General features: G+C 39.5%; 1 protein-coding gene and 1 long non-coding RNA gene across 2 annotated transcripts; one reads left to right on the top strand and one right to left on the bottom strand.

The window, feature by feature from the left end:
* The first annotated feature begins 29,658 nt into the window (after nt 1-29,658).
* Nucleotides 29,659-89,425, top strand: LOC118722953 (leukocyte surface antigen CD47-like). The gene is made up of 7 exons (XM_036445113.2): nt 29,659-29,737; nt 29,979-30,323; nt 66,668-66,754; nt 85,624-85,731; nt 86,723-86,815; nt 88,487-88,585; nt 89,283-89,425. Exons 1-7 carry the CDS (start codon nt 29,659-29,661, stop codon nt 89,423-89,425), a joined length of 954 nt encoding a protein of 317 aa, XP_036301006.2.
* LOC123652645 lies at nt 37,190-38,311 on the bottom strand. Its single transcript, XR_006742092.1, has 2 exons — nt 38,121-38,311; nt 37,190-37,643 (listed from the first exon to the last, which is right to left on the bottom strand). It is a non-coding gene; the product is annotated as an uncharacterized LOC123652645 (long non-coding RNA).
* Nucleotides 89,426-144,179: the final 54,754 nt, after the last annotated feature.

Consider the following 144,179-nt stretch of genomic DNA (forward strand, 5'->3'; position numbering starts at 1 on the left):
TCTGCTGACGGGCACCTAGGCTGTTTCCAAATTCTGGCTATTGTAGATTGTGCTGCTATGAACATAGGGGTGCATATATCCTTTCTGATTGGTGTTTCTAGTTTCTTGGGATATATTCCTAGGAGTGGGATTACTGGGTCAAATGGGAGTTCCATTTTCAGTTTTTTGAGGAAACTCCACACTGTTCTCCACAGTGGTTGCACCAGTCTGCATTCCCACCAGCAGTGCACGAGGGTTCCTTTTTCTCCACAACCTCACCAACACTTGTCGTTTGTTGACTTGTTGATGTTGGCCATTCTGACAGGTGTGAGATGGTACCGCATTGTTGTTTTGATTTGCATCTCTCAGACAATTAGTGACTTTGAGCATGTTTTCATGTGCCTTTTGACCTTCCTTCTGTCTTCTTTTGAAAATGTTCTATTTAGGTCCATTGCCCATTTTTTAATTGGATTATTCATCTTCCTTTTATTTAGTTGTATAAGCTGTTTGTAGATGTTGGAGATTAAACCTTTATCAGTGGTATCATTTGCAAATATGTTCTCCCACACAGTGGGCTTTCTTGGTGTTTTGTTGATGATTTCTTTTGCTGTAAAAAAGCTTTTTATTTTGATGTAGTCCCATTTGTTTATTTTCTCTTTAGCTTCCATTGCCCTAGGGGTAGTATCAGTGAAGAAGTTCTTTTGGCATACGTCTGAGATTTTGCTGCCTGTGGATGCTTCTAGTATTTTTATGGTTTCCCGTCTGATGTTTAAGTCCTGTATCCATTTTGAGTTTATTTTTGTGAATGGTGTAAGTTGGTGATCTAGTTTCATTCTTTTGCATGTGTCTGTCCAATTTTCCCAACACCATTTATGGAAGAAACTGTCTTGACTCCATTGTATATCCGTGCCTCCTTTGTCAAATATTAATTGAGCATAGTGATTTGGGTTGATATCTGGGTTCTCAATTCGATTCCATTGATCTATATGTCTGTTCTTGTGCCAGTACCAGGCTGTTTTGAGAACAGTGGCTTTGTACAATAATATAGTTTGAAGTCTGGTATTGAGATCCCTCCTACTTTACTCTTCTTTCTCAGGATTGCTGTGGCTATTCAGGGACTTTTATTGTTCCAAATGAACTTTAGCAAAGTTCTTTCTAGGTCGGTGAAATACGTCATTGGTATTTTAATGGGGAGTGCATTGAACCTATAGATTGCTTTAGGAAGTATGGACATTTTGATGATGTTGATTCTACCAATCCATGAACATGGTATGTTCTTCCATCTCCTTCCATCTTCCTCTATCTCTTTTTTCAGTGTCGTGTAGTTTTCTGCATATAGGTCCTTTACTTCCTTAGTTAAATTTATTCCTAGGTATCTTAATTTTTTTGGTGCAATGGTAAATGGAATTTCTTTTTTAGTCTCTGTTTCTGCAGTTTCACTGTTGGTGTATAGAAATGCCATGGATTTCTTGGCATTAATTTTGTATCCTGCTACATTGCCAAATTCATTTATTAAGTCAATTAGTTTTTTAATGGAGTCTTTTGGGTTTTTTATGTACAATATCATGTCATCTGCAAATAAGGATAACTTTACTTCTTCTTATCCAATTTGGATGCCTTTTATTTCCTCCTCTTGTCTAATTGCAATGGCTAGAACTTCCAGTACTATGTCAAACAGGAGTGACAAGAGTGGGCATCCCTGTCTTGTTCCTGTTCTTAGAGGGAATGGTTTTAGTTTTTGCCCATTGAGTATAATGTTGGCTGTGGGTTTATCATATATAGCTTTTATTATGTTGAGGAATGATCCTTGTACTCCCACCTTTTGTTGAGGATTTTGGCATCTATGTTCATGAGGGATATTGGCCTGTAATTCTCTTTCATTGAGTTGTCTTTATCTGGTTTTGGTATTAGGGTAATGCTGGCTTCATAGAAGGAGTTTGGAAGTGTTCCTTCCTCTTGGATTTTTTGGAATAGTCTGAGGAGGATAGGTTTTAGTTCTTCCTTGAATGTTTGGTAAAACTCTCCTGTGAATCCATCTGGCCCTAGGCTTTTGTTTGCTGGAAGCTTTTTGATATCTGTTTCAATTTCTTCCCAAGTCACTGGTTTATTGAGATTTTTAGATTCTTCCTGATTGAGTTTTGGAAGTTTGTATTTTTCTAGGAATATGTCCATTTCCTCCAGGTTGTTCAGTTTGTTGGAGTAGAGTTGTTCATAGTATTTTGTAACAATTCGTTGTATTTCGGTGGGGTCTGTTGTTATTTCACCTCTTTCATTTCTGATTTTGTTTATTTGGGTCCTCTCTCTTTGTTTCTTGGTTAGCCTGGCTAGAGGTCCATCTATCTTGTTTATCCTTTCAATAAAGGTAACCACTAGGGAAAGGCAAATTAGGGAATAGAGGAGAAAGAGGAAGAGTAAAAAGAGAGGAGGGAGGGAGCAAAAGAAAAAGAAGGAAAAAGAGTGTCAAAATGAATTTGAGAAACAGGGAGGAGAGGGGGAGAGAGAGAGAGAGAGAGAGAGAGAGAGAGAGAGAGAGAGAGAGAGAGAGAGAGAGAGAGAAGGGGAACAAACTATATATATGGGGAGAGAATTTCAATTGAACAACCACTAACCCCAACAAATGGTGTCAGCAGTACCTGGAGAATAATACAATCTATAACATCTCCTAATTTCCAACACAGTAAGGGAAAACAGAAGTAATAAAATAACAACTAACAAAAACCAATCAAATAAGAAAATACTGAGCACCAGCAACAACAAAAGATTAAGCAAAACATTCTCACTTAAAAAGTATAAAAATATAATATAATCATCATTCCCCCAAGCAGCATCGAAAGAACCGTGAGGAAAACAATTTTTTTTTTTTTTGCTAGTTAATATAGCTCAGAGAAGAGTGTGTATGCACTTGGCACTAGGGATGGGAGATAAGATATATAAGTAGGGTAGAAATTTTAGCAGGGGGGATACAGAGAGAGTAAAGAAATCTAAAGCAGAAAAGGGTTAAGATAAACAGGATAGCAAAAGAGGGGGAGGAGGAGAAAGAGAATGATGGTGTAAAGGTTATGTTGAGTTAGGGTTAAACAATGTTAAAGGAGAAATGAAAATAAAATGAAGAACGCTAATTCCAATTGTAAAATAAAGAGAAAATAAAATGGCACTTAAAAAAATTAAAATAGCAGTGTTAAAAATACTTATTGAGCCTAAAAATATAATAATTAAGAAGTTAAAATCTAGTGAGGAAAAAAGGAAAAAAATTGTTTCTTAAGCAAAAGATGCAAAAAATGAAGAAAAAAAATTTAGCAAAAAAAAAATGTGCAGTTGTGAAGGCCATTCACTTCTGTTATTCTATTTGACACGCCCGTTTCTTAGTCCAGCCTGTATTGCAGTTCCCTGCATTCTGCTGCACCTCAGTGGCGATTCCTTAGAGAATCCCACTAGTAGCAACCTTGGGGACCCTGTCCACTCTCTCGAATCACGCCAGCCCCAACAGTGGGGGGCTTCTGTGGACGCAGATTTCCGGGGTCCCAGCGCGCGTTTTTTTTTTTTTTTTTTTTTTTTCTCTGCCGCCCCAGTGGCTGCCGCTGTTGTGGCTGCTGCAGCTGCTGCTGCTGTCACTTTCATTTTCGCGACACAGACACCCCGCGTTATCCCTGCAAAATCCAACTTTTCTGTGGAATCAGCCTGTCCGCTCAGGTTGGACTGCCCAGATTCTTAACAATCTGTTCCGTGTCCCTTGGCATTTTAAAAGAATCCCCTCTTCTGGGGAAGATTACACCAGACCCAGACCCGGCACTGGGTGTCCCCAGGCAGGATATTCGCTGCAGCCAAGCCTTCTTTCGGTGCCGCTTGGCGCGGGGTGTGGTGGCTGCAGTTGCTGCTGGCGCAGCGGGGCCCGGATCCCTCACGCTATCCCCGCAAACTCTGACCTTTCCGTGGATGATTGAAGATCTCCCTTGAATCCACGCGTTTGCGCCAATTGGGGTGTCTCAGCTGCTCGATGGTTGTTTTACCAGGCCTCCTGTTCCAGTCTTACCAGCGTAAGGAGATCAGGCTCACAAGCTGGGAACTGTGGCGAAACAGGGACAAGCCACCATCTTTTCTCGCCTCTTTTTTTTTTTTGTTAGTCCTCAACCAGATCATATTTTTTTCATTGCTTTTTTTGTTTGTTTGTTATGTTTTTTTATTGTTTTTATTGTTGTTGTTAGAGAATGGAAGGTGGAAATATGGAATGGACAGAGGAATAAAGGAAAGGAAAGGAAGAGAAAGAGGGAAAGAGAGAGAAAGAGAGGGAATCATCCAAATAACAGACACTTTCTGGCACATGCGCTGATGGGCCCTGTTATCAAACCTGAAATCCAGATACATGACTTTGTCTAAGAATTTAACCAGAGATCTTTCCCTGCTCAAACAGATGCCCTAACCACTTAGTGACTCCTCCTGTCAGGGCAAGATTACTCCATTTTCTGCACAAAACTACCTTAGGTACTTAGCCTCAGCAGCTTCCAGCATAAAACAGAGCATCATTCCAACTCTATGTGTGGAGGTTGTGGACAGTCCCTCCTGGTCACTCCTCAGCTTTAGGGTGTCTTTTGACCTCAGGGACAGCTGGCAGCGTTATTTAGCCAACCAACTGCCCTGTGGTACACAGTGTCTCCAATGCTCTAAGTCTGGTGGGTGATTCATATCCATATACACAGCAGCTGGAAGAGAATCCCTTTGGTACGTACACTCAGGGTGTCTAAGTGGCCATTCACATCATGGCCACCATAGTTATGAACCACTGTATTAGTGAGATGTTGCTTTTCCTTTCTTTTTTTAATCATTAAAAAATAAAACAGTCAAATTTCACTGGAGCAATATTTGCCTTCAGTCACATTCATACATTTATTAAACCCCTTCTGTTTGCTCAGTTGAATGGAAAGTATTAGAGGAGGGAATATTTTAAAAACCCTCTAATTTTAAAGAAATGATAATGATGAGGGAAAGAGGTTTACACAAGGAAACCGTAAAAAGTTACATAGTATATAATGCACCCAGAGTGGAAATGTTATTTCCTGGGTTTCATTACTATGAGGATGGAGTGTGATGGAGGAGCTGCCATGGGTAGAGGATTTGGAGAAGTGGGGTGTTGTGGTGGGAAATTGCTTTCTTCTTCAGCAGGTAAGAGAAACACAGCCAAAGGAGCAGACAGGCTCTGCACCCATTTGAATAGCCACCAGAGACTGACTTTGTGACAAGAGAGTTAATCACTTAGGATAAATGTTACTGGCAGTTTTACAAGCTTTTTGCTTCAGTTTGAATATTGTGCCTGTGTAATTCAGTGAGATATTGAAAGAAAATGAAGGGATTAGTCGCAAGTTGGGTGGGGTAAGTGTAGGTGGAGGTTGTCAGAGGGAAGAGGGAATGGGGACAGAAGGATACAGAGTGTAGATGATATTTAATTGAGTTGTACACTTGAAATCTGTATAGTTTTAGGAACCAATGTCACTCCAATAAATTCAATATTTCAAAGAAAAAGAAAGGCCTTGTTTATACTGTGGCTTGGAGCCACACTTTGAATTCGTATTTTCAAACAGGAGAGGACATTGGAGGGAGAATCCTGCGGTCCAGGGTGGGGCACGAAGGAGGACAGAAACCTTGAAGAGGGGCGGGGACAGTGAAGACCCAGTGAGAGAAGGAACAGAATCCAAGATTTTCATGGAGAGGGGACCTGACCTTAGGTCTAGGATGGTGATGGTAAAGGCCAGGCTTGCCCTTGAACCTTGGCCTTTTTCACCTCCCTGATTGGGGTCTTGGCTGAGTCTCAGGGAATATGGATGAGTTCAGGAATCTGAGGGTCTCCCTTCAGTGGCCACATTGGCTGGGCTGGGAGCAGGCGTCAGTGGCCAGAGTTCCAGAGCACAGCCTGCAGCCTGCATGGAAGGTCCAGCCTGTGGTGAGCGGCAAGGCAGAGTTCAGACTGTGAGGCTGATGGCTCCTCCAGACACTGCCTCGGCTGAGAAGGCAAAGGCAGCCCCTTCGTGGGCACAATGTTGCTCGTATTGGTGCTACTGTTGCTGGGCTGGGCGAGCCTAGGTGAGGGGCAGGAACCTGGCTCTGAGGGCCCGAAGTTTGTGCACTATGCCTGGCTGGACCCTCACTTTCCTGGAGAGGAGGGTGGCCAGTGCTGGAGCATGGGCCCTGCATGCCTGGGAGCAAAAGTGGGAGGTCCTGGGGGTACTCACAGCCTTCCTCCCTCCTTTCCCTCCCTCCTTTCCTTCCTCCCTCTTTACCTCCCTCCCTCCCTGCTTTTCTTCCTCTCCCTCCTTTTCACTTTCCCTGGAACAGCCAGCTCATCTCCTTCTCCTGCTTTGGGCCTCCAGAACAGGCACAAGGAAGACTCCACAGGATACACCTCCCTGGATAGGATGGCTGTTTCAGGATGAATGAGCCCTGCACACCTGGGCGAGAAAGTTGGAGGCCCACTGGTGCTCAGGTCCTTTCCTTCCCTTCTTCCTTCTCTTCCCTTCCCCCTTCCCTTCCCTCTTCCCTTCCCTCCTCTCCCTCCTATTAGTAGTCCGCTGATGACAGCAGGCTCATCTCCTTTCCCCACTCTCCACCTCTAGACCCAGACACCAGGAAAACTCCACACCGCGCACCTCACATGGAAATTAACTAGAGAGAAAGTGCATGATCAGAGGCACGTGGCTGTCAGCTGTCAGGGTTCCTTCTCTTTAGCACCCCTCTTCCCTCCTAGGCACTTAAATGCACTGGGGATAAAAGGCGCAGGGCAGTGAGAGAGCCTTGTGTCTTTAGATGGAAGTGTGCATTTTGGCAAAGTCTGCAAATGGTTATTTTTTCCCCCCTGTTTGCCCTCCCACATGAACATAGGAGGTAAGGGATACATACCTGATACAATTAAGTTTTATTTCCAACACACCATTTAATGAGAAGAATTTTTGCATATCTTCCTCCATTTTTTTAATTTATTAAATCCTAGAAATAGACTTCCTGGAAACTCTCCCAACCTCCCTGCCCCACCAACCACTTTAATAGAGTCCAAAGAGCACATTCAAGTTTCCCTCTGTTTGGGGGGAACCATTTAACAGCGATGGATTTAGCTTAAAATAAGAAGACAATTTGCAGTCAAGTGGAACTTTGTGTTTTTCTATGCTAAAGGCTTTTGGTCCCAAGCTTTTGGAAACCTTTTTTAAAAAAACAAAAACAAAAACAAACAAAAAAACAAAACAAAACAAAAAACGTGTGCTTCATCCTACCTGGTTTACTCAGTGGATAGAGCATCAGCCTGCAGACTGAAAGGTCCAAGATTCTGGTCAAGGGCATGTACCTTGCTTGTGTATTGTACAGTTGTATATTAAACCTTTAAGTCAATGTGGTAGATTGTGAGCCACATAACCAAACATCACGAGAGGTGTGGGAATAGGGAGACAAAGAAACAGCCCCCATAGGACAGAAATGGAGGAGTCACTGGAAAAGGAAGTAAATAAAATAGAGGCAAGCAGTTTGCCACAGAAATAATTCTGAGCAATGGCCATAAGGATGTGGAAAAGGATGGAAGACAAATTCAACGACATGTGTAAGAACCAAGAGGAAATGAAGAAGAATCAAAAAGAAGAATGATATAACTGCAATAAAGAACACAACAGAAAGTATCAACAGTACACTAAAAGAAGCTGAGTACTGCATCAGTTATCTAGGAGACAAGGCAGGAAAAAATACCTAAGCAGAGCAATTTTTTTTAAATAAGTTTTTATTGTTCATATTATTACAAATGTTCCTTTCCCCCCCCCCCCCACCATTGCTCTCCTCCACCAGGTTCCCACCCCACCCTCTGCCCTTTCCCCTCTCCCCATTGTCCTCATCCATAGGTGCACAGTTTATGTTCAGTCTCTTCCCACTACCCCCTCTCCCCTTTTCCCCAAGAATCATCAGTTCACTCCCCTTCCATACCTCTGATTCTATTATATTCAACAGTTAATATTGTTCATCAGATTTTTTTAATTTCCTTGGTTTTTAGATTCACTTGTTGATAGTTACGTATTTGTTGTTCATAATTTTTATCTTTGTTTACTTTCTCTTCTGAAAGAACTCCCTTCAGCAATTCATATAATTCTGGTTTGGCGGTGATGAACTCCTTTAGCTTTTTTTTATTAGTGAAGCTCTTTATCTGGCCTTCGATTCTGAGTGATAGCTTTGCTGGGTAGATTATTTTTGGCTGTAGGTTCTTGCTATTCATCACTTTGAATATTTCTTGCCATTCCCTTCTGGCCTGCATGGTTTCTGTTGAGAAGTCAGCTGACAATCGTATAGGTGCTCCTTTATAGGTTACTACCTTCTTTTAAGCAGAGCAATTTAAAAAAAAAAATTAAGAAATGGGAAGAGAGCCTAAGAGAGCTTTGGGACAACACAAAACAAAACAACATCCACATAATTTGGGTGCCTGAAGGAAAGGAAACTGAGCAAGGAATAGAAAACCTCTTTGAAGAAATAATGACAGAAATCATCCCTGATATTGGGAATAAAAAACTCACGCAATTCCAAGAAGTTCACAGAGGCCCAAACAAGATGGATCCAAAAAATATGGACACCAAGACATATTATAATTAAATTGGCCAACAACAAAGTAAGAATCTTAAAGGCTGCCAGAGAGAGACAGGAAGTTACCTATAAGAGATTTCCGACCAGACTATGAACTGATTTCTCAACAGAAACACATCAGGCCAGAAAGGAATGGAATAAAATATCCAGTAAGGCTATCAATCAAAATTGAAGGTGAAATCAGGAACTTAACAGACAAAAAACAACTAAGGGACTTTATGATCACCAAACCAGCAATGAAAGAAATGATAAAGGGACTTCTGTATAAAGAAGAAATAGGAAGGAAACAAGGAACACAGGAATAAAGAATAAAAATGGATATAAACAACTACCTATCAACAATAACTTTAATTGTAAATGGATTAAATCCCCCAGTCAAAAAACATAGGGTAGTTGAATGGACAAGAAAACATGATCCATATATCTGCTATCTATAGGAGACACATCTCAGAAAAAAGAATTCATAAAAACTATAAAAGTGATGGGATGGGAAAAAAAATTCAAGTGAATGGAATTGAAAAAAAAAAAAAATGTGGGGTAGCCATACTTATATCTGACAAATTAGACCTCAAAATGAATGCCATAACAGAGATAAGGAAGGCCACTTCATAATACTGAAGGAACAATTCAAGAAAAAGATATAACTTTAGTAAACATTTATGCACCCAATACAGAGGAACCCAAATACATTAAAAAAAATTTTTTTTTGGATGATATCAACGGAAAGATTGACAGAAATACAATGATAGCAGGGGACTTTGATACCCCACTAATACTTTGGATAAGTCCTATAAACAAAAAAAAATCAGTAAAGAAACATCAATTCTAAATGACTCACTAGAACAGATAGAATTAATTGACACCTTCAGAACATTTCACCCTAAAGCCACAGAATATACATTATTCTTAAGTGCACATGGGTCAGTTTCAAAGATAGACTATATATTAGCACACAAAATCTCTTCAAATTCAAGAAGATAGAAATCATATAAAGCATCTTCTCAGATCACAATGGCATAAAATTAGAAATCAACTACAATAAACACAATGAAAAAAACTGAAACACTTGGAGGCTAAATAGCATGCTATTAAACAATGATTGGGTTACCAAAGAGATCAAAGAACTAAAAAGCATCCTGGTAACAAATTACAATGAAACACAACAATCCCAAATCTAAGGGATACATTGAAATCAGTCTTGAGAGGGAGATTCATAGCTGTACAGACCTTCCTAAAAATAAATAAATAAATAAATAAATAAATAAATAAATAATAAATTAATTAACTCTACAATTTAGAATTAGAAAGAGAGCAACAAGAAAAGATCAGTGTAAGCAGAAATAAATAAATAATAAAGATAGCGGAAATAAATGCTGTAGAGACCAGAGACACAAAATGGTGGAAGACTAGATGAACAGGTTCTGAGCCTTGTCCCCAAGCAGAAAGAGAGAGCAGCTGAGAGTCGTGCTGGGAATGTTTGTTAGCAAGCTAAGAGACAAGTGAACTCCAGGAGAATGTGGGGGGCTGCTGATCAGGGTGTCCCTGACAAGCACCCATGGCAGTGATGGGTCCCCTCCCAGAGCTACCTACGTGCTTGGATGGGAAAATCTCGCCATCTTTAGAGGAAGGATGGATCTTGCCAGAAACCTGAATATCCACAGCCACAGGGACCACCAAGCAGCTGTGAGCCCCAGAAAGCTGGTCCCAGGCAGCTCAAACACTTGGACTCAAAGGAGCGCATCACCTCACAGAGAAAATGTCAGATTTCACTGGGATAGGGAGTCTCTGTGAAGACAGAAGCCTGAGTGCACCATGTGCTCAGAAACTGTAGGACTGGGGCTGTGTTTACAAGGGGAAGCCCTGGGCTGTTGGGCTGGTGTATCCCCTTGTGGTTGAACAGGCTCCTAATGGGGGAGATATCTAAAGAAAAACACATTTTGATCTGACATGGAGGAATATCCGGAGAATTACAGGGGAGTTTAGTCGGCTCGGACTTGTCCCCCAGCCTCCACAGATCAGTGTCACAGAGAGAAAAAAAAAAAAGCTAGAGAGACTTTACAGCCCTGGAAGTCAACCCAGAAACACTGCCACCCAGAAGCTAAGTCACAAATTAACCCTAGTGTAATAAAAAATCAAAGCAAAGCACACTTAAAAATCAGGACCAGATTACAACACTGAGGAGCAGTGAAAAGCAGGGAACTGCAATACTGTCTGGACTGGGAAACAGGCATGCCAAAAAGAATGATAGAGGAAGTGAATGACCTTTCCTACAGCACATTTTATTTAATTTATTTATTTTCTTTGCTTTTATTTTCACTATTTGCAACATCTACTCAAGAAACTACTTTTTCTTTTGTCCTCACTTGATTTTACCCTTTTAATTAATACATTTTTATTTTTAAATAGCATTATTATTACTATTTTACCTTTTTTATATTATTTACTTTTGTTTATTTTTATTATTTTTTTTAGTGTCATATTACTTGCTCTTTATTTTACTTCAGGATTAGTGTTCTACAGCCTATTTTTACCTATCTTTCACCAATGTTTATTTTATCTCAACCCTACCTTTATGCCATCACTCTCTTCCTCACCTTTCCTGTTTTGGTGTCCTGTTCATCTTAACCTTTCATGCTCTAGATTTTCCCTATTATTTCTGTTTACCCCCTGCTAAAATTTCACCCTACTTGTGTATATCTAATCTCCAACCCCTTGCTCCAAGCCCATACACACCTCCCTTTATGCTGTCCTAAAAAAACAAAACAAAACAAAAAAACAAACAAACAAACAAAAAAACAGTCTTTCTCTCTATCCTTTTGTAGTTGTATGTTGAATTTTAACTATATTGAAGTTTTATGCTGTTTTTAAAGATTGTTTTGCTTATTCTTTTTGTTTGATTGTATGTTTTTGTTAACTGTGTTTTAGTTAGTTTTTACTTCTGCTTTCCCTTTCCTCGCTTGATATTAGTTGGTGTCGTAAATTGTATTACTCTCCAGATACTTGCTGCTGGCATTTGCTGTGATTAAGGGTTGTTCTATTGGAATTTCCTTCATATATATATATATATATATGTATATATATATATATATACACACACCCAGTATTTTTCGGACCATAAGAAGCACCGGACTATAAGACGCACCAGTTTTTAGAGAAGGGAAATGAAGAAAAAAAGATTCTGAAACAAATAGTGTCCTAAAATATTTTATGTGCATTAAAACCCAACATCACAGTCATAAACACATGTAATCAACCCTGTAAAGTAAACAGCAGCATTTAGAACCATTTTAGAGCCGGGCAAGCACACAGAGACCACACAGAGCCGGGCAAGTAAAAAAACTTTTTTTAAAAGTATATGTGTAGGCTATATTTGGACCATAAGACGCAGGGACTTTTTCCCCCCACTTCTGGGGGGAAAAAAGTGCGTCTTATGGTCCGAAAAATACGGTAGTTAGTTCCTCATTTCTCTCTTAGTATCGTTCTAGTTTCTCTCCCTTTTTTTCCCCTTCTCCTCCCAATTTCATTTTGCCACTCTTTTGCTTTCTTCTTTTTCTCTTCTATCTCTCCTACAACCCCCCCTCCCCCCAATTTACCTTTCTCTAATGGTCACCTTTATTGGAGGTTATCAATATCGCAAACACATTTCTGTTCAGGGCCTTGTGTGTTGTACTTGGTTGTGTTGTATTTTGTGCCTTTAAATCAACACAGGAGAGAACTACATAACCAGACATCTTGAAAAGAGAGACCATTGAGAGACAAAGAAAAAGCCCACATATGAAAGAAAAGCAGGCATCACCCGAAAAGGAAGTAAACAAGTTAGGAGCAAGAAACCTACCAGAGCAAGAATTCAGAGTAATGATCATAAGATGGCAAAAAAAAAAAAAAAAGGCAGACAAATTTGACAATATGAGTAAGAACCAAGAGGAAATGTAGAAGAACCAAGAAGAAATGAAAAATGACATCACTACTGTAAAGAACTCAATAGAAAGCATCAAGAGTAGACTAGAAGAAGCAGAGGATCGCATCAGTGAGCTAGAAGACAAGATGGGAAAAAAAATACCCAATTAGAGCAGCTTCTAGAAAAAAAAAATTTTTTTAAAGCAGGAGGAGAGCCTAAGGAAACTTTGGGACAATACAAAGCAAAACAATATTAGAATAATAGGGTACCAGAAGGAAAGGAAACCAAAGAAGGCATAGAAAACCTGTTTTAAGAAATAATGACAGAAAACTTGCCTGAGATAGAGAAGAAAAAACACACAAATCCAAGAAGCTCACAGAGTCCCAAACTAAATGAATCCCAAAAGACCAGCACCAAGGCACATTATAATCAAATTGCCAAACACCAATGACAAAGTAAGAATCTTAAAAGCAGCCAGAGAGACAGAAAGTTACATATAAAGGAACCCCCATTAGACTAGCAACTGATTTCTCAACAGAAACTCATCAGGCCAGAAGGGAATGGAATGAAATATACAAAGTCATGTAAAGGAAGGGTATGAATCCAAGAATACTGTACCCAGCAGGGCTATCAATCAAAATTGACGGTGAAATCAAGAGTTCACAGACCAAAAAAAAAACTAAAGGAACTTATCACCACCAAACCAGCATGCAAGAAATGCTAAAGGGTCTGCTGTAAAAATAAAAAAGAAATAGGAAGCAAAGAAGGAACACAGGGGTATAGAATAAAAATGGCGCCAAATAAATACCTATCAATAATAACTTTAAATGTAAATAGATTAAGTGTTCCAATCAAAAGACATAGGGTAATGGATTGCATAAGAAAACATGACCCATATATCTTCTGTCTACAAGAAACCCATTTCAGAAAAAAGACACACACAGACCAGGGTGAAGGGATGGAAAAAGGTTTTCCAGGTGAATGGAAATGAAAAAAAGCTGAAGTAGCAATACTATATCTGACAAATTAGGTCTCAAAGAGATAATGAAGGCCACTTCATTGTACTAAAGGGAGCCATCCAACAAGAAGAAATAACTCTGGTAAACATATATGCACCCATTACAGGAACACCCAAATACATAAATAATATAAAAAATTTTTTAAAAAACTGCTGGGGGACATTAAGGGAGAGATTAATAGTAATTCAATCATAGTAGGAGATTTTAATACCCCACTATTACCTTTGGACAAATCATCTAAAAATATCAGCAAAGAAACATCAATACTAAATGATGTACTACACCAGATGGAATTAATGGACATCTTCAGAACATTTCATCCCAAAGTCACAGAATATAAATTCTTCTCAAGTGCACATGTATCATTTTCAAAGATAGACCACCTGTTTGGATATAGGCAAAGTCTCTTCAAATTCAAGAAGATAGAAATCATATCAAGCATCTTCTCAGATCATAGTGGCATAAAACTGGAGATCAACTATAATAAAAATAATCAAAATAAATTAAACACATGGAGACTAAATAGCATGCTATTAAACAAGGACTAGGTTACCAGAGTAATCAAGGAAGAAATTAAAAACCATCATGGCAACAAATGACAATGAAAACACAACAATCCAAAATCTATGGGACACAGCAAAAGCAGTTTTGAGAGGGAAGTTCATATCTCTACAAGTCTGTTACAAAAAAAAAAAAAAAAAAAAAAAAAAAAAAAAAAAAAAAAAAAAAAAAAAAAAAAATGGTAACAAATTATCTAACTCTACAACTCAAAGAGTTGGAAAAAGAGCAACAAGAAAAGCCCAGTGTAAGCAGAAGGAAGGAAATAATAAAAATCAGAGTGGAGACAAATGACATAGAGACCAAAGAAACAATGCAAAACATCAACAAAACCAAGAGCTGGTTCTTTGAAAGGATAAACAAGATTGATGAACCTCTAGACAGGCTAACCAAGAAACAAAGTAAGAGGATCCAAATAAACAAAATCATAAATGAAAGTGGTGAAATAACAATAGACCCCAACGAAACACAAAGGATTGTTACAAAACACTATGAACAACTCTATTTTAACAAACTGGACAACCTGGAGGAAATGGACATATTCCTAGGAAAATATGTCCTTCCAAAACTCAATCAGGAAGAATCTAAAAATCTTAACAGACCAGTGACTTTGGAAGAAATTGAAACAGATATCAAAAAGCTTCCAGCAAACAAAGCCCGGAGCCAGATGGCTTCAAGGAGAGTTTTATCAAACATTCAAGGAAGAACTAAAACCTATCCTCCTCAGACTATTCCAAAAAATCCAAGAGGAAGGAACACTTCTAAACTCCTTCTATGAAGCCAGCATCACCCTAATACCAAAACCAGGTAAAGACAACACAATGAAAGAGAATCACAGGCCAATATCCCTCATGAACTTAGATGACAAAATTCTAGCAAATCGGACCCAACAGTACATTAGAAAGATCATACACCATGATCAAGTAGGATTTATTCCTGGAATGCAAGGATGGTACATTATCCACAAATCAGTAAATGTGATAACATCACATAAACAAATTGAGAGATAAAAATCATATAGTCATATCAATTGACAAATAAAAAGCATTTGTAAAAATCTAACACCCTTTCCTGATAAAAACTCTCAACAAGGTGGGAATAGAAAGATCATAACTCAACATAATAAAAGCTATATATAATAAACCCACAGCCAACATCATACTCAATGCGCAAAAACCAAAACCATTCCCTCTAAGAACAGGAATAAGACAGGGATGCCCACTCTCACCCCTCCTGTTTGACATAGTACTGGAAGTACTATCTATCTATTTAATTAGACAGGAAGAAGAAATAAAAGGTATCCAAGTTGGAAAAGAAGAAGTAAAATTGTCCTTATTTGAGATGACATGATATTGTACATAAAAAAAACCAAAAGACTCCATAAAAAAAACTAATAGATTTAATAAATGAATTTGGCAATGTAGCAGGATACAAAATTAATGCCAAGAAATCTATGGTATTTTCATACACCAATAGTGAACATATAGAAACAGAAACCAGAAAAGCAATCTCTTTTACCATCGCACAAAAAAATTAAAATACCTAGGAATAAACTTAAGTAAGGAGATAAAAGACCTACACATGGAAAACTACATGACACTGAAAAGAGAGATAGAGGAAGATGTAAACAGATGGAAGAACATACCATGTTCATGGATTGGTAGAATCAACATCATCAAAATGTCCATACTTCTCAAAGCAATCTATAGGTTCAATGCACTCCCCATTAAAATACCAACAGCATATTTCACTGGCCTAGAAAGAACTCTCCAAAAGTTCATTTGGAACAATAAAAGTCCCTGAATAGCCACAGCAATCCTGAGAAAGAAGAATAAAGTAGGAGATATCTCAATACCATATTTCAAACTGTATTACAAAGCCACCGTACTCAAAACAGCCTGATACTGGCACAGGAACAGACGTACAGATCAGTGGAATAGAATAGAGAATCCAGATATCAACCCAAATCACTATGCTCAATTAATATTTGACTAAGGAGGCACGAATATACAATGGAGTCAAGACAGTCTCTTCAATAAATGGTGTTGGGAAAATTGGACAGATACATGCAAAAGAGTGAAACAAGATCACCAACTTACACCATTCACAAAAATAAACTCAAAATGGATACAGGACTTAAACATAAGACGGGAAACCATAAAAAGACTAGGGGCATCCACAGGCAGCAAAATCTCAGACATATGCCAAAAGAACTTTTTCACTGATACTACCCCTAGGGCAATGGAAGCTAAAGAGAAAATAAACAAATGGGACTACATCAAAATAAAAAGCTTTTTTACAGAAAAAGAAACCATCAACAAAACAACAAGAAAGCCCACTGTATGGGAGAACATACCCTATTTCCCCGAAAAAAGACATCCTCTGAAAATAAGACCTAGCACATGGAAAGATAAGACATCCCCTGAAAATAAGACCTAGCACAACTTTGGGAGAAAAAATTAATATAAGACACTGTCTTATCTTCAGGGAAACAGGGTATTTGCAAATGTTATTACTGATAAAGGCTTAATCTCCAACATCTACAGACAGCTTATACAACTTAATTAAAGGAAGATAAATGATCCAATTAAAAAATGGGCAATGGACCTAAATAGAATCTTCTCAAAAGAAGACAGAAGGAAGGCCAAGAGGCACATGAAAACATGTTCAAAGTCACTAATTATCCTAGAGATGCAAATGAAAACGACAATGTGGTTCCATCTCACACCAGTAAGAATGGCTATCATCAACAAATCAGCGAAAGACAAGTGTTGGCGAGGTTGTGGAGAAAAAGGAACCCGGTGCACTGCTGGTGGGAACTCAGACTGGTGCAACCCCTTTGGAGTACAGTATGGAGTTTCCTCAAAAAACTGAAAAAGGAACTCCCATTTGACCCAGTAATCCCACTCCTAAGAATATATCCTAAGAAACAAGAAATACCAATCAAAAAGGATATATGCACCCTTATGTTCATAGCAGCACATTTTACAATTGCTAGGATTTGGAAACAGCCTAGGTGCCCGTCAGCAGATGATTGGATCAAAAATCTAGGGTACATCTACTCAATGGAATACTATGCTGCCATAAAAAGAAGGTATTCTTATCATTTGCAGAGACCTAGATGGAATTGGAGAACATTACGTTGAGTGAAATAAGCCAGTCAATGAAAGAAAAACACCACATGATCTCACTCATCTATGGATAATATGGATAATAAAGAACATTATAAACTGATGAACAAAAGGATAGATACAGAGACAGTAAAAGAAACAGACTGTCAAAATACAAGCTAAAAAAACTCAACCAAGAAGAATAAAAAAAACTTGAATAGGCCGATAACTACTGAAGAAATTGAAACTGTGATCAATAATCTTCCAGCAAACAAAATCCCTAGTCCAGAATGCATTCAAAAAAGAATTAAACCCTAATCTCCTCAGACTATTCTAAAAAATCAAAAGGAAGACACACTTCTAAGCTCTTTCTATGAAGCCAGTATTACCCCAATTCCAAAACCAGATAAAGACACCACACAAGAAAATAGAACTACAGGCCAATATCCTTGATGAATATAGATGCTAAAATCCTCAAAAAAAAAAAAATTAGGAAATCAGATTCAATATTACATTAGAAAGATCATACACCAAAACCAAGTGGGAATTATTCTGGGGATGCAAGGATGGCACAATATCCGCAAATCAATAAATGTGATACACCACCTAAACAAATTGAGAGACAAAAATCACATAATCATATCAATTGATGCAGAAAAAGCATTTGACAAAACCCAACACACTTTTTTGATAAAAATTCGCAGCCAAAGGTGGAATAGAGGGATCGTATGCAACATAATAAAAGCCTTATATGACAAACCTACAGCCAAAATCATAGTCAATGAGCAAAAACTAAATCTATTTCCTCTACAAACAGGAAAGAGACAGGGATGCCTATATTCACCACTCCTGGTCAATAAAGAACTGGAAGTGCTGGAAGAAATGAAAGGCATCCAAATTGGAAAAGAAGTAAAACTGTCCTTATTCACAGATAACATGATACTGTACATACAAAGTCTCAAAGAATAAAAAATTATAAGAACAACAAACTTCTAGACTTAATAAATGAATTTGGCAATATAGCAGGATACAAAATTAACACCCAGAAATCTATGGCCTTTTTATACTCCAATAATGAACTCACAAAGAAGAAACTAAAAAAAAAAAAAAAAAAAAAAAAAAAAATATTTACTACTGCACACACACAAAAAATGAGATACCTAGGAATAAACTTAACCAAGGAGGTAAAAGACTGTACTTGAAAAACTACAGGGCATTGAAAAAAAGAGATAGAGGAAGATATTAATAAATGTGTTCATGGATTGGTAGAATTAACATCATTAAACTGTCCATACTACCCAGAGCAATCCCTTGAAAATACCAATGGTATTTTTCAAAGACCTAGAATAAACTCTTCAAAAATTTATTTGGAAAAAAAAAAAAAAAAGACCGAATACCCACAGCAATCCTGAGAAAGAAGAACAAAGTTGGAGGGATCACAATATCAGATATCAATCTATGTTACCAAGCCACATTTCTCAAAACTACCTGGTACTCGTAGAACAGACATACAGACCATTGGAACAGAACAGAGAACCCAGAAATTGACCCAATACATTATGCTCAATTAATATTTAACAATGGAGGCAAGAGGATACACTGGAGTTAAGAAAGTCTCTTCAATAAATGGTTCTGGATAATTTGGTCAGATACATGCAGAAAAATTAAACTTGATCACCAACTTACACTATAAACAAAAACAAACTCAAAATGGCTAAAGGACTTAAATGTAATATGGGGAACCATAAAAATCCTACAAGACTCTATAGTCAGCAAAATACCAGACTTATGATGTATCAATATCTTTATCAATACAGTTCCTAGGGCAATGGAGACTAAGAAGAAAATAAACAAATGGGACTACATCAAAATAAAAGCTTCTGCACAATAAAAGAAACCATTAACAAAACAAGAAAGCCCACTGTATTGCAGAACATATTTGTCAATGCTATTTCAGATAAGGTTTTACTCTACAAAATTTACAGAGAACTCATACAACTTAACAAAAGGAAGATAAACAATCCAATAAAATAAATGGTCAAAGGACTTAAATAGACTTTTTTTTTTTTTTAAAAAAAAAAAGGACATACAGAAGGCCCAGATACATATAAAAATTCCTGCAGTCTTTTTTTTTTTTTTTAATATATTTTATTGATTTTCCACAGAGAGGAAGCAAGAGGGATAGAGAGCTAGAAATGTTGATGAGAAAGAAACATCGACCAGCTGCGTCCTGCACACCCACTGCCGGGGATGTGCCCGCAACCAATGTATTATACATGCCCTTGACCAGAATCAAACCGGGGACCTTTCAATCTACAGGCCAACGCTCTATCCACTGAGCCATACCGGTTTCGGCTCCCACAGTCTTTTCAAGCAAGGTTTCAGGAATCAAGAAGGGCTGTTCATAAATAGAGAGAGACTAGATAAGAAGTATAAATTTGGAAGGCACTGGGGGGATTTGGAAGGCCCTTTTCTAGCAGAATGGGCTCTCAGAATTTCAGACCCATGGCTTTTTGTTCAGACATTTTTCCCTTTAACAAAGCAGATATACATATCAAAGGTAAGGTTTGGTAAACAATAAAGGATTACCAGGTTAGGGGAATTGTCCTCAGCTGTCTGTTTGGCAGTGGGAATAATACGCAGCTCTTCAGGCCTGTGAAGATGTCCATCAACCTCTAAAAACAAGGTTCCTGTTTTTAAGTAGATTAGAAAGAACTGCTAGAATGGTACTTTTGGGGATAGGATTTCTGTTAGTCATAGTTAAGATCGTGTATAATAAACACTCAATGTGCCAAAGTCACTGTGTAGTCATAGAATTCAGAATTTATGTTGTTTCAGTGTATTAAGTTAATAACCTATAAAAGAAAAACAGAATAGATGCCTTATGCAGTTGAACTATGTTAATCCTATCTAATAAAGAGGGAATTTGCAAATTGGCCCTCATACTGTTGCAAAGATGGGGGCACCCACAGTCAATGAGGGAATATGCTAATTGACTGCCTGGACCTCAAAGATGGCAGTGCCCACAGCCCATAAGGAGGTACTATGATAACTGACTGCCATGCCCTGAAATATGGCAATGCCCATAGCCACAAAGTGGCGACACCCAGTTCCCTGAGCCCCACTAAGGCAGCAGGAAAGTGGCAAACCCAGGCTGCGCCTCATGCCTGTCTCCAGCAAGCCTTGGGTGGCATCTTCCCAGCTTCCAGGGCCGCCAGAAGCTCAAGTAACCAGGGCCAGCTGAGGCTTGTGCTACTGGCAGTGACAGTAGCAGAGGCATCACCTCCTGCCCCTGAGGGGTCTTGTACTGTGATAGGGGGAAGGCTGAGCTGAGGGACACCCTCTAGTGCATAAACTTTGACGCACCAGGCCTCTAGTTGTTGCATAAAAACCAGTGAATTTCTGTGTGTTTAATATCCAATATAATAAAAGCCCAGCTACTGAAATGGTGGACCAACCAGAATGACCAGAGACCAGAATGACCACGGTCCCTGGTCAGCCACCAGCGAGTAGTTAGGGGTGATCAGGCAAGCAGGCAAGCATTTAGGGATGATCATGCAGGCAGGCGAGTGGTTAGAGGTGATCAGGTTGCAGAATGGTTAGGGTCAATCAAGCAGGCAGGCAAAGTTGATTAGGGGTGATCAGGCAGGCAGGCAGGCAGGCAGAGGCAATTAGGGGTGACGAGGCAGGCAGGTGAGTGGTTGGTGCAATCAGGAAGGCAGGTGAATAGTTAGGATCCAATGGTCCCAATTGCAAGAGAGATCCACATTGCAAGTAGGTGCAGGCTGGCCTGAGGGACTGCCACACTTCCATGGACAAATTTCATTGACCAGGCCTCTAATTTAGTTATAAAATGTCACGTGTGAAGAGATCCTAACAGCCTTATAACACAAGAAGTTATAAAATAAAGTATTTGAGAGACTGAGTTTAGACTGTAAAATGAGGAAGACAGTCCATGGTTTTTTATGGTCATTTATACTCAGATTTTACTTTTGCTTTTGTTACCAGTTGGGGTTACTGCCTGAGACCTTGGTTCTTTTTGTGAATGCACAAAAGAGTTTAAGATCAACAGAAAATAAAAGTACAGCAAAATGGGGTTTACTGAAAATACATCCCAAATGAGATATCAGTCTGTCAACAGAGTGTGGGGGACAACATAGTGAGAACAGCCAATGGCAGAGCTGCTGTAGCTCACTGGGAAGTCAGAGAAAATGGGCCCTTGGAGACAGGTTGTGGGGGTGAGCCCAGGATGAGCTGCAGCTTCCCATTTCTCCCCTTGATGCATGTATCACTAGGTCTTTTAAAAGTTAGGGGTATGTACCTGTGGGGAAAAGCAAGGGAAGGGTATGGTATGGGATTGCTCCCTGGAGGTAGAATACATGCTAGAGAGAGCATGGTCCACAACTCCTGTGTTCTAAAGAGAGATTGTATGTATGGAGCCTTTCACTTGCATCCAGGGATGATTGATTGTCACTAACTTTCTTCTGAGCATGCCCTTACCATAATGTATACAGAAAACCCACAGGGATGGGGTCAAAACTAAAATGCAATTATTATTATAACTAAAGGCCCCATGCATGAAATTTGTGCACGGGGAAGGGAGTGCTCCCTTAGCCCAGCCTGCACTCCCTCCAGTCTGGGACCCCTCAAGGGATGTCTGATTGCCAGTTTAGCCTCGATCCCACCTTAGAGATCGGGCCTAAAAGGCAGTCTGACATCCATCTCAATATCTAGGACTGCTGGCTCCCAACCACTTACCTGTCTGCCTGATTGCCCCTATCCACTTCTGCCTGCCAGCTTGATCACCCCCTAAACACACCCCTGCCAGCCTGATTGACATCTGACTGCTCCCCTGCTGGCCCAATTGCCCCTTAACTGCCCTCCCCTGCTGACCTGGTCACGCCTAACTATCCTCCCCTGCTGGCCCGGTCGCCCCCAACTATTCTCCCCTGCTGAACCTGTGGCCCCTAACTGCCCTCCCTTGCCAGCCTGCTTGCCTCTAACTGCCTTCTGCAATAGGCCTGGTCACTCCTAACTGCCCTCCCCTGATGACCTGGTCACCCCTAACTGCTCTCCACTGCTGGCCTGGTTCCTCCAACTGCCCTTGCCTGCTGGCCTGATTGCCCAAAACTGCCCTCCCTTGCCGGCTATCTTGTGGCGACCATCTTGTGTCCACCTGGGCGCAGTCATCTTTGACCACATGGGGGCAGCCATATTGTATATTGGACTGACGATCAATTTGCATATTGTCTTTTTATTGGATAGGATTAGTACATCCATCATTCTAGTAAGGTCACATTGGCATGAGGTTATGTTCTTTTCCTCTGAGCTGGGGCCCAATACAGGCTGGCTCCAAACCTGCTGTCAGTCTGCTGGGCTGCCCATAGAGAGGAGGTCTGAAGGCAAAGTTGGTCCAAGCCTTGCTCAGGACCCCAGGGCAGGCCCCACCCCAGCCGTTCACTTAACTTCCTACAAAACAATTTCAGAATCATTTACAAATGATTGGTAATCAAATGCCATTTACTAATAGCTACTACAGTTTCAGTTGACCTTAGTAGGAAAATAAGTTATCTAAAATGCCCATTCCATCTAATTACAGGCCAACTCTACCCCCCTGTATTGGTTTACAAGATGCAGAATGAAATATGTTCCTTCCATCTGCTATGCCCCATATATCTGATTATACTTTGATTAAAAGCACATCAACATTTTTAGTGGTGTTCAAATACTGGTAAATAAAACCTTCCTCAAATAATGATAGTATATGAACTGTTAGTGGTTGTATAATTTTTCAAAGTGAGTTTTTAAAATGAAGGGTACACATGATTAAAAAACAAGTTTATTTTCTAAGTGTAATAATAATTGTGCTTGTTTTAAAGAAGATGTTTTCTTTTCTCCTAAAAATATATTACTTTTAAATACATGTGTCTATTTTTAGGAAGTTAAAGCATTATCCTAAACTAGGGACCCAATGCACAAATTTGTGCACATTGAAAGGAACTGTGGGCCATGATGGTGCAGTGGGCACAGGGGATACTTTCATACCATCCTCTGCCCCCCATCTGGCCCCTCCCATTGTGGGACCAGATACCCACTCTACTGGAAGTCTAGTTCCTTCTGCAGCTGCTCCCATGTGCACAGGACCTACTTGCACCTGCTGATGGCACAGCGCTATTCGGGCCAGCGCCAGCAGCAGGTGAGAGTAGGGCAGGGATCTGTGTTGTCAGTGGATGTGAGCAGAGGCCGCTGCACTCTTTGTACCTCATGAGCAGGAGATGGAGAAGTCCTCAGGGGTGATTGGGGCCAGCAGACACTGAAAAGTATCTGCTGAAAGTGCTGAGCTATCGGGACCAGTGCTGGGTGATGGCAACAGGTGGGAGTGGTGGCTTCTTTGACAGCAGGTCTGATTGCCTAGCAGGACCACAGCGCACGGGAAAAAATAATTTTCAATAACCACCAGAGGATTGCCTCAATGACAGCGACCAGTGCCTTGCATTGGTCTGGCATTCTAACTCACCTGCTCCAGCATCTTGCCACTGCAACTGCCCTCCCCTGCAGACTTTGTCACCCCTAGCAGCTCTCCCCTGCTAGCCCAATTATCTCTAACTGCCCTTTCCTGCAGGCCTGGTGACCCCCAAGTGCTCTCCCCTGCAGGCCTGGTCACTCCTAATTGCCCCCCCTTGCCAGCCTTGTCACCCCTAACTGCCTTCCCCTGAAGTCTTGGTTCCCTCTTCCAACTGTCCTCCCCTGCAGGCCTTATCCCTCCTAAGTTCCCTCCAGGGAACTGGCGAGGTCACCCTAACTTCCCTCCCTGAAGTCCTGGCCACCCCCAAGTTCCCTGCCCTGCAGATCTTGTCCCTCCCAACTGCCTCCCCCTGCTGCCCTCACCTGCCAGCCATCTTTTGCCAGCCTTCTTGTGTCCACACGGTGTGGCCATCTTGTGTGTTGGAGTGATGGTCAATTTGCATATGACCTCTTTATTATATAGGATATTTCAATGTGTGTCACACTTATGGGTTAAAAGACAAGGCAGGAAATATGGGTAGTGCGAGGTCAATAAAAAAACCTTTTTTTAATCTCTATTTAACTATGTTCCCCCCTCGCTATGCTCCAAGTACTTTGCAAGACCTTCCTGGACATAGAGACACATTTCAGACTCTGTGCCTCTTAATAACATAAAGTGCAATTACTAGGTAGCAGGGATTTTTCTTTTTTATTCTTCAGGGGTACTAAATATGTTTTAGATATTTGATAAGGCCTTAGTTCTAGATGCTGCTGCCCTTCCCCCTATAATTCTAGCTCAACCACTTCAGTTCTTATAAGGCCACTTTACAATCTAGAGGCAATTACTCTGAGTCAGAACTAAAGGAATTGTGGACAACCCTACTTTAACTCAATTCTTGTTTGATCTCTGCTGAGGAGGGATACGATGAAATCCTCTTTTATGAGCCTAATTCTAACCCCATTCTTTTTGAAGCTCCACTTTTTCTTTCCAGGCTCAAGGTCTATGGAAAAATGAATTAATTCCTAGCAGGTATCTTTACTCATGAGCATTGCTTCATTTACCTTAGTGACTGCTGGGATTTCTTACCTCATTCTGAACATCCATTCCAAGTGGATAATTGCCATCCAACTGTGCTATAAAAATAGTATTGAAGTGTGGTGTAGACTCTCCCAACTTCCCTATTTCATCTTAGGTAACCTTCATCACTTTCTCCCTTCTCAACCTATTTCAGAATTATACCTATTCAACTATTTAAGAAAAAGATCACCTGTCTATATGCCTATTTCAATTCCACCACCTTGGAGACCTACTTAATTTAATTTTTCAGTTTTGTATCTTAGATATCCCCTTCTCCATTGTTTTTTTCCCCCCACCATAGCTTGCAGGCATTCTTAAGTTTCACCCCATATTAAAAACAACTAAATAAATAAATAAATAAATAATAAATAAATGAATCAAAAAATCTTACCCTGTTCCTATCTCCACAATCTTTCCAATATCATCTTCTCTCTCTGTTCTCTTAGACTGCAAATTTAATGAAAGAATAATTGCCTCTCCAATTTTCTTACCAATGCAGTAAACCTTCTCATCCCACTAGTCTATTGACATTCTCCAGATACAGTACCCAGTGATGTAATTTTTAATAGAGGCTATTTGTACCTATCGCACTTTGACATCTGTGGTTGTTCATATCAAGAAACTTTTTTTTTTAGATTTTTTATTTATTTATTTTTAAATATATTTTATTGATTTTTCACAGAGAGGAAGAGAGAGGGATAGAGAGTCAGAAACATTGATAAGAGCCAAAACCGGTTTGGCTCAGTTGTAGAGCGTCGGTCTGTGAACTGAAAGGTCCCAAGTTCGATTCCGGTAAAGGGCATGTACATTGGTTGAGGGCATAATCCCAGTAGGGGGTGTGCAAGAGGCAGCTGGTCGATGTTTCTCTCTCATCGACATTTCTAGCTCTCTATCTCTCTCCTTTCCTCTCTGTAAAAAATCAATAAAATATAAATAAAAAAAGAAGAAAAAAAAGAAACATCGATGAGAGAGAAACATCTATCAGCTGCCTCTTGCACACCCCCCACTGGGGATGTGCAGTGGGGGATGTGCCCTCAACCAAGGTACATGCCCTTGACCAGAATTGAACCTGGGACCTTTCAGTCCACAGGTCAATGCTCTATCCATTGAGCCAAACTGGTTTAGTGCTCTCCATGCAAATCATTGCGGGCTCCACCCGACCTCCTGTGAAGTCTGATGCCCCAGGCTAGTTTGGCCAGGCCCACTTAGAGTTTTTAAATGTTTTATTGATTTTTTTTTAATAGAGAGGAATGGAGAGTTAGAAACATCAATGAGAGAGAAACATAAATCTGCTGTCTTCTGCACATACTGGAGATGTGCCTGCAACAAGGGTACATGCCCTTGACCGGAATCGAACCTGGGACCCTTCAGTCTGCAGGCTGATGCTCTAACCACTGAGCCAAACCTGTTAGAGCTCAAGAAACTTTCTTGATGTCTATAGTGAAGGTCTTTTCTGAGTCACCTATTTTTCACTTTCTTAGTTTGTTCATTTTTAACTATTTGCTCTATAATCATTAGTATTCTCCAGCATTCAATTCGTTGATAACTGCTCTGTTGCTTTGAAAGGAAAATCTGAGCAGTCATGTTTTTACTCATGATTTCAATTATTAGCTATATTCTTGGTCTCTGAAGCTTTCACATGTATAGAAAATGTTCAATAAATGGCAGCTAGAGTTGACTAACTTTGGTTCTTCCTGCCAAATTAAGGAACTCTTCCATCTCACGTGCAACTAACTTAGTTGAAATTTTGCATAGAAATATTTAGCTTGATGATTAAATAAACAGGTCTTTGGAAGTAAGAAGTAAAGAATTCTCTTGAAGTATGAAAAAAGAATGAATCCTCTCTGATACCAATTTTTTGGGTGTTCCTTTCTTGGGATTCATATTTTAACTTTTTTATATTCATAAGGAATGTAAAGAGGCATATTTGGGTTAATCCGTAGGCTACCTAATGAAGATATTGTCCTTGCTTTTCTACCTTTTCTCCTAATGAGGAGACCAATTAAATCAGGGAATAATGACAACATTTAGTAATAAGGGTAGTGACAGCACTTGAGAAGAATTCAAGAGAGCAATAAAGAGAGGATGAATATAGTTGCATAGTGGTACAGAAAGGGAACAGGATTGAAAATCTTAACTGTGCTTTAGCAGCAAGAGCCAAAGCTAGTCACCTTTAGCTACCATTTATTGAACATTTGCTAAGTATGTGAAAGACATTGAGATAAGAACATTGTGTTCCTCAACTCATTAAACTTTAACAAAATCTCTAGGAGGTATATGCTATCAATTCCCATCTTACAGATGAAGAAGCTGAGGTGCAGAAGTTAAATAATTTGCCTAAGGTTATATCTCTACAAGGGACTAAGGCTTGAGCCAATGTCTGACTCCAAAATACTTCTTCTGACCTATACACCCGGAGAAGGGTCAGGCCACTAGGCTAGGGGAGAAAAGACAACATATAGGCAATCAGTAATGCTAAAATGAATTAGTGAATATATGCAATTGGTCAATATCCTTAGGGAAATCTAATCTAATAAAAGGGTAATATGCAAATTAACCATCACTCCATCACAAAGATGGTGGCACCTATAGCCACAAGATGGCTGCTCCCAGTCCCCTCAACCTCAATGGAGTCCCCCACTCCTGTGGGGGCTGCCAATGAGAGCAGGCAACATGATCATACTGGTGGGATGCTTGCTTCATCGCCATGGCAACAGAGAGCCGCTGGGCAGTGGCATGGAGTAGCCTTGGCTGGATGGACACTTGCTTGATCGCTGCAGCAAAGCCCTAGTCACAAAGGAGCACAGGCGGGGAGAGGAGGGGGGAGGAAGGGGCAGGTGCCTCCATGGAAGCAGCATGGCTCCCTCCCATGGAATCTGCACGAGTCCTTCCGGGCTCCTGCTAAAGTCACAGGGTTTCTGTAGAAGGAGTGTGGCTCCTTGTGGAAACTGCAAGTGGCCTACTTCATGCTATGTAACACAGTGGGCTACTAGTAAAATATAATTTTTCAGCCCACTCTTCCACCATGCAGAAATTCATTGCAGAACAAAATTTATTTCTCTTTCCATGAACAGGAGTAATTTGCATTATTATCCAAGTTCTACAACCTAAAAATACAGTGAAAGGCACAGGCCCCTACAAAATCAGATATTCCCAAAGGATTTGTCAGACAATGGCCAGATCCTCCCTGAAAAGACAGTAACTAATCCATTTGTCCATTTCAAAATTGTGCACCATATTTTCTGATACTTTCCTTCTTTTATAATTCCAACATCAGAACCACTTACTTCTCTTCTTATTGCGCACTATAGCCACCCCCTCAATCCTTCTATCTCAGGGGAAATAATTCAGACCCCCAAGATGTTGAAAAACGCAATATGAAGTCCAGGTTTTGCCTGGGGCTACTTAATATAGGGATGGCTAGAAGTATAGAGAACTGGAAAGAAGGGAACTTGTGAACCACAAGCTTGGTTAAGGCTGCAAATTCCCATAAACTTTACAATTTGCACCTTCCCGTTGGAGAAGGTTTAGATCATTGCATAAAAATGCTGTTTTGCCCAGTTTTTAGAGTATTACCTGCATATGTATAGCACAGCATTGTTGAGAGGGCATTTGTCCATGTATTTGCTCCTTTGATACTTACCACAACTCTGTGAAGCTGTCCGGTATTCATTGCTGATCCTCTTATTTGCAAAGAGTAAACCAAGACATAGAAAAGTTATGTGATTCGCTTAAGGTTACATACTGACAAGGGACAAGTAGCATTTATATAATACTTGGGCTTTCTCAACATTGTTCAGTTCATATTGATATTTCATTATGCATCCTAGCATTCATTTCAATGGGCATTTATTGAATACTATGGTCTTAGAATAATAAGGTGTTATGCCCCTGAGTTTTATTCCCAATTTATATATAAAAAAGAAATTATAAGGATGACCTATTAAAATTGTATTTATCTTTCTTAACGCTTTGGTGTGTTTTCAGGGAAAATCCAACTAACTACTTAGATAGAAGTGTTAATAAATGGCTGAAAAATATGGAAGAGAACTACAATTTCTCCACAATATTGCACATTTTAGGTGAAAGTTGAATGATTGCAATTACTTTTCCATCCACTATTTTGTAAGACAACTGGTAGTTTATCCTATTGAGAAGTGTTTAATAGAATATATCTACTTAATAGCAATATCTGTTCTTGATTTCAACTGTTTCCCAGCTTTATTTTGATTGGCTTATGTTGTTTAGGAGGAAAAAAATACCTGTAATATATATTTGAAAAATATATATATACTTTCCATGAAATATGGGAGTGACAAAATGCTTTGGAATTGTGTATAATTCTTTATAGTATTTGTATACCAAATGTCAGTTGCTGTCTGTATTTTGCAATGGGAAATAATCAGACAATATTTTCTCTCATTAGCATACTAAGGTTTTCCATCTAAGTGGAAAGATATGACGTGATTCACCCTATTTACTTTTTTAAAAAATATTTTATTGATTTTACACAGAGAAGAATTAAGAGAGATAGAGAGTTAGAAACGTCAATGAGAGAGAGTCATCGACCAGCTGCCTCTTGCACACATCCCAACTGGGGATGTGCCCGCAACCAAGGTACATGCCCTTGACTGGAATCAAACCCTGGACCTTTTAGTCCGCAGGCCGACGCTCTATCCACTGAGCCAAACCTATTACGCCCCGATTTACGTTTTATATTAAAGTCCAGATAGCTCAACACATTGCTTGGAAATGCAACCTAGAGATAGAGAGAAACTTCATATGGGGTTAGTAAGTTCTGTTTGGAGGCAGTATATAGAAGTTGAGGCTGAATATAATATTTGGTTTGATTTTCTGTTCAACATTTTTCCATGGTAAGAACAAGATTTTTCTACATACAGTAATCAGTAAGCAACAATGATGACTTCAAAGCTTCTGATGCCAAATACTATACATCTTACAACACAGATTGCTGAATTTATTCCCAATACTCTTGGTAATGTATCCTTTGTATTACTGAGAATGAATAAGGAATAGTTACAATGGTGTCTACCATCTGTGCATGTTAATAATTTGTTTCACTTTTTCATCTGATCTGCTTCTCTCTGTAACTGCACTGCTTAGTTAAGGGGACAATTAAAGTGTTGCTCCTTTACCTTAAGGATTTATAACATCTCTAAGACCTTACCCTATAGAATTCTATAGTGAAATGAAACTATTTTCTTTTTCTTTTCCAGTTAAAGATCCGCTAATATTTACTTCAATCAAATCTGTGATATATACCGATAACAATAAAACTGTTCTCATCCCATGCTTATTCACTAAATTGGCGGCAAAGAGCCTTAAAGAAATGTTTGTAAAGTGGAAATTCAGAGACAAATACATTTTGAACTATGATGGAAATAAAAATAAATCCACGGCCACCAGGGAATTTTCAAGTGCTTACATCATACCAGGTGCACTACTAAAAGGCAGTGCCTCTTTGATGATGAACAAGAACCAAGCTGTCCCAGGAAAATACACTTGTGAAGTTTCAGAATTAACTAAAGAAGGCAAAACCACCATAGACCTGAAATATGTTGGTAAGAATTTTAAAATCTCCCCTTTTATTTGTGCTGCCGTAGCCTAATCCTATTAGAAACTGGGCACAATGGGAATAGGAACTGCTTTGAATCAAAAAGTAGTTTATGACTAGCAAATGATTATGTAATGTTTAGCATCTTTAAGATCATGAGTTTTACTTGCTCTTCTATCTTTCATAGTAAAACTACTTCGCTGTGCTATTTGGGTATTGTCAGGTTCCCAAACTTTTGTTCTGAGAACTGTTCTGCTTGTATAGAGTTCCAGGTTTCATTTAATCTGCATTTCTGTTTGCTGCTATCAAAAGTACTATCTTTCATGTGATTAATTTTCCATAATCTTTTCAATGATGTATTGTAGCTTTTTTATTACCTGCACTTTGATTAGGTGCTGACAAATCCCTACCATGCTTCAGCTGGAAAAGATAGTTTAGAAGGAGAATCATGAATTCAAGAATCAGGTCATAATGATGTTTCATGGTATGGTGTTTGTTCTTTTTCTTGGTCAACATAAGGGAGAGCTAGGGATCCAATAGAATTAATTTTAAGGCAGCCTTGGTTATAGCACCATGATTGTGCCTTTTCTTCACAGACTTGGGTGGTGAGTTCATAAAGCAGTAAAGCTAGCCTAAGTAAACAATCTGCTTTCTTTTCTTGTCCTTGCCATGCCAGCTGATTACTCTAACCACAACCAGGTGCATACTGACTTTCTATTTTGAAAGCTCTATGTATTATAGAACCACTAGACACATTACTGCTCTCAGGACTAGCCAAGCCTTTGAGAATCTCTGCTTTAGATGGAATCAGATATTCAGTTGAATCAATTATTTGCCTTTTATTCTTCTATGGTTTCGTGTTATGAAATGTCTAGTACCAGATTGGGAATGGGGTATTGATTCTGATGGAATATTTTGACATTGTTTAGGATTAGGAACCAGGACATCTGATTCTGCAACTTAACTGTTTGCCTTTATTGAATTTGATAAGTTACTTCACTGGGTCCAAGTTACCTCATCTCTACATGGGGATGAAAGAGATTCCTACTTTTATGTATTCTCCAGTCTAATAAGCATCATGAGATCCCTCGTGTACCAGTCCTTTATAAACCAAAGTACTTTGCAAATGTCATTTGTCTTCCCGGAACATTTATTTTATGAAATTGAATGAGTTGTTGAAGCTGGGTTGTCATGAGAAGGGAGTCCATGTGGTGCAGAATGGGCAGGAAATGGCTTAGAGCAGAATTTAGAAGATTTTTGTGCTCAAAAATCTCTCCTTTATTAAAAATTTCATTAACTCACAATAGGGAAGGGGAAGTTTGGAGTTGAGTGTAGGTCACTGAGAGGAGAATTTTGAACTCAAGCAGTAAAGGCCAGAAGATAGGATGAAAAAGGATGGGAAAGGGATACCAATCTCTAGGATAAAAACAAAGTTTATAATTTTCTATTTGTTTTTTGTTTTGTTTTTATTTTTAATAAGGAAAATTTAAAGCATCTTCCTAAATATCCAACAAATAGAAAGTTCTTCAAGTTAGATTAGATATAAATGGGAATCTCTCGGAATAGTACAGGACCTAATTAAAAAACTTTGAGGTCTGATGCTGTTATGGACTGAATGCTGGTGTCCTTCAAAGTTCATTCGTTGAAGCTCATGTGGAGCTGGGGCCTTTGGGAGGTGATTGCTTTCTACGAAGGGGAGAGGGTGGGGGTCACTATGATGGGATTAATACCCTTCTAAGAAGAGGAAGTGATAATCCAGATCCCACTTTCCATCACTTGAAGACACAATGAGAAGTCTGCCACCTGCAAGCCAGGAAAAGGGCCTCCACCAAGAATCAAATCTGCTGGCACCTGATCTGGGTCTACCAACCTCCAGAACTGTGAGGAAATGTCACTTAAGCCAGTTCAGTTCAGCTCCCATCAGCATTTCTCACTTCTGTGTGGAACATGCATGCAGGCAAGGCTTCCTTTAAGAGGCAGGGGCCTCCAAGCTCCCACTGGCTCCTGGAGCATGTGAGCTGGTGGGTTTATGCTGCAGGCCTGGCCTTTTAGGTTTGGGGAAATGATGTGGAGGAAAGACTAGAAAGCTTTTTATTTAATGACCACCACAATCAGAATATTGAACTAACACATTAATACAAATATTTTCCTAGTGCAAACGCTTTATAGTCATCTGCTTCCTTGCCATCACTAACTAACCTGTCAAGCACAATTTGTTCTCCATACCAATACATTGGTCATTTCCAAAATGTTATATAAGAGTATGTAATCTTTTGAGAATGCATTTTTTTTTCTTCAGTCAGCACAATGCTCTTGAGATAAATGTATGCAATAGCTTCATGTAGCAATCTCTCTCTCTCTCTTTCTCTCATTCTGTGCTATGGGTATATCACACCTTGTTGAACCATCCACCTATTATAGCAGGTCTTGGTTGTTTTAAGTTGTTTTGGGCTATTTCTCAGGACATTTCTATAAACAATCATATACAAGTTTTATGTGGCCATAGTCTACTTCTCTGGATAAATGCATAAAAGTACAACAACTGGGTCTATGTATTTAGAGGCATAGTTTTTGAAGAAACTGTCAAACTATATTACAGAGTGGTTTTTCCATTGAACATTCCCATCAGCAACATATGAGTGATGTAGTTCCCTCACATCCTTGCCTGTATCTGGTGTTGTTACAGTTTTGCACCATTTTTTAAGGGAAAAGAAAGAACCTCCTCTGCCCAAAACAGTTAATTGAAGCAGGTTCTTGCAAAGTTACTTTGAAAAGTGTACCTATCATGTGAATCCTGAGGATTTAGGCAGTGGAATCCATTTTTACTGTTGTGCTTTTTTAACTAATAGAGGCATAAACGAGAACTAGAAATTGTTTAATAGAGAATTCTACCTAGTGGAATGTGGATTAATGGTGGCCAATCTTTGTTCACTTTTGGGGAGCCCAAGGACTAAATATGTGAAAATATTCTCATTGAGATACAGTTTCATATTTCTCTGGTGCCTTGTAGTCTATAGCACAATGGAAGCAGCACAGAACTTAAACTTAGAAAGCTTTTTTCTGTACTTCATCATTTTGTAATTTAAGAAAACTTAGGTAAGAAATCCAACCTTTCTGACCCTTAGTTTTTATGTGTAAAATTGGGATACTATCTTTATCACAAGATGGTGTGAGATGTAAATATATTTATCTCCTCTAACTTTAAAAAGATTATTGGGTGCTTACTATGTGATAGGCTTTGTACTAGGCCCTTTGGATTTAATGATGATTTAGACAGGATCCCTGATTTCAGTGTAGTGCTAACAGTATAAATAAGAAGAGTAAAATGACAGAACACTTATTTGAGCACAGGATAAATATTTTATACTGGGTCCCATGTCCCCAGGAACTCTGGAAGATTTATGAAGGTCTTCCCATTTAACAGCAGAGAGATTTAGGGTACTTATTCAAAGTCAGGATCATAGCTAGGATATTAACCTAGATCTGCCTTCACAACCCAGTATGCTTTTTATCCTATGATGCATAGTTTCTGTTAAAACACTTTGTACAATCAAATATGAAATGTAAACAATAGTTATAAAATCTGACATTAATGTCTATATTTTTATTATCAGTAATACAATAACAGAGAAGCTCTAAAATCTGTATATATTAAGATTTTGTATTTTTCTAAGTGAGCTACTAGTGTTTTTATTTAAGGCCAGTTCAAGTTCAGCAGAATTTCTGCTTCTATCATTGTCAACATGATATACATTATATTCACAACTAGAGGCCCAGTGCATGACATTTTTGCATGGTGGGTAGGAGAATGATCCATCAGCCTGGCTTGCACTCTCTCCAATCTGGGATCTCTCTTCAATCTGGAATCACTGGTTCCTAACTGCTCACCTGCCTGCCTGATGCCACTAACTGCTCCCCTGCTACCCTGATGGCCCAAGCTGCTCTCCCCTGCCAATATGATCCCCCTGACTGCTCTCCCCTTCTGGCCTGATCTCCATAACTGTCTATCTGCTCTCCCTCCTGGCCTGTGCCTTCCATCTGCCTATCTGCTTTCCCAACCTGGTCTGATTCCCCTACTGCATATTTGCCCGCCCTTCCTCACCCTGCCCTTGGGATACCCAGCGCAGGTGTGTTGAGAGGTCTCTGCTGTGGCCCTGCCCCCGTCCAAAGATGTAAATATATTTACCTCCTCTTAGTTTGAAAAGATTATTGAGTGCTTACTATGTGGCAGGCACTGTACTAGGCCCTATGGGTATATATGATGATGTACTGACCAATTGGGTGTTATATGATGATGTACTGGCCAATTTAAATATTCCTCTATTATTAGTATAAATGTTGACATGAAGACATTGCAAGATCCTTATATTGGTTTTCCAGTGCTGTATAACAAATACCCCAAAATGTAGCAGCTTAAAACCGCTCTCATTCATTAGTTCACAGATTTGTAGGTCACAATGCTGGTCACAGTGGGGTGGCGCTGGGTTCTATAAGAAAGGTACTGTCCAGGCTGTATTCTCATATGGGTCCTGTTCCAAGCTCACATGATTGTGGCAGAATTTAGTTCCTGGTGACTGCAGGACTGAGGTCCCTGTTTCTATGCTGGATGTCTGCTGTGGGCTTTGCTCAGACCCTACAGGTTGTCCCATTCCTTGTCATTACAGCCTCTTCTACCTTCAAGCCAGCAAAGGAACACCACCCTCTAATTAACCCCTGTGACATGTTGGATTTCTTATGCCAAGAAGAGCACAGGTCCTTTTCAGGGCTCACTTGACTAAGTCAGTCCTCTCTAAAGACAATCTCATTTCTAAAAGTCAACTGATTGAGGACCTTAATCACACCAAGAAAAATCCCTTTGCTCGTGTGACACAACAGTCCTGGGAAAGAAATCCATCTTATTCACAGTCCCACCTGTACTGCAAGGGAAAGAAATTATAAAAGGCTGATTGCAGTGATTCTGGGTTTGATTAAATAACTGAGGCTATAGCCAATTCAGTGCATCAAAAACCCATCAGAATCTTAAAACATCAAGTTAAAATTTGGCTTGAATCTGTGTAAATTGATGTTCTCTGGGTCTGTGAAGGTTTACCATGTACAGACGTACATGCCTCAGATAAGTTCCAGATAAGTTCTAGATCACCACAACAAAATGTGTAATGCAATAAAGCAAGCTATAATCTTTTTTTTTTTTTTTTTTTTTCTGGTGAAGGGTTTGTCTTTCAATTAATAAAGAAAGCAACATCAATGAAGCATAATAAGCAAAGCACAATAAAATGAGGTGTGCCTGTATATATTGAAGGAAAGGCCCACTAAATTGATTGGAAATATTTTTTCATTTTTTTTGTTATCCCATTTTATACACAGTGGTAAGAGAAGTGAAGTGGTGGGTATTTATAATACTTGAGCTTGGCAACAAAATTTAAACAATCTCTGAATAACCTTTCCTTGCCTTTTCACTGAAGGAGAGTATCTTGGCGGCACTGCAAGAGGGACCATGAGTGTTCAATAAGATTCTGTAGACAACGGGAAGCAAAGGAGGGCTCACCCTGCTTGGGGTCTTGATGATCCTTTCTGTCCTCTATGATTCAGGTCCTAGCCTGCAGTGCTACTCCTGTATCAATCCAGTTGGTTCGTGCTCTATCATCAAAAACTGTACAGTTAACTTTGATGCATGTCTCTATGTCAAAGCCAAGACACGAACATACTACCAGTGCTTGAAGTTTGAAAACTGCAACTATGACCACATCTCAAAGGACTTAAGAGAGAAGACTCTACAGTATGAAAGCTGCAAGAAGGACCTGTGTAACAAAGTTAAAAGAAGCTGCAGTGGGAAGAGCATCACAGGGACCATTGCTCTGCTGGTGACTCCGCTGCTCATAGCATTCTGGAGACTTCTTATCTAAATCAATACCAGGAGAGATTCTCCTAACTCACTGCTTCTGTATATTCCTTATTTCCTTTGCTGCCACTTTTGATTCTATTACTGGATCCTGTTGAGAAAGTCCAGAACTAGCTTGAATGAGAGAGAGAGAGAGAAAGAGAGAGAGAGAGAGAGAGAGAGAGAGAGAGAGAGAGAGAGAGAGAGAGAACCAGTCCTATTTGCAGAGAAGGCCCTTCTGAGGGAAGAAGTTTAGGAGTGAAGCACATGCCATATTAGCTAGGTTCGTTTCATGCTGCTTCCTCTGCTAGTTCAGTAATAGCTTCACTAGATTATCTGCAATTTTCAGTTATTTCCCCATTTGTTCCTTAGATGTAGTTACCTGTATGATCAGTGGTTTTTGGGCAGGAGTTGGAGCTGAGGGTTTCTTTTCCCCAATCTCTCTCACAGGGGATGCTTTCATCCCCTCCTCTTATGGCCCCTATGTTGCTGTGTAGGCATGATGAATGTTCCAGATGTGGGCTGTCAGGGGCAATGGGATTCTAAATTCAGAGTGATTGGAATGAGTGTTATATTCTCAACTAGAAGGTTTCTGCCAGGAGCCATAAGGAAAAAGTCCGGTCTCACTTCCTGGTCAGTTCCACTTCCTGGTTGAGCTAGAGGCCAAAAAGCCCGCCAAAACTGTTATCCCTCCCACATTGGAATAGTCAACCAGCTAAGAACAGGTACCCACCCCCCAGCCAATCACCTTGTGACAACCCCCCCCTTTCCTACCCCTCCCCTCCCAGCCTGAGAGCTTATAAACCATTGTTCTTGAATAAAATTTCGAGGCTTGATCAGAACCTTATCTTGCCTCCATTCTTTCGCGTTCTTTGTTTGTTTCATTCTCTTAGGTGGTTCCTGCATACCCCCGTTGTTGCTCCGTGGGCCGGGGCAGGTTTCTGTCCCTAAAAACAACTTAAGCACATCAATTAACAGTGTGTTAAAACTCTTCCCCTCTCCTTTTAATTGGAGTGATGACATATTTTCACTTTGTCAGACAGTTCAAGACTAAATATTTGCACATTCTTTGCTACAAGTGATTTACAGTATTGTGTGCTTATTTTGAATATTATCAGTGGGAATACCCTTATGTGCACGTGGATTGCAAGAATGCAATGGGAAGATTCTTCATGAACTACAACAGGTGCTCAGGGATGTTCTACCTTCTGACATCAAACCTGTTGACTCCTATATGACTTGGCACAGATCATGTAATGTTCATTTGTAAAGGCTGTTAGCATCCTCACAAATGTCAAAACTTTGAGAATCTCTACCAGTTTTATAAAGAGAGAGACCCCTTTTCAGGAGAGCAAAATTTTGCCTTTTGTGTGTGTGTGTGTGTGTGTGCATGTGCGTGCTGGTGAATAATCCTCAAATCTGGTAGACTTAATAACATTTACTTTCTTACTAGAGGCTCGGTGCATGAAAATCCATAGTTTGGCAGGGGTGGGGTGGCTCCCCCCAGCCCAGCCTGCGCCCTCTCCCAGTACAGGACCCCTTGAGGAATGTCTACTTGACACTTTAGGCCTGCTTCCCGGGAGGTTGGGCCTAAGCTGGCAGACATCCCTCTGGCAGCCCAGGAGCCCTTGGGGAATTGTCCGACTGACAGTTTAGACCTGCTCCCCAGAGTTAGCGGGCCTTAGCTGCAGATGGAGATTCGTAGTGCTGCTGAGGAGGCAGGAGAGGCTCCTACCACCACCACTGCTATGCTCCCAACCTTCGGCACAGCTTGTGGTGAGCGGAGCTCCTCTGTGGAAACACACTGACCACCAGGGGACAGCTCCTGTGTTGAGCATTTGCTCCCTGGTGGTCAGTGTGCATCATAGGGACCAGTTGTCCTACTGTTAGGGCCCATTTGCATATTACCTTTATATGATAAAGGACAACCTTTTCTGCTTTTAACAGCATGACCTGACTTGCCAATGAAAGTGAGATTTCTTGATTAACATTTTTATAAAAATGTCTTGATTCTGTAATTTGTGTGAAAAAGTGGAATGAATTATGCCTCTTTGAAAATAGAATATAATTTAAAAATTAACGGAGTTTATCTTCCTGGGAGCCACTTTACCGGACCAGGAATTGGGAGAGAATAATGGGCACAGTTGTCAGTGATAGAGTTAATGGAATGACAGCATGGAGTCCCTTGGTTTAGTTTTCTTAATCCTGAGGTGGAATACTATCTCATATTATTCTTAGTCCTTTTAATCTTTATTTATATATTTTAGTGCTATTTAAATTGAGCTCAAAGGGACCTTAGAGAACTGTCTTGCCTTTTTCTCCATTGAGGTACAAGAGTACAGTAAAAGTCATCTTACAGTACTACCATACCAAATCAATTGTTTAATGGGAATATAAGTGCTTTCTTTTAAAAAGCTTGGGTTTCTCCCCATAATCTCCTTTGGTTTTTGAACATCCCAACCAACAATCCTCCAACTCTTCTCACTTTAACAAGTTAGAGAAAGGTGAAATGTTCATGTAAATTACAGCAGAGATTGGTAGCAGTGATTTTAAACTGAGAGAATCATGGGCAACACTGTCCCCCTGTCCTCCTCCCCAACTCACATACACATACGTTTACCATGGAGGATATATTTAAAAATTTTAAAATTGGGATGGAATCTATGACTAAGGTATATGTGAAGTTTGAATAAACCGGTGATTCTGATAGGCTTCATTAAGAATCATTTAGACCAGTGTTTCCCAAACTTTTGACATATGTGTACCCCTTCTATAATTTTCATAACACTGAATACCCCTCATACTCATGAGAACATAGAATTAGGCACAGCTAAGTACGGTGCAGTGCATTCCCCACCAAACTTCAGTGCAACTCGTATCCCCACCAAACTCTTCCTGTGACCCTAGGGGTAGGAATACCACACTTTGGGAAACACTGATTTATACCATATTTTATGTTCTGTAATCCAACCCTTTTCTGTCACTGAGGATCTCTCACACTTATTTCTGCACAGAGGCTTGGAGTCATCTGGGCTATTTTGCCATGTAATTCAGGAATTGCTTCTATCACACCCCAGGTTATTGGTCATTTAAACTTTTACCTACATGATGAGACAGTTACCTCCTAAATGTCTCTTATCAGGCTGTTCCAGTTCTGTACCTAAAGACTGCAACCCTGTAAATTCTCACTTTCTAGAAGAGTTATAGTGTTTCTCTCTCAAGCTTATACTCCTTTAAGGTAAAAGCCCCTTTGCCCCACCATCAGAAACATTCCAGCTGGTTTTCCAAGAGCTGAGGTGGTCACCCAGATGGCCTCTTATTCATATGAATTAAGAGTACTTCATTTTCTATTTTTGTTAAACCTCACCAGAGGATATTTTTCCCATTGTTTTTTTTTTGTTGTTTTTTTTTTGAGAATGGAAGCTGGAAAAGTGGGAGAGAGAGATAAAGGGAGGGAAAGAGAAAGATAGAGGGAGGAAGAGAGAGAGATAATAGATCACATGTCCTGACAGGGGCCAAGGGTCAAACCTGCAATCCAGGTGCATGTCTTTGTCTGGGAACCAAACCAAGGACCCTTCCCTGCTCAAACAGATGCTCTAACCACTTAGTGGCACCTGCCAGGGCAAGATTACTCCGTTTTCTGCACAAAACTACATGAGGTACATATCCTTAACAGTTCCCAGCATAATACAGAGCATCATTCCAACTCTACTTCTGTCACTCCTAGTCACTCCTCAAATTTAGGGGGTCCTTTGATCTCAGGGACAGCTGGCAGCCTTATTTAACCAACCAGCTGCCCTGTGGTACACAGTGTCCCCAATGCTCTAAGTCTGGTGGGTGACTCATATCCATATACACAGCAGTTGGAGGAGAATCCAACAGTCACTTTGGTACCCTCAGGGTGTCTATTAAACCCTTTCTGTTTGCCTGGTTGAATGGGAACTCTAAGACAAGGTAATATTAAAACAAACAAACAAAAAAACAACTCTCTGATTTTAAAGAAATGATAATTATAAGACTCTCTTTCACGGCCCACGTAGAAAGAGTTCCATTTCAGTGTTCAGGTTCTGGAGAAGAGCCGCACACAAATGAAAAGAGACTTGAAGAAATTCAATTTGGTGATATGGGGGGCCAGGCGGTAGTCCAACTCTAGTGGGAGAACACCTCACTCCTCTGGCCCTGCCATCCCCTTTTATTGAGGCTTTGGGGAAAACATCTTAGGCAATATGAACAGAAATTTACATGTAGCCCTTAGGAAGAAAATAACAGAAACTTTCATGGGACAAGGTAGATTCTGCTTCAGCTAACAATATCTCAACTAAAGGTTAGAGCAATTAAGGTTGTTGACCTGGCTTCCTGTCAACATCTCTTTTTTAGTGAAACTGGTTTGGTTTCCAGCAGATAATGTTGAGGGAAAGGTTTACATAAGGAAACCATGAAAAGTTGCGTAGTATATAATACACTCAGAGTGGAAATGTTATTTCCTGGGTTTCATTACTATGAGGATGGAGTGCGATGCAGGAGAAGCCATGAGTAGAGGATTTGGAGAAGTGGGGTATTGTGGTGGGAAATTGCTTTCTTCTCCAGCAGGTAAGAGAAACACAACCAAAGGAGCAGATGGGCTATGCACCCATTACAGTAGCCACCAGAGGCTGACTTTGTGACAAGAGAGTTCATCATTTAGGATAAATGTTACTGGCAGTTTTATAAGCTCTTTTGCTTCAGTTTGAAAGTTGTGCCTGTGTAATTCAGTGTGACATTGAAAGAAAGTGAAAGGATTAGTCAAAAATCATATATGCATAACACAGACCACTGTGTGGTGATAGCCAGAGGTAAAAGGGGGAGGAGAGTTTAGGTGGAGGCTGTCAGAGGGAAGAGGGAAATGGGGACAGAAGGATGCAGAGTGTAGATGATATTTCATTGAGTTGCACACATAGTTTTGGGAACAATGTCACTCAGATAAATTCAAATTCTTTCTTTCTTTCTTTCTTTCTTTCTTTCTTTCTTTCTTTCTTTCTTTCTTTCTTCTTTTAAATAAGGCCTTGTTTGGAGCCATATTTTGAATCCTTTTTTTTTAAAAAAAAAAAAAAAAACCAAGAAGGACATTGGAGGGAGGATCCTGAAGACGGAGCAAGAAGGAGGTCAGGAACCTTGGAGAGGGGCGGGGACAATGAAGACCATTGAGAGAAGGAATACACTCCAAGCCTCTAATGGAGAGGGATGCTGGACCCTAAGTCTCTCACGGAGAGGGGGGCTGGATCTTAGTGCTGGGATAATGGTGAACAAGGCCAGGATTCCCCTCAAAGCTTAGCCTTCATCATCTCCTGGCTGGGAGTCTTGGCTGAGCCTCAGCGAATATGGATGAGTCCAGGAATCTGAGGGTCTCCCTTCAGTGGCCACATAGGCTGTGGTGGGAGCAGGTGTGCAGAGACCAGAGTTGCAGAGCTCGGCAATCAGCCTGGGCCCTGGGTCCTGCTTGTGACGGGCAGCAACGCAAAGTTTTGATTGTGATGGGCAGCAACGCAAAGTTTTGACTGTGACGCTGGTAGCTGCTCCAGATGCTACCCCGGAGGTGAGGAGGTCAGTGCCTGCCCTTTAGTGAGTGATGTGGCCCTTGTTGGTGCTGCTGTTGGGCTGGGGAAGCCTAGGTGAGTGGCCCTCATCCTGGCTCCTTGGAGGGAGTGTCTTCCTCCGCGCTGCTATGCAGAAGTGGGAGGAGGGGGTTGTAAGGGGGGAGGGATGCCTTGTGCCATGCTAGCCTCGCAGCTCCCTGGATAGGGTGGCTGTTGGGAACACTTGGGCCCTGTATGCCTGGTTGTGAAAGTTGAATAACCACTGGCATTTAGGCCCTTCCCTTCCCCCTTCCTGTCCCTTTTTCCCTTCCCCCTTTCCTTCCCCCTTTCCCTTACCTCTTCCCTTCCCTCCTCTCTTTTTTCTTAGTCTTCCCCTGATAACAGCAGGGGCTCATCTCCTTCCCCCACTCTCCACCTCTAGACCCAGACACCAGGAAGACTCCACACCACGCACCTCACATGGAAATTAACTAGAGAGAAAGAGCATGATCAGAGGCCAGTGGGTGGCAGTGTGAGGATTCCTTCTCTTTTGCACCCCTCTTCCCTCCTAGGCACTTAAATGCACTGGGGATGAGGGGGGTCAGTGGGAGAGCCTGGATTCTTGAGATGGAAGTGCACATTTTGATAAGTCTGCAAGATGTTTTTCTTTTTTTTGTGGGCTTTTTTTTTTTTTCTGTTTGTCCTCCCATATCAACATAGGAAGTAAAGGAGACATAACTGATACAATTAAAGTTCATTTCCAACACACCATTTAATCAGAAGAATCTTTTGCCCCCCCCCCTTTTTATAGTTTATTAAACCTTAAAATAGACCTCCTAGCAACTCTCTCAACCTCCCTGCCCCACCAACCACTTTGAGTCCAAAGAGCACATTCAAGTTTTCAAGTCCCCCCCTGTGTTTGGGGAACAGTTTAATGGCAATGGATTTCACTTGAAATATGAAGACAATTTGCAGCTAAGTGGAATTTGATGTTTTTCTATGCCAAAGGCATTTAGGCCCCAAGTTTTGGAAACTATTATTTTGAAAAAACATGTGTGCTTCATAAAAACTGAGGAAAGCATGTGATTTTTTGGTGTGGCTCTATAGGCTGTGCCTGTCACATTTCAAGACCCTTTTGTTAACTTTTTCTAAGACTCAAATTAGTTTGAGTAACAGCAATTGTTATATTTAATTCTATAATTTGAACTTAATTACATTTAAACTGATTATTAGCCTCACTGTGACATTCATAAAACCTTGTGATTTTGGCTGTTTTCAAGATGCTCTTAAGACCCTGCTTACCACTTTCCCCATTCTCCGAAAATCCTGGGATGTTAGAGCTGTTTATAATCACTATATCCATTATCTGAAGGGTCTGTCATTATCATTAATGGCTCATTGCTGTTACTATCAAAATAACTAAATAATACTGCTTTCAGAAACCTGTTTTCTGATCAAAATGCATGCTGAACCAGATTATAAAATTGTGATGTAATATCACTAAATCAGATTGTAGGCATCAAAAGCTATTCTGAAGAATAAAAATGATAAATCATGTATTATTTTCATGTAGATTAGAAAAAACTGCTAGAATGGTACTTTTGGGGATAGGAATTCTGTTAGTAATAGTTAAGATCATGTATAATTAGCACTCATTTACATATAATATTAATGTGACCCTATAGAGACATAGAATTCAGAATTTATGGTGTTTTAGTGTATTTAGCAATAATAAAAACAAACAAACAAAAATGCACACAACAGAATAGGGGCCTTATGCACCTGGGCTGTGTTAATTGTTGTATAAAAACCAATGGATTTCTGTGTGTGTGTAATATTTAGTTTTAAAATGGTACATGTAAAGAGATGCTAACAGCTTTAGAGCACAAGAAGTTAGAAGTCAAGGTATTTGAGAGACTGAGTGTAGACTCTAAAATGAGGAAGACAGACCATGATCTTTTATGTTGATTTGTACTCAGACTTTGATTTTGCTTTTGCTACCAGTTGGGATTACTGCCTGAGACCTTGGTTCTTTTTGTGAATGCACAAAAGAGTTTAAGATCAACAGAAAATAAAAATAAAGCAAAATGGGGTCTATTGAAAATGCATTTCAAATGAGACACCAGTCAGTCAACAGAGTGTGGGAGACAACATAGTGAGAGCAGCCAATGGCAGAGCTGCTATAGCTCACTGGGAAGTCAAAGAAAAGGTGGCTTTGGAGACAGGTTGTGGGGGTGAGCCCAGGATGAGCTGCAGCTTCCCATTTCTCCCCTGGATGCAAGTATCACTAGGTCCTTTAGAGGATATGTGCCTGTGGGGAAACAAGGGAAGAGAATGGCATGGGATTGCTCCTTGGAGGTAGAATACATGCTATAGAGAGCATGGCCCACAACTCCTGGGTTCTAAAGAGGGATTGTATGTGTGGAGCCTTTCACTTGGATCCAGGGATGATTGACTGATACTATCTTTCTTCTGGGCATGCCCTTACCTATAATCCTATATCATAAAAGGGGAACATGCAAATTGACCCTAACAGTGGAACTACCAGAATGACTATAATGAGGCATACTGACCACCTCTTGGTCCCTTTTCCTGGTCGTCAGGCCCCCATCTCTGATGGCGAATGGGGAACTGGGATGGGTGGCAGGGAAAGCAGGCAGTGCCAGACCAAGGTCCCGGCCATGCTGGTCACCCCACACACAGGAGGCGGCCTGCTGCAGAGTCAGGGCCAGCTAGCAGGCATGAATGCCAACTGTAGGTTCTTTTCCCTGGCCAGCAGGCTCTGATCGCCCATTGGTGAACAGCAACCAGGGGTGGGTAGCAGCAGGGGGTGGGGCTGGCTGTGAGTAGTCAGGAAGATGGCCCTGATTCCAGGCCAGGCCTAGGGACTGTACCTACACATGAATTTCATGCTCCGGGCCTCTGGTGTATTCAGAAAAACCTACAGGGGGTGGGGTCAAAACTAAAATGCAAGTCTAAATATATAAACAACCAGGGGCCGTAGCATCCAAAATGATCGGGCAGACAACCGCACATCAGGCTAGGAAGCTGAGGGAGCGAGTGGGAGCTGTGGGGCCAGAGGACCAAAGAACCAGTCCTACTCTCCCGGCATGGCAGGGTGGGGGCCTCTGAGGACCCTCAAGACATGGAGGCTGTTAGCCTGGAGCATCGTCGGGCTGCTGAGGTGGAGGAGCCTCAGAGAGTGAGGACTGTGAGCGTGGAAGTTCCTGGGGTAGGGACCATGGAGGTGAAGGAGTGATGCTGGTCAGTGGACATGCAAGATTTAATCATACACTGGGCGTCTAGTATTATTATAATTAGTCCAGAGTTCTAGTAAAGTCGCATTGACATTGAGGTCATGTTGTTTTCCTCTGAGTTGGGGCCCAGTACAGGCTGACTCCAAACCTGCCTACCATCAGTCTGCTGGGCCACCCACAGAGAGGAGGTTTGAAGGCAAAGTTGGTCCAACTCTTGCTCAGGACCCCATGGCAGGCCCTGCCCCAGCCACTCATTTAATTTCCTTCAAAACACTTTCAGATTCATTTACAAATGACTGGTAATCAAATGCCATTTACTGGTAGCTACTACAGTTTCAATTGACCTTTGTAGAAAAATAAGTTATCTAAAATGCCCATTCTATCTAATTACAGGCCAACTCTAACCCCCTGTATTGGTTTACAAGATGCAGAATGAATTATTATGTTCCATCCTTTTCCCATGCTTTATATGCCAAGTTATACTTTGTTTAAAAGCACATCAACATTTTCAGTGGTATTCAAAAACTGGTAAATAAAATCTAACTCAAATAATGAGTAAGTATATAAACTGTCAGTAGTTGAATGATTATCCAAAGTGAATTTTTAAAATCAAGGGTACACATGATTAAAAAACACGTTTATTGTCTACGTATAGTAGTAATTTGACTTGCTTTAAATAAGATGTTTTCTTTTCTCTAAAAATATATTACGTTTAAACACATGTGTCTATTTTGAGGAAGTTAGTGCCTATTTAAAAGTCTTTATTTATGGGACTGCCCTAGCAGGTTAGAGGCAATGTGTTAAAGCATTATACTAAATGCTTACAATTACGACATTTGCTCATGCTGTCATCTGTATTTTGGCAGGTGTTTTATCTTTGCCACTGAGTTGTTAATAGAGATTTGAAGAGCTAGGTTTTAAAGATGAAAAATTGGTGTATTTCCCAAAATTGATAAACATTCTGAATCCAAATTGATCACTCATATTATTAAAACTGTGGGTTTTCCTTAATGTTGATTCATCTATGGCTAGTATAGGCATTGCTTTAATACATTAAAATTATTTTTGTGACACAATTTTTATAAAGCCATTTACCCAGCTTTTACGTTTTGCATTCATAACTTTTTATATAAGATTTAATAATTCCATATTTTTTATATCTTGTGCCCAATACAGTGCCCTTGGGTGGTAATGGAGCTACTTTCACTTGTACAGATATTTTTCTATGATAAAAGAAGAATAGTGTAGAATCAATTTTGCTGAACTTGTTGTAATACTAAACTAAAAATACAGAGCACCCAGGATATTTGATTCTGACAGACCTAGACTGAATCAATTGAACCTGTATTTCCCCTGTGTGTGGTTATGTGCAGGTAGGGCCTGCTGCGAATATTTATGCAGATTTGAATACATGTCACACTTATGGATTAAAAGACAAGGCAGGGAATTGGGCAAATACAAGATCTGTAAAAAAAAAAAAAAAATTTTTTTTTTTTTTCTATTTCAAGCCACTTATGAGCCCCCTTGCTATGCTCCAAGCACTTTACATGGAGCAAAAAGTGCTGGATATAGAGACACATTTCCAACTCCATGCCTCTTAATAACATAATAAAGTGAGATTACATGGTACCAGGAATTTTGTTGTTTTTATCATTCAGTGGTACTGAATATGTTTTAGATGCTTGACAAGGCCTTAATTCTGGATGTTGCTGCCCTTCCCCCGTAATTAGCTCAACTGCTTCAGTTCTTATAAGGCCACTTTACAATCCAGAGGCAATTACTTTGAGTCAGAACTAAAGGCATTGTGGACACCCCCACTTTACCTCAGTTCTTGTTTGATCTCCATTGAGGAAGGATCTCACCAAACCTTTTTTGACCCTAATTCTAACCCAATTATTTTTGAAGCTCCAATTGATTTTTAAAGCTTGATCAAGTGATCAAGTCTATGGCAAAAAGGATTCATTTCTAGCAGGTATCTTTATGCTTCATTTACCTTAGTGACTGCTGAAACTTCTTACCCCATTCCAAGCAGTCAATTAGCATCCTACTCTGCTACAAAAATAAAATTGTATTGATGTATAGTGTAGGCTCTCCCAACTTCTAACCCATCATTTGTAAACTCACCTATAATATCTTAAATAACCTTGATCACTTTCTCCCTTCTCACCCAGTTTCAGAAGTATACCTAATCACCTTTGTAAGGAAAAGATCACCTGTCAACAGCTCTTTCACTTACATCACCTTGGAGACCTAACTAATTGGTTTAATTTTCAGTCTTGTATCTTAGATCTTTCCTTCTACCTTAGTTCTTTCACCATACTTGCAGACATGCTTAAGTTTTAACCCAAATTAAAATCAAATAAGTAAATATATACATACAAGAAAAAAAAAATTTTGCCCTGTTCCTGTTATCCACAGACTTTCCAATATTCTCTTCTCTCTCTGTTCTCTTTATCTGTCAAATTTAATGAAAGAATAATTGCCTCTCTTTTCTCCTTTCCCATTTACTTCCCAATGCAGTAAGACTTTTCATCCCACTAGTCTTTTGGAATTTTTCGGATAAAGTATCAGATGATGTAATTTTTAATCTAGAGGTTATTTGTACTTATCACACTTAACTTCTATTTTGTTCATATCAAGAAACAGTGTCTATAATGGAGGTCTTTGCTGAGTTACTTCCTCCTCATACTACTTCTCACTTTCTTAGTTTGTTATTTTTTAACTATCTGCTCCATAATATTTTGTATTCTCCAACATTTAATTCTCTGATATTAATGCTCTATTGCTTTAAAAGGACTTTTAGGGAAATCTTATTTATGCTCATGATTTCAATTATCAGCTATATTCTTGGTCTCTGAAACTTTCACATACTTACCAAATATTCAATAAATGGCAGCTAGAGTTGACAAACTTTGGCTCTTCCTGCCAAATTAAGGGCTCTTCCATCAAACCTGCAACTGACTTAGCTGAAATTTTGCATTAAAATATATAGCTTCATGATTAAATATCATAATAAGGTCTTTAAAAGTAAGAAGTGGAAGGTTCTCTTAAAATATAGAATAAGAATGAATTCTCTCTGATGGGAATTTTTGGGTATTCATTTCTTGGGATACATACTTTAACTATTTTACATTCAAAAGGAACATAATGAGACAAATTTGCTAGACCTTGGGTTTAATCCATAAGCTACCAACTGAAGACATTGTCCCTGCTTTTCTACCTTTTGAGCCTATTAGGGAGACCAATTAAATCAAGTATTAATTACAAGATTCAGTATTAATTACAAGATTCAGTAATAAGGGTAGTATCAGCACTTGAGTGGGAGTGATGGGAGCAATAAGGAGAGGATGAATACAGTTGAGTAGTGTAGGTAAGGGGAACAGTATTAAACATCTGAACTCTGCTTTACCAGGAAGAGCCAAAGTTAGTCATTTATTGAACATTTGCTAAGTATGTGAATGACATTGAGATAAGAACTTTGTGTACCCTATTTCATTAAATCTTAACAAAATCTCCCGGAGATACATGCTCTCACTTCCCATCACATAGATGAGGAAGCTGAGGTGCAGAGGTTAAATAATATGCCTAAGATTATATCTCTAGGAGGCACTAAGCCTTGAGCCAATGTCTGACTCCAAAATATATGCTCTGACCTATAAACCCAGAGAAGGGTCAGGTCTCTAAGCTGGGGGAACATGTGCGAAGGCATGGACATGAGAGCACATAGGTATATTAATGGGATTTTAAGAAGGCCATTATAATTGGACCTTAGTTTGGAAATGAGGAGGGACAGGAGATGTAGATGGATAGAACCATGAAGGACCTAGTTTGCCTTCTATGCTAATACACTTATTATTTAGCCTGAAGAGAGGGAGGGGATTGTTAAAGTATAGTGAGAAAAAGAGTGCACATTTGCATTTTGAACATTTGTTTCTAGAACTGTGTAGAATATAATAGGTCTGGGATGGGGAAATACTGAGGCTAGCATCAGAGAGCTATTTAAATAGGGGTGGTTCAATGGAGAAATAAGGAATGTCTCATTCACACAGCTGGCATTGCATTTAGGAATTATTAAATAGGCTGAGTCCACCAAAAATTTCTATGGCTAAAAAAAGAGAAGAATCCAGCATGACTCTTGGGCCTAGGCCTAGTTGACTGATAGATAAAAGAAAATATTTTAGATAGGTGAGATTTTATGAGAGGGGTAGGAAGAGGGAAAATTTATTTTTGGACACGTTGACTTTGCTGTAACTGTACTAGGTCCAAGTTTTTCCTATCAATAGATCTTAGGGAGAAAGGTGGGACCTGGGTAAATAAAAGTGTGTAGGTAGTTAAATCCATGAATATGAGTAAATAGCAGGGAAGGGGAGGCAGTGCTGACTATGAAGCATTTGGGAACACTAATATTTATTGTGAATCACGGAATAGATTTCAATAAAGAAAGGAAGCTGAGATGGGTGAACAGAGCAGTAGAAGGAAATTCAGAATCCAAAGATCTAGAGGCCAAGGCACAGGCACAAGGATGGAGCTGCCCACTGGCTCAAGAGCTGTAGAGAAGGTGAGATAGAAAGTGAACCATACAGATTAAAATTTTCGCAAAGGATTGTTGGTGGCTTTGGCAAGAGCTGTTGTAGTAAAGCTGAGGTGGAGAGATGGGTGCTAGGGGGCAGAGATTTAGGAATGAAACGGAAGTAAAAAATGCTTTTAGGTTATTATTTTATATTTCTAGGGACAAGAGAGACAATATGAGGGATTTGTTAAATTTGGTAAATAATTTACGTGTTTTTAAATGTTTAAAAACGGAAGCAAAAGCAAAACTTAAATGGAATAGTGGCATGATAAGCAACTAGGAAAGTACTTGAGATTGATGGGTGAGGAGGCAAAAATAGAAACCATCATCAGGTAAATGAATTCATTAATGAAGAGGAGAAATGGGGGTGAAAGGGTAGAGAAGTGTGGATTGTTGGGGTTGCAGTTCAATTTTAAGGTTAGGATTATTAGAAGCTTCTGGCTTCTCATCTGGCATCACTGATGGACTCAATCTGAATTAGGAAATAAGAAGAGGGGGCTGCTTTGGAGAGTACAGAATAAGCTCCTGCAGAAGGAGAGAGATTTAAGAGCTGTTACAGCGGAGAAAAACTTCACATGGAACATGTGTAAAAAGATTGAAGATTCCCCAAGTGGCCGGGGACTGTGACACTTTTCTGTTATTCCTCAGGTAGCAACACACATTTTCCTAGAAATTGTAAGACTGATTCCTGTCCTTTACTGCCCTTCCAGAGTACTTTGCTCATACAGGGAGGATCACATTTACATTATCTTGTGTGATAAAAAGTGCATATCATCCCCCCAAGTCAGAATTGGAAGCTTTAAAAAAAATTCATACACTTCTTCCTGGTCCGAACCCTGAATCCAAATACCCTATCAGAATGTTTCAGATCAAGTAACTCTCAATAAATGTTTGCTGCCTTTGCCGAATCCGGTTTGGCTCAGTGGTCCCAGGTTCGATTCCGGTCAAGGGCATGTACCATTGGTTGCGGGCACATCCCTGGTTGGGGGTGTGCAGGAGGCAGTTGGTCAATGTTTCTCTCTCATCGATGTTTCTAGCTCTCTGTCTCTCTCCCTTCCTCTGTGTAAAAAAATCAACAAAATATATTTTAAAAAATAAATAAAATAATAATTTCGACTGCTTAACATTAAAAAAAAAATGTTTGCTGCCTTTTTAAAAATCCTGGGCCATATATTGAACCTTCTCTGCACTCACATGTTGGGAGTGCTCAGGACTGTGTAAGAGATGGTTAGGTTGGTGATTGGTTTTCACAGAGATTGTAGAATCCAATAGTTTTTGCTTTTAATATAAAAATAATTTCCCATTTTATTTTTAATTTATTTGTAACTCTGGCATCACTGATGATTGTATTAATACCTTTCTATCTGATTTTGATGTTTGTAAGCATATCATTTTTCAGAATTTTCTTACTCATGTTAATATTTGTGTTCTATTTCAAACCTTTTCTTCCTTTTGCTGTTTCATCAGAAGATAGGAGGCAAATGAGAGAAAACCATTGGTTATGCTTATATGCATGCATGCAAGTCCTTCAGTTGATCTCTTACCTGATCCATGCAATACTCTCAGCCTTCCTCAAATTACAGAACTGACTGTAACTTGACAGTCAGTTTGATGCTTCTCTGCATCTGTATCTATCTTTTTGTTCATTAGGTTACAATGTTCTTTATTATCCATAAATGAGTGAGATCATGTGGTATTTTTCTTTCACTGCCTGGCTTATTTCACTTAGCATAATGCTCTCCAGTTTCATCCATGCTACTGCAAATGGTAAGAATTCCTTCTGTTTTATAGTAGTGCACTATTTTATTGTGTAGAGGTACCATAGTTTTCTAATCCACTCATCTCCTTAGGGGCACTTAAGCTGTTTCCAAATCTTAGCTATTGTTAATTGTGCTGCTATGAACATTGGGGTGCATATATGATTTCTGACCAGTGTTTCTGTTTTCTTAGAATATATTCTGACAAGTGGTTTTACTGGATCAAATGGCAGTTCCATTTGTAAATTTTTGAGGAAACGCCATACTGTTTCTCACAATGGCTGCAACAGTCTGCATTTCCATCAGCAGTAAAGTATGCCTCCTTTTTCTCCACATCCTCTACAGCACTTGTCATTTGTTGATTTGTTGATGATAGCTATTCTGACAGGTGTGAGGTAGTACCTTATTGTTTTGATTTGCATCTCTCAGATGATTAGTGACTTTGAGCATGTTTTCATATATCTTGGCTTTCTGAATGTCCTCTTTTGAAAAGTATCTAGTTAGGTCCTTTGACCATTTTTTCATTGGGTTATCTTTGTTTTGTTAAATTGTATGAGTTCCCTTTAAATTTTGGAGATTAAACCTTTATTGAAAATAACATTGGCAAATATGTTCTCCCATGCAGTGGGTTTTCATGTTGTTTTGTTGATGATTTCTCTTGCTGTGCAGAAGCTTTTTATTTTAATGTAGTCCCATTTGTTTATTTTCCCTGTAGTCTCTCTTGTCCTAGGATCTGTGTCTGTAAAGATATTGTCACCACATATGTCTGCAATTTTCATGTCTATGGAGTCTTGTAGGATTTTTATGATTTCCTACTTTACGTTCAAGTCCTTTAGCCATTTTGAGTTTGTTTTTGTGTAAGTTGGTTGATCTAGTTTCATTTTTTGCATGTTTCTGACCAAATTTTTCAGCACAATTTGTAAAAGAGGGTGTTTTGACTCCATGGTATTCCCTTGCCTCTTCTGTCAAATATTAATTGAGTATACTAACTTGGGTCCATTTATGGGTCCTCTATTCTGTTTCATTGGTCTATATGTCTGTTCTTGTGCCAGAACCAGACAGTTTTGAGAACTGTGGCTTGGTAATTTAGTTTGATGTCTGTATTGTGATCCCTCCAACTTTGTTCTTCTTAGGATAGCCTTGGCTATTTGGGGTCCTTTTTGTTCCAGATGAATTTTTGGAGCATTTGTTCTAGATCTTTGAAAAATTTCATTGGCATTTAATAGGTATTGTATTGAACCAATAGATTGCGTTAGGTAGTATGGACATTTTAATAATGTTCATTCTACCAATCCATGAACCTGGTATATTCTTCCACTTGTTTATGTCTTCCTCTATCTCTTTTTTCAGCATCCTATCATTTTCTAAGTATAGGTCTTTTACATCATTGGTTAAGTGTATTCCTAGGTATCTTAAATTTTTTTTGGTGCAATTGTAAATGGGATTTTTTTTTTTCATTTCTCTTTCTGTGAGTTCATTATCAGTGTATAAAAAGGCCATAGTTATCTGGACATTAATTTTGTATCCTAATACATTGCCAAATTCATTTATTAGGTCTAGTAGTTTTTTGATAGAGTCTTTGTGGTTTTCTATGTATAATATTCTCTCATCTGCCAATAAGAAGAGTTTTACTTCTTCTTTTACAATTTGGATCTCTTTTATTTATTCTTCTTGCCTGATTGCTATGGCAAGTACCTCTAATACTATCTTGAACAGGAATGGTAAAAGTGGGCATCCTTGTCTTGTTCCTGTTCTTAGGGGAGATGAGTTTAGTTTTTGCCCATTGAGTATGATGTTGGCTGTAGGTTTGTCATATGGAGATTTTATTATGTTGAGTTATGATCCCTCTATTCCCACTTTGCTAAGAGTTTTTGTCAAGAAAGGGTGTTGGATACTGTCAAATGATTTTTCTGCATCAATTGTATGATTTATGATTAAATGATTTTTGTCTCTCACTTGGTATATGTGATGTGTCACATTTATTGATTTGCAGATATTGTACTATCCTTGCATTTCCAGAACGAATCCCACTTGGTCATGGTGTATGATCTTTCTAATGTATTGCTGAATCTGATTTACTAGAATTTTGTTGAGGATTTAGGAATCTATTTAACCAAGGATATTGGCCTGTAGTGTTTTTTTGTTGTGTCTTTATCTGGTTTTGTGATTAGGGTAATGCTGGCTTCATAGGAAGAACTTGAAAGTGTGCCTTCTTCTTGAATTTTTTGGAATAGTCTGATAAGGATAGGTTTTAGTTATTCCTTGGATACTTGGTAGAACTCCCTTGTAAAGCCTTCCAGAACAGAGCTTTTGTTTGCTGGAAGATTTTTTTAAAATAAATTGTTATTGTTCAGCTTATTATAGTTGTTCCTCTTTTTTCCTCCATAGCTCCCTTTCACCTAGTTCCCACCTCACAGCCAGGCCTTACACCCCCCATTGTCCTTTTCCATAGGTGTATGATTTTTTCCAGTCACCTCCTGCTCCCCCCACACTCCCTTCCCACAGAGAATTGTCAATCCACTTCCTTTCTATGTCCCTGATTCTATTATATTCACCAGTTAATTGTTTGTCTGATTTTTTCACTTGATTTTTAGATTCACTTGTTGATAATATGTATTTATAGTTACTTTGTTGTTCACAGTTTTTGTCTTTACCTTTTTCTTCTTCCTCTTATTAAATAATACCCTTCAGCATCTCATGTAATACTGGCTTGGTGGTGATGAACTCCTTTAGCTTTTTCTTATCTGTGAAGGTCTTTATCTTACCTTCAATTCTAAATGATAACTTTACTGGGTAGAGTAATCTTGGTCATAGTTTCTTGATATTCATCACTTTGAATATTTTTTGCCACTTTCTTCTGGCTTGCATAGTTTCTATTGAAAAATCAGCTGACAGTGGTATGGGTATTCCTTTATAGGTAACTAGCTGTTTTTCTCTTGCTGATTTTAATATTCTCTCTTTGTCTTTTGCCCTTGGCATCTTAATTATGATGTGTTTTGATGTGGTCCTCTTTGGATTTCTTTTGTTTAGGGTTCTGTTCACATCCTAGACTTGTAAGTCTATTTCTTTCACCAGGTAGGGGCATTTTTCTGTCATTATTTCTTCAAATAGGTTTTCAATATCTTGTTTTCTCTCTTCTTCTGGTACCCCTATAATTCGGATGTTGGTACACTTGAAGTTCTCCCAGAGGCTCTTTGCACTATCTTTATATTTTTGGGTCCTTTTTCCATTTTGCTTTTCTGGTTGGGTATTTTTTGCTTCTTTGTATTTCAAATCTTTGACTTAATTCTTGGGATCCTTTGGTCTGCTTTTGGATCTCGGTATATTATTCTTTATTTCATTCAGTGTATGCTTCATTTCTAATTGGTCCTTTTTCATATCCTTGAGGGTCTCACTGTATTTCTCAGAGGTTTCTAGAAGAATCTTGAGTAACCTTATAACCATGGTTTTAAACTCTATATCTAGTAGTTTGCTTTTCTCCATTTCTTTCATTTGTGACCTGTTTCTTTGTCTCTGCATTTTGGCTGCTTCCCTGTGTTGATAGAGTTCTGGATGTTCTATAGGGCCTACTGGCTCAGTCTCCCTAATTACCTGAGGTGGACATGCTTGGTGTACCCTTTTGTAGGTTGTGTTCACAGTCTTGTTATAGTTAAGCCTTGATTGCTGTTGGTATCACTTGATTGCTGTTGGTATCACTGACCTCCAGGCCATTTGGCTGAGGGTACTAGTTGTGTCTACAAGAGGGAACCTTCTGTGCCGGAAACACTGTTATGGGGCAGGGCTTGCTTCAGTGAGGCTTTGGTGGTCTTCGAGTCTGCCCCCTGATGTGTCTCTTATGGATGTAGAGAGTTGTATCTGGATGGTCTCACTCTGACCACTGGGTACACTGGCTGTTGGATCTCCAAGGAGGTGCAAAGTCAGTCACTGCCTGAGGTCACCCAACAGGAGCTACAGAGAGATCTGAAGATTCCTCTTCTTTGTTTGGGATTTGGAGGGGCCCAGATGAGGCCCAGCTGTGAAGCAATGCAAGCTGCTGTGGAGCCTTGGGTCTTTCTTTGGAAGCTCTTGGCCTCTCTGACCCAGCTGCAGTTTGTTAGATTGCAAAAGGCAAAGCCATTCATATGCAAAAGCCTCTGCATACAGCTTGGGTGGGGTTGTAAATTGGGTGGAGCAGGGTCTGGGGGAATTACCAGGATGGAGCAAATAGCAATGGCTAGCCATCATTCCTGCCCAGAAGAGGCCCCCCAGGTTTCTGTGTCCTGCAATACAGTGCAGGAACAATGTTCACTATAAGTACCTCTGAGAGAATGAAACCCCTGGATTTTGGCCCAATGCTAGACAGTCCAGTTTCTCTCCATATGATATATGAATCTGGATCCCCAGAATCTTACCCAGAAATGGAATTCAGAGTAGTTGGGAGCATGTATCTCCCAGGAAATTGAAAAAGACAACAGTGTATCCAGTAGCTGGCCCCTTTTGCATGTGCCTCTGTACCTCCACACTTCCACACCTCCACACCTCTTACTGGACTAAACGCCTTTCTCTTTCCTTCTAGTTGTAGAATTTCCACTCAGGCAGGCTTCTGTGGTTATGGATGATATTCATTTTGTCTATAGTTGTAATTTTGATGTGGTTGTACTCAGCAGCAAGTTCAGGTGTTTACCTTTGCCACCATCTTGGTTGTCCCCTTACTGGAAGATTTTTGATTGCTGTTTCAATTCCTTTGGCTGTTATTGACCTATTCAGCTTGTTTTTTGTTCCACTTGGTTGAGTTTTGGGAGCTTGTATTTTTCTAGGAATATGTCCATTTCATCTAGGTTGTCCATTTTGTTGGAATAGAGTTGTTCATAGTATTTTTTTCATAATCATTTGTATTTCATGGGATTGGTTGTTACTTCACCTCTTTCATTTCTGATTTTGTTTATTTGGGTCCTCTCTCTTTAATTCTTGGTACGTCTGGCTTGTTTATTTATTTTTTTTCAAAGAACAGCTCTTGGTTCTGTTGACCTTTTGAATTATTCTTTTGGTCTCTCTTTTACTTATCTCCACTATAATCTTTATTATTTCCTTCCTTTTGCTTATGGTGGGATTTTCTTGTTGCTCTCTTTCTAATTCTTAGAGATATAGGGTTAGGTAATTTATTCCCTTTTTCTTTTTTCTTTTTGCTGTAGGCTTGTAGAGCTATGAAATTCCCTCTTAAGACTGCTTTTATTGTGTCACATAGATTTTGGATTGTTGTGTTTTCATTGTCATTTTTTGCCATGATACTTTTTATTTCTTCTTTGATCTCTCTGGTAATCCAGTCATTGTTTAATAGCATTCTATTTAGTCTCCAAGTGTTTGATTTTTAATTTTTTTATTGTAGTTGATTTCTAGTTCTATGCCATTGTAATCTGAGAATATGCTTGATATGATTTCTATCTTCTTGAACTTGAAGAGACTTTGCCTGTAATCCAATATTTGGTCTATTTTTGAAAATAACCCATATGCACTTGAGAAGAATGTATATTCTGTGGCTTTGTGGTGAAATATTCTGAAGATGTCAATTAATTCCATCTGATCTAGTGTGTCATTTAGGATTGATGTTTCTTTGCTTATTTTTTGTTTAGAGGATTTGTCTAATGGTTATAGTGGGGTATTAAAGTCCCCTACTATGCTGTCAATCTCTCCCTTGATATCCTCCAGAAGTATTTTTATGCATTTGGGTGCTCCTGTATTAGTTGCACATATGTTTATCAGTGTTATTTCTTCTTGTTTGATTTCTCTCTTTAGTATTATGAAGTGGTCTTCATTGTCTCTTGTTATGTCCTTCACTTTGAGATGTAATTTGTCAGATGTATGTATTGCTATCCCAGTTTTTGTTTCCGTTCTATTTGCTTGATAAACCTTTTTCCATCCCTTCATCATTGGTATGTGTGAGTTCTTTTTTCTGAGCTGGGATTCCTATAGACAGCAGATATATGGTTCATGTTTTCTTATACATTCAGCCACCCTATGTCTTTAATTGGGGCATTTAATTCCATTTATATTTAAAGTTATTATTGATAGGTAGTTATTTGTTCCCATTTTTATTCTTTATGACTGTGTTCTGTCTTTGATTTCTATTTCTTATTTTTACAGCAGACCCTTTAGCATTTCTTGAACTGCTGGTTTGGTGGTAATAAACTCCCTTAGTCCTTTTTGTCTGTGAAGCTCCTGATTTCACCCTCAATTTTGATTGATAGCCTTGAAGGATACAGTATTCTTGGGTTCAGATCCTTCCTTTGCATGATTTTGTACATTTCATCCATTCCCTCTGGCCTGATGTGTTTCTTTTGCAAAATCAGTCACTGATCTTATGGGGAATCCTTTATAGGTAATTTTCTGTCTCAATCTGGCCACTTTTAATATTCTTAATTTGTTGGTGGTATTTGCCAATTTAATTATAATGTGCATTGGTATCAGTCTTTTGGGTTTCATTTTGTTTGGGACTCTGTGAGCTTCTTGGATTTGTGTGATTTTTTTCTTATCTATATCAGGGAAGTTTTCTGTCATTATTTCTTCAAAGAGGTTTTCTATTCCTTGCTCAGTTTTCTTTCCTTCTGGCACCCCTATTCTAATATTGTTTTGTTTTATATTGTCCCAAAGTTCCCTTAGGCTCTCCTCCTGCTTTTTAATTTTTATTTATTTTTTAACTAGATGTTTTAACATCACATAATGAAAAGGGACAGGTAGCATTTATTCTCAGGATTTTTGAACATTATCCAGTTCATATTTTACTATGCATCCTAGCAGTTAACTCAATGGGCATATACCAAATGCTATGTTCCTAGAATAATAGCATGTTATGACCCTGAGTTTTAGTCCCAATTTATATACAAGAAAGAAATTGTAAGAATAAACTATTAAAGTTGATATGGATATTTGATAGAGCTTTGAATTTTCGAGAAAATCCAATTAACTACTTAGATAGAATAATTAATAAATGGCTGAAAAATAAAGGACAAGAATTGCAATTTCCCCACAATCTTGCACATTTTAGGTGAAGGATGAGTGATTGCAATTACCTCCCCAACCCTGTTTCATAAGACAAGTGGTAGTTTATTATTTTGAGAAGTGTTTAGTAGAATAAAGCCTTTTACCAGAAATATCTGCTCTTGATTTCAACTGCTTCTTAGCTTTATTTTGAGTGATTTATGGTTTTTAGGTAGAAGGAATACCTGTAATATGCATTTGGAAATTGTTATTCTGTAGTTTCAATAAAATATGGGAGTGAGAAAATGATTTTCAATTGCATATATCTCTTTATACCATTTGCATACCAAATGTCCATTGCATTCTGTATTTTGTAATGGGATATAGCCAGAAAATATTTTTTTTTATTAGCATTCTGACTCCCATCTTAGAGGAAAGATGTGATGTGATCCATCTGATTTACTTTTTATATTAAAGTAGAGTATATCTCATGACATTGCTTGCAAATGCAACCTAAAGATACATATAAACTTCACTAGCGGCCCAGTGTACAAAATTCATGCACAGGCAAGTGTGTGTGTGTCTCTTAGCCCAGCCTGCACCCTCTCCAATCTGGGACACCTCAAGGGATGTTCAACTGACCATTTTGGGCCTAAACAGGCAGTTGGACATCCCTCTCACAATCCAGAACTGCTGGCTCTCAACCACTCACATGTCTTCCTGCTTTATTGTCCCTAACTGCTTCTGCCTGCTGGCCTAATCACCCCATAACCACTCCCCTGCCAGCCTGATCAATGCCTAACTGCTTCTCTGCTAATCTGATTGCTCCTAACTTCTCTCCCCCACAGGCCTGGTCACCCCCAACTGCCCTCCCCTGCATGTCTGTTCACCCCTAACTACCCTGCCCTGCAGGCCTGGTCCCCCCAAACTTCCCTCCCCTACAAGCCTGACCCTCTACTTCCCTCCCCTGCAGGCCTAGCCCCCCCTAAATGTCCTCCCCTATAGGCCTGGTTGCTCCTAATTGCACTCTCCTAAAGGTATGGCCACCCCTAACTATCCTCCCCTGCTGGCCTGATTGCCTCTAACTGCTCTCCCCTACTGGCCTGGTTGTCCCCAACTGCCCCCCTCTACAGTTTTGGTCTCCTCCAACTTTCCTCCACTTTAGGCCTGGGTCCCTCCCAAAGTGTCCTCCCCTGCAGGCCTGATCACGCACAACTGCCCTCCCCAGCTGGCCATCTTGTGGCAGTCATTTTTTGTCTACATGGGGGCGTCCATCTTTGACCACATGCAGGTGGTCATCTTGTGTGCTAGAGTGATGGTTAATTTGCATATTGCCTCTTTATTACTTAGGATATGGGTTCAGCAAGTTCTGTTTGGAGGCAGTACATAGAAGTTGAAACTGAATATAATATTAGGTTTGATTTTCTGTTCAAAAACTTTCCATGGTAAGAATAAGAATTTTCTACATACATTGGTGAGCAGCAATGATGACTTCAAAGCTTCTGATGCCAAAATACTATACCTGCATGATCCAACATAGGTTGCTGAATTAATTTCCAATACTCTTGGTAATATATACTTTGTATTTCTGGGAATGAATAAGGAAAAGCTACAATGGTATCTACCATCAAGTTCATAACTTGTTTCACTTTTTAATCTGGCCTGCCTATTCTCTGTAACTGTACTGCTTACTTAAGGGGACAATTGACACATTGCTCTTTTATCATAAGGATTTTTAATATCCCCCTAAGACCTTACCCTATAGAACTCTATAATGAAATGAAACTATTTTATTTTTCTTTTCCAGTTAAAACTCAGCTAATACTTACTACAATTAAATCTGCAGACTACAACAATTGCAATGATACAATTCTCATACCATGCTTATCCACTAATGTGGAGGCACTGAGCCTGAAAGAATTGTTTGTAGAGTGGAAATTCAGAGATAACCAAATTTTCGTTTTTGATGGAGAAAAAAATAAAACCAAGCACTTCAGAAAATTTTCAAGTGCACACATCATACCAAAGGCACTACTAAAAGGCAATGCCTCTTTGATTATACACAAGAGCCAAGCTGTCCCAGGAAACTACAGTTGTGAAATAATGGAATTATCGAGAGGAGTTATAACCACCATAGTACTAAAATATCATGATGGTAAGAATTTCATAATTTTCCCTTTTATTTGTCCTGAAGTAATCCTATTAGAAATGTGGCACAATGGGGCTAGGATCTCCTTTGAATCAAAAAGTAGGTTATGACTAATAAATGTTTATATAACATTTAGCAGCTTTAAGATAATTTGTTTTACATGTTCTTCTACTTTTCATAATAAATCTTTGCTGTGCTATTTGGGTATTGTCATGTTCTCAAACTTTTAAGAACTATTCTTCTGGTGTAGAGGTCCAGGTATCACTTAACCTGCATTTCTGTTTGCTGCTATCAAAAGTGATATCTTTCATGTGATTAATTTTCCATGATCTTTCCAATGATGTACCATTTTTTATTATCTGCACTTTGGTCAAGGGCTGACAAATCCCAGCCATGTTCTAGCAAGAAAGGATAGATTAGAAGGAGAATCACAAAATCCAAAATCAGGTCATAATGAGGTTTCCTGCTTTAGTACTTGTTCTTTTTGTTGGTCAACATAAAGGAGAGGTAGGTATCCAATAGAATTAATTTAAATTCAGCCTTGGTTATAGGGCCATGACTGTGCCCTTTCTTCACAGACTTGGGTGGTAAGTTGCATAAAGCAGTAAAGCTAGCTGAGGTAAACAATCTGCTTTCTTTTCTAGTCCTTACCATGACAGCTGATTATTCTAACCATATACAGGTGCATACTGATGTTCTATTTTGAAAGCTCTATGTAGAACCAATAGACACATTACTGCTCTCAGAATTAGACAAGCCTTTGAGAGCCTCTGCTTTAGATGAGATCAGACCATTCAGTTGAACCAACTATTTGCCTTCTTTTCTTCTAGCATTTCCAATTATGAAATGTCTATTACCAGACTGGGAATGCAGTGTTAATTCTGATGGAGTATTTTGACATTGCTTAGAATTAGGAACCAGGACATATAATTCTGCAACTTAACTGTTTGCCTCCATTGAACTTGACAAGTTACTTCACTGGGTCCAAGATATGTCATCTCTACATGGGGATGAAAAGAGATTCCTGATTTTACGTATTCTCCAGTCTAATAAGCATCATGAGATCCCTTGTGTACCAGTCCTTTGTAAACCAAAGTACTTTACAAATGTTATTTAATATAAAATAATTCGCCATTTTCCATTTTATATTTAATTATTTGTATTGGCATCAATGATGGTTGTATTAATACCTTTCTATCTGATTAGGACTTCTATTAGAACATCTTATTTTTCAGAATTTTATTACTCATGTCAGTTATTTGTATTCTTTATTTAGGGTTTTAAACCTTTTCTTCCCTTTGCTGTTCCATCAGAAAGCAGTAGGCAAAAGAGAGAACAAATTAGATAATTTTATTACTAATAGAGTTTAAATAAGTATTTATAGAAGATAAGGTTGTGGTCAACAGTTGGTAGAGTGACATTTTTGGACTACCCTTATTTATTAATTATATGCAAGAGTTATTCAAGTTATGGCTTATCCAGGTGAATTTTATTTGAATTTAATTAACAGCACTAATTCTATTTAAGTGCTTCAGCTTTTCATTTTTGTATATTACAACAAATAATGCAGTACAATTAGTACTTCCTGTATTCTGTAGGAAATCAATTCTTTAAGCATAAGTTATGAAACTGTCCAAGAAGCATGCTACCATCATAGTAAGGCCATCTTGGCTTTTAAATAACCTTGAGAGAAAAGAAACACATATAGGCAATCAGTAACACTAAAATGAATTAATGAATATATGCAATTGGACGACATCCTTAGGGAAATAAAATGTAATTGTTCAATCCCTCTCTTCCACCAGGGTGAAATCCATTGCAGAACAAAGTTTATTTCTCTCTCTATGGACAAGAGTAATTTGTATTACTGTCTGAGTTCTACAGCTTATACAACACAGTGAAAGGCACAGGCCCCTACAAAACCAGATATTCCCAAAGAATTTGTCAGACAATGTCCAGATCCCCACTGAAAGGACACTAGTTAATCCTCTTGTCAACTTCAAAACTGTGCACTTTATTTTCTGACTCTCCTCTTTTCTAATTCCAACATCTCAACTACTTTCTTCTCTCCTATTTGTGCACCTTTGCCCCCTCCCCTTAATGCTTCTGTCCCAGGGGAAATGATTCAGAACTCCAAGATGTTGAAAAACTCAATTGGAAGTTTAGGTTTTGCCTGAGGCTTCCTACTATTGGGATTGCTAGAAATGTAGAGAACTGGGAATAAGGGATCTTGTGAACCACAAGCTTGGTTAAGACTGCATGTTCCCAGAAACTTAACAATTTGCACCTCCCAGTCAGAGAAGGTTTAGATCATTGCATAAAAATGCTGTTTTGCCCAGTTTTTAGAGTTTTACCTGCATATGTGTGGCACAGCATTGCTAAGAGGGCACTTGTCCATGTAGTTGCTCCTTCGATGCTTACCACAACTCTGTGAAGTAGTTCTGTGTTGATTTCTGATCCTCTTAGTAGCAGAGAGTAAACCAAAGCACAGAAAAGTTTCATGAATTGCTTAAGGTCACATCCTGACAAGGGACATGTAGCATTTTTTCTCAGGTTTTCTGAACATTGTTTAGTTCCTATTTCAGTATGCATCCTAGCATTCAACTCAATGAGAATTTATCAAATACTATGTTCATCCTATCTAATAAAAGAGTAATATGCAAATTAAACATCACTCCACTCAAGCCAAGCCCACCAGCCATGCCCACCATTCAATCAGAGCGAGTATGCAAATTAACCCAAACCAAGATGGCTGCAGCCACAGAGAGTAGTTGAGAGGCTTGGGTTTCCCTACAACAGAAGCCAAGCTTTCCACCTGCCCTTACTGGCCTAGGCCTCCACTTAAGGTTTTGATTATAGAAGATACATGAAACCAAACAAAAATGTTGGCAGCTGGTGTGAGCAGGGGGCTTTGCTCTGTTCCAGGCTACATAGTTTCAACTGTAGAAGGTAAATAAATTCCAGATACCAGGGCCTCTACTTGGGTCACCAGGGGGTGTGGTTGGCCTGCAAACCACCACAGGCCCTGGGCTCAGGCTGCCCCACACCCTAAGGGAACCCCTACCCTTCAGGGCAAACCAGCTAGCCCCCACCCTTGCACCAGGCCTCTCTCTATCCCATCTAATAAAAGAGTAATATGAAGATTGACCATCACTCCAACATACAATATAGTTGCCCCCATATGGTCAAAGATCCTGCCCCTTTGTGGACACAAAATGGCCACAACAAGATGGCCAGCAGGGGAGGACAGTTGGGAGGGGCCAGGCCTACAAAGGAGGGCAGTTGAAAGGGACCAGATCTGCAAGGAAGGGCAGTTGGAGACAATCAACCCTGTAGGCGAGGGCAGTTAGGGGTGGCCAGCTGGTAGAGGAGGGAAGTTGGGGGCAAACAGGCTGGCAGGGGATCAGTTAGACATCAATCAGACTGGCATGGGAGTGGTTAGGGGGTAATCAGGCTGGCAGGTAGAAGCATTTAGAGGCAATCAGGAAGACAGGCAGTTGAGCAGTTGGGAGCCAGCAATCCTGGATTGTGAGACGGATATCCAACCTATCCCGGGCCTAAATGGGCAGTTGGAGATTCCTCAAGTGGTCTCAGATTGGAGAGGGTGCAGGCTGGGCTGAGGGACACCCCCCCCCCCATGCACAAATTTCATGCACCGGGCCTCTAGTGTTATATAAAAGAATTTAATCTGTTGAGACTGGATTTTATTTTCAGTCAAGACAATTCCCTTGATATCTATTCATACAACAGCATCATGTAGCAATCTCTTTTTATCTTCTCTCCCTCTCTCTCTCTCTCTCTCTCTCTCTCTCTCTCTCTCTCTCTCTCTCTCTCTCTCTCTCTTGCTATCTCTATCTCTCTTTCTCAGTAATATTCAATGCTATTATTATGTCACACCTTGTTGAACTGTCCACATGATACAACACATTTTGGTTATTTCAGTTGTTTTGTGCTATTGCTCATGACATTTCTATGATATACAGTTTTGTTGGTTTTTTATTTTTTTTTTTTTTTTTTTTTTTTTTTTTTTTTGTGTGTGTGTGTGTGTGTGTGTGTACATAGCCTTCATTCACCTGGATAAATGCATAGAAAAGTACAACTCCTGGATTGTATGTATGTATAGGCTTAGATTCTGAAGAAACTACCAAACTGTATTCCAGAGTGGTTGTATTATACCATTTTACATTCCCATCAGCAACATATGAATGATGTAATTCCCCACATCCTTGCCAATATCTGGAGTTGTCATAGTTTTCCCGATTTTTTAAGGTAAAAAAGGAAACTCCTGTGCCCGAAATGGTTAATTGAAGCAGTGTTCTTGCAAATTTATTTTGATGAATTTACCCATCATGGTGAAACCTGGGTATTTAGGCACTGGAATCCATTTTTACTATGTTGTGTTTTTGTTTTTTTCAAATATAGACATAAATGAAAACTAGAAATTGCTTACTAGAGCATTCTACCTAGTAGAATGTGGATTAATGGTGGCCCATCTTTGTTCCCATTTGGGGTGTGTGTGAAGGAGTATCAAGATCCAGTTTGAGTCATACATATTTAAGATCCTTAATTCATTGTATCTCCATTTTTCCCCCAATATTAAGGAGGGGTTCATAATTCTTCATATAATCATTATAAGGGTTGAGAAGTCAATGTTTTAAAACCAAATAATAAAGTGAGTAGAAGAAAAGAAGTTGATTAAAAATAGTCATTAGATTATAGAGCTTTGACTAGATCCTTCAGGCATATGGAAACGTAAGCATAATTCAGAACTTTTTTTTATATAGGATTTTAGGCTGAATGGAAATGGGCTTTCTTTGGTATAGGAAGATGTTCAGTAATTCAGTTGGAAATTAAAGTGGCATTGATTCTGGGTACTTGAAAATTCAGTCTCTTGGTGGATCTGCAACCAAGAGAGCATCAAAAAAACCTGTTTTCTATTCACTCACTAAACTGTCCTATGACTATTTCAACCACCAATAGTAAACCTACTGAGTCTCTGCCATGTACAGGGCAAAATGCTGGAATCTAGGAAGCTACTCTCTCAAAGATAAGAAATAATAGCGTTATATTCTGGGGATGATTGTGAATATTTACCAGAGTTGAGCATTATAAGCTTAACCCAAGAAATGTGTGATTGCATTGGAGTGAGAAAGCCCACAAGGATCCTCATATACAGATGCAGCGGAGGATTTGAAAGGGATAATTTCAGAGCAACATCAGTGCTTACCTTATGCACATTCAGAGTGTTCCTCTCCCAGCATGTCCTCCAGTATAGGCAAACTCTGAAATGCTTTCAGTGCATATACCTGGCTTTATTGTTACAAAAGGAATTTCATAGATAAAAATATGGCCTTAAGCATTGATCAGATGGAATTAAACATAATTTTTAAAAGTTCTCAGAAAATTTCACTGGAAGTCTTAATATCACAATTTCCTTTCTAGAGGATGGGTAGCTGCATTTTCATTGTTTGGGTAACACGTGTTCCATTTGATAGAAGCTTCCTTACTACCTAAAGCTTTTCATGTTACTTTTTGTCAATAGTCATTTTAGGAATAGTTATTTATGAATTCATCAGAAAATCTAAGGCTCACATCTGTCTTAGGTCACGGTAAAATCAAGTGTAAGGTACCCAGTTGCATTAGTTCCTCACTTTTGTCCCCTGAGTCAGTCTTTACAGGAAGACAACTCTTGCTTTACGGTAAATTCTTAGCACATTATACATACAGGTAATCACTATAGGAGGGCATAATACTAACTGTAGTTAATGTTCACAGAGCACTTTAAGGGGGACAAGCTTTGTTTTTAGATCTTTGCATATTTTAACTTTGTTAACAGTTAACTACAGTCCTTCAAGGTGTCATTACTTGTATACATGTAGCAAATGAAGAACTGAAAAGTGTGAGTCTATCCAAGATCACAAAGATTGTGAGTTAGAATTGTGTTTCAAACCCAGGCAGTGTGGCTCTAGAGCCCTTTTCTCAGCTCCTAGGGTATACTACCTTCTTCCATAAATCACAGCTTAGGGAAAATAAATAACTTTTTTCATTAATATTTGTTATTTAATTAAATATATTTGTAATTATTTATGTATTTACATAAGCCATGGTTTTAATTCATTATTTTAATTTTCCATCTCCACAATAAAAAACATTGTTAACCATTAACTGACTGGCCATAAATTTATGATAATTAATATTAATCATGATTTTTGTGTGTTTTTTTTTCCTTCCCAGTTTTATGGTTGTCTTCAAATGAACATACGCTTATTATTATTTTCCCAATGCTGGCTGTGCTTATGTTCTGGGGAAATGGTATTGTCAGTAAGTAGGTATTTCTATTTTCATTTATGTTTTAGTGATGAAATTGTCATGTGAAGGAGGCAATATTGGTGAAATATTCTATTTAAGTTGTATTAGGAAACGTGATAATGTTATAAATAAAAATATACCAAAAAAAAGTGTCAGTGTAGTAAGTGGATGCTACAAGGACAAACTCCCAGGACCATACTGGAATGACAACTAAAATACATAATAAATTTCTGAATAATCAACAGAAGACTCACTGGAAAGAAACCAGATAAATGAGGATGGAAAATGGAGACCTCATAGAGACTGGTAGGAGGGGTGGAGTCATGAAAGGATTGGTTGGGCTCCCACAGACTGCAACTGGAGTTATGGAGAGATATTTCAACTGTGGGATTTGCTACTAAGAACTCTGGGGTCTAAACTCCAAGCTTGGCACTCCAGCAGAGAACACCAGAACTGAGAAAGGGTATCCACATAACATATGGTTGTGAAAAGCAGCAGGGTAGCTGTCTTCCAGGGAGAAATGGCTGGAAATGCAGGTACCTTATTAAAGGGCCAATGCACAAAGTTCTCTGTGGAGCAACTCACCTTATGCTCTGGCAGAGGGTGGACAGAGTGGACTGGAACTGTGTAAGCAAAACTGATTATCAGGAGCTCTGGGGTTAGAACTCAGGAGGCAGACACCTCAGTTTCTGGCACTGAGTCATTCCCTCATGCTGCAGAAGTCATCTTTCTCATGCAGACATTTCTTATATAGGCAGCTGTGCCTGTGGAGAAGATAGTTGACCCACCCTATTGGAAAACACCTCACCTCATGGTTCAGAGTTTCTGAGGCCATTTTTGAGCATAATAATTAGCTTCCTGGTAGAAGCAATTGGCCCACCATGCTTAAAAAACAAAAGACAAAAAAAAAAAAACCTCACCAGACCCATGGATAATTGTCTGAGGGCTATTCAAGAGGCAAGCCTATCAGTCTGTTGCCAGAGATAGTCTCTGGAGGCTTTGAATATTTGCCTGAGTTAGTCAGAAACAGTGTTTGACACATCTGCAATATAGATTGAAAGGCATAGATCCACCTGATACATAGTCACAAACCCATACAGGAAGCCAAAGTAAGGAGACAAAGAAACAACCATCAATGAAATAATAAGAGAATTCTTCAGAAGAAGAGATAAGTGAAATGGAGATAAGAAATTTATCTGATATAGAGTTCAGAATAATGATGGTAAAGATGCTCAACAGCATGGTAACTATGAAAACAGATATAAAGAATGACATAGCACAAATATAGAACACATTGGAAGGAATACACAGCAAATTAGGGGAAGCCAAGAACCAACTCAGTGAATTAGAAGACAGGGTTGGGAAAAAAAAATCACTCAGAGGACTAAAAAGAAAAAAGAAAAAAGAAAAAAACACTTAAAAAACAGGAGGACAATTTAAATGAGCTATGAAACAATGTAAAATAAATAAATAAATAAATAAATAAATAAATAAATAAATAAATAAATAAATAAATAAAATAACCAATATTCAAATAGCAGAAGAGGCAAAAAAAAAAGATAGAGAATGTGTTTGAAGAAATAATGGCCTAAAATTTCCATAACTTGGTAAAGGAAAATGTCACACAAGTACAGGATGTACAGAGAACCCCAAGTAAGAAGTATCCAAATAGGCCCATGCCCAGAAACATCATCATTAAAACTTGAGGCCTGGTGCACAAAATTCATGCATAGGAAGAGGTGTGTGTCCCTCAGCCCTGCCGGCATCTTCTCCAATCTGGGACCCCTCAAGGGATGTCCAACTACACCCTCACAATCCAGGACTGCTGGCTCCCAACTGCTTACCTGCCTTCCTGCCTGGTAGCCCCTAACCACTTATGCCTGCTAGCCTGATCGACACTTAACTGCTCCCCTGATGGCCTGATTACCCCAAACTGCCCTCTTTTGCCATCCTGGTTGCCCCTAACTTTCCTCCCCTGCAGGCCTGATAACCCCCAACTGCCCTCCCCTGCTGACCCAGTCACCCCTAACTCTACTCCCCTGATGACCTGGTTGCCCCCAAACCCCTCCTCTGCAGGCCTGGTCCCCACCAACTACCCTCTCCTTCAGGCTTGGTCACCCCCAACTGCACTCATCTGAAGCTTTGGTCACACTTTACTGCCCTCCTCTGCTAGCCAGTCACCCCTAACTGCCCTTCTCTGCTGACCTGGTTGCCCATAACTGTCCTCTCCTGCTGGCCTGGTCACCTCTAACTGCCCTCCCCTGCTGGTAACTTATGGCAGCCATCTTGTGTTCAGATGGGGGCATCCACCTTTGGCCACATGGGGTTGGCCATCTTGTGTGTTGGAGTGATGGTCACTTTGAATATTACCTTTTCATTATTTAGCAGTGGTTCTCAACCTTTCTAATGCTGCGTCCCTTTAATACAGTTCCTCAGTTGTGGTGATCCACAACCATAAAATTATTTTTGTTGCTACTTCATAACTGTTATTTTGCTACTGTTATGAATCATAATTGTAAGTAACTGTATGTTCCAATGGACTTAGGAGACCCGGTTCTCAACCTATGGGTCACAGATCTTGGTGCTGCATTAGATGTAGCATGAACAATGTAGAATTGTCACTACTAAGTAGAAAAGTTGCATTGTGGTTGATGATTATACTCAACCAGGTACAGTTGATCCTCAAATAACATGGGTTAAACTATGTGAGTCTATTTATATTTGGATTTATTTCTATAATAGTATTTTCTCTTATGATTTTCTTAATAACATTTTCTATTCTCTAGCTTACTTTATTGTAAAAAAAATATAGTATATAAATACATATATCATACAAAAATATGTGATAATCAACTATTATATTATCCATGAAGATTCTGGTCGACAATAGAGTATTAGTAGTTAAGTTTTTGAGGAGTTTAAAGTCATATGTGGATTTTTTATTACATGAGATTGAGGTGTCAGCTCTCCTAACCCCTGTGTTATTCAAGGGTCAATTGTATTTCCACACCAGTTTAATAAAGGAAATGTACTAAATTAGTGAAGTTTTGAGGTGACATTCTAAAACTTTTAAACTTTTAATCTGTAAGATTTATTCCATGTCTCCCAATAGTGCACTAAAATAGTCAATCATTGGAGGCCAGTGGAACATTTATACAAGGCAAGGAATAAATAATGCTGATTTTGTTTATGTATTTTATTCTGCAAGATTTAAAACCAGTGAAAACTAGTAAAATATTATAGCAAATTGGCCTGTTGTAAATTTCATTATTTTTACTTTTATTCAGAAGTTTAAGGTGTGTATATCTAATATATATAAAAGCCTAAGTGACCATTCAACCATTCAACCGGTAGCTGTGACGTTCACTGACCAGCAGGGTCAGTGCACAGGCATGAAAACATGGGACAGACTGATAAATCTCAGAGGGAAGAGGGAAGAGGGAGAGCAGGAAGAAATTAACTAAAGATTTTATATGCATACTAGAGGCCCAGTGTACAGATTCATGCACTGATGGGGTCCCTGGGCCTAGCCTGCAGGGTCTGGACCAAATCTGTGCACCAAGCTTCAACATCTCCCAAAGGGTCCCAGATTGTGATATGGCACAAGTCAAGCCAAGGGACCCCACCAGTGCACAAATTCATGCATTGGGCCTCTAGTGATTATATGAAAATGAAAAGGGGGATGACTGGGTATATACTTCAAGACTCTTCCTCAATGGATGGCACTCTGTAAATGCTTTATGATTTCAAAGGCAATAAAAGGGGAAGCTTTTAGCTAACAGTGACAACTGTCAAGACATGTCATAACTCTCACTTCCAAAATGGTGTCTGAATTTCCTGTGGAAATTTTCTTCCAATTTTGAAAGGCCTTTTATATCAAGCAAAAGGCTGGTATAGCATCAAAACTTCATCAGTCTTCCCTGATTTAGGGAAAGCCTAGAACCCTAGTGGCAAACCCAGGCATTAAGATGTCTGTCATATAATTTTGGGTAGAGACTTGGCTTTTTTAAGATTATAAAATCATTTCAGAGTGTGATTTGTTGCATTTGGATTGACTGCAGTTTGGGGATCATGGTATGCTCATTAATAACATTATTTTCCATGGATTTAACCAGGAGTAAATCTGTTTCTAATAACCATTTTTTGATAAAATAAGATTTACATTTTTTTCTGACTTAAAACAGTAATTCATGTCACTTTAGAAAACCTTATACAATATAATAATTTACAGAAAAAATAATAATCTAGAATCCCACAACCTAGAAATAAACTATTGGTCTAGTGTAGTGAATTTTCTGCTTTCTTTTTTGTCCTTTTTCTATGTATTTTTGTTACCTTTCTTTACAAAAAGAAAAGTGATAAATGCACTCATATAGCTTATATACTTGTATATTCTGATTCTTCTCCTGTCCATGTTTTCAGAAATATTCTTATAGTTGCTTCTATGTTCTACTTCCATGGATATACTGTAATGTACTAAACTCTCATCTTGATGGCTATTAAGGATGTTTCCAGTCTTTTTTGATATAGGAAAGTAAGGCTGCTAAAGATATGTAATAATGTAAATGACAGAGATATTTTAAGGCTTTTGATACGTTCTCCCAAGTGTTTTCTAGAAATATTGCATCAATTACTACTGCAGATGAAAATACCTGACTTTCTCCACACAGTCCTGACATCTTTATAATTCTAAAATCCTTGCTAATTCAATGGATGAAAAAATATCCTGTTTTAATTTTCATTTTTGTGTTATTGAAGTGAATGTTCTTTTTTATATTTATTCTATTGGCCATATTTTAAAGAATGTGTTTATGAACCTAAATATTTTGCTGACAATATTTTATTTAGACTCATCTTAGAATAAATAACTTTGTTGTATGAGTAAGGTAAATATGTATTTGATTCACTCAGCCTGGGCTCAGATTTGAAGATGTTTATAAAAGTGACATGTGAACATTTGTAGTGTCCTTGTGCTGTGTGATGGACACATTGTAAAGTACTATCCAGCTTGGACTTGTATGTCTATTTCCTTCACCAGATCAGGGAAGTTTTTCATCACTATTCTTTCAAAAAAGTTTTCAATTTCTTGCTCTCTCTCTTCTTCTGGAACCCTCGTGTTGGGAATATTGATAAGCTAAAGTTTTCCCAGAGGCTCCTTACACTGTCCTCACTTTTCTTTTCTTTCTTTTTTTTTTTTTATTCATTTTTATTTTTGCTATTCTGATTGGATATTTTCTGCTTTCTTATCTTCCAAATCTCTGATTTGATTCTCTGTTTCATCTACTCTACTGTTAATTCCCTGTAATGTATCCTTCCTTTCAGTTATTGCATTCTTCATTTCTGATGGGTTCTTTATATCTCCATTATGTTTCCTATTTCTTTGTTGAAGTTCTCACTGAAATATTTGAGCATCCTCATAACCAATATTTTGAACTGTGCAGCTGGTAGATTGCTTGTCTGTTTTGTTTAGTCCTTTTCTGGAGTTTTGTGCTATTCTTTAGTTTGGGACATGTTCCCTTCTCTCCTCATTTTGGTAGCCTCCTGATGTTTGTTTCTATGTATTAGGCAGAGCTGCTATGTCTACCAGTCTTGGTAGAGTAGCCCTCTGTAGTAGGTGTCCTATAGGGCCCAGTGAGGCAGCATCCCCTGCCACCAAAGCTAGGCTCTCCAGGTGTGCTCCCTTGTGGGCTGTGTGCACTCTTCTGTTATAGGTGAGCCTTGATTATTGTTGGCGTGTCACTGGGAGGGATTTAACCTCAGGGCAATTAGCTGTGAGGACTGGCAGCAACCACAGCACACGATCTGCTGAGCAGGATCCAACTCCACAGAGCAGGACTCACTTCAACAGAGCTCTGGTGCCTGATGAGTCTGCCCCTTGAGTGTGTCTCTGGTGGAAGTTGTTGGGTGATGCTCCTGAAGCTGGCCACCAAATAAGCTAGCTCTAGTAGGTGCAGGTACTTTTGCCTGTGCCTTGCCCAGGGTAATCCAGCATGACAACTGCAAACAGCTGTTACCTGTGCTGGGCTTGGAGGTGTCAAGGCTGGCCACCACTAGTGCTGTACCTGCGGCCATTTAGTAAGAGGTATAGGGCACACTGAGGCCAGATGCTGCTTGTTTCGGGTTTGTGAATATTTGAGAGATTTTAGGAAGTTTGAAGCATGAGCCCGGACAAGCTGTTTGTTTAAAAAGCCACTGGAAAGGATTTGGGTGAGTCTGCAAGTTGGATGGCACTGAGTCTCAAGAAATCACCAGTGTTGGGCTAACAATGTGAGCTAGGTTGATGGAGACAGACACTGGGTGACCTGGTGGGGATAAGCCACCTCCCACCTCAGGAAGGACCTGCACAATAGAGACATCCCTCCTGATTTTTTTTTTAAACATTGATTTATTGTTCCACTTATTTATGCATTCATTGGTTGATTCTTTTTAAAAATTATATATATATATTTTATTGATTTTTTTACAGAGAGCAAGAGAGAGGGACAGAGAGCTAGAAACATCGATGAGAGAGAACCATTGATCAGCTGCCTCCTACACCACCCCCACTGGGGATGTGTCCGCAACCAAGGTACATGCCCCTGACTGGAATTGAACTGGGACCCTTCAGTCCCCAGGCCAACACTCTATCCACTGAGCCAAACAGGTTTCAGCATCCCTCCTGATTTTTATCAACTATGTGTGGGTGTGATACCAGCCCATGCCTCCTCTCTTCCCTTCCTAATATCTCCATATGGCTCTTTTATATCCTTAGTTGTAGGACTTCTGTTCAGCTAGGTTTCAGGAAGTTCTCAATAATAGTTGTTCTGAAAGTTAGTTGTAGTTTTGATGTGGTTGTGGGAGGATGTGAGTACCGTGTTTACCTATATGCCATCTTGACTGGAATTCAGGTAATATACTTTTTAGAGTGTGGTATTGAGAGGGCAGGGCAGGGCGAGGATAAAACTCCTGACTCCACTGTGGGGCAGGGCGGAGTTATCCTTGCACTGCCCTGCCCTCTCAGTACCACAGCCTAGCTCAGTCAGGGTCAGCCAAAGCAGTGACGTCACCACCGGAGTAAAACCCCAGGGCTTGGCGAAATTCGCTCTCTTCCGCCATGCTGTTGGCCAGAGCTCATGCTAGCATGGAAAAGGCTCTTTTGTTTATTGCATTGGACTCGGCTCCCTGGTGGTCTTTGGGGATCACAAAGTCTGGGCGTAATAGTATCTTATAGCCCCTAAAGTATAAATAGTAACTCTGCCTCATGACTTCTCATTATATTGGGTAGGCAACTAAGTAATTGCGGCTTTTTAAAGAAAATCAAAGACAATTTTTTCATGGAACTGAATAACTTTATTCTGTAATGTATTGCCCATTTTGATCAATGACCTTTTGCCATCTTTCAGGCAGCATCATAATCCCACGTTCAAAAAACTTCTGGTTTTTATTAACAAAAAACTGAATCAGGTACGATTTGACATCATCATCATTATTGAAATTTTTACCATTCAAGGAGTTTTGTAAAGATCGAAACAAAAAGTAATCAGATGGTGCAAGGTCAGGACTATATGGTGGATGTGGCAAAACATCCCAACCAAGCTCCATTAATTTTTGCCGAGTAACCAAAGATGTGTGTGGCCTTGCATTGTCATGATGGAATACAACACCTTTTCGATTTGTCAATTCGGGCCGCTTTTCTTCAACTGCATTGTTTAATTTCGTTAGTTGTTCAATGTAGACATCAGAATTGATCATTCGGTTGGGTGGTAAGAGTTCAAAGTAGACAATTCCTTTGTAATCCCACCAAACTGATAAGAAAACCTTCTTTTGATGAATATCAGCTTTTGATGTTGTTTGAGTTTGTTCACCTGGCCTGCTCCACGATCTTTTCCACTTGATATTGTTGTAAACAACCCATTTTTCATCGCCAGTTATCAGTCGTTTTAAAAATGGATCATTTTCATTACGTTTCTTTAGCAAATCGCAGCTGCTAATGCGTTGCGTTAACTGTGATTCTTTCAGTTCGTGAGGAACCCATGTATCGAGTTTTCGAACATAGCCAAGTTGTTTTAAGTGATTTTCAGTGCATGTATGTGATACATGAAGCTTCTCTGCAATCTCACGTGTTGTACTGTGACAGTCCGAATTGATTATTGCTTTAATTAGGGCGTCATCAACTTCAACTGGACGACCAGAGCGTTTTTCATCTTTGAGTGAAAAATCACCAGAACGAAATTTGGCAAACCAATTTTGACACTGCCGTTCTTTTAAGGCTTCGTCACCATAAACAGCACATAACTTTTTATGAGCTTGCGATGCGTTTTTCCCTTTGCGGAAATAAAAAAGCAAAATATGACGAAAATGTTCCTTTTGATTTTCCATTTTTCAACGAACGCCAAACAAAAACTACAAAACAGATCAAAAAACTTTTTCTACTGATTAACAGCTGAATAGCCAACTATCAGATAACAAAATGTGTTTTACATTTGTACTACGTCTGCAAACCTAAAAATTCAACTGAAGCCATATATGTGTGAAACCCGCAATTACTTAGTTGCCTACCCAATAATATCAATAGTATATTTCTAGTACTCCTTAACTTCTTTGATGACCATGGATGGTTTGTACTTGACCACCGGGGGTTTCTCTCAGTGGATTTTCTAGTTCTGCATGTCAATATTTTGGTGATCCAAGATACCACCTGGACATTCAGTAAAGAAAGCAGATTATACTTTCACTTTGAGGAGAAGGAGTTTCCTTATACCAGAACAGTATCTTGAACTGATTTCATGGGGCCTTTGATCCTCCTGAGGATGAGCCTGAGAAGACTTCTGAACTCCTGAAGCCACATTATATACAGCAAGTATCAGACCACCTTTCAAAGACAAAGGTACACTACAGGACGTGTCCCTTAATACTTTGCCTTTAGTTTTAACTTACCAATTTTTAAGTTGAGTCTTATACTTAGCAAGCAGCTCACAGATGACTGGAATCAAACACTGAGCTTTAACCAAAGTAACAAATCTCTGACAGTGCTGCATTTCAGGCACTTCATTTTGTTCTTATTCACAGTTTCCATTCCACCAGCAATTATGTTACTGGTTGGTTTTCAGAGCTCTTCTTCCTCATTCTTTGGTAGTATAACAGGAACTTTCCACTATTGAGATGTTTGATAACTGATTTCAAGCACTGCTTATCAAGACCTCTTGTTCCTGCAAGATTAAGTCTCAACTCCACCTCAAGAACTAGCTAACATTTTGAAATTCTTTGAGATAGGTAAATCTAGACTTGCCTTTCCCTTCACTGAGCTTTTGTTGTTTACCAGGAATCTTTGCATTGCACACACCTGAGAAACCATAAGCCTGACCATGTAATCCCAAACTATAAATCAATCTAATAATAAATATGAAAAATTACCATTGTGCCATGACCTCTAAATTCTTTTGTCAAAACATTAAAAAGCCTCTTATTGTACACCTGAAATCAATATAATAGTGTATGTCAACTGTAACTGAAAAAAAATTTAAATCTCAGTAACAACTCTATTGGGAAATGAAATAACAATAAAACTAATATTTAGTACATAGTAAACTAAAACATTACAAACATTGAAAATGTTTTTTCAAGAGTGGCTTAAACAATTGCCTTCTTGTCCTATTACTCTGTATACAAAGCAAGCATCCTTTCTATGCTTGGTGAATTGTCATACTCCTAAGTTCAGATCTGCTTAAAGGATTTATCCTTTGCATTTTCAGTATCATAAACTATCTCTAAGCTTCATTTTCATGTAAAGTTTTTTTCCAGTCACTTCTTCCTCCCTTTCTTCCTTCCTTCCTTCCTTCCTTCCTTCCTTCCTTGCTTCCTTCCTTCCTTCCTTCCTTCCTTCCTTTCCTACAGATTTACATATGTCTTTCCCCCCATCATTCCCAGCCCAGATAAGCCCCCACCACCCCAGTGTCTGTGTCCTTAAAAAAAAAAAAAAAAAAAGATTTTTAAGAGAGAAAAGAATGGAGAAGGAGAGAGAGAGAGAGAGAGGTTGGTTAGCTGCCTTCCACATACACCCCGTATATCCCAACTGGGTATGGAGCTCACAACCCAGATATGTGCCCTCACCAAGAATTGAACCAGTGACCTTTCAATGCACAGGATGATGCTCAACCAACTGAGTCTCACTGGCCAGGGCCAGAGTCATTTCTTATGGGACATCCTTATTCTTTGTGTCACAACCTCCTCTGTGTCCTAATTTATGCCAATAAATTCACACTTATTAAGTTTCCTTGCATGCATATCTAGAGCCTCTTGCATAAAAGTAGCATTCACATTCCCACAGTCAGCTCTTTCTTCTGTGATGTCATTTATGTTCTATTCAAATTTCAGTTTCAGCATTATCACTTTTCTTTTCTTTGTGCTTTTACTTTTATTGCCCAGTTTCCTCCTTTGATTATTTGTTGTGAAATGTCACATTGGTTTATCACTGGGAAACAGGAGGTAGCACAGCATATGCTTTGCTGTCTGTGCGTGAGGGGAATAGCAGATGTTCAGTGACCATCCCTAACAGTCTTTGAAAGAAGTGGCATGATTAGATACTGATCATGATGCACGTTTGTTATTTAGGTAATAATTTGTGGATAACTAAACAGATGGCAGTGAAGTTTTCACTTTATGCAATCAGTGAATATATTGTGATACTAAAATTTGAGTTGTGATTTTAGGGGGCTTGTATTATTTAACTAAATAAATGTTGGTATCTCAAATTCATGCATATCAGAACTGTGCAAAGCCAGGACTGCTGTAATTTATTTCAAACTTGTACAATCTAAGCATCTTTCATTTCATTTCCTAAGTTTGTAGTTCTTGCACAAAATTATTTCACAGTGATTTTAGATACTACCCAGAGGTATTTGGGTAGCTGTCTCTGAAGAAATCACTGTTGGGAGTTCAAGGGAAACATTCTCTATCACCACAGCCTTGAGATCCTGCTAACTCATTGAAATCAAACTTGAGGACTAGCTTACTATTGAATGTAATTGGGCAGTGCAAGCACATTTTAAAGAAGTAATGGAACAGGGAATGCCTTTGTAGATTAGAAAACTTATTTCAAAGAAATGAGGACATATACTAATGTGCATTGAAATTTCTATCAAAGAAGGTAAAATATCCTCATCATAAATATTATGACAAAGGATCATTCTGTGAGCTAGATGATGGCACCTATTTTTTTTAAAAAATACTTCATTAATTTTTTTACAGAGAGGAAGGGAGAGAGAAAGAGAGAAAAATCAATCAGCTGCTCCCTGCACACCTCCTATCGGGGATGTGCCCACAGCCAAGGTATATGCCCTTGACCAGAATGGAACCTGGGACCTTTTAGTCCATAAGCCAACACTCTATTCACTGAGCCAAACTGGTCAGGGTTGATAGCACCTATTAATAGAACTTTGTTATTAAATTTACTCTGAATTTCATTAAATAATATTGAACTGCCAGTGCTTTTTCTTGGTCACATCCACATAACTATTACCCTCTCCTATTAAATACACTAATTTTATTTTAGAAGGAACTGAAGGAAACCATAGCTCAGCAATATACTCTTTGTAGGTATTAGTTGCTATTTCTTTTATCTTTTCCAAACTCAATCACCCTAACTTGCTGCATACAATCTGAAGTTATGGCATCATCCACAAGACCAGGGAACATTTGTAGCCAAGAAATATGTGTTGGACAGCCTCCTCTTTAACCTTTTATATTCAAGGTTCATACTGCACAAAACCTGGGCTTTTTTATTTCTGGGTCCTGTAGACTGAGAATGTGATTTCTAGTTATGATTTATTTTGACAAAACTGTGTCATCAAAGCAAATTGGACAGTGTATGAAATTTATTATGATATTACTAGAGGCCCAGTACATAAAATTTGTGCACAGAAGGGAGGGCACCCTCATCCCAGCCTGCACCCTCTCTAATCCAGTACCCCTTCGGGGATGTCACACTGCCAGTTGAGGCCCAATCCGGCAGGACTGCTGGCTCCTAACTGCTTGCCTGCCTGCCTGCCTTATTGCCCCTAACTGCTTCTGCCTGCTGGCCTGATTCCCCTAACTGCTCCCTGCCTGCCTAATCACCCCCTAACTGTTCTCCCCTCCTGGCCTGATTGTCCCTAACCACCTCTGCCTTGGCTCCTACCACCATGGCTTTGTCCAGAACGATGTCCAGAAGACATCCAGTATAATTAGCATATTACCCTTTTTTTAGTATAGATTTTACTTGCCTTCTAGCAAGTAACCAGGTTATCATTGGTATTAATATTCCTTTTCCACAGCACCATTTTCATGAACACTTCTTTTTTTATGAGTGTTCTAAGTATTTTTAAAATAGTATTTTAAATTTAAGTAATTTTATTATTTGAAATTGTAATTTTATTCTAAAAATTATCATCTATGATTTATCCTGCATTGAAGGCAATATTGTTTTTCAGCTCAATAAATACCAAAATAATCTTAAAATGACTTTCTGAAAGTTATCAAAAAATAGCACAATAATTATAAAATACCTTTATGATTTGTTCTTTTTTATGTATATATTTATTGATTTCAGAGAGGAAGGGAGAGGGACAGGGAGATAGAAACATCAGTGATGAGAGAGAATCATTGATCGGCTGCCTCCTGCATCGAGCCCACAACCTGGGCATGTGCCCTTGACCGGAATCAAACCCTGAACCATTCAGTCCGAAGGCTGATGCTCCATCCACTGAGCCAAACCTGCGAGGGCTAAGGTTTATTCTTAATCTGGAATGCATTATAGATCACTGGTTAGCCTGCTTGTATCATCATCATCAAGTCACTAATCACTTAGTGAAGGAACATCTAACAGTCATTTCTTTAAGCATGCATTTAATTATTGGAATTTGGGGTTTTGTTCCTAGACTGTAGCCTTTGTAGCTCTATAGGGGCTTATTAAATTCTGTCTTCAGAGTTTCATGAATACTAAAATGACAGTTATCATTTCATCTTCAAATTGACCTGCTAATTGTATTAGATTTCATCAAGCACAACCTGCATTCTATCATTTATGTGCTTTATATTAGTGACAAGGAAATGAGAATTATTACTGAAGTATCTGTTTTTTAACATTAGCTATTTCTTCATGAGACTACAAGGACATGCCATTTCTTCAGTCATATGAACTTGAAAAATTACATAAAGGGACTGAAGGCTAGAGTAGCCCCACACCTTTTATTTAACTGTGAAAGAACTGGGAGTAACACTTTTGGTCACTCACTCCTCCCCTGCCCCAATCACATACACTCACTCACACATTGGAGCTAAGGGTCATGAGGCAGCACCTGGAATAATGATCATCATAGTAGGTGCTCAATCAATTCTTGAATAAAGTAATCTTCTTGTACCTTTATTTGGTTGAGATGGAAAAATAAAAGGACACGGTACATTGTAACTACACAGTAAATATTTGTAGAATAAATGAAGGACACAACCTAGCTCATTCTGAGATGTAGCTGACTAGGTTTAGTTATTTTGTAGATAATATAAAAGGGAAAACTTTAGAATTCTTAAGTTTTTCACAAAAATCTAACATTGTCTCCCAATGATTATGGTTTTCCTGTGTCAAGTATCACTAAGGTTATAAGTTTTGTTTAAAATTGTAAACACTGACAACACTACATATTGTTGAGCATGTGGAGCAATAGGAACCTTCTACATTGCTGGTGGGAATGCAAAATGGTACAACCACTTTGGAAGACAGTTTGGCAATTTCTTACAAAATAATATTTTACATGGTGATCCAGCAATTGTGCTCATTGTTATCTATCCAAAAGGAGTTGAAAACTTATGCACATGGATATTTATAGAAGCTTATACATGATTTCCCAAACTTGGAAGCAACCAAGATGTTTTCAGTAGGTGAGTGGCAAAATGCACTGTGATACATCCAGATAAAAAGAAATGAGCTATCGAGCTATGAAAGGACACGGAGAAACCTTAAATGCATATTACTAAATGAAAGAAGCCAATTTGAAAAGTCTGCATGCTGTATGTTTCCAAATACAAGACATCCTGGAAAAGCCAAAGTGGTGGAAACAATGAAAAGACCAGTCATTCCTAGAAGTGTGTGCAGGCAGAATACATAGGCAGAGCAGAGAGGATTTTTACAGCAGTGACAATACTCTGTGATACTACCGTGTTTCCCCGAAAACAAGACATCCTCCGAAAATAAGACCTAGCGCATGGAAAGATAAGACATCCCCTGAAAATAATACCTAGAGCAACTTTGGGAGAAAAAATTAATATAATACACTGTCTTATTTTGGGGGAAACAGGGTATGATGATGGATAGATGTCATTTTTCACTTGCCCAAGCCCATAGAATGTACAAACCCTAATGCAAACTATGGACTCTACTTAATTATGATGTGTCAATGAAAGTTTATCTTGGTAAAAATTGCATCTTTCTGGTGGCTGATGTTGATGATGAGGGAGGTACGCATGTGGGGGGGGGGGGGCAGGAAGTATAGAGGGGTGGTATTTACCTCCCTTTAAATTTTGTAAATCTAAAGCAGTGCTTTAAATGTGTAAAAACTGTTATTTCTCATATTTTACTTTGTGTGTTGATTTCAATACTTTTAATTGAGAGGAATATTTTAAAGGATACATATTTTTAAAATTATATAGTCTTGCCAAAAAGCCTGAAAACCATACTAGGAAGTTTGATAAGAGCCCATTAAGAACACATTAAATTATCTTTATTTTAATGCTAAGTGTTTGTGGAGTTGAATTTATTTTCTTTGTTTACATTTAAAATTTTTAATAGATGTGACAAATTAGGATAAGTATACCTATTAAAGGACAAACAAAGATCGCCAAAAAAAGGTTCCTTGTGATTACTGAGTTCTATGACAAGTATTTCAGATTGCAACCCCTTTTTTCTACACTGAAAAAAAAAAATCAATTGAATCATAAAATACCTTCTCCTCACTTTCTGTGGGATGTGCTAAAATGGCCACTATGGCAAAGGAAATAAGTCAAAAGAAACTCATTTTAAAGGATTCCCTAAACAAAACATGGAGATAAATCCTCTTTCACTGCCTGTGATTAAGTAGATTTTACTAATATATTTATTAGAAATAGTCGCTTAATTTATGGGAGTTGGAAGTAGCCTTGAAAATATTTAGTAGTTGAACCCATCAACAGAAACTAAAACTACCTCCAAAAGGTTGTTCTATAGTAAAACATTATCAATTGTAGTATTTTATGGTGTTTTATTTTTGTTGTTACTGTTGGTAAGCCTGAAGAGGTTGAGTTTTATTTGAGAATCAAACTCTTATTAAGTCAGCCTTTTTGCATGAACTTTTACTGTAGTCTAAAGGTGAATTCTTGCTGCTTGATCTCAGTAGTACTTTTATGTATTCAATTAAGCCTGGGAGAGCATCTTTTGAATGTTTGTGATGAACGTTTGAAACAGCTTCTATTTCATAACCCTTTTGTAGAACCTTCAATCTCTATTATCAATAAGTATGAATATGTAGTGTTTCAGGTGCCATAGGTTATCATATAACCCTAAGTTATAATACCTTGAATAGATGTTAGCATGGTCATTTATGAGATTATTTATTGCTCTTACTGTATTGAATCTGTTTGTCATTTTAGTGGAAGCAAACTTAATGCTAAATATAACATTTTTTAAAATTGCCCTCTCAGGATATTGATTAGTGGCCTGAATAAAACAAAACAGAATTTCACTCATGCCCTGTTTCTCTCTGCTATCCAGTCTGTTTTTAGGTAACTTTAACAACTTCTATGGTAAAAAGTTAATTTTACTATTAACCAAAACACTAACCTGAAGATATAATAAAATAAATAACATTTTTAGACATAACCATTACATTATTCTTTCCAAGAGATACCAGGTACTTGGAAATAGAGTTAATGAGTCCTGTTGAGTATGAATAGTTTGTTTTTTATAAAAGTAGTAGGAGCCCAGTGCATGAATTCATGCACCTTGAAAGGAATTGTGGACTGTTAGACTGTGGTGGGCCCAGGGGTGGGTTTCAGCCCATCTGTACCCCTGCCTGGCCTCTCCCACCACATCCCTCAACCCCTCGTCTGCCAGCAGCCCCAGTCCACCACCACTACCCCTATATACTGACAGCACCGGGCCCCAATTATTCTCCACTATCAGCAGGTGCAAGTGGTGGCTGCTGCCCCAATCTCTCCTCAGGAGTAGGGGGAGGTGGAGAACCCCTCAGGGGCGATTGGAGCCAGCAGCCACCACTTGTAAATGCTGATGATGCTGATTGGCATTGGGCACCTGCTGTGGGTGCGACTGGGGTTGGCTCTGGAAGTGGGTGCAAATGACAGCTCTAGCCAGGGAAGTGGGTGTGAATGAGGCCATCACTAGCAATGGATGCAAGCAGCAACTGATGGCCCTGATTGACCCTCAGGAGCAGGGAGAGGTGGAGAAGCCCTGAGGAGCAATTGGGCCTGGTAGCAGCCACTCACACTCACTGAAAGCACCAAGCAATTAGGGCCAGCATCAGGCACTGGCAGCGGATACAAGTGGCAGCTCTGGTGCCAACAGCAGGTACAAGCACCCAGCGGGACCACAGCACACAGGAACAAAGAATTTTCAGTAACCACCAGAGGCTCGCCCTAATGACAGTCACAATGCCCCGCCTTGGTCTGGGGCCCCCACTCACCTGCTCCACCAACCTGCCACAGCCAATGCCCAACATGTTCTGCACTCTGCACCTGCTGCTGATGCCCACCATATTCCACACATGCCCCATGGTGGTCAGCACCTGTTATAGTGACAGGTTGTTTAGCTGTTCAGTTGTTTGATTGTCCTGCCATTTGGTGTATTTGCATATTAGGGATATATATATATATATATATATATATATATATATATATAAATAAATATATATATATATATATATATATATATATATATATATATATATATGCAGTGCACAAAATTTGTGCAATGGGGGATTCCCTCAGCCCAACCTGCACCCTCTCCAATTGGGGACCTCTGATCCTATGGGATCGGGCCTAAACTGGAGGATGGGATCAGGCCTAAACTGGCAGCTGGACATTCATCTTGCAATCTGAGATTACTGGCTTCTAACCACTCAACTGCCTTCCTGCCTGATCAACCCTAACTGCTCTCCCCTGCAGGCCTGATCTTGCCCCCAACTGTCCTCCCCTTAGGCCTGATTGCCCCCATCCTGATCTCACACCCAACTTGCCTCCTCTGCCAGCCTGATTGCCCTAAGAGCCTCTGTCTTGGACCCCACCACCATGACTTTGCTTGGAAGGAAATCAGATGTCTGGAAGATGGCTAGTTGACCTGGTATAATTAGCATATTACCCTTTTAATAGTTTAGATAAATTATATAGGATTTCATAAATGGGTGGGGGGGTGGGGAAGAGCCTTTTTCAGCAGGAGGAGATGCTCTTGGCAGACAAAATAATAATAATAATGATAATAATAATAATAATAATAATCCCTTTATCTGGACTAATAGCCAGCCATATGCACTATACTACCAAACTAGTCATGAAAAAATTGAACCACTTTTTTCATCTTACACCAAACAGCTGTTATCCTTAAAGCCCCTCCTCAGCCCCCACCTTAGGTTCTGCCTTCGCAGTTCACCCAGATTTAGTTCTGATTGGTTGGTTTCAATGCCAGTCAGTGTCAAAAGTTCCACCTCCTAGGCAGCCATTGGCTCCTGGCACTTCACACAGATTTGGTGCTGAATGGTCAGTTTCTATGCCAGTCAGCATCTCAGGGAAGATCTCTGGGCCTGATCAAAGAGGTAGGGCTGATCAGAAGCCCCAGAGAAGGCCTGGAGGGAAACAGGATTGGCTGCTGCCAAACCCAGGAGAAAGAAAGAGAGAGGCAATGACAGCTGCCTTGTAGCCTGGATCAGACCCTGACTCTCTCTGCAGGCCTCTCTCTGGCCTGACCCACAGCCCCCTGCACAGTAAATGCTGAGTCACTGCACCAGCACCAGCTGCAATCAGTGTTGGGTTGTCATGGCAACCCAGCACTGACTTCAAATGTTCAGTCAATCCTTGGTCCTTATGGACCCTGGCGCACGCTCTCTCTCTCTCTCCCTCCCCCCCTCCCCCCCCTCCTCCCCCCCCTCTCTCTCTCCATATATATATATATATATATATATATATATATATATATATATATATATATATATATATTAGCTGAATAATTTAAGCATCCCCTTCAGGATATCAGGAGGGTGTGATTAGTCCAAATTTATTATAGTTTTTCAAAATAAAGTATCTAGATTTCCAGATGTTTATCTTTTTATGGAAGGTGGAACAAAGTTCTCTTTTTCTCAGTATTACTAATTAGCCAGTTACTTCCCATCAGCATTATTTATATCAGTTGTAAGGCTGAGGCAGTTTTACTCCTCAGGGGACATTTCACAATTGATTGATACAAGTGGGGCTGTTACTGGTATGCAGTTTGGAGGAAGACAAGGATGTTACTAAACCTTCTAAATGTGCAGAACAGCCCCCCTTCTGCCCTAAAGATTTATCTGGCCCCAATGTTAATAATGTTCCAATTGAGAAAGCATGGTGTATACGACTTTATCTTTAAGGTGTAAAGTAATAAAAGCATCACCCATAAATTCAGCATCCATACATATATATATAGTGCCATGACACTGTTTAGACATTGACAGAATTATGAAAAAGATTTGAGGTGTCTGGACATTATACAATTGGGTTATTACTCAAAGGTTAGTCAATTATAGGAAGTTATCAGTTTGTCTCTGCACTTTTTAAGTTACAGAAATGACTTCACTTCTTGATATTGAGTTCATGTAATTCTTTGTGTGTGTGTATGTGTGTTTTTTTCTTTCAAGTACTTAAATATAATTCCAATATTACGAAGGAGAAAATCATCATTTTATCTGTGACTGGACTAATCCTCAGTATATTTGTCATTGTTGGAGTCATTTTATTCACCCCAGGTAAGATGTGCAGTAACTGTGAGGGAAGTCATGATTGATAAGGTTGAGAACATTGGGGTGGGGGTGAAACTCTAGGGGAGAATCCTTTCCTTGCTTCTTCTGTTTTCTGGTGTTTGCTGGCAACTGGCAACTCCTTGGCTTGTGGCAGCATAACTCCAGTTCCACTCTGTTAAAACTCCTGTGTGTCTCTCTTCCAAAGGCAATTATCATTTAGGCCCCACCTCATAAGTCTATGGGTAAGTTCCTTCTTTCAAGAACCTAAACTAATTCATATAATGTAATGCTCATTCTTTGGCTGTATGAATTAACATTCACAGCTTCCAGGAATTAGGAGGTGGGCAGATCTTTAGGGCCACCGTTCAACCCACTGCAAAGGCAAACTTCACAGGCCAAGACATGGAACTGGGAATGAACATGGGAAACAAATCAATCTGAAACTGCATTTGCCTTTGGAAGATGGGAATGAGATTGGGAAATGAGGATATGCAGCCCATGCAAAGAACAGCTGGGATAGGCTGGGACTAGAAGTGGAGACAGTAGAAAGCCTTCATTTCATTAAAAGAATACAATATGGGTCTAATGTTTAGGAACAGAAATTTGGCAGCTCTCTTTGCAGCTGGAGTTAGTGAGGGTGTGGGGAAGAAAGAGATGAATTAAGAAGACAACTACAAAGAATGGTTGTTTTGATTTTGGGGCAGACTGAATATAGCAAATGAAGGGAATGGTAAGAGGCTCCAAGGTAGTTCATGAGAAAAAGGCAAATGAAGGTTTTGACTTGTTGAGACTTAGCTGTGGACATTTAGATGTCTTCAGTTTGGTCTTAAATAAAAAAATTGTCACTTATTTTGTGTGAGGTTTTAGGGAAAGCATTTATTTTTAAAAGTTCTGCAGTATTCAGATTAATACATTTAATAAATTAAGTACTTTAACTTCCCACAGTGTAGAAACTATGTAGGAAAATAGTTTAAATGTTAATTTTATTTATCAACAGGTATATATTCAACAATGAGGGCCACTGGACTCGGTTTAATTGTAGTACCTACAATAATATTAGTATTATGTCAGACCTCTATGTTTATTATAGGTACGTATTTATTATTTTAGCATGGTTGTGTCATTTTTCATTTAAAAAGCATTTTTGATTAAAATAATTCTTGCATTTTTATAATACAATAAAGGTTGGTTTGTCTCCTTAGCTATTCTTAGTGAAAAATTTCCCCCATATGGATTAATTTTAATGTTATATTAGGTTTTTAACATAGTTATTTTATAAAAACTGATTTTCAGAGATATTTTTAATGCCAGCCAATGGATTTTTAAAATTATACTATATAATTTCTTAATGATGATCTTCATATTCTTATTTCAGTTTTTGAAATTATGAATAGATAATAAACATTCTCATTCTCTTCTTTTGCTAAAACTCTTAAAAAACTAGTTATACAAAATAGTGTTGTAAATCATAAAGAATTATTACAAATCTTTTTTTTTAATTTCTTTATTGGTTATGGTGTCACATAATTCTCCTCATTACCCCATTCCCATCCCAAGCCCATCCGCATGTATGCCCACCCCGTGTTATTCATGACTTCTGGTTAGGCTTATATGCATGCACACAAGTCCTTTGGTTGATATCTCCCCTTTGCCCGTCCCCTCCCCTATTTTCCCTCTGACGCCCGACAATCTGATTGCTGCTTCTCTGTCTCCAGGTCTATTCCTGTTCATCAGTTTATGTTGTCCATTATTTCCCCTAGATGCATTAGATTATGTGATACAAGGAATTCTTCTATAAGGACTGAAACTGAGACAAGCCATAATGGTTATGCTGAGAGGCGAATGACTCAGTCTGTAGTGAGTTCCTTTCTGGGTCAACAGAATCCCCATTTCAATGTCAAACAGTTCCTTATGTGTACATGTCAGTCATGATATTTCAGATCTGATTGTTTGACAAATGGTGTTGATGCAGTTCCAACCATTTCTTGTTTGGTTTTGGGCATCCTTCAACATTGAGTTTTAAAAGATGATAGAGCTATCCAACCTATAATTGGTAACATTTTTCACTACATTTTTGGATTAAATCACTAAATATTTTTCTTATTAAAGAACCTATTTTTTTCTTTTTCCATTTGCACATTTAACTCTTGGTATGAGAGTCTATCTCTGGGTTGCGATTTTGTGTGCATGTGGTGAAGCCCTGCTAATGACCACCCCTATTATAAAATACACACGTGTGCCGAAACTGGTTTGGCTCAGTGGATAGAGCGTCAGCCTGTGGACTGAAGGGTCCCGGGTTCGATTCTGGTCAAGGGCATGTACATTGGTTGCGGGCACATCCCTGGTGGGGGGTGTGCAGGAGGCAGCTGGTCGATGTTTCTCTCTCATTGATGTTCCTAGCTTTATATCCCTCTCCCTTCCTCTCTGAAAAAGTCAATAAAGTATATTAAAAAAAAAAAAAAAAAAAAAAAAAAAAGAAAAAGAAAATACACACGTGTGGTAAAAGCAGCATTGTTCTAAGATCTGGGGTAAAAACTGACAATCCAGCCTAGCTCCAGCAAAAACGAAAGGTTGCTGAGGGTGTGAATGTGGAGCTGACTCCAGGAGTGGAGAGAGATGGCTAGGTCACTGGGAAAGCAGCCACCACCTGGCAGGGAGTTCCAGAATTAGTCGTTGGTCCGAGGATACTGACCTTGACTGTATAAAATACAAGTGGAAGTTATTGCTTCTTAAACACTTGCAACATGCTTTTTCCTTGAAGCTCCAGTTAATGGGATGCACTACGTCAACATCATCTTATTGGCCATGCAGGCTCTGGGCCTCTCTATCACTCTGGCCGGACTAAGCCTCTCTGTCTCAGGTAAGGGTCACAGTCTTCTCAAAACAATTTCTCTTTGACCAGCAATTTCTCTCAGAGCCCCTTTTCTCTTTCCTTTCCTTTGTCTTTCTTACTCTGTTTTAAATATACAGGTTTTATTTGCTAGAGCATTTTAGGATAGCAAAATGGAGTGGAAAAATACAGAATCCCCCTCTACTTCATCTGCTCACAGCCTCCTCCACTATCAACATCTCCCACCAAGTGGTACATTTGTTACAGTCTGTTGAACCAACATTGCCACAACATTATCACCCAAAGTCCATCGTTTACATAAGGGTGCGGTCTTGGTGTTGTGTGTTCTATGATTTTTATAAATGTATAATGATATGGACCATACTCATAGATTATCATGTAGCAGTTTACCTTCTCCCAAACCCTGTGTGCTCTTCCTGTTCATCCTCCCTATTCTGAAACCCCTGGCAACCACCAATCATTTTACTGCCTCGATAGGTTTGCATTTTCCAAAGTGTCTTATACTTGAAATCATATAGTATCTAGCTTTGTCACATTGGCTACTTTCACTAATTAGTGTGCATTTAAGGTTCCTCCATAGGAACCTTAATAATGAGAAAAATAATTACTCTCCCTAAAATTTAATGTAATTTCTGTTATTCATTCTTTTAAGAAGTTCAATTATTTCATGTGAGTTTCTAATACAAAATTTTATTTGTTTTTTTAGATTGCAGCCCAGTGCATAGTTCTCTTCTGATTTCAGGCTTGGTTATTACAGCCTTAGTGTCATTACTGGGATTAGTTTATCTAATATTTGTTGGTAAGTCAACTTTGTTTTTGTTAGTCTATGCGAAGAATTCCAAATCATAATAATAAAAGGGTAATATGCTAATTAGACCGGACAGCTGAATGACCTTCTAGATGTCCTTCTGGATGAAGCCACAGCAGTGGGGGTGAGGCAGAGGTATTTAGGGTCAATCAGGCAGTCAAGGGAGCAGTTAAAGGCAATCTGGCAGGCAGGCAGAGGGGTTAGGCGCAATCAGACAGGAAGGTGAGTGGTTAGGGGTGATCAGGTAGGCAGGGAGAGGGGTAGAGGCAATGAGACAAACAGGTGAGTGGTTAGGGGTGATAGGGCAGGCAGCCAGGTTAGTGGTTATGAGCCAGCAGTCCTGGATTGTGAAGAGGCATGTCCAACTGCAGAGTCCCACAGGGAACTCTGAGGTCTCAGGCCTAAACTGGCAGTTAGACATCCCCCAAGGGGACCCAGATTGCAAGAGGATGCAGGCCAGGCTAGGGAATACCGCCCACTCCTGTGTAAAAATTTTGTACAGCAGACCTCTAGTATATTATAATTTGGAAAGGCTTTTGGTTGGTTCTTATAGCTTAGGATCAAGGAAACGTATTGGAAACTAACAAAAAAGGTAGAAATCATAAGATGTTGAAAAGAAAAACTAGTTTAAAAGAAAATGGCTGTATGTTTTAGAATTTATAAACCTTTTTATGCTGTGGAAGAAGAGAATTGGTTGAGGATTGATTTTAATAAATAGAAAAGGAATTTTTAATTGGCCATTTTTTTGTGATAGAGCTCTTTCACAGAGACCACCTTCTCAGTTGCACTTGTTTCAGACTTGACTGGTTATAGGCCTTGACACCCAGAAATGGACAGGAATTGAGATTTAAAATCTATCTTTTTGTTAATTAAGAGCAGTGTCCTCTGATAATTGACTTCAAAATATTTTTAGTGAAAATTGTTACACTATATTAAAAATAGTGTTTAAAAATTTAGACTTCTATTTTTAAAATTAATTATTACTGAGTGTACAGTCAACTTATTGATTCTAAACTTTGTATTTAATCTATCAGTTTATAGGACTTTTTGTCGATGTTATTTTTTTTTATGTTTTAGAATTTATTAAGGTATAATATGTGTATGTACCTTACCAATCCCCCCTCTCCCATGCATGACTTCCCTCCCCACAGTTTTTCATCCATTGGTTATGCTTATATGCATGCATATCAGACCTTCGGTTGATCTCTTATCTCCACCATATCTCCCTACCCTCTCCGCTGTAATTTGACAGTCTGCTGTTGCTTTACTCTCTCTATATCTATCTTTAGGTTCATCAGTTTATAATGTTCTTTATTATCCATTAATAAATGAGGTCATGTGGTGTTTTTCTTTCATTGACTGGCTTATTTCACTCAGCATAATGTTCTCCAATTCCATCCAGGGCTCTGCAAAGGATAAGAATTCCTTCTTTTTTATGGCAGCATAGTATTCCATTGTGTAGATGTACCATAGTTTTTGGATCTAATCATCTGCTGACAGGCACCTAGGCTGTTTCCAAATCCTAGCTATTGTAAATTATACTGCTATGAACATAAGGGTGCATATATCCTTTCCTATAGGTGTTTCTAGTTTCTTTGGATATAATCCTAGGAGTGGGATTACTGGGTCAAATGGGAGTTCCATTTTCAGTTTTCTGAGGAAACTCCATACTGTTCTCCATAGAACAGTGGTTGCACCAGTCTGCATTCCCAGCAGCAGTGCATGAGGGTTCCTTTTTCTCTACAACCTCACCAACACTTGTTGATGGTTGATTTGTTGATGCCATTCTGACAGGTGTGATATAGTACTGCACTGTCGTTCTGATTTGCATTTCTCAGATAATTAGTGATTTTGCGCATCTTTTCATGTTCCTCTTGGCCTTCCTTCTGTCTTCTTTTGAAAATATTCTATTTAGGTCCATTGCCCATTTTTTAATTGGCTCATTTATCTTCCTTATATTAATTTGTATAAGCTGTCTGTAGATGTTGGAGATTAAACCTTTATCAGTGATAACATTTCAAATATGTTCTCCCATGTACTGGGCTTTCTTGTTGTTTTGTTGATGGTTTCTTTTGCTGTAAAAAAGCTTTTTATTTTGATGTAGTCCCATTTGTTTGTTTTCTCTTTAGCTTCCATTGCCCTAGGGGCAGTACCAGTTCTTTTGGCATATGTCTGAGATTTTGCTGCCTGTGGATGCCTCTAGTATTTTTTATGGTTTCCTGTCTTATGTTTCAGTCCTTTATCCATTTTGAGTTTATTTTTTGTGCATGGTGTAAGTTGGTGATCTAGTTTCATTCTTTTGCATGTATCTGTCCAATTTTCCCAATACCATTTATTAAAGAGACTGTCTTGACTCTATTGTATGTTTGTGCTTCTTATGTCAACTATTCATTAAGCATAGAGATTTGGGTTGATATCTGGGTTCTCCATTCTATTCCACTGATCTATATGTCTGTTCTTGTGCCAGTACCAGGCTGTTTTGAGAACAGTGGCTTTGTAATACAGCTTGAAATCTGGTATTGAGATATCTCCTATTTTACTCTTCTTTCTCAGGATTGTTGTGGCTATTCGGGGTCTTTTTTTGTTGTTGTTCCATATGAATTTTTAGAGAGTTCTTTCTAGGTTTGTGAAATATGCCCTTGGTATTTTAATGGGGAGTGCATTGAACCTATAAATTGCTTTGGGGAGTATGGACATTTTGATGATGTTGATTCTACCAATCCTTGAACATGGTATGTTCTTCTATCTGTTTACATCTTCCTCTATCTCTTTTTTCAGTGTCATGTAGTTTTCCATGTATAGGTCTTTTACCTCCTTATTTAAGTTTATTCCTAGGTATCTTAATTTTTTTAATGTGACGGTAAATGGGATTGCTTTTTTAGTCTCTGTTTCTGTAAATTCACTATTAGTGTATAGAAATGCCATAGATTTTTTGGCATTAATTTTGTATCCTGCTACATTGCCAAATTCATTTATTAAATCTATTAATTTTTTGATGGAGTCTTTTGGGTTTTTTATGTATTGATACAATATGCCATCTGCAAATAAGGACAATTTTACTTCTTCTTTTCCAATTTGGATATCTTTTATTTCTTCTTCCTGTCTAATTGAATAGCTAGTACTTCTAGTACTATGTCAAACAGGAGTAGTGAGAGTGGGCATCCCTGTCTTGTTCCTGTTCTTAGAGGGAATGGTTTTAGTTTTTGTCCATTGAGTATGATGTTGGCTGTGGGTTTATCATATATAGTTTTTATTATGTTGAGTTATGATACTTCTATTCCCACCTTGTTGAGAGTTTTTATCCGGAAAGGGTGTTGGATTTTATCAAATGCTTTTTCTGCATCAATTGATATGAGTATATGATTTTTATCTCTTAATTTGTTTATGTGATGTGACACATTTATGGATTTGTGGATATTGTACCATCCTTGCATTACAGAATAAATCCTACTTGGATCATGGTGTATAATCTTTCTGATGTACTGCTGGATCCGATTTGCTGGAATTTTGTTGAGGATTTTGGCATCTATGTTCATGAGGGATATTGGCCTGTAATTCTCTTTGATTGTGTTGTCTTTATCTTGTTTTGGTTTTAGGGTGATGCTGGCTTCATAGAAGGAGTTTGGAAGTGTTCCTTCCTCTTGAATTTTTTGGAATAGTCTGAGGAGGATAGGTTTTAGTTCTTCCTTGAATGTTTGGTAAAACTCTCCTGTGAAGCTATCTGACCCTGGGCTTTTGTTTGCTGGAAGCTTTTTGATGACTGTTTCAATTTCTTCCAAAGTCACTGCTCTATTGAGGTGCTTAGATTCTTCCTGATTGAGTTTTGGAAGTTTGTATTTTTCTAGGAATATGTCCATTTCCTCCAGGTAGTCCAGTTTGTTGGTATAGAATTGTTCATAGTATTTTGTAACAATCCATTGTATTTCAGCGGAGTCTGTTGTTATTTCACATCTTTCAATTCTGATTTTGATTATTTGAGTCCTATCTCTTTGTTTCCTGGTTAGTCTGGCTAGAGGTTCATCAATCTTGTTTATCCTTTCAAAGAACCAGCTCTTGGTTTTGTTGATCTTATGTATTGTTTCTTTGGTCTCTAAGTCATTTATCTCTGCTCTGATTTTTATTATTTCCTTCCTTCTGCTTACACTGGGCTTTTCTTGTAGCTCTTTTTCCAACTCTTTGAGTTGTAGAGTTAGATCATTTGTTACCATTTTTTCTTGTTTTTTTTGCAATAGGCTTGTAGTGATATGAACTTCCCTCTTAAAACTGCCTTTGCTGTGTCCCATAGATTTTGGATTGTTGTGTTTTCATTGTCATTTGTTGCCAGGATGTTTTTAATTTCTTCCTTGATTTCTCTGGTAACCCAGTCATTGTTTAATAGCATGCTGTTTATTCTCCATGTGTTTGGTTTCCTTGGATTATTTTTATTGTAGTTAATTTTTAGTTTTATGCCACTGTGATCTGAGAAGATGCTTGATATGATTTCTATCTTCTTAAATTTGAAGAGACTTTGCCTATGTCCCAACATGTGGTCTATCTTTTAAAATGACCCATGTGCACTTGAGAAGAATGTATATTCTGTGGCTTTGGGGTGAAATGTTCTGATGATGTCCATTAATTCCATCTGGTCTAGTGCATCATTTAGGATTGATGCTTCTTTGCTGATTTTTTGTTTAGATGATTTGTCCAAAGGTGATAGTTGGGTATTAAAATCCCCTACTGTGATTGTATTGCTATTAATCTCTTCATTAATGTCCTACCATAGTTGTTTTTTTTTTGTTTTTGTTTTTTTTTTATGTATTTGGGTGCTCCTGTATTGGATGCATATATGTTTATCAGGGTTATTTCTTCTTGTTGGATTGCTCCCTTTCGTATTATGAAGTGGCCTTCATTATCTCTTGTTATGTCCTTCACTTTGAAATCTAATTTGTCAGATATAAGTATTGCTACCCCAGCTTTTTTTTTTTTTTTTCATTTCTATTCGCCTGGAAAACCTTTTACTATCCCTTCACCCTCAGTCTGTGTGCGTCTCTTTTTCTGAAATGGGTTTCTTGTAGACAGAAGATACATGGGTCTTCTTTTCTTATCCAATTCATTATCCTATGTCTTTTGATTGGGGCATTTAATCCATTTACATTTAAAGTTATTATTGATACGTACTTATTTAACGCCATTTTTATTCTATACCCCTGTGTTCCTTCTTCGCTTCCTATTTCTTTTTTATTTTCACAGCAGACCCTTTAGCATTTCTTGCATTGCTGGTTTGGTGGTGATAAATTTCCTTATTCTGTTTTTGTCTGTGAAGTTCCTGATTTCACCTTCAATTTTTATTGATAACCTTGCTGGGTACAGTATTCTTGGATTCATACCCTTCCTTTGCATAACTTTGTATATTTAATTCCATTCCCTTCTGGCCTGATGAGTTTCTGCTAGCCTGATGGGTGTTCCTTTATATGTAACTTTCTGTCTCTCTCTAGGTGCTTTTAAGATTCTTACTTTGTTGTTGGTGTTTGCCAATTTAATTATAATGTGCCTTGATGTTGGTCTTTTGGGACTCATTTTGCTTGAGACTCTGTGAGCTTCTTGGATTTGTGTGAGTTTTTTCTTCTCTATCTCAGGAAAATTTTCTGTCATTATTTCTTCAAACATTTTTTCTATGCCTTCATCAATTTCCTTTCCTTCTGGAAACCGTATTCTAATATTGTTTTTGTTGGGTTTTTTTGTTTTTTGTTTTTTTTGCTTTGTTTTGTTTTGTTTTGTTTTTGTATTGTCCCAAAGTTTCCTTAGGCTCTCCTCATGCTTTTTTAATTTTTTTTCCAGAAGCTGCTCTAATTGGGTATTTTTTTCCCATCTTGTCTTCTAGCTCACTGATGCAGTCCTCTGCTTCTTTTAGCCTACTCTTGATGCTTTCTATTGAGTTCTTTACAGTAGTAATGTCATTTTTCATTTCTATTTAGTTCTTCATTTTCTCTTGGATCTTACTCATATTATCAAATTTATCTTCCATTCTTTTTAGCCATCTTATGATCATTACTCTGAATTCATACCTCTTGAATAGAGGTAGGTTGCTTGCCTCTAACTCGTTTACTTCCTTTTCTGGTGATGCCTGCTTTTCTTTCATATGCGGGCTATTTCTTTGTCACCCCATGATCTCTCTTTTCAGGATGTCTGGTAATGTAGTTCTCTCCATTTTGTCTTGTGGTGGAACACTTCTTTGAGTCCAAGTGTTTGTGCCACCTGTGACCTGCGTCTTGGGCACACAGTTGCTCGGTGGTCGCTGTGGCTGTGGATATTCAGGCCTCTGACAAGATCCACTTTTTCTTTAAAGATGGTGAGATTTCCCTGCCCAAGTCCATAGGTTGGTAGGATTTGGTATGTTATTTTTTAAAATACGTTTTTATTTATTTCAGAGAAGAAGAGAGATTTAGAGAGAGAGGAGAGAGAGAGAGAGAGAGAGAGAGAGAGAGAGAGAGAGAGAGAGAGGAAGAGGAAGAGAGAGAGAGAGAGAGAGAGAGAGAGAGAGAGAGAGAGAGAGAAAGAGAGAGAGGGAGATGGAGATATCAATGATGAATAAGAATCATTGATAGGTTGCCTCCTGGATGCACCCCACTGGGTAATGAGCCTGAAATCTCAACATGTGCATGCACTGACCAGAAATCAAACTTGTGACCTCCTGGTTCATAGGTTGAAGCTCAACCATTGAGCCATAGCAGCCACACTGCATAAGTTATTTTAATACATATATAGAGATAGGTGCTTTGAATAGTGAGTGCTAATTATATTCCCTACAATCTCATTTTTATTAGTTTCCCTTTAAAAAAAAAAGTCTTTTTTTAAATTTATGAAGTAAAGCAAGCTCTTAAACATTTATCAAAATAATCCAAAGTTACAAGTTAATGAAATAAAACATCAATCTTTCTGCATTGCTTTGGGAAAACTTTTTTTTCCTAAAAATTTATACAAGACTTGAGTTGTTCATTTCTAATAGTTTTTTAATTGAACAAATTCAAATAAATAAATTTCCATATAACTTGCACAGTACATTCAAAGAAATTTTATCTTTATTTTGAACTTCAGCTTTTGCTGACTGATCATGGAGCTTAATTCTGTTATATATTCTTTGTCTCCTTTTAATTAATGCTTATTTAACAACTAGAGGCCTGGTGCATGAATTTGTGCACCTGAGGGGGACCCTCGGCCTGGCCTGCAGGATTAGGCTGAAAACAGCATTCTGACATTCCCTGAGTGGTCCTGGATAGCTAGAGGGGGCAGGCCAGGCTAAGAGACCTCACTGATGAATGACTGGGGCTGCAGAGGAACCATGAAAGGGCTCCAGAGCATGTCTCACCAATCTCACTCAGTCCCAATCAACCAGATCCCAGCAGCAAGTTAATCTACCAGTTGGAGCATCTGCCCCCTGATGGTCAGTGCATGTCATAGCGAGTGGTTGAGTGGCCTTAACTTGTCATTAACATATTACACTTTGATTGGTTGTATGGACATGGATGACCAGACATTGTATTAGGCTTTTATTATATAGGACTAAAATACAGTACTTACCTAAAATTTACCTACCTTTAGTGTATGTGTTCATGAAATCAGAGTTGTTTAGTCACTGAAATTTTCTCAGTTCATGCCTCATAATTTCTTAAAATACAATTAAGGCTTATAAAGCAGAATGGCATTCATTTGGTAGCTATCATGAGTATCACATTATGAATGTTGATACATATTCTACTTTTCTTGAATCTTCCTTCTAATCACCATTTGTCTCGTTCTGGAAAATGGAACTGCTGATTATGTTGCTCCCTGTGAATTCCGGAGAACAGTATATGAGCTACAGTATCCACCTGGCATTATCTAATATTAGGTGTCACTCACTGATGGTCAGATCTTTGTTATTTTTTCCCTTCATTATCCGGTTTTCCCTCCCTTTTATTGCCACACCCCCAAGCCTTTCATGTCTAACAAAGAAGGATGTGAGTACAGTTGCCAATAGGTCTGGAGATGCTGACTCAAGTGGAAACAGGCATTGTCATCCCCTTGACCTTGCTCTCCCCCTTCTCCATTCCAACATCCCTAAGAAGCCCGTGAAACCATAAAATAACAAACATACTGTTCTCACATGAAAAGCAAAGGGAGATTATGAAAAGTCACCAGGTTATTTTTTATCTATCAGACTTAAATATGCCGTGTGTAAATTAACCCATTTTATTGAAATGGTGAGAATATTCTAAATCACCTTTTCACATCAACCTGCCTGATGCCAGAGCTCAGAAGCACCCCTGCCTTCAGTTGCTCTGTAGATGCTGCTGTAGACTAGGAAAATGGAAGTGTGTTTCTTGTAGAGTCTGTGAAGCAAAGTACATGTAACATTACGGTTGCAAATTTGAGCATTTGAAACAAGAAGTAAAAATAGTACTTGTTTCCAGAAAAACTTACTCATTGCAGATGCTGTTTTGGAAAATGAATGTGTTTTAACTTAAATGCAATAAAATCCTCGATAGTTAAAAAAAATCTAAGCTATCTTTTAAAAATTAAGTTAATGTTCCTATGAGAAGTTTAACTTGATCATTTACATTATTTCTAAGTTTAAATTTGTAGTTTTATTTGTAATTTTAAGGAGTAAGATTTTAACCTTCATTTTTGTTTTTTTCTGGTCTTCTTAACTGTGTTATATATTAAAAATGGAAGCATTTAAATTTTATAAAATGAAATTAGAGGCTGAGAACAATAAAAACATAAGAGCATATAGATTACAATAAACTAAAGCCAATCAAGCTAGGCTTGTTATTTATATAGGATATTTACATACTTGTTAATTTTTTAAAGTCATTACCAGTATGGCTATAGTCATATTTTGATACAAATCAACCTACTAGAAGTAAAAAATAAAATAAAAAAATAAATAAAAAAATAAAAAATAAAAGTTTTGACCATACTCAGATATATTAGAAAGGCAAGATTTAAAGGAGCAATGTAAAAATTTCAGTGATACTGTCTTGCCCATATTTGAGGAGAGGGGAATCTGATATTAATAGAAAAAGTATTTCTGAAAATTCACAAATTGTCTTTATATTTATCGCATATGTCAAGAGTTTCAGGGAGAGAAGAAAAAATCAAAACTTTGCAAATGAGCTCATATGAAATGCTTAAGGCTTTGTGGTTTTAAACGATGTAGATGTGGCTGTTGATGCCTTAGGCCCATGGTGGCAGCAGATACATTACAGTAATTCTTCTGTACATATCCTGTTTCCCCGAAAATAAGACAGTGTCTTATATTAATTTTTTCTCCTAAAGTTGCGCTAGGTCTTATTTTCAGGGGATGTCTTATCTTTCCATGCGCTAGGTCTTATTTTTGGAGGATGTCTTATTTTCAGGGAAACATGGTAGGTCAGATGCTTATTGGAGAGGATTAACTCAGGAAAATTAACTTCTGTGCTGTTTTGCTTTATTATATTAGAGGGACCATAGCTGACCTGTGTCCCTTTGAATCACTGTTCTTTATAGACCCCCCCCCTTTTTTTTTTAATAGGCTCAACAAATGTGATGTTCCTTGTGCCTCAGAATTGGAACTCAGAAACTATTATTTATATGTGATTATGATAGAAAAGGAGCGACTTGGCAGTTCTTTCTCTCACTCTCTCCCTTTTAATATTTATTGTTGAAGTTATTACAGATGTCTCTCTTCCCTTCCCCCCATATTTTCCTTCACACAGTTCCTATCCCATCTCAGGCCTTTGCCACACTAATTTCTATGTCCATATCTAATAAATATATGCATATAAGACCTTTGTTTAATCTCTTCTTTCCCTCCCTTCCCTCTGAGAATCATCAGACTGTTCCATTTCCATGCCTCTGATTCTATTTTAGTCACTACTTTATTCTGTTCATTCAATTTCTTATTCATTTATTTTTATTTTTAGATTCAATTGTTGATAGATATGTATTTGTTGCCATTTTATTGTTCATATTTTGATCTTTTTCTTTTTCTTCTTCTTCTTAAAAAATACCCTGCAACATTTCATGTAATACTGGTTTGGTGGTGATAAACTCCTTAGCTTTTTCCTGTCTGTGAAGCTCTTTATCTGGCCCTCAATTCTAAATTATAGCTTTGTTGAGTAGAATAATCTTAATTATAGGTCTTTGCTATTCATCACTTTGAATATTTTTTTTATTGTTTAAGATATTACATATAGTAGTATGTATATTTCCTTTCCCCCCCCCATTGACCTTCCCCCAGCCCCCCTACCCCCTGTCGCATGCCTTCATCCTACCCCCACGGTGTCTTATGTCCATTTGTTTTGCTTATATGCATGCATACAAGTACTTTGGTTGATCTCTCTCCACCCTCCACTCCTTCCCAACACTCCACAGACTTCCCACTGTAATTTGACTGTCTGTTCAGTGCTTTACTTCCTCTGTATCTATCTTTTTGTTCATTGGGTTATAATGTTCTTTATTTTCCATAAATGAGTGAGATCATGTGGTATTTTTCTTTCAATGCCTGGCTTATTTCATTTAACATAGTGTTCTCCATGTCCATCCAGCCTGCTGCAAATGGTATGAGTTTCTTTTTTTATATATAGCAGCATAGTATTCCATTCTGTAGATGTACCAGTTTTCTAATCCACTCATCTGCTGATGGGCATTTAGGCTGTTTCCAAATCATAGCTATGGTGAATTGTGCTGCTATGAACATAGAGGTGCATATATCCTTTCTAATTGGTGTTTCTAGTTTCTTCGGATATATTCCTAAAAGTAGGATTACTGGGTCAAATGGGAGTTCCATTTTCAGTTTTTTGAGGAAACTCCACACTGTTCTCCACAGTGGCTGCATCAGTCTGCATTCCCACCAGCAGTGCAGGAGGGTTCCTTTTTCTCCACATCCTTGCCAGCACTTGTCATTTGTTGATGATAGCCATTCTTACTGGTGTGAGATGGTACCGCACTGTCGTTTTGATTGCATCCCTCAGATAATTAGTGACTTTGAGCATGTTTTCATGTTTCTTGGCCTACCTTATGTCTTCTTTCGAAAAGATTCTATTTTGGTCCATTGCCCATCGTTTTATTGGATCATTTAACTTCCTTTTATTAAATTCTATAAGTTGCCTGTAGATGTTGGAGATTAAACCTTTATCAGTGATAACAATTTTAAATATGTTCTCCCATGTACTGGGCTTTCTTGTTGTTTTGTTGATAGTTTCTTTTGCTGTAAAAAAGCTTTTTATTTTGATGTCGTCCCATTTATTTATTTTCTCTTTAGCTTCCATTTCCATAGGAGCAGTATTAGTGAAGAAATTGCTTCATCATATGTCTGAGATTTCTCTGCCTGTGGATGCCTCTAGTATTTTTATGGTTTCCCATCTTATGTTTAAGTCCTTTATCCATTTTGAGTTTATTTTTGTGCATGCTGTAAGTTGGTGATCTAGTTTCATTTTTTTTTCAGATATCTGTCCAATTTTCCCAATACCTTTTTATTGAAGAGACTGTCTTGACTCTATTGTATGTTCTTGTTTCCTTTGCCAAATATTAATTGAGCATAGTGGTTTGTGTCGATATCTGGGTTCTCTATTCTATTCCATTGACCTATATGTCTGTTCTTGTGCCAGTACCAATCTGTTTTGAGAACAGTGGCCTTGTAATATAGCTTGAAATCTGAGATCCTACCTACTTTGTTCTTCTTTCTCAGGATTGCTTGTGGCTTTTTTAATGGGGAGTGGATTGAATCTATAGATTGCTTTGGGTAGTATGGACATTTTAATGATGTTGATTCTACCAATCAATGAACATGTTATGTTCTTCCATCTGTTTATGTCTTCATATCTCTCTCTTCTCTCTCTCTCTCTCTCTCTCTCTCTCTCTCTCTCTCTCTCTCTCTCTCTCTCTTATGTCTTCATATCTCTCTCTCTCTCTCTCTCTCCCTCCCTCTCTCTCTCTCTCTCTCTCTCTCTCTCTCTCTCTCTCTCTCTCTCTCTCTCTCTCTCAGTGTCTTGTAGTTTTCCACAGAGGTCTTTCACCTTCTTAGTTAAATTTATTCCTAGGTATCTTAATTTTTTTGGTGCGATGGTAAGTGGGATTGTTTTTTAGTCTCTCTCTGGGTAAGTTAGTTCACTATTTGGTATATAGAAATGGCATAGATTTCTTGGTATTAATTTTGTATCCTGCTACATTGCCAAATTCATTTATTAAATCTATTAGTTTTTTTTATGGAGTCTTTTGGGTTTTTTTGTCATCTGCAAATTCGAACAGCTTTACTACTTCTTTTTCAATTTGGATGTCTTTTATTTCTTCATCTTGTCTAATCACAACAGGAGTGGTGAGAGTGGGCATCCTTATCTTGTTCCTGTTCTTAAGGGAAATGGTTTTAGTTTTGCCCATTGAGTATGATGTCGGCTGTGGGTTTATCATATATGGCTTTTACTATGCTGAGGTATGATCCTTCTATTCCCACCTTGCTGAGAGTTTTTTTTGTTTTGTTTTTTTTTTTTTAATCAAGAAAGGGTGTTAGATTTTGTCAAATGCTTTTTCTGCATCAATTGATATGACTGTTATTTTTATCACTCAATTTGTTCACGTTTATTGATTTGAGGATATTGTACCATCCTTGCATCCCTGGGATAAATCCCACTTGGTCATGGGCTATGATCTTTCTAATGTATTGCTGGATCTGATTTGCTAGAATTTTGTTGAGGATTTTGGCTTATATCAATATATTCATGAGGGATATTGGCCTGTAATTTTCTTTGATTGTGTTGTCTTTATCTGGTTTTGGTATTAGGGTAATTCTGGCTTCATAGAATGAGCTTACAAGTGTTCCTTCCTCTTAAATTTTCTGGAATAGTCTGAGGAGGATAGGTTTTAGTTCTTCTTTGAATGTTTGGTAAAACTCTCCTGTAGAGCCATCTGGCCCTGGGTTTTTGTTTGTTGGAAGCTTTTTGATAACTGCTTTAATTTCTTCCACAGTTATTGGCTTGTTGAGATGTTTAGATTCTTCCTGATTAAGTTTTGGAATGTTGTATTTTTCTAGGAATATGTCCATTTCCTCCAGGTTGTCCAGTTTGTTGAAATAGAGTTGTTCATGGTATTTTTTAACAATCATTTGCATTTTGGTAGGGTCTGTTGTTATTTCACCTCTTTCGTTTCTGATTTTGTTTATTTGGGTCCTCTCTCTTTGCTTCTTGGTGGTCTGGCTAGAGGCTCATTAATCTTGTTTATCCTTTCAAAGAACCAGCTCTTGGTTTTATCTTTTGTATTGTTTTTTTTGCTTGTTTGTTTGTTTGTTTGTCTCTATGTAATTTATCTCCTCTCTCATCTTTATTATTTCCTTCCTTCTGCTTACACTGGTTGCTATCTTTTTAACTCTTTGAGTTGTAGGATTAGGTAATTTATTACCATTGTTTCTTGTTTTGTTTTGTTTTTTTTGCAGTAGGCTTGTAGAGTTATTAACTTCCCTCTCAAGACTGCTTTCACTGTGTCCATAGATTTTGGATGGTTGTGTTTTCATTGTCATTTGTTGTCATGATGTTTTTTAATTTCTTCTTTAATCTCTCTGGTAACACAGTCATTGTATAATAACATGCTGTTTAATCTCCATGTGTTTGATTTATTTTTTATTGCTTTTATTGTAATTGATTTCCAGTTTTATGCCACTGTGATCTGAGAAGATGCTTGATATGATTTCTATCTTTTTGAATTTGAAGAGAATTTGCCTTTGACCCAACATATGGTCTGTCTTTGAAAATGACCCATGCGCACTTGGGAGAATGTATATTCTGTCGCTTTGGGGTGAAATATTCTGAAGATGACAATTAATTCCATCTGATTTAGTGAGTCATTTAAGATTGATATTTCTTTGCTGATTCTTTGTTTAAAGGATTTATCCAGTGGTGATAGTGGGGTATTAAAGTCTCCTACTATGATTGTATTGCTATCAATATTTCTCTTGGTATCTTCCCTGAGTTTTATTTATGTATTTAGGTGCTCCTGTAATGGGTGTGTATATGTTTAACAGAGTTTTTCCTTCTTGTTGGATTGTTCCCGTTAGTATTATGCAGTGGTCTTTCTTATCTTTTTTTATGTCCTTCACTTTGAGATCTAATTTGTCAGGTATAAGTATTGCTAATCCTGCTTTTTTTTCATTTCCATTTACCTGAAAAATCTTTTTTCACCCCTTCACCCTCAGTGTGTGTGTGTCTTTTTTTCTGAGGTGAGTTTCCTATAGACAGCAGATATATGGGTGATATTTTCTTATCAAATCTGTTACCCTATGTCTTATTATTGGGACAATTATTCCATTTACATTTAAAGTTATTGATAGGTACTTGTCGTCATTTTTATTTTTACTCCTGTGTTCCTTCTTCATTTCCTATTTCTTTCTTTCTTTCTTTCTTTCTTTCTTTCTTTCTTTCTTTCTTTCTTTCTTTCTTTCTTTTTTTTTTTTCAGAAGACCTTTTAGAATTTCTTGCATAGCTGGTTTGGTAGTAATAAACTCCCTTAATCCTTTTTTTGTCTGTGATGCTCCTGATCTCACCTTCATTTTGATTGATAGCTTTGCTGGGTACAGTATTCTTGGATTCAGACCCTTCCTTTGCATGACTTTGTATATTTCATTCCATTCCCTTCTGGCCTGATGTGTTTCTGTTGAAAAATCAGTTGCTAGTCTGATGAGGGATCCTTTGTAGGTAACTTTCTGTCTCTGGCTGTTTTTAAGATTTTTACTTAGTCATTGGTGTTTGCCAATTTAATTATAATATGCATTGGCTTTGGTTTTTTGGGATTCATTTTGGTTGGGACTGTGAGCTTTTTGGATTTTTGTGGGTTTTTTCTTCCATATATCAGGGAAGTTTCCTATCATTATTTCTTCAAAGAGGTTTTCTATTCCTTGCTCAGTTTCTTCTCCTTCTGGTCCCCTTATTATGCAGATGTTGTCTTGTTTCATGTTGTACAAAAGTTCTCTTAGGCTCTCCTCCTGCTTTTTAAATTTATTTATTTATATTTTTTATAAGCTGCTCTGCTTGGATATTTTTTTCCTACCTTGTCTTCTAGCTCACTGTTGTGGTCCTCAGCTTCTTCTAGTCTATTCTTGATGCTTTCTATTGAGTTCTTTAAGTAGCAAGGTCGCTTTTCATTTCTTCTTGATTCTTCTTCATTTCCTGTTGATTCTTACACATATTGTTGAATTTGTCTTATATTCTTTTCATCCACCTTATGACCATTTCCCTGAATTCTTTTTCTGACAGTTTGCTTGCCTCCATTTCGTTTACTTCCTTTTCTGGTGATGCCTGCTTTTCTTTCATTCACGGGCTGTTTCTTTGACTCTTCATGATCTACCTTCTCATTGTGCCTGGTTATGTACCGTATTTTTCGGACCATAAGACGCACTTTTTCCCCCCCAGAAGTGGGGGGGAAAAGTCCCTGCGTCTTATGGTCCAAATATAGCCTACACATATACTTTTAAAAAAAAGTTTTTTTTACTTGCCCGGCTCTGTGTGGTCTCTGTGTGCTTGCCCGGCTCTAAAATGGTTCTAAATGCTGCTGTTTACTTTACAGGGTTGATTACATGTGTTTATGACTGTGATGTTGGGTTTTAATGCACATAAAATATTTTAGGACACTATTTGTTTCAGAATTTTTTTTCTTCATTTCCCTTCTCTAAAAACTGGTGCGTCTTATGGTCCGGAGCGTCTTATGGTCTGAAAAATATGGTAATTCTCTCTCTCTTTCTCCCAGGCAAAATCTGACCTTTTTGTGGTGAAATGTGGAGCTCATCTGAATCTGCATTCTTGCGCCACTTGGGAACCTGTGTTCTTAGGTTCACAGCTTTTCTATGGGTGCCATAGTTGTAGATTCCCCGGGTATTTCAGGCTCCCAATAACATCCACTTTTCCTTCAAGATGGCGTGGTCCTGAGAGATGTCACTAAAATTCTGCAAACCTTTCTTCACAGGTTTTTGAAGTATATCTTCTTCTGAGGTTTTAGATTATCAGAAAGAGCCAGATGCTTGCAGGCAGCTCCACAGACAGAACATTTTTCTTGTGAGCTCTAGTTGGTTTTTCTCAATTGTTAGAGCATTGACCAGCTGACTGAAGGGTATTGTGTTCCATTCTGATTAAAAGCACATACCTCAGTTGCAGGCTTGATCTTAGCCCCTGGTCAGAGTAGATGCAGGAGGCAACCAAACGGTGTATCTCTCCTGAATATTTCTTGCCACTCCCTTCTTGTCTGCATAGTTTCTGTTGAGAAATCAGCTGATAATTATATGAGTACTCCCTTGTAGATAACTATTTTTCTCTTGCTGCTTTTAATTGTCTCTCTTTGTCTTTTACCCTTGGCATTTTAATTATGATGTTTCTTGGTATGGTCCTCTTTGGGTTCCTTTTATTTTTTGTGGTTCTCTGTGCTTCTTGGACTTGTAAGTCTAGTTCTTTCACCAGGTATGGGAAATTTTCTGTCACTATTTCTTCAAAGAGGTTTTCAATAACTCGCTCTCTCTCTTCTTCTGGCACCCCCATAATGTGGACATTGGTATGCTTGAAGTTGTTCCAGAAGCCCCTTATACTATCTTCATGTTTTTGGGTTCTTTTTTTTCTTTTTCCTTTTCTAGTTGGATGTTTTTTACTTCCTCATATTTTAAGTCATTAATTTGATTCTTGGGATTCTCTAATCTACCCTTGAATCCCTGTATACTACTCTTTATTTCAGTCAGTGTAAGCTTAATTTCTGACTGGTTCTTTTTTCTTTTTTCTTTTTTTCTTTTTTTCATTCTAGCTAAGGTCCTTGGAAGTTTCTAGAAGATTCTTGAGTAAACTTATAACCATGGTTTTGAACTGTATATCCAATAGTTCATTTTCTTCCATTTCTTTCATTTGTGACCTATTTCTTTGTCTCTGCATTTTGGCTGCTTCCCTGAGCTTGTTTCTATGTATTGGGTAGAGCTGCTATATCTTCTTGAGTTGGTAGAATGGCCTTGTGTAGATGTTGTTGTATAGGACCCAATGACTCAGCTTCCCCAGTCACCTGAGCTGGGAATTCTAGGTGCACCCTTTTGTGGGCTGTGTGCCCAGTCTTATTGTAGTTGAGACTTAATTGCTCTTGGTGTCACTAGGAGAAATTGGCCTCCAGGCCAATTCTCTCTGAGGACCAGCTGCCACTACAGGGGGAGAGCTGATATGCAGTAGACACCCCTATGGTGCAGGACTTTCTTCAGTTGGGCTTTGGTGCTCATTGAGTCTGCCCCTTAAGTGTCTCGTTTATGGATGTGGAAGAGTTGCAATCTGGTATGGTCTGACACTGACCAGTGGGTACAGTGGCCCTTGGGTCTTCAGGGAGGCATAAAGTTAGCCACTGCCTGGGGCCATCCAGCAGGAGCTACAGAGAGATCTTCAGATTCCTCCTCTTTTTATCAGGTTTGAAAGTACCCAGACAAGACTAAGCTTTGGCAGTCTAATTCTGGTGTCAGGTCTTGGGCCTTTTATTAATAGGATTGAGGCTCCGTGAACCAGCTGCAACTTGTTTGAGAGATTTTAACTTGATAAAGGACAGTCCATTCATATGCAAAAGTTGCTGCACACAGCTTGGCTGGGATTGTAAATTGGATGAGGCTGGGTTTCAGGAAATCTCCAGGGCAAAGCAAACATAAATGGCTGCCAGTCAGCCTCGTGACTGGGGAGGTCCCAGCTCAGGAACAATGACCCCCTACAAGCACCTATGTCTGGGAGAAAGCTGCCTCCAAGTTCCTGCCCTGATGCCAGGCAATCCAGTTCCTCCTCATATGTATCTGGGTTTCCCAGAGCCTCATCCTGGTTTTGGAGCTCAGATAAGTGGGACCTTGTAAGTTCAGTTTATGTGGTGGCCTTTTAAGAGAAACAGCTTCATCTCCAGCAGCCTCTGTGTCACTGAGCTCCAATCTGCACTGATTTTTACAGCCTATAGTTACAAGGAATTCTTTTCCCAGCTCCGGACCCTGGGATGGGCATCTGGTGTGGGGTTGGGACCCCTTGCTCCTCATGGTGGCCTCCAAAAAGACATCTCCCTCCCAATTAAAAAGTGGCACATGTGGGTGCAGACCAGCTTGTTCTGTACTTCCAGTCTCCATGCACTTTCTTCTTTACTTTTCTAGTTGTAGGACTTCCATTTAGCCAGATTTCTGGTGGTTCTGTAAGATGATCGTTCTATATTGCAGCTATAATTTTGATGTGGTTGTGAGAGGCAGCAAGTACAGGTGTTTGCCTATGCTGCAATCTTGGTTCTCCTGATTCAGCAGTTTTTAGTAGCAATTCAAATGAAAATATTCTTGAGCTCCAAAATATAACTCTAAAATCTGAAATCTGACCTTTTACATTAGCAATCAATAATTTTTATAGCTTTTCAGATCTCTTTTCCTGGATGGAACATAGAGAGAAGACATAGCCTAGTTGAAGTTAGGTGTGACAGTCATGATGGTGCCTAATAAAGTTCTATAATTCTGCCTACTTCATTTGGAAGGTGGCTAAATGTGAATTAACTCATATTCCCAAACCCATTTCACTCCAAAGTACTCTATCTATATATCTATCAATTTAATTTTCCCATTGATTTCAGAGAGGAAGGGTATGGGAGAGTGAGATAGAAACATCAATGATGATAGAGAATCATTATCTGCTGCCTTCTATACATCCCACATTGGGGATAGAGCCCACAACCTGGACATGTGCCTGAAAGGTTCAGAGTGGGCCAGGGTCATGCACATGAGGCTATAATGTATCAAAAAAGATTTTATTCTGACTATCTGAGTGCAAGTAGGCTGAAACTAAGAAAGGAATCAGTGAAGAGAGCAGGGAGAGATAGGTTTTTATTATTCCTTGCTGGCTGCCCATCTGCTGACATAAGGCTCTGGTCCATCCTTGGTCCCTCCCATGCCAGGTGTCTTCTGGTTTTCTGAGCTATGGAGTGCTCAAGGCTGCAAGATATCTGCTAAGCACAATAAGTCTTTCTCTGCTCTGTTTTATTCTCTTTAACCCTTTCAGTGCTCTGACCAGGAATCGAACTGTGATCTCCTCATTCATAGGTTGACACTTGAGCACTAAGCCATGCTGGCTAGGCACTCCATAGTACTTTAAAAAGTGTTTTTTCTTTCCTTGGTTGCAAGGACCAAACCACTCTCTGTGTACCTCCAGTTGAGGGAGCTTTACCTTAAACCACACATGACAGTAACAGAGATGGGAATCTCATGAGATCAGGTACATAAGTGGGCCTCACAGAGAGAGGAACGGTAGGTTGTTCAGGAAGTAGAAGGATCCAGTATGACTCCAAGGAATGAGTCATCATGCTGCCCTCTCAGGAACAAGAGTCAGTTAGCCCTACTGCCAGTTATGGTTGCTTGGTTCCCCTCTCTGTGGTTCTTTGCCTGATAGACAACTAGCTCATCCTCTCCTTTTTAGGTTCTTATTCTCCATCCTATTTATGTCTTCTCACTGATAGCTTTTCTTACCGAGAGCTGTAAGCATTGAGCTTCTCCTTACTTCCTTTGTCACCTTCCTTTACCATCACCAACTTTCTGATCTTCATATGATACTCTCCCTTCTGATTTCAGGGGGAGAAAAAACTTCCCAGGCCAGTCAGCAGTCATTTTCCCTGTTCCAGAGCCTTATCATCTTCTGGCCCACCTAGAGAATGGCTGCCCTTGAGTCGGGTTTCACTCATCTGCATTTTCCATAAGCTTTGGGAGCTTCATAAACTGGGTCTGGAATAATGATACTAAATAAATAGCATAGAACACTAGAGCAGTTCTGAGGCCTGCCTCAACCTACTAAGTTAGCTGGGTGTTCAAGTCCCCTACTATGATTTTATTACTGTCGATCTCTTCTTTAAAGTACTCCAGAAATTATATATATTTAGGTGCTCCTATATTGGGTGGATATATGTTTATCAAGGTTATAGCCACTGATTGGATCTATCCTTTTAGAATTACGTAGTGACCTTTACTGTCTCTTTTAGTGGCCTTCATTCTTCATTTTGGTGTCTATTTTTTTCAGACGTGAGTATTACTACCCCAGCTTTTTCTCATTTCTATTTGCATGAATTTTTTTCCCATGCCTTCTCTCTCATTCTGAATCTGTTGTTCTGAGATACGTCTTTTGTAGACAGCCTATACCATTTTAGTTCTTTATGTCTATGTTTCTCTCTCTATTTCTTCTTCTCAATAGACCATTTCCTTTATCATTTCTTTCAGTGCTAATTTGGTGGTGACAAATCCCTTTCACCTTTTTGTTGTTGTTGTTGGAGAAGCTCTTTATTTCACCATCTATTTTGAGTCATAGCCTTGCTGGATATAGTAATCTTTATTTCAGATCCTTGCTTTTCCTTATCTTGGATATGTCATAGCATTCCCTTTTGGCCTGCAGAGTTTCTGATTTTAAAAAATCAGCTTTCAGACTAATGGGAGCTACTTTCAAGGTAACAAATTACTTTTCTCTTGCTGCCTTTTAGATTGTTTCTTTATGTTTTAATTTTTGGCATTTTAATTAAGATGTGTCTGAGAGTGGGCCTGTTTGGGTTTTTCTTGCTTGGTATGATTTCTACTTCTTGAACTTGTGTCACTTTTTCCTTCACCAGGTTTGGGGAGTTTTATTCAAACATGTTCTCTAGCCTTTGCTCACTTTATTCACTTGCTGGTACTCCTCTGAAGTGAATATTGTTAAGCTTTCCTCCTGTTTTTTAATTGATTTTTCTTTTTGATTCTCTGATTGAGTGAATTTTTCCATTCTGTCTTCTAATTCACATATCTAATCTTCGGCTTTCCTTTATCTGCTGTGTGTTCTTCATTCTTGGTTTCCAACTGGTGTTTCTTCATAGTTACTATGTCTTTTCTCATGCTGTTGAGCATCCTTGCCATCATTTTTCTGAACTCTATATCTGATAAATTTCTTATCTCCATTTCATTAAGCTCTTCTTCTGAAGAATCCTCTTGTTCTTTCAGTTGGGACTTGTTTTTTGTTTTGCCCCATTTTAGCTGCCTATTGGGGTTTGTGTCTATGATTTAGGGAGATCTTCTATGAGTCCCAATCTCTAGTGCAGGACAATGTCAGATGCTGTTTGTGACTGGCCCTGCATATCCTCTTTGGTGCTAGGAGTAACCCACAGCTTCTGGCTTTCTCTGGTGGATCAGGGTGTCTTTGAAAATGACCAATATGTGCACCAGGATCTGATTTCCTAGACCCAGGTTCAGGAGGAGAACAGGGAAAATCTCAGAGCCTCCAGACATCTTCCTCTGCCTAAAGTATGATTGATATTGTCTATATTTTCCTCAGGCTATTGACCACAAAGTGGGATGAGAGGTTTTCCAACAAGTCAATTGTTACCCCTAACCCCAGGAAAAAAACACCTCATCCAGGTCTGCTTGGGAAAGATACCCTCTGCAGTGAGAGGGAATGACTTATTACAGGAAACTGTGGTTGCTGTTTTCCAAACTATAGCCCCAGAATCCTCAACCCTGGATTCTCTTTACACAGCTCTAGTCCACTTTGCCCTCCCTCTGCTGGATCACAAAGTGAGTGGCTGCACATGAAATTTTGTGCATTAGCCCTTTAAGAGGTTGCCTGCATTTCCAGCCATCTCTCACTGGCAGACAGAATCTCTTCTGCTTTATTTTCATCAGATGTTATGTGAGTACCTTTCTCAGTTTTGGTGCTCTGGGCTGGGGGTACCAGCTTGGGGTTTAGATCCCAGGATTCTCATGGGAACCCCCAACATCTGAGATATGTCTCCTGAAATTCTGTTGCTGGGAGCCCGGCCCACCCTTTCACACATCTGCACTTCCTACCAGTATATATATGGTCTCCATTTTCCATTCTTGGTTACAGTGTTCTCTTCAGCTAGACTTCAATTAATTATTGAGGATGGTGTTTCTATATTTTATTTGTAATTTCAGTTTGGTCCTTAAAGAGTGTCAGTATACCTTCCTCTTATACCACCACCATTTTGGGAACCACCTCTGAGTAGTTTTCTTAAAATTTAACACTGTGCCAATATAGTCTTAATTTCTTTCATTTGTTAAATTCATTATATTTTTAATTTTAGTATGTTCTAAGAAGAAGACTATACAACCTACAAATAAGGTAAGTGAAAAATTCTTAAATTAATTGGGTCTGATTATTTGATTTTTTTTCAAATGAGGAATCATAACTGAGATATTGAACCCTTTTGTGGTCTGTTTAGTATAACATCAAGTAAAAAGAACTTTGAGGTCATTTCAATTGAATCCCATTCTATTTTAAAACCTATGTGTGTTCATTTAGCAGCAATGGGATAGAATTAGTGATTCCTTGTCATAATGCAGACTTCTTATACCCAGTATTGGAAAGTTTATGTGTAAGAATAATGGTCATTATATCTGCTGAAGGAAAGCTGGTTCTAATATATTGCCTTACCTGTTGGATTTATTTGATTTGCATATACAAAACAGTATTTCAGGCTTAAAATGAGGGATACATTTATAATACATTGATTTTATTTAAAATAATAATTTATAAAATAAATTTAAATATTGGTTAAAGTATATATTCTGAATTATGATTCATTTTCCACATTTTATAAGATTTTCTTTCCTCCAATCTGTACTGTTGTTTTCACTATTTCTTGGCTATCTTATTAAGCAAGCTGAGAAATTTCCAAGAAAAGAAGTAAATTTAAGAGACAAACTGAGATAAACAAATTAGAAAGGCTTACAAGAAAACCTTTATATAAAGAGAGATTCAACATGGTGACAGACACAAAAGCTACTTTGTGCAAATGAGACCTGGAAAGCACTGTGTTGTACTAATCTTCCCATAAAGGATTTAATAATAACTGAACCTGCAATGCCACAAGTGAGACTCCTGTGTGGCAGGAAGTGAGGACTGCAAATGCTGCTAATTCTGACAAGCCCCAACAGACATGCCTGAAAGGCAAGGGGGAGCAGGGGTGCTCTACCATGGGTGTTTATTCTGAGACTGGTACCATAGCTACATGGTCACAAACACACAGCAGTTTATCTTGTGCCTCTGTTAGAGATTATCCAGCCATTAGACCCTTAACTCTTAACATTTTCTTTTCAAGACTTACAAATAATTGTTTTACTCTCATCTCTTGTTTAACTGTATTATTTATTACATTGCTATTTATTTCGAACTTTAATAAGTCAGCATCTCTGGGCCTATCAAAGGCCTGATGAGAGAGGCAGGGCTGATCAACAGCTCTAGTGGAGGTATGAGAGAAAGAGAGGCATGGTGCCCCCAGCAGCAGCAGTCAGTGCTGAGTTGCCCCAACAATCCAACATTGACTTCTGGTTGGTGGAGCCTTCCATCATTTTGGATGTTATGGATCCTGGGTTTTTATATATTGAGATTAATTAAGAAATAAAAGTTTTGCTATAATGATCTCACCTCTGAGGAAAATGCACTGCTCTGTGTCTCCCAAGTAGCTGCATGCATTAGCCAAGTAATATTGGGCGAGGGGACTACTGCTTTCTTATATTGGCCAATATGAAGTGCTGTAGTTCCCCCAGTACAGAAGAATTCCAATTAAGTATAATTTCTGGTTTATAGATTTTAGGAAGATATAGTCTCTCACCATGTAGTGAGACAAAAACATTTCACTTTCTTCCTAAATCTAGATCTATATTCTCAACTCACTATTTCCTTAGTGGGAGGTTGCAGTTATGATCCACAGACATTGTAATCAAATGCATTAAAATTAATTTGTATTTATAGCTGTGAAATAGTTGGTATGATATTACTACCTAGTTGTTTATTTAGAAATGATTTTTAATTGTGGAAACTTACTAATCACTTGCTTGGTTTGTTACTAATTCTTGGCATTTAAAGAAACAAACAAACAAAAAAAAAAACATGATGAATGATGGAAAGTATAAAAAGCACACACAATTATAGATTGGTTAAAATATGAACATTGGAAAAAAATAAAATAGCTTCTTGGAAATACGGCATTTATTTTATATATATATTTCATTGATTTTTCACAGAGAAGAAGAGAGAGGGATAGAGAGTTAGAAACATCGATGAGAGAGAATCACCGATCAGCTGCCCCTTGCACACCCCCTACTGGGAATGTGCCCGCAACCAAGGTACATGCCCTTGACCGGAATCGAACCTGGGACCTTTCAGTCCACAGGCTGATGCTCTATCCACTGAGCCAAACCGGTTTCGGCAAGTACGGCATTTTAAATAAAAAGGACACTGTCAAAGCATAAAGGTTTACATGTCTTGATTTATAAAACTTAAATCTACTCTGATAAAATTGCACCATTAGTCATATAAAAGCAGTAGGGTGTCACCCATCAGCTCTCCAGTCATACTGCTACAGCAAAGAGAAAGTACTGCTTTAAAAAAAAAAAAAAAAAAAAAAAAAAAAAAAAAAAAAAAAAAAAAAAACACCTTTCTGATGCAGTGGCTGTAAAATGGTTTTTATGTGACATGAAGATAATCTGACACAAATCTTTATAATCTTGATCAAGTTTCTTTTGAAACCTTACTGCCATGAAAATGGCTAATGATCTGCCTGCCTTATATCTGTGACCTTTTCAAACCTAAGATTAAATACTTTATTTTTAGATGTTATATATCTGGAATAATTCCAATTTTTTAAGATAAATCAACTTGTTAATGCATAGAAAATAGACACATAGTAACTAAATGTTCATTTTTAATTTTTTTAGGCTAAATTAATTGCAGAGATGCACCCTAACTTGCAGAGTAGAAAGATGTGAAAGAAATGCACTTATGTTTAAGAAACTTGGCCTTGACGCACTCACTGTTCAAGAGAAGAAAACAAGAAAAGTGACTCTTATCTATAAGAGAAAATAAATCATTGAGTTTTAAATGGGTATTACTATTAAGTTTCTACTCAAAACATTTTTTATTTAGTTAATAAAAGTATTAAGTATAAGTGAGATCCAATTTTTTATTGTTATTTTTCTTCAAATAGGCGCAAAAGTAGGGTGGGCAATTCTAAGAATGACACCTTTCAGATCAGAGGATCTGTTGACTCTAGGTCACAAATGTAAATTGGTTCAAGATGAAAATTACCTGGCACTAACCTGGTGGTCAACTAGAGATGTCACTGAAAAACAATGGCTCCCATGGAACCTCAGGAAACTCTGGTTCATAGCCACTTTGGTAGTTATGGTGTTAGCCGAATAATGTGTCTGCCACTTCTAGGTCAAGGAATAGCAAATTAAGTACAGGTAGGAATTTAGTTGGAAACATTTGTGTGTTGCTTTTGTGCGATGTGATACTCTTAGAGATCGTGGTGTTCATTCTTAGGGTTGCCATTCACATATTCTTCCTTCAACAAATTTAAAGTAATTTTTAAAAATATTTTTTATTGATTTCAGAGAGGAAAGGAGAGGAAGAGAGAGAGAGAGAAATAACGATAAGAGAATCATTAATCAGCTGCATTTTGCATGCCCCCTCCTGGACATTGAGCCCACAATGTGGTCATGTGCCCTTGACCAGAATGGAACGTGGCACCTTTCAGTTCATCCAATGACATTCTATCCACTGAGCCAAACCAGCTAGGGCAGATTTAGGGTAATTTTACTGATGGGTGTTTTTTTCTTTTATTCACACAATCTTTCAATCCTGTCTTGTCCTCCTATTTGCTTCTGCTGTGCAAGATGTAGCACCTTTTCTCCTCTTTGTACATAACCAGTGACATGGCAGCATCATTGCAGAAAGGAGCCAGACTTGTTCTCAGAGAACCATGTTCACATGCTTCAGCGAAAGTAGCGATGGCTGTAGCATATGTATTCACTTCCTTGGCTTTGAAGGCACATTCTGTGGTATTTCTTTACTTCTCTTCTGATCTGGGGCATGAAAAACCAAGATAGAGGTTTTAACTATGTGTCCCCTGCATGGCAACCAAGTGAGTGTCACTGTCAGGCCAATAGACCAGCCCTCGAAAGGGTGGTTCTATGGTTCCTGTACCTATGTTGCGTGATATGCACTCATCATCTTCCTCCTGTGTCCTGCCTCATATCCCCCTGACTCCACTATTGAAAAGTAAAACAAAACCCCCATTTTCTAGCCGTTAGAAGAAAATTAACATTCTGACAGTGTGGTCACCTGGAGAATGTTTAAGTTATTAGCACTCGTTTTCCTCCTTTGTGGGTATGTATTTGTGTGTGCACATGTATAAGACAGGCACATGCTTCTTCTGTACAAAAAAGAGTGGGGTACCTACAGGGGAGCAAATGCTAATTCATGCTTTCAGCAAAAACATTTAAAAACAGCTTTTTGGGATGGGATTATATTTTATGAGAATATTTGATCACTTAAAACTTTTAAACCTTCTAGATAATTTGTTAAGTCTTTTGACTGCTCAGCAATACCTTCTAAAAACACTAGTGATTCTTCCTGCTTGTGTAATAACTAGAGGTATGATGTATGAAATTCATGCATGGGGTGGAAGGTGTTCCTGAGCCTGGCTGCATCCTTTCCTATCTGGGACCCCTTGGACATTCCTCTCAGAATCTGGGACTGCTGGCTGCTAACCACTCTCCTGCCTGCCTGACTGATTGCCCCTAACCGCTTCTGCCTGCCAGCCTAATCGCCTCTAACTGATCCCATGCCAGCCTGATCACTCCCAAATGCCCTCCCCCTGCTGGTTCAATTGATCCCAGCTGCCCATGACTGCTGGCCCAATCACCCCCAACTGCCCTTTCCTGCAAGCATGGTCACCCCCAACTGCCTTCTCCTGCCAGCCTGGTCATCCCCAACTGCCATCCTGTGCCAACCTAGTTGCCCCTGACTGCCCTCCCCTGCTGGCCATCTTGTGGTGGCCATCTTGTGATGACATCATGTGAGGGCATCACACCACCTAAACCTTTATTATATAGGATAAGACATCCATATGTAGATGTATTACAGTTATTTCTCAGTCCATTGAATGTTCCATGTGCTTCTTTCATGTCAAATTTATTGTCATATTTCATATTGGGACCAAGTGGTTTGCCCAGGGCACACCAGAATTTATGACCTGTGATGCCTCTCAAAAAACCAAACACACTATGAAGACAGTGCTTCTAGGGGGGAAAAAAAGAAAACTAATTTTTCCCTATTTGTATTGTTGTCCAAAATACTATATTATGTAGAAGGAGCTGTATGCCTTTATACAATTTGCATAGCTCCTGCTGCTCTTTTTTTCTGAAAATATTTATATTTTATGAATATTATTTGTTTCTCTAGAAAACAATTTCAATGAAAGGAGGAAAAAAGCAGATGGACTTGAAAAAGATCCAAATTCTTTTCTCTACTAAGAAAAATTCAGCTATGAAAATCTTTATAGTTAACTTTTTTATACACTAACATTGTACCTTTTAATATGCGGTGAGCTCTCCTTTATTTGGGGTTCAACTGGGACTTATCCATCCTTTGTGTTCTCTTTAGTGCTGCCTGTCTTTGGAGGCATTCACTGCATGAGACAAGGCAAAGAGGTAGCAGGATAAATGGCAGGTGAAAGCAAGTCTTGTTCTAAGTAGTTGTCAGCTTCTCTGGAAAAGGGACCACAGCAGCAGCATCCCTCTTGCTTGGGCATCATTGGGTCAGTTCATTGTCATTCAACCAGATTGTCATGGCTCCCATCTTTCTGTCGCACCTAATTCAAATAGCTAGCAATGCTTTGGGCATCAGATATCTGTTTTCCCCCATAATCTGCTTTTTACTCACTGAACCAATTTTTTCCCCATGGATTCTTCTGTTCAATTTTATTGTATGTTCTCAGAGTGATACCATTTGTCATTTTTGCAACAACTGTTTCAACCTTTGGCCAAATGAAATTTTCCCTCTGCCTCAAAACATTATCTTTCAGCCCTTCCTTCCCCACTTGCTCTCCCCTTCCTTTTTTATTCTCTAAAGTTTTATGTATGTCTCCTTCCTCCCCCATTAACAGCCCACAGGCCATTCCCTTCCCCCACTCACTCCCTTTGCAGTCTATCCTCATCTGTCTCACCATGTCTTCCTTCTTAACTTACCTTTCCTACTACTCCATATGTGTCTTGCTTAGCTCTATTGGTTTGTCATGCTTTTTCTCACTTGATTTGAAAATTCCTCCATAGCAAGAGCTTTTATTTTTTCTCCCTTTCTCTTCCTTTAGGTCTTACATACTTTAGATATGCAGTATATATGCAATGTTGAGAGTTGGTTGTATATAGATGTCCCACTATTTTTAATAGGGTGTGCAAGTAAATTTTAGGATAAATTTCACATATTCTGAAAACCTTCAGAGGTGGTGGTTTTTTACCTGGAAACTCCAAGTTCATTCTGTTTAAAATTCTGAGAATGTCAGAATAAAATAATGAGGCTAGCCCATAATCAGAAGTATTGCTCTTTGCAAGATGCTATGGTCACTTTAGTAACTGAGCAAAACAAATTGTGGTTTGAGTTAATAAAGCTCAAAACTGATGAGTTTACTCCTTCATATCAATAAGAATTATGCTTTATTCCACCTATAGATTTATCTTGTCCCAAAGTGAGTATTCAAAAATGGACATCTATCATGTTATGTATGGAAATACATCCCCTTTATCCTTGGAAACTAGAGAAATGATTGTTGGGCAACTGTTTATCTTTTTATGATGGTTTATTTGATGGTGAGTATGTTCAGAAAGTTTTACATGTATTGTATTTTCAAAACCACTAACTCCCACTGGGGGGTCCTTTGTGAGCTTCCATGGCTAAAAGGGATTATCCAGGTACAAGAGATGAACAGTGAATGGGCAGTTTTCTGCCTTTGGTTTTTGACAGCTCTTACTTATCATTTTAAACCAGCTTTCCCATAAATATAGCTTTTAGGGGGGAAAAGAGAGAGAGAGAGAGAGAGAGAGAGAGAGAGAGAGAGAGAGAGAGAGAGAGAGAGAGGACAATTGTAATAAGCTTCTCTGTAAGACAGCGTCAGTGGAATCCTAAATGTGTTGTTATTAGGGTTGGTGAGAAAGGAAGACATTTCTGTTTTTATTAAATGGAGCATCATGTACAGAAGCCATCTTTGAGTATTACATCCCACACCAGATGAATGTCCACTAACCAATCTAAATAAAGAAAACTCCAGTGTTGCAATGTGCAAGATCCTCTTTTGGGGGCTTTTTTTCCCATAGCAAATAAAGATGTGCTATTTGTCAGTAGCCATTTTCCAAAGTGATTTAAAGACCAAAGTTGTTTTAGAGCTGTGTTACCATTAAAGGTTGTTGTTATTTTTTAATGTATTAAATCAATTATTACTGTTGAAGCTTTGAATATCTGCAATCTTAGCCAAGGTACCTTTTTTATTAAAATTTTTTGGTAAATATTACCCTGTAATATTACATATACTTAATAAAACATTTTAAGCTACTTTGTTAAGCTGTTTCTATTGCTACTATAGCAGACCATAGCACATTTCTAAGAACTTTTAAAATATATATATTTTATTGATTTTTTTACAGAGAGGAAGAGGGATAGAGAGTTACAAACATCAGTGAGAAGAGAAACATTGATCAGCTGTATACCCTCTATTGGGTATGAGCCTGCAACCAAGGTATATGCCCTTGACCAGAATTCTGGGACCCTTCAGTTCACAGGCCAACACTCTCTCCACTTAGCCAAACTGGTTAGGCCATCTGAGAACTTTGTTTATCAGTGTATTTTCAAATTCATATCCTAGGTAACAATGAAAGGATGATTTTCAATGTTAATCTTACCTAATAATAGACAAACATGTAAATTGACCATACCTTCGCTACACCCTCAGCCAATCAGAGTGAGTATGCAAATTAACCCAATGAAGATGGAGGCCAGTTTGCATACTTAAACACCCAGCTGCGTCCATTCAGGAACAACCTCAAAACCCAGATAACTCCAAGGTAGGACCTGCTTGTGCCCTGAGTAGCCTGGGAAGGGCCTGAGCCAGGGGACTTCTGGGCAGGGCCAAGCCTGTGATTGGAGCCAAGGGGGCAGGGACAGAACTGGCCATCAGAGGGAGCTGGAGGGCTCCTGCCCAGGCCTAAAGCCTCCACCAGAGGTGGATCCAGTGAAGAGGGAGCTGGGGGGCCCAGGCCCCAGGCCCTGTGATCAGAGGGAATAGAAGCCAGCAATGGGAGAAGAGGGAGCCAGCCATCAGAGTGAGAGGGAGCCAGAAATGGGGGAGAGAGGGAGCCAATGATTGGAGGGAGCTGGGGACTCCAGAGGTTTTAGACCTGGGCAGGGGCAGAGCCAGATATTGGTGTGAACTGAGTTTCTAGCCCACTTGATCTGTGCACCTTTTCTGACTGCTCATTGGCTAAGCTCCCTGTATGCCACTGGTAATATTCTTAGTAACTTGGGTAATAAGAATCCAAAAAGGTGATCTAGAGTTTACCACCACACTCCTGGAGGGAAGAAAAAAAACAACAACACGAAGGTCCGCTGCTGGAAGGCTAAGAAATGTCATATCCTGCCCTAGCCAGATTGTCTCAGTGAATAATGCATTGGCCTGCTGACAGCAGGGTCTGGGTTTAATTCTGATCAAGGGCATGTACCTAGGTTGCAGGTCCTCCCAGGCTGGGGCACAGATCAGAGCTCATGCAGGAGGCAACCAATCAAAGTGTTCCTCTCACTTTGATGTTTCTCTCTGTCTCTCCCTTTCTCTTCCACATTCTCTAAAAATCAATGGAAACTTATGCTCAGGTGACAATAAAAAAAAAATAAAGAAATGCATATCGTATGAAAGACACATCTTGAAAATGCCTAAAGAAAGTTGTCAATTTTTATGGTGAAGGGACTGGATTCTGTGTTGATGATAGCACCTTGGTGATTGCAGTTACTGGCAGTGGTTGCAGCAGTGGGGTGACAGGGCTAGCACCTTCCCCTGATCAGGCCAGTTGTCTCCCATAAAGGGAGCAGGCCTAAGCCATCAGTAGGACATCCCCTGAGGGCTCCCAGTATGTGAGAGGGGGCAGGCTGGGCTAAAGGACACCCCCCCACACAAGAATTTTGTGCACCAGGCCCCTAGTTTATAAATATTTTAAAAGTATATTAATATACAACAAGGAAACTTTTAATTGGAGCAAGTTTTTAAGTAAATGTTTTAAATACTGTGATCAGTGTGGCCCTGTGGTCATGGGGTCCATTCCTGGTCAAGGGCAGGTACCTAGGTTGCAGATCCTTCCCTGGCTGGTTGGGGCCTGTGTGGGAGGCAACCAATGGAGGTATCTCTCACCTCAGTGTTTCTCTCTGTTTCTCCCTTTCTTTCCTTCCCCCCACTCTCCTCCCTTCCACTCTCTCTAAAAATTAATGGAAAAAATATCCTCAGATGAAGATTGATAAAAAATAAGTATTATAAAAAAAAATCATGTTTTAAACAAGTCCAACATGTTGACAGTATTGTGAAAAACATCAGGTGAGAAAGCAAGAGATCTAGACTCTAATCCTGACAATGCTGTTAATTAGCAGAGGGGCTTGTCAACAGGTAAGACAAGCTGCCTCCCTGTGCCTCAGTGTCCCTCCTCCTCTTCCAATACTGAACTGCAAATTCACACCTCCTCCATTTTAGTTGATTCTCAATTAGGACTATTTTGATTGGACAGTCAGTCAGGGAACCCAGGCATCTGATGCACAGATTGATCCAACTCTGAGGCCTGGGGCTAGCTGGAATGGAAGTGAGGGTGCCCCCTGGAGTGGTGCTGGTGTGAGGAGAAGTTAACTTGATTAGAGACTCATTACCAGATGATGAGCTGGATTTGAGAGGGGGGCAGACTCCATGCTAGTTGGGCTATTTATTTTTCAAATAAAGTGATTTAACTTTTATCAATTCATAAAGGCTTTCTTAGTGCTGCATTCCTTGCAAGTGTGGACTCCAATTCTGTGTCCCATGTGTGATTCTAGAGCATTTGAATAAAAAATAATATTTGGCAGCAAAGGACTATTTCATTCCTTACCTCATAGGCGATTTAATTTTTGCACATTTATGAGGACTTTTTCAGCCTCAGCAGAAGTAACTAATGGAGCTCAGAAGCACTCACTGGTCCACCTCCTGCATGGAAAGCTGTTCTGGGTAGCAGGGCCCTTCCTCCACCTGCTGAGAGCTCCCAGGGGTGCAGGCCTCCAAGTGCACCTGGATTTCCTCTCTGTGAGGCACCTTCCAGCTCAAGGTATCCAGCTTGCCCCCTTTAAAAATAATGGGTTAGGATAACACCATCCATGTAAGACATGATTTCAACAGGAGCTCAGAGAAAGCAGCTCTGACAGCATTTGGTGTGAGGCTGTGCCAGAACTCCTCCCAATGTTTATGTTGTGTATATAAGCTTCATGCTTAAGCACTCATCCATCACATCAGAGGGAAATGAAGTTTTTAACACTGTGTTACGGATGATCAGATGAGGATATTGTTAAAGACAGAGCTGCAGACTGCATAGGAGTCAGTGGATCTAATTATCAGAACTCTTCTTAAAGTCTCTTGTTTATTAGCCATTGGACTAGGAGGCAGCAGCTCTTCAGCTCTGAAAATAGGGAGTTGGGGAAGAACGGGTATCTTTTCCCAATTTGTATAAGAAATGCTTGGTAAGGAGTCCAGTTGGGAGAGAAATGATTGGCCCGTGTGCACACTGCAGTCTGGTGCATCTCCAGATGGTTTGCAATGTGCAGACAGACTGGCTGTTGTTCTCTCCAGATCTTGCAGCACCATCCCAGGCACTAGCTCTGGATCCTCCTCTGATATCCTGCCTAATAATTCATCATAGACCTGCCTCCCAAAAAAACAACAACTACCATGTGGCTTTCTGATTTTCTGTGAATTGCCTGTGAAATTCCTCAAGGTTAAACTGACAACATGAAAGCTGGCAGTCTTCTCCAACAAATGAATTGTTTGCCAAGTTTAAGTTTATTTGTTCAAAACATGGAGTACTAATATGTCTTCCACAGAAGCTCTCTACTTATTTATTCATTTTTATTTTTTAATATATATTTTTAATTGATTTCAGAAAGGAGGTGGAGGGAGAGAGAGAGAGAAACATCAATGCTGAGAATCATTGATTGGGTGCCTCCTCCAGGCCCCACACTGGTGATTGTTCCTGCAACCCAGGCATGTGCCCTGACCTGGAATAGAACCATGACCTCCTTCCTGGTCATGGGTCAATGCTCAACCACTGAGGCAAGCTGACCAGGTCATTCATTCATTCATTCACTTATTTATTTCTCAAATAAATATTAATTTAGCTCTTTTATTAATTCATAAAGGCTTTCATAGTCATTTCTATTAAAAACATTGTTTGAGGGGTGATGTAGTTATCCTGCACTATGGGTAAACTGAGCTTTTGTGTACAAACTGACTGTCGTATGGGTAATAGATTCTCTAGGGAGATGTCTCTCTCATGCTGGGGCAGCTGGGAAGTGCTGCTCTCCCACAGCTGCCCCTCCCTCCCTAGCATTTGCCCCATGGTCCCGGGGAGTGCCTGCTGGTGCACACCTCCAACCCCTCCACCCAGGCAGTTCTTCTAGGAATGCTTCTCACTCCCCAGAGAGCTTCCATCCCCAGCCCAACTAGATATCTTTAGAATGTAATTTTCATAAGCCTCATTTTTTTTACAAGTGAGAAGAAAAAAAACTTTATTACAATGTTATCAAGTGTTCAATTCTCACAGTTGAATTGGTTAGCTATATATCTTGGATTTTTTAAATTTTTATTAACCTGGATTCAGTAGAGCCCATGGCTTCTGTCTATAGCTATATGCCAAGCTATCAATAGGGAGTGTTCTGGTAACAACAGTTATTAAATGAATCAGGAAATATTGCTCTGGATCCTCTGTAGGAATATATTTGAAAACATGAACAAATACCAATTTTTTTCTCACCTGTATTCAAAGAAAGCTATCAGAAAATTATGGGCTCTTTCTTTAAGCTTTAAGCTGATGAATAGATTGTGGGGCATTTGTTAATTTCCTGAAAAAGTCGTGCTTGATATTATACCAAAATATTTTCTTCCATTTTTCTTCAAAAGCATCATATTTAGTAAAATAAAATACTCCTGTATTATTTGTATGTCCCTGGAAAAATATTAAATACAGTATCCTGGAAAACATTTACTAGTAGCCAAAGGGTTTGAATGGAATAGTTACCATATCTTATCCTTGGACCTTTTGGGCAGAATTGTTTTTTTTATGAATAAACTAGACTTAGTAGAGAGGCTAGCAAGCTCTTGGCCTCCTTCCTCAAAAGCAACTGGGATCCTCCAAAGGATTCATACTGTAAAGGGATAAGAAGGTCTCAAAACAGATTTTTCCCTGGGAGGCCACTCAGTTGCTTTAACAGGTGTTAATGAGGCCAGCATTTCCACCTGAGCCAGATACTTATTTATATGACTCTGTCTTGCTTCTCACAGGATTTAAAGTTTTGAGTCTTCTCATACAGAGAAAATCTGCTTTTCATGATTATAACCACGTTAGTGCTGTCACAAATTGATCTGGGTGTCCAAGGACAGTGGAGTGATGGTGAGTAAACAGCTCTGTGCAAAATCCTGCCTCAGAATGCTTTGCTCAAAACAACCCAGCACAGGGGCCTAGAGACTAATTTAGTCATATAAAGAACAATTCTTTATTTTTCCCCCGAGAAGCAAAACCACCACAATAATTTTCACCATATGTAGAAAACAAATTTAGAGGGGAGGGGGAAAAAAAAAAAAAAGAAAACAAAATCCCTGCGTCAACACATTTCAAGTGCCTGAATGCTGCCCAAATGAACCTGGCGTGACACAGGTGCTGATGAAAACAACATTTTATACGTCTACCTTCTCTGGTCCTCCTGGGTATTTTTATTCTTCAAAGCAGAGATGGAAATAAAGGCTGATCTCTCACGGGGAGATGAGAGAGAGCAGTGTGTGTTCTTCAAAAGGCGCCACAAGATAATAGATTTTTTAAAGCTGCTGCTGAGTGTAACTCAGAGTTTCATGGGCTTTTTTTAAGATAAAACCTTTGCAAGAAAATAGTAAAGAATCCTGGAACCCCCTGGGTGATGGTTAGAGTCCTGTCAGGGATTTAAATCTAATTATTAGCCTGAAAGTAAAGAGGAGAAAGAATCGGCTAAGTGTCAGCTGGAAAACAATAATAGCTGTCATTAGTGCCCTAAAGGATAGCTGAGCGCATTTATTTTTACCCAGGGAAGGAGGAACAGAGATTCAGTGTTTCCTGATAATAGTTTCTATGGAGTGGATATGCTGTGTGGGCTCCTAGATACCATCTCTTCCTCGAACCAAGCAGATCCGGAGCCAGCTCAATGCAGGCGCTGAGGGGAGAGGCCCACCCCCTGGGCTTCACCGGCTGCGTGACCCTGTTTACAAGTAACCAGACCTCCCTGTGACTCCCCCTCTGCTTTTATAATATGCAGATTAAATATGAAGATTAAATAACACCCTGGTCAGTATGCCCAATGGTTAGAGTGTTGATCCACACCTGTGCACTGAAGGGTGGAGGGTTCGATTCCCGGTCAAGGGCACTGACCTGGGTTGCAGTTCAATCCTTGGGCCCTGGTGGGTGTGAGACAACCAATCAATGTGTCTCTCTCACATTGATGAGTCTCCCCGCACTGCCTCCTCCCTTCCACTCTCTTAAGAAACAATCAATGGAAAAAATATACTCTGGTGAGGATTAACAAAAGTAAATGAATAAATAAATATGAAGATTAAATGAGATAATGCATGTGGGACATTTAGCACAGAGTCTGCCTGGCCCAGTGTAAACACTCAGGAGCTGTAAGTATTTCTCTTTTCCCTAGTCTTATTAAACACTAGCAAAGGAGGAAAAACACCTTAGCATGACCATCTAGCGATAAGCATTACATATACGTGAATATGTATTTTCCTTTGCTGGGTTATTGCCAAAGAAGCAAATAGAACATAAAATGACTTGGAGCGTAAAATAGTATGACAAATGCAGCCACACTGCAGACTTGTCGCTGCTCCCAGCACAATATTCTTGTTAGGACACCCCTTTGGGTCCTCAGTGAAACCAGAGGTCAGGGGGTGACATTAGAGAAAGGTATCGAGTAACCCTAAGTACCCTTTCCTGGAAGGCGCAGGAGATGGGAGCACAGGGGCTGGCCTGCACAGCCCACGACAGGCCTCTAGATCCCCACATGTCTTGCCAGCGTCACTCAGGTCATCTATTTACTCATTCATGTCGGTGGCTGATGATTAAAACATCTAAACTGTGTTAAGAGCAGGCCCTCCAATCAGTCTAGGTAGAATTCGATTAAGGACTTAGAGCTGTCATCAGACTAATAAGCAGCTGAAACTAAATTCAAGTACTTATATGGCAGTGAAGATGGATATTAAAAATATTGAGCCCTTGTGGGGGGGGGGGATGCAATGGTAAGATATGTACACATATAATACCTTAATTTTAAAAAAATGAAAAAAATAAAATAAAACAGGAAATAAAATATTGAGGCCTGGTAAACATTTCCCAAGTGGAAGTATTTCAGTCCAGGAGTTTTGCATAAGTTATATGTAGTCAGCCTGCTCTCTTCTCTAAAATGAGTCTGCTCCATCAGTGCTCCTGGGTGGCTGTAGAAAAAAACAAAACTGGCAGTTGGAGACATGCTGTGAATTGGAAGTGGCTTCTCTCCACTTCTTCTCCGCCTACTCACAGGGCCTCGAGGCTGCCCAGTTCAAGCGGACTGTCTGGCCTCGGTCCTCCCAGCTGGTGCCGAACCTGCCGTAGCGAGTGCTTGATTAAAGAACTCAGATTCATTTGAATGCATGGCTCTCTATTCAGCCTTTAATGCTTACCATTTTATACACTTTCCATAGAGAGAGAATCTAAACTGTCCTAGCATGGTGGTGCTCTACCTCCTGACTCCTTACGTGGCCAGAGACGTATGGCGGATCAGTGGGGCAGGTGCATTAAAAATGCTTCACTATTTGTGTTTGTTGGATGTCTTGAGATACAACAGCTAGACCAGAGTATTTTATAGCCTGTCACCTGTCTCTGAGGGACAGGAGGTAATGCAGACAGCCAGTCACACACCGTAATTATATCAAAAGTGTGGGCGGGCTGGGTGGGTGTAGCTCGGAGCTTGAGCATCAACCTATGAAGTAGGAGGTCACAGTTCAGTTCCCCGTCAGGGCACATGCCTGGGTGGTGGGCTTGATCCCAGTGAGGGCTGTGCAGGAGGCAGCCCAGCAATGATTCACTCTCATTGATGTTTCTATATCTGCCTCTCCTTCCTCTCTGAAATCAATAAAAATATATTTTTAAAAAAGTGTGGGCAGCTTTGTGTCCTTCATTAGGACTTGCTATCCAATATAGACCCCGCCCTCTCACTTTTCTCCAAACCAATCCCTTACTTCCTTCCTCCCAAAATAAAAGTACACCGTAAACCACGGCTTTGTCAATGCATTTTCAGCAGGAAGGGTGTTCTGAGCAGTGAAAACTATAAATAAATTTGTTCTACGTTGGAATTAACTGTGGAACCAGGGAGATAAACACAGCACAACTAATTGAATGCAAGCAAGGTTAACAAGAATGCTTTTCTACAGGGGGAAAATTAACAGCATGGATGAAAATGAAGCAATTTCTTGGTGGATCTAGTAAATAAACCTATCTATATCTATATGTTTAATTAAAAGCAAGACCCATTTATGTCTCGTTTCTTATTGAGCTGCTTATACCAAGGAAGTCTAATGTTAAATGAGAAAAAGCAACACAGGACATCTTGTCATCAGCATTTAATCAAGACTTCTGTGTCTCGTATAAGCTTTTAAGACAGGAAGTGGCAAAGGTGCATTTAGGAGCTTTATGTGCACTTCCCACCGAACCTGAGCAATGGAAGTGCCCCTGGAGTTCAATGACCCAAATCAGCACATACACTTGATTTTATGAAGTTGTGCAATAAATGGGCTAATCCCAAACTACAGTTAGCATGCACACATTTAAAGGAAGAGAATGAGAATCAGGAAGCTTTATAAGCTTTGGAGCAAAGAGGTCAGAGAGGGCTGACACCCACCTTGCCACTCTCCCCTGACAAACCCACTGAGCCTGTCCCTGACAAGATGGACAGACACATCAGACACAGAGACCAAAATTCTGAGTTCTCAGGTTGTATACTAACTGCTCTTCCTGCTGATTCTAGGATCACCATGAAACTCTGGGATAATTGGCTTCCCAGGGAGCCCCCCACACAAGGAGAGGTTGTGTAAATACTCCATAGTTTACTAGAAGCCCGAGGTGAAATTTGAGGTAATCCTCCTTGCTGAGTTTAATGATAGTCCCTCTTAAGTGATGGGGACAGGGTGGGAGAAGCCCTCTCTCCCTCAAAGGGCCTATAAAGGGAGGGTGCCCTGAAGTCTCCAGGGGTGCAGGAAGGAGTGACAGAGAGAGATCACCTTGCTCAGTCCCTGAATCCTGCCAGGGTGGTGAAAAGACAAGTGAGCTAACTGTCAAATACCTCCAAATACTTGGAAGAAAGATGGTGTGACATACCAATCAGTCATTTCTTAGCTCACTATTAATTATGAAAACCTCTCTTCCATCTCACAAAGTCTTTTTTCAACTTTCGTGAAGGTCTCATTGCTCACTGGCTCTTTCACCCTGGGAAATAACCTTATCATCAGGAGCAATTTATCGAGCACTTGCTCCATGCTAGGCTCTGTACCAGGGTGTACAAACACAGCCAGTGCCAGACAGAGAGGTCCTTGGGAGCTCAGGCCTATCTTTAGGAAGTGTCTTACTTTCCCTAGGCTTTGATCCACCCCCTCATTTGTTACTTAAAAAAAAAAAAAAAAAAAAAAAAAAAAAAAAAAAAAAAAAGGAACCTCTGCTTCCAGAAATGTTTTGAGGACTATGTGACATAAGGAATAGAAAAGTGTCTAGTGAAAGGCGACGGGGAGTTTAGTAGATGTTTCTTCCCCCACCACCATCACAAGCTTCTGTTAAGAAAAGGCCAAAACCGGTTTGGCTCAGTGGATAGAGCATCGGCCTGTGGACTGAAAGATCCCAGGTTCAATTCTGGTCAAGGGCATGTTCCTTGGTTGCAGGCACATCCCCAGTAGAAGGTGTGCTGGAGGCCGCTGATCAATGATTCTCTCTCATTGATGTTTCTAGCTCTCTATCCCTCCCTCTTCCTCTCTGTAAAAAAATCAATAAAATATGTTTTAAGAAAGAAAAGGTAGAAGATCTGGCCATCCGGGGTCCACTCCCCACTCCCAGTGATCAGCGAGGGCTGCACAGCTTCTGCCGTCTTTGGGTGGAGCACACGCTCCCCAGGTCTCCACAGCTCCTTCCACGGAGGCTAATTAAGCCTTTATTTTGTTTATGGTAGAGAAATAAATTATCTGTGCTCATGAATCCACAAAAAAATGAGAAAACAGATCATACACCCAGCAGACTGCTTGTTTTACAACAAGTAGAGAAAGCCTCCTTGTGAAAGGGAGGAACTCGGCTAATGTTGACTATGCAAACCCCTGGCATGCTCCACTCCTTTACATAATCTGCCTGGCTTTTAAAGGCACTGGATTTCATGGCCTCTCCCCCGAAAACTTGGAGGCTGGGGATCTGCAGGTAGCCTGCAACGTCCATCCAACCCTTCCTCCTTCAGAGCTATCCAAGGTCACAGTGGGATTGCCTTGGCATCTAACCTTGGCAGGAGATCTGTTGTCTTCAGCCCTTGCCTGCTTCATCGTTCTGCAGCACACTTAACAAATCTCATCCATCAGTCCTCATGCAGGTCGGAATTTGGGAAACTAACCTTGAGCTTGCTTCTGACTAATAACATGAGTTTCTATTATGATCTCTTTCATAGAGAGGAAGAAACTCGGGCTCAGACAGGTAATTGGAAGGTGGGATTGCAGTGAGGCTGGCATAGAAAGGAGGTTGGGAAGGCACCTTTTCTTGCTCCTTTCCTGGGGAAGCAAGGTGTCCTTCCCCCACAGCGCCCTTCCCTCTTCCCCCAGCACACAAGCAATCGGTGCACACACGAGGCCTCAGGTTGTAAGCTGGCCAGCTCCTCCCTGCCCCTGGCAGATGGGGTGGTGCAGGGAGAGGGGCCAGCTGGTGTCTGCATGCTGTGGGCCTGCTGCTTGTGGGTTGGCGTTGCCAGCCACTGCCAACCCAGGCTGATCACAAAGAGCCAGCTCCTGAAGTCCTCGGCAGAGCCACAGATCATGCATGGATAAGGATGGGCCAAAGTTCTCTTGGTTTTCCACCCAGGGCTGCCCAGTGCTGCCTGGTTCTCAGCAGGGAGGGCAGCAGGGTGGGGGTAAGCACTCATCCCAACTCTGAAATGGAACTGAGACCCCTCTTCTAAGTTGCAGGGAAGCAACATCATAATAACACAGTGGATACATATTTATCCTAGAAAAAGGACAGCCCCACCCTACTGGTGTTGGTGGGACCAAAGCACAGGTTGGGATGTGTACTCAGGGGACTTCTCATTAGCCACACTCACTCAATCCCTATTTGATGAGTACCTACTAGGAGCTAAGGTATCTAGATGAACACATAGTTTCCTCTGCATCTTTAGCTAAAGCCACATGATCCACAGAGGGATTTATCTGCTAAGCGTGAGTCAGATCTGGAGAAAATCCTGAGAGATTTCCGAGGTTTCAGTCTGATGTTCAAGTCCATGTGAAAGCTGCCAACTTACTTGCTGTGGCCTGAATGTGCCCCCACCCCCACTAAATTCATATATTGGTGGGGCAAAAGTAGGTTTACAGTTGTTCATATGGAAAAATAACAATAATTAATAATAATAATAATACAAGAATAAAATCTGTGTTTTGTGTACTCACAATCCATGTTTTGGCCCATCCTGTGTTTAAACCTATATTTAATCCCACTGTGATGGGGTTTAGAACCTTGGGGAGATGACTAAGGTTAGGTCATGAGGGTGGGCCCTCCTGATGGGATCAATGTCTTTTAAAAGAAGAAGGCAGCAGGCATCTGCAGATCACAATGTGAGCACCTACCTGACACCGGGTCTTCAGGCACCTTGATCTTGGACTTCCCAGCCTCCAGAACTGTGAGAAATAAATGTTTGCAGTGTAGTATTTTGTTATAGCAGCCAAGTTAAGATATCACCCAAACTCAATCCTTTGGCAAATGATCACTTTGCAGAATGACGAGTTAACTGCAGGCTCCCGTCAGAAGGTTGGGTTAAAAACTTCCATCCAGCCGAAACCGGTTTGGCTCAACGGATAGAGCGTCGGCCTGCGGACTGAAAGGTCCTGGGTTCGATTCCGGTCAAGGGCATGTACCTTGGTTGCAGGCACATCCCCAGTAGGGGGTGTGCAAGAGGCAGCTGATCGATGACTCTCTCTCATCGATGTTCCTAACTCTCTATCCCTCTCTCTTCCTCTCTGTACAAAATCAATAAAATATATTAAAAAAAAAAAAACAAAAAAAACAAAAAAAAACTTCCATCCAGAGCATGTACTTCACCTGGGTTCCAGAAAAAAAAAAAATGGTAAGAAGAACATGGTTTCTACTACATCCTACCTAACATGGCATTGGGGAATTTGAAGTCATTATTTCATTTAAATCTCAGTAAGTTTTTCAAGATTTTATCTATGAGGCATGAGGCTCAGAGGGTAAGAAACACATTCAAGCTTGTCCAGTGGGAACTGATACAGCCAGGTTTCAAACCAGTTCTTTCTGGCTTAAAGTCCCAGTTCCATTCTCTGCAGCTGTGCCGTTCATCTTGAACACTTAGAAGCATTTTAAGCCAGCTGCAACCAAAGTTTCTAAAGTGTATTCATAGTTCCTTCTTGTGTCAGTATCTTCTTCCAGATGACTGAGAAAGGTTTGATGGTGATAAGACCAGATTAACCTATTTCAAATTGATGGCTGGATTCTGACACATTGGGAATAAAAGAGGACATAAAAAACAAAAACCACAGTTACACTGAATATAATATTTTCCCTTAGAAAACCTAAAGATTTTGCAACCAAATATTTACTATAGATCCAAAAGAAAATAAGAATGACCATTTTACTTGATTTGAAGATATAGTTAGGATAGTCCGAAATCAGGATGTATCTTAAAATCAATGTATCATTTGAAGATAGCAGTTTTTTCTCTTCTTCTCTCCACCCCAAGTGAGCTTGGAGTTTGACCTTCAAGTCAGGAGGCATCAAAAAGTGCAGCTAAAACAACAGTGCGTCTGAAAATCAATGGCGTCTTAGAAAGAAATATGAAGTAATGAAAAGAAGTCTGCCCCTGGCTGGGTGCTCAGTTGGTTAGAGCGCTGTCCCCATACATCAAGGTTGAAGTTTCAATCACATACAAGGTCAGGGCACATACAATAATCAACCAATGAGTGCATAAATAAGTAGAACAATCTCTCTCTCTCTCTCTCTCTCTCTCTCTCTCTCTCTCTCTCTCTCTCTCAAATTAAAAAAAAAAATTAAAAAGAAACCTGGTCAAGAGAAAACTATTTTGTTTTTATATTCCTAATACCTATTGTGTAAGAGCAATATGATTTAAATGTTTGTTAAAAGGACAGATACCTCAATAAAATAGACATTATTTTTTGTAGTAGGGAATATTTCAAACATATACCAAACTACAGAGTATACTAATAAACTCCCATTACCTAGCCTCAGTATTTTCAACTCATGGTCTATTTGTTTCTTCCCTCACACCCTCCCTGCCCCAAATAATTTGAAACCAATCCCAGATGCCAGGACATTTCACTGGTAAATGTGTCAGTGTATACTTGTAAAAACAATTACTCTTACTATAAACAATGACACCATTATCACACTTCCTCAAAATCAATGCTGATAATTCCTTAATATCATCCAATATCCACTTAGTATTTACATCTCCCTGATCATCCTATAGTCTCTCTCTCTACCTCTTTACTTTTGCCTCAGGATCCAAATAAAATCGATACTCTTCCCCCTGTTTGTTATGTTGTTGTTGAAGGAACAAGACCTCTTTGTCTGGTAAAGTTTCCCATAGTTTGGCTCATGGCATCCTTGCGACATTGTTGACATGGTTAATATGACTTCTTTTTTCCCTTTAAAGTGGTGCTTGGAGCTGGAGGTTTTTCTGCAAATCTGTTTTGGATTTTCCTCCCACTTCCAACAGGAGGTATGCATCCCTGTTTTCTCTGTCTTTAAATGTTATTAGCTATTGATCATGAGCACTTAGGTCCTACATAACCAGCACTTTTGAAATGACTGCCCCATTGACTAAAACTACCAAAAAATACATGAAAATAATAAATCTGAGATGTTGGATATGGTAATCTTCAGTCCACTTGATTACAAGCCTCCCCTGGAGGCTTCAGTGTAGTCCTCTGTAGTGATATGAGCTGTGTACCCAGGCAGCCTAACCTATACAAACCTGTGCTTCAGTAATAAAAGGGGTGATGGGGACTGTAGGAATGGCTTGTTTATAGTTTGGAGTGAGAGCGAGAACACTTAAGTGTGCTCATAAGCATGCAACTGTGAGTCCATCTTGTTCTCGCTCAAGAGTCATCCTAGGCCCTCCTGATGTGTAGGCAGTGCCCACACATTCCATTACTTTCAGCAGGTCTCTCTCTCTCTCTCTCTCTCTCTCTCTCTCTCTCTCTCTCTCTCTCCCCACACACAATCCACTTCTGTATTGATTGTAAGAGTCTGCACATGTACCCCAGTGAATCCATCATGTTAGGTTCCATTTATCCATTCACACTGTGCACACACATAGGGACACAGGGATCTCACAGGCCTACAGGGGAAGAGCCTAGTGTGGGAGAAGACCCCCTGGAGACCTCAACTGGGTCCGAACAGGGGCTAGGGCCAGATTAGCCACTCTTAATGTGCCTCCTCATGGTTTTGGCTCTGTCCACTTCTCGTCCAGTGTAAACTAGTTTCATTATGCTTTGCTCTGCCTGTGTCTGTGGGTGAATCGGGCATTTAGAATGCCCACTATAAACAGCAAAGGCTTTCAAACACTTTGGACCCCATCTAATAAAGTTTCATCATAACCAGTACACACAAGCATGGAGATGAGCAGGTGAGCCTGGGGGCTGTGACACAAGGACACAGATACACACTCACATCTTGTCATTCAGACAGAGGATCACACGCTATCATCCCGCTTCGTTTGCTGTATCCTGATATTTTATTTCCTGTTGTTTGTTTTTTTTTTTGTAAAAGAAAATGCTGGTTGTGACCCACTAAATTTATTTCAAACTCCATTGGTGGGTCATAACATTTATCTTGAAAACCATACCCTGAAGTGAAGGCAGAAATTGAGGAGCATCAATCCCAGGAGCTAGATCAATCCCAAATGCAAGAATTTGTAGTGTCCTTATGCTGGGAATTCGATCAGAAATGGAAGCATGTTTATGTCTGTCACATAGTAGGACATTATGATGTAGACCACCCTTTGGTAGCAATTTGTGATCAGGTTAATCTGGGGAGGAAATCTAACAGGAGAGAGAAATCCTCGGGCCCCTGAAAGCCGTTGGGAGCCCACCTCTCCTATTGTTTTTGTGGTGGATCTGGACTTCAAAACCATAAGCATCCATCACATGGAGTCCGACTGGCAGAGCGCACTGTACTCTGTGGAGCCACACAGGGAAAAATATTCCCCCCACCACCCCTGTGTAATGCCTTCTTCCACCTCTACATAAGGCCCTGCTTACGGGGCCTGTCTTTTGGGCCTTTGAACGTCCCAGTTATGGCATGGGAACTGGGAGAAGAACAATAATGCTGTCGCTGCAGCCAACTCAGGTCGCCTTACATTTCCCATCTCTTTCCTTATAAAGAGCTCCCAGCTCTGGGCCGGGGGGGGGGGGGGGGGGGGTGTGGGGGGGAGATAAGAGGAAAGAAAATCCACTATCAATGAGTTTTCCCTTGAGTTAAGTCACTTTCTCAGATGTTGTTTTCATATAACATTTTTATGCATGCTGCTTAGATTTTAAGATATTTGGGCAAAAATAAAAATTTTCCTTCAGCTTCTATTCAACACAGTCTTCTTACACACACACAGACACACACACACATAAAAGTGCCATATGACAGAGTTAATTTCCCACTTACAGGGAGCAGGGAGTTGTCTCCCCAGAATATGATCAACTTACAGGTGATAATGCATACGTTTAATAATATTTTTGGTATCTAGAAAGGAAGAAATAATCCATGAGTCATGAAAAACCTGAAAAGATTAGTCTGATGTTTGTTTATCTTGAACTAAATTTGCAGGGAAATAAAATCACTCTGGCAGCTAAAACTGCACATTCACATTCTTTTGTATGAATTAATTATACTTAACTGCTCTGTAATGTTCTGATTAATTATTTCCTGTTCCAGTCGGTTGATTGTGCGTTTTTTATATGAAACCTGCATCATGATGAGAATCTTGGACTTATTCCTCTTCTTGCTTGAGGCCCCAGTAGAGCTGATCTGAGCAACTAGCTTCAAAGAAAGCCCCACACCTTCATCAGCACACAGAGGTGACAGTGCCACTGCATTCTGGGCCTAGGGTGTGTAATCATCAGTTATGCATATGCAGCAAGGAGCTAAAGATTTTAATGCTGCATGCTCGTGAGAAGCATTCCTCTCACCCTGCATAAACACTGAGTACCTTGTCTCCCACCAATAGGTTCTTGGGAGTGTCTGAAGTGATGAGGCTCTAGAGCAGAGTAGACATTGTCAGGTAGGAGAAACTGCTGCTGTAACAGATGACAATAAGTTTAGTGGTTTTAAACAACACGAGTTTATTACCTTCTAGTTTTATATGCCACAAGTTCCAAAATCAGGATGTCAGCAGGGCTGTGTTTCTTCTAAGGGCTCTAGGACAGTGGTTCCCAATCTTTTTTGGCCATACCCCACCTAAGCATCTCTAAAATCCTGATGGCTCCCCTGTGACATATAATTCTTATCTTTTAAAAGTGAACTCCTATTCACATGGAGGAAGCCTAAAAGGCTATTAACTTGGTCTAAACAAGCTTCCAAAGAACATGACATCCATGAAAGAACGAAAGGATAGTTTAAGTACTGAGGAAGAAAATCACTAAGAAGTTGCTAAAAAAAATTAATAATAGTATGAAGTGATATGAAAAATAGCAAATGAAGTTTCAAAACAGAGAACTGAAATGCATACATACTGTATGTCACAATATGTATTTATATACTATACATGAGGCCCCTAAAACCATAAGAAATGCAAAAAAAAATTCACTGTTAACACCTCATTCTCAAACTGCCCCCCTTAAAAAACAAAATGCCACCGAAACCAATTTGGCTCAGTGGTAGAGCGTCGGTCTGCGGACTGAAAGGTCCCAGGTTCCATTCCGGTCAGGGGCATGTACATTGGTTGCAGGCACATCCCTGGTAGGGGGTGTGCAAGAGGCAGCTGGTCGATGTTTCTCTCTCATCGACATTTCTAGCTCTCTATCTCTCTCCCTTCCTCTCTGTAAAAAATCAATAAAATATATATTTTTTTAAAATGCCCATGTGCCTCATGTTGAGAACCACTATTCTAGAGGCTGCCCATTCCTTAGAGTGTGTCTCCTTCCATCAACTTCAAAGTCAACAGAGTAACATCTTTAAATCTCTCTCTCTCTCTCTCTCTCTCTCTCTCTCTCTCTCTCTCTCTCTCTCGTCATTGCATCTCTTGCTCTCACTATCCTGTCTTCCTATTATCCTGATAAGGGCCCTTGTGATACATCGGATCAGATAATCTACAACAATCTCCCCATTTCAAAGTCCTTAACCAGGTAAGTCTATGTAAGGCTCATATCCAAGGTTCCGGCGGAGGCTTTATTCTGCCTCCCATGCTAACTACCTAGACTGAGAAGGAGTCAGTGTAGGGCAGGTCTCGAGGCAAGGTGGCATTAGCCAGGCCTCACAGGCAGCAGGGAGAGGGTGGAGCAGAAGTCAGTAGTGTGAGTTCATAATTTAGTAAGAAGACTTAAATTATACCCCACAGCTATCATGATCTTTACCTGGTTGAAGGGTGATTAGCATTCAGCTAGCCCTAAAACCATAGATGTGCCTGTGACTACACCGACCCAAGATACCAAATTAGCTTGTAAATGTGGACAGAGCACAGAAGAAGGGTGACACCAAGAACCTGAACAGTGGGAGACCCTTCGAGTTCAATGAACAAAATCAACACGTACGATTGATTTTATGAAGTTGTGCAACAAATGGGTTAATCCCAAATTACAGTTAGCATTCACCTGTTTAAAGAAAGAGAATGAGAGTCAGTAACATTAATAAGCTTTGGAGCAGAGAGGTCTAAAGAGATCAGAGAGGGCTGACCCCCATCTTGCCTTTGTCCCCTGACAAACCCACTGAGCCTGTCCCTGACAAGATAGACACATAGAGCCCAAAGTCCTTGAGTCCCCAGGTTGTGTAACTGACTGCTCTTCCCTCTGATTCCAGGCTCGTCATGAACCCTGGGATAATTAGCTTCCCAGGGAGCCCCCCACGCAAGGAGAAGATGGGCTGTCAATCTCGACAGATCGACTCTGTTTCTCATAGAAAATTAACAAACTGGCATGCTGGCTTACATACATTAATGCTTTGGGAGCATAGTTAGCATGAGTCAGCACCTCAAGGCTGTCAATCTCTGGTCTGTGTGACAGATACATACTCTAATTTCTCATGAACTTAGCAAACAGCTATGCTGGTTTATATTTATTAATGCCTCTTGGGTTTAGGTAGCATGAGTCAGTATCTAAACTCTGATCATCCCAGGGGTCCCTTCCACCACCTGACTCCCACTCTCCCCACATTTCCCAGCAAGCCTTTGGGTCCTTTCCTCCCACATCTCCAGAGTGCAGTCTGAAAGGCGTCCCTGAGTTTTGCAGCCCTACACTCTGCAGCCCTGCCCTGGGTTATTCCCAAGTAAGCCCTGAAAGTGTCTGTCAGGGCTTCATTTCAAGCTGTTTTCTGTTTGTTTGTTTGTTTTTTTAAAAAAACAAAAAACAAAACAAAAAAAAGAAAACAACACCTCTCATAGCCCCTCAGACATCCCTGTTTTATATCTTAAAAATCTTGTCCTTTCTTATACTCCTCTCGGTGATTTGACATCTATCTTTCCCACCACGAAGTGGGTCAGGTTTGTTTTACTTGTGGTAGATGCCCAGGGCCCAGCACCATATCTGGCACAAAGTAGATGCTCAGTGAATAAATGGATGCTGCCCTGATCACACTCATGACTCTTTTTCAGCCGCTATAGAATGGAAAATGGATGCTAACACACCAAAAATGCAGGAGTAGATATCGGAAATTAAGGAAAAGGTCACATTCAAGATAAGACAGAGAAGGCCTTTGTGGAGTTAACAGGAGCTGTCGCCCCAGGAGCAATGGAGAGACAGCCCGTTAGGGCAGATCTGACAGGACAAGGCAGCAGCAGTGACAGGGCAGCAATGAGGCATCTCTAACAAACAGCCGGACATTTCTATTTGAATGTCCTGACATTACCACAACTCAGTGTCCCAAAGCAGGCTCATGGTCTTTTTAATCTTGACTCCCAAGGGTTTCTACAGGTATTTCTAAGGATCTTCACTTTGGAGTCATTTAAGGTTCTTCACTCTTCAAAGTACACACTAATTAATGAACCATCAATTCAGATGGGTCCCTAATATTATTTCTGCCTTCATTCCAAGTCTCATCATGTCACACACTTGGGCAACCTCAACAGTGTCTTGAGTTGACTTTCAGGGTCTCTCATCTTTCTGTGTCTACACTGTATCTCCAATACTTTTCTTAAAAAACACATGCCACTTTTGTAACCACAGCTTCTTCCTTTTCTGAAGCTCCTTCAATGGCTCTGTGATTCCACACTGTTAGCAGACTGGCCTCTGAGGGCCTGCACATCTGCCCATCTCCTGCTATTTCATACCCAAACTCTGGTCCTCTTCCTAATGTTCCTGAGCCATTTCTCTCCCTCTTTCTCATCTAGGGCTCACAAATCCCATCCCCTTCTCCTCTCCCTTGGGATGCCCATGTCTCTCCTGCCCTCAGACTTTTGTTCAGGCTGGACTGTTCCTCCTTTATCCCTCATTTAAGCCTCATCTGTCCTTCACACCCAAAGTTAAGTCCCAAGGCCTTCTTAAAACTTTCCTGGATAATTTCTACCCACATATGTAGATTCACAAAGCAGACTGAATGTTGAAAAGACTTAGACCTCATGCAGTTCCTCTTCACAGCTCAGGAAATTGAGAGCCTACCCTTGCTTCCTTTCTGAAGCCGTCACCTCCCTTTACCATTCATCACCACACTTAATCGTTGGCTGCCTGGCTCTTATTGCTCCCATGTTTCCTATTTGGAAGGTCGGCTCCAGAAGGACAAGGGAATCTATTAGGCTTCTTCTATAGAAACCTCAATGTCTCACTCGGTGAGGAGTTTAAAAGGCTGTCGACAACTACTAGCATTGAAAGAAACTAGAGAAAGTGGGTCATGGTAAGTACAAGGAAATGAAAGTTAAGAAAAAAAATGATTTAGCTCTGGATGCTTCCAATCATCCTGTCATAAGCCAGGTGACAAGGTGTCCTAATTCTCAGTGACCTATCCCAATTTTCTACAATCAGTCTAACAGGGCTCTCCATGGAGCTGATCCCCCAGTGTCTTGAATAGCTGACAGCTGGAGGCTATTTGCTGAACCTACTCCTCATAGTTGGGAATTACAGTGGGTGGAACAATGACCTCCCAAAAGGCATGTCTACCTCCTAAACCCTATAACCTATTATTATGACCTTATTTGGAAAAAGGGTCTTTGCAGATATAATTAAGGATCTTGAGGTGAGATTATTGTTAATCTCAATATTAACAATAATCTCACCTCAAGGACTACCCAGTTAAGACCTAAATCCAATGATAAGTGTCCAAATAAGGAAAAGAGCAGAAGGGACAGAGAAGAAGAGAAGGTCATGTGAAGATAGAAATAGAGATTGGAGTTATGCAGCAATAAGCCAAAAAACACCTGGGGACACCAGAAGGTGGAGAGGAGAGGGGGGATCTCACCCTAGAGCCTTTGGAGAGAGTATGGCCCTGCTGACACCCTGACTTAAGATTTCTAGTCTCCAGAACTATGAGAAATAACTTTATATTGTCTTAAGCTAAGCCATCTGGTTCCTGGGAATTTGTTTCAGCAGCCTTATGACACTATAATAGATAGCAAGTTCTACCTTGAAAGTTATGTTTTTAATCAAATATTTAGTGTTCTGGCTATTGGTGACTGGGGACATGCATCTGTCTCTTCCACACTATACTCAAAAACATTAGTGGAACAGTCAAGCATAAACAGGTCATCATGACTTAATATGATTCGTGCTAGGATAATGCTCCAGGGTGCAGTGTGCACAGAGGAGAAGCATGTGCCTACTCAGTGTTGGAACAAGGGTAGGGTAAGGGGAAGTAGCAGAGATAAAGTGAAGAAAGATATTCAAGGAAGGAGGAGACCCTGAAGTGAATCTTGAAGAATGAGAAGTTAGTTGGGTTAGGAAGTTGGAGGAGATGTCACAGCACAGTAGTTACTGTTGACAGAACCAAGGGTGCAGGAGGAGTTCAGAAGACCAGCAGTCTAGGTGGAGGTAAGGAGGACTTCGTAGACCGTATTAAGAATTATTCACTTTTCTTTTACAGGTGATTGTCAACTGGAGCAACACCTGAACATGTGTATTTCTTGGTTGTAACAATGACTGGGGGTTTCTGCTGTCATTCAGTAGCCTCTGTCTAGGGATATTCAATATCCTGCAGTGTGAATGCATGGTTCAGCACAAGGGAAAGTTTTTTTGTCCCTCCCAAACTTTCAAAGAGCCCTATCTCCTTGAGAAAAACTGCTATTGATAAGTGGAACCCACAGAAGGAGTTTAATCAGAGAAGTGACAAGATGAAAATTGCAGATTGTTGTGTTGCAAGGGAGTGTAATATGCAGAAAGACAGGAGTAAAGCTTGAGGGAAGAAATTAAAAGACCACAGTCCAAAGCCAATGAAGGTGTGATGAAAACTTAAGCTAGCAGGTGAAGGAAGGATGTTAAGAAGGGAGGGAGTGGGGGAGGGGATTGGGAAGCAAATTCAAGAGACATTTAAGTTAAAAAAAAAACGCAGGAGTTTGTGTTTGATTAAGAGACTAAATCTCAGGTTTCTAGTTTAGAAGTGTCATTAATAGATGTTCATAATAAAAAGAGAGTTACTGGAATAAGTGAATTTGGGACTTACTGATCCTGAGTTGCCTATGAGGTACTAAGCAGAAATACCCATTGAAACCTAAGAGTCAAAGGATACAATCTCTAAGAATATTTTCAAATAGACTAGCATAAGGTGATTTCCCTAAGTGGACAATTAGAAGTCTAATCTCACTCTAAGTGGATTGTGTGATCATAATTTAGTGTCATTTCACAAGAACTTGGTTCCTTTAAGTGAAGGATGCAAGAGAGTCTTGACCTTCAAATGAAGGGCTTTGTTTGCACTCAAATTGGTTTACAAAGGAAAGTAACAGCTCAGGTGTTTAGAGTTCATGCTTCCTGTATAACAGGGAATTAGATTGTTCTTATGAAACAAATAGCTGGAAAAAGAAACAAAGCATTAGGGTACTTTAGACAACTAATATGAGTAAATGTTGACTCTTGGCCTTTGAAGAAGAAAGTGGTATTTTATTTTCAAAAACATTTTTTCTTTGTTATGTTACCAAGAGCACTTGAAACACTTCAGTTGGCTTATGTTTGATTGTAAAAATAACTTCACTATTCTGCTTTAGTTTTAGAGGGGTTACATTTCCAGTACTGTTGATTTTCTTTAGCTACTTCTATTCCATGAGAGCTCCCAAAAAATAATTTTCACTTTTTAATTTGGCAGCTTTATGAAGAATCCACAAAGGTGGGGACAAAATCTGTCTGGTTCACCTATGAATCATCAATAGCCAGAACACTAAATATTTGATTAAAAAAATAACTTTCATCCTGTGAAGGAGATGGGCAACTAATAGCTAACTCAACCATAATTCCTGAACTGCTTTTTAATGAAGTTGTCCAGAAGGAAGAATAGGGACTATGAGAAAGGATATCCTGTAGGGCTGATCTATTCTGGGAAGAGGAAGAGTCATTGGAGCTGAGATCTGAAGGCTAAGATGAGTAGTTATGAAGATAGGAAGCAGGAGGAACAGAGGCAGTGGATGGTTTAGTGCTATCATGGATGACAATGATGAGTGATGTAAATAGGAAAGACAGAAAATTAGGCTCTGCCAACATCAATTTCCTGAGTTGTAAAGAGGGCTGCACTTTGAGGACTAAGTCCTTTCAACACTTGATTTTGCTCTGTGAGTCTTCATATGTGGGTTGAAGTAATCAAGGAAAGTTGTATGAATGCTATGGTACTTAGGCTCAGCTGTGAAGGTAGTTAGGTTTAAACAGTGGGGAGGGAAGGGAGAACACACTAGGTGGTGAAAAACTATAAGCAAAACTACAGGAGCAGAAGGCAGCATGGGCATTCTGGACAGAGAGGATACGATTTGTCTGTTCAAGAAGAAATAGAAATTTAAGAATCAAGAAAGACAAAGATTTGTGGTAGAAAATATAAGGCCAGATTATTTATTGAGCCAAGAAAAGATGATCTGGTATAATCTCATGAAGCTCTCTGAGTTCTTATTGTTGGAATAGTATACATCAGAATGTTGAGGCACAGAAAAGTAAGAGAGAGAAACATTCCAAACACATGTGACAATCAAGTGGTAGGGCCAGGGATGTAACATTCCTGGGAGGCCAAGTGCACGGGTTACAGATAACTAGTGAGGTGCATTTCCAATACAATCCTACCAGATGCCTCAAAGCATGACTTGGGTTTGTATCACCTTTCTTCGCAATACGTTTATAGCCTTACGAGTGCAGGAATGAAGATTCTATCAGGTTTCTTATACTTCTTTATAGTTCTAGAGACTAGACAAGGACTCAAACTTATATTTTTTATTGAAGAGGGGTCTATTATTGCACATGTGGGCTTGCCCTACCCAGGACCTCTTTTGTTTACTTGCTCTTGCCAGTCTGGCCAGGAATGGACACCTAAGTGACCATCAGCCTATGACTTTGACTTTAATCATTGCTAAGACTAGAGATCCAGTGCACAAATTCATGCATGGGTGGGATCCCTCGGCCTGGTCAGTGATTGGGGCTGATTTGGGCCATCTCACTCAGTCCTGATTGGGGCTGAAAGGGGCCAGCTGGGCCAGGGGGAGGAACTCTAGGAAGTTGGTCAGGGGGAGGGACTGTGGGAGGTTGGCTGGCCAAGGGAGGTTGGCTATGGGAGCACACTATCAGGGGGCAGCTCCTGCATTGAGTGTCTGCCCCCTGGTGGTCAATGCACATCAAAGCGATCTGTCAGTCAATCAGTCTTAATGGTTGCTTAGGCTTTTACACACACACACACACACACACACACACACACACACACGTAGAGGCCTGGTGCATGAAATTTGTGCATGGTTGGGGGGGTCCCCTCAGCCCAGCTAGCACCCTCTCCAATCCTTCACCCCTTGGGAGATGTCCAACTGCTGGTTTAGACCTGATCCCTAAACCATCAGTCAGTCGGACATCCCTCTCACAATCCTGAACTGCTGGCTTCTAATTGCTCACCTGCCTGCCTACCTGATCATCCCTCACTGCCTCTGCATGTTGGCCTGATCACCCCTAACTTCCCCCTCCCTGCCAGCCTGGTCACACCTTACTGACCCTCCTGCTAGCCTGGCTGCCCCCAACTACCCACCCCCCCCTACAACCACCACAACCAGCCTGATTGTCCCATGCAGCCTGCTTGTTTATTTGTTTGGTCATCTCTCACTACCCCCCCCCCCGCCCCGCTGGCCTGGTCATAGGCAGCCATCTTGTGAGGTTGTGAGGATTAATTTGCATATTACCTCTTTATTACATAAGATATATAGATGTGTCCTTGAGTATGATTTTTTAAAATATGTTTTTATTGATTTTGGAGAGAGAGGAAGAGAGAGGGACAGAGAGATGAAACATCCATTGATGAGAGAGATACATCAATCAGCTGCCTCCTGAATGCACCCCCTGGGGATGGAGCCCACAACCATGTGGATGTGCCCTGACCAGAAATCAAACTAATGACCTCCTGATTCATGGGTCAATACTCAACCACTGAGCCACACCTGCTGGACTGGCATGTTTTTGTTGTTGTTGTTTCTTTTCTTTTCTTTCTTTTTTTTTAAACATATTTTATTGATTTTTTTTACAGAGAGGAAAGGGGAGGAATAGAGAGCTAGAAACAACGATGAGAGAGAAACATCGACCAGCTGCCTCCTGCACACCCCCTACTGGGGATGCATCCACAACCAATGTACATGCCCTTGACCTGAATCGAACCTGAGACCCTTCAGTCCACAGACCGATGCTCTATCCACTGAGCCAAACCGGTTTCAGCTATTGTTTCTTTTTATTTCTTTTTCATCTATTAGCCTTGTTCCTCGTTTATGAAGTTAATCAAACAGTAGTATAACATCAACTACAAAGCCAATAGGATTAAATACAATAATTCATTACCTGTCACTATAATTGCATAAAGCATTTTAATCACTAATATAGTGTCTGACATTTTGAACCACTCAATCCAATAAGCACTTAATAAATTTTCTTTGCATTGAATTGAATGCTAAGTCCCAATTCATCCTATCCTCACACCCTATCATCCTATTCTGACCTCTCTCTAATCCCACTCTATCCCCTGCTAGAATACTATCTCAAATCAAGGGGGAAAAAAAAAAAAAAAAAAAAAAAAAACCAGAAGTCATCCAAATTCTCCATTATTAGACCCTCTAAAATATTTTCAATTGCAAACAGAAGATGTTTTTGATGGAATACTCT

Source organism: Pipistrellus kuhlii, unplaced genomic scaffold, assembly GCF_014108245.1.
Source record: "Pipistrellus kuhlii isolate mPipKuh1 unplaced genomic scaffold, mPipKuh1.p scaffold_m20_p_2, whole genome shotgun sequence".
Lineage (NCBI taxonomy): Eukaryota > Metazoa > Chordata > Mammalia > Chiroptera > Vespertilionidae > Pipistrellus > Pipistrellus kuhlii.

Coding starts and splice junctions, on each gene's coding strand:
- LOC118722953 (XM_036445113.2), top strand. CDS start 29,659: ATGATGACTTCAAAGCTTCTGATGCCAAATACTATACATCTTACAACA. Junction 29,738..29,978: donor ATTTATTCCCAATACTCTTG/GTAATGTATCCT, acceptor TTTCTTTTCCAG/TTAAAGATCCGCTAATATTT. Junction 30,324..66,667: donor CATAGACCTGAAATATGTTG/GTAAGAATTTTA, acceptor TTTCCTTCCCAG/TTTTATGGTTGTCTTCAAAT.